This window comes from Erythrolamprus reginae, chromosome 7 (assembly GCF_031021105.1).
Source record: "Erythrolamprus reginae isolate rEryReg1 chromosome 7, rEryReg1.hap1, whole genome shotgun sequence".
Lineage (NCBI taxonomy): Eukaryota > Metazoa > Chordata > Lepidosauria > Squamata > Dipsadidae > Erythrolamprus > Erythrolamprus reginae.
The window spans coordinates 28,301,596-28,423,133 of record NC_091956.1 but is presented as its reverse complement, the minus strand read 5'-3'; the positions used below and the strand labels follow the sequence as shown (position 1 = coordinate 28,423,133).

At 42.2% G+C, this 121,538-nt stretch overlaps 2 protein-coding genes across 2 annotated transcripts; both read left to right on the top strand.

The window, feature by feature from the left end:
* Positions 1-10,902: 10,902 nt before the first annotated feature.
* LOC139170643 (protocadherin-23-like) lies at positions 10,903-78,833 on the top strand. Its single transcript, XM_070758134.1, has 18 exons — positions 10,903-12,727; positions 25,375-25,400; positions 32,089-32,280; positions 34,512-34,743; positions 38,710-38,946; positions 42,790-43,812; positions 44,284-44,459; positions 45,873-45,972; positions 47,019-47,176; positions 48,549-49,386; positions 51,407-51,646; positions 60,420-60,554; positions 60,980-61,189; positions 61,634-62,491; positions 65,317-65,427; positions 70,331-70,542; positions 71,987-72,142; positions 78,717-78,833. Exons 1-18 carry the CDS (start codon positions 10,903-10,905, stop codon positions 78,831-78,833), a joined length of 6,846 nt encoding a protein of 2,281 aa, XP_070614235.1.
* Positions 78,834-87,302: 8,469 nt separating this feature from the next.
* On the top strand, positions 87,303-95,384 carry LOC139170642 (protocadherin-23-like). The gene is made up of 5 exons (XM_070758133.1): positions 87,303-87,361; positions 89,165-89,295; positions 91,898-92,184; positions 92,280-92,418; positions 93,010-95,384. Exons 1-5 carry the CDS (start codon positions 87,303-87,305, stop codon positions 95,382-95,384), a joined length of 2,991 nt encoding a protein of 996 aa, XP_070614234.1.
* Positions 95,385-121,538: the final 26,154 nt, after the last annotated feature.

Below are 121,538 nucleotides of genomic sequence, written 5' to 3'. Positions count from 1 at the left end.
CAACACTCACTTACCGAGGTTCTTCTCAAGGTTCCCATCACCAGGAGCGGAACAGATCAATGCTCTAGCCTGCCCGTGGTGGAGGGGTCTGCTGTATGCATTCCCCCCCGTCTGCCTAATACCGAGTGTAATACACAAACTATTACAAGAGCAAGCAGAAATTCTCCTGGTGGCTCCTCACTGGCCCAGACGCCCTTGGTTTGCGGACCTCATGGACCTTTCAATTTCTCCCCCTTGGCGCATTCCACATCACAAGGTGGTACTGATGCAGGGGTCAATTTGCCACCCAGACCCCCAGTGGTGGAGTCTTGAGGGGGAGAGGTTAAGGAAGGAACGGATCCCGGATAAAGTGATATCCACCATACAGGCAGCACGCCGTCCTTCCACAACACGGATTTACCAAGCTACCTGGAAGGCTTACTGCTCCTTCTGCAGAGGTCGTGATCAGGATCCTCAGTCACCATCAGTGATCCAGATTCTGGAGTTTTTACAAGCCGGTCTGGATAAAGGATTGGCTCCAAATACACTTCGCAGACAAACGGCAGCTATTGCCACAATACTTAAGATGGACTTTGCTACTCCAATCTCCCAGCACCCATGGATTCGGGATTTCATTAGAGGAGCAGCGAACATCAGACCTCCTACTATACACCGTTTCCCCACATGGGATCTGCCACTAGTATTACAGGCCCTCACGGAGCCTCCCTTTGAACCCTTGAGGGAGATACCGCTGCGTCTGTTATCACTAAAGACGGCCTTCCTCACTGCAATCACATCAGCAAGGAGGGTCTCTGAGCTCTCAGCCTTATCAGTACGACCGGACTTATGCATCTTCCACACCAACAGAGTGGTCCTCCGACCAGATCCGGCCTTCCTACCTAAGGTGAACACGGTTTTTCACAGATCTCAGGACATTGTGCTACCGGACTTTTGTGCCCAGGGGTCTCATCCACTGGAACTAAGATGGCACAAGTTGGATGTTCGACGGGCCATCAAACTTTATATTAGACGGACTAATACCTTTAGAAAAACGGAAGCCCTATTTGTCTCCTATTTTCCAGCATCTATGGGGAGTAAAGTCTCGCCCAAGACAATTAGTTGCTGGATTCGTTCCTGCATCATCACGGCATACAAATCACGGTCTACACCGATACCAAGAGGCATCACAGCACACTCAACAAGGAGTGCGGCCACTTCAGCGGCATGGACGACACAGGCCCCGATTGACGATATTTGCCGTGCGGCAACTTGGGCCACACCTAATACATTCGTTAAACATTACAGATTGGACACTTTCGCTTCTGCTGAAGCAGCCTTTGGACACAGAGTACTGCAGAGAGTTTGCACCGATACTGCGCTCCTGGTCCAGCCTTTCCCCCCCTAATAAGTTAAGCTTGGGTATATCCCATGTTGGACTCTCCGAAGCAGTGCAAGTGGAGAAGAACTGTTGCACTTACCTGAACGGTCTTCTCGCTGCACTGCAAGGAGAGTCCAAACCCACCCGGCTGTTTGGGCCCAGGGTCTCAGGGTTGTCATAGTTTGAGTTATTTCAAGTTAGTTGTTTAATAAAGTTCCTTGGTTTACTATCACTATGACTTCGTTTTATTGTAAGACTGACCCGGGAAGGGCAGCATGGGGGTTGGACCAGTAAATTATGCTAATTTTTAACTCAGTCCCTTCCAGCTAGGCTGAAGATTAACCCATGTTGGACTCTCCTTGCAGTGCAGCGAGAAGACCGTTCAGGTAAGTGCAACGGTTCTTCTACCACCACCTCTTTCTAGCATATTCCAGCAAGTGCTGGGTCCTCTTTTCGGATCATTGAACGCCACTTTGCACAGACAATTGTCCAGGGTGCAGGTCTGCGGTTTCCATCTCTATTTTGGGTGCCCATAAAGTCACTGCCATTGACTTCTAGTTGGTAGGCAGTCTTGGCAACGGTGAAAGGTGCTGTCCTCAGGACATGTCCATATCATAGGAGCCAGCCTTCTCTCATCTTATAACTGGTGCCATACCAAAATGTTGAATTGTGTCATTTGTGATGTGGTCAAGAAGGGAGATGCCCGATATCCAACAGAGCATTCGCATTTCCATGGCATGGAGATAGCTTTCAGGCCCACCACAACAGTATATACAAAATAATTCTTGATATACATATCAATTCTTGGTATATAAACTGATAATATAGTAAGAACTACTAATGGCTAATTGAAACAGGAATGGCTTGCCCGACATCTGATTCTGATCTTCTTTACAGTCTTGCCGTCCCATGCACAAATCATTTCTAATTAGCTGTGATGGTGTCTTGATGCTGAAAGCAAAACTGACCGTGAGATGAAATGCATTAGGAGTGCTACCCGCTTTACAAAGAGTAACATTTGTTTCTGAGCTGCAAACATACATTTCTGATCAGCTTTAAATTGTCAGTCTACTAGGCGCTCTGTGGTTCATGAATCTTATATTGAAACAGTTTTATATGGTCTTTATATGGAACAGCATATTTTTCCAATGTTCTTTTACAGGCGAGAAAACAGGCAATTATAATTTGTTTAATAAGTTTGGGTATTTGAAACAACTAGAATACTTTTCGTATTCTGGGAAGATATTTCTTTCATAAGTCAGTTTTTGCTAGTTGTTAAAATATGTCTAGGTCTGTGTTGTCAAACCTTTTCAGCACTGATTGCCAAAGTGCATGTGTGCGCAAAGCACATGTGTATGTCAGAAAATGGAAAAGCAGATATTCCAGTTTCTGATGCACACATGCATGCCAGCCATCTGCTCTTCCAGTTTCTGGCACACATGCACACATGAAGACCAGCTGTCCATTGTGCATGCACTGACTCCACCTAGCCTTTCAGGGATCCTTGTGCCTCTCTGCCTGCCCCCCTGTCCGAGTGGCGGGACCTCGTTCCACAACCCCAGATAGGGAGGAAAGCCAGAGCCCCTTCCCAACTTCGGAGTTAAGGAGCATCAGCGTTTCCGGGGCTTGGGTTGAGAGGTCAGGAGGCGGGAGAGCTTTGCCCCCATTCTGGCCAGGATGAACCCCTTTTTTCCCCCAATGTTTTGCAGGAAGGCTGTTGAGCAGGGTTTCACTGAGTCTCCCATGCGAAAGAAATTTACAGTCAATACTATGACTGCGTAAGTCTGCATTTATATGTTTCTTTGGAAGTATGTCTTCTTGAATTAAACTGAGTTTATATATGAACAGAAATATAAAAGACAAATAATTTATATATGGTGCTATTGAGATGAAAATAAGAATTTAAATTTAGATGTGACCATCTCCACATGGCATTCAATTAAAAAACAAAAAAGTAAAGAGAAAATCTGATACATTTGAATAATTAAATTCTATATAATTTTTAACTTTATTATTTCTATCTTGTTTTTTACTGTTTTGTGCCAGAATTCAATATTAGTATGTTTTATGATTTTATGTTTTAATTTGGTCTAGTGCAGTGATGTCGAACCTTTTTTCCCCTTGTTGTGGTTAGCTCTGGCCCAGCTCCTGCCCCAAGGACTGTGGATGTGGGGGAGACATCCACATGCTGCAGGCCTGTTTTGCTCCTGGTGGAATATGCTGATGAAGGCTCCTCTGACCAAGAAGAAATGAGTGACAGGGAGGAGAGTGTGGCTCAGAAGGAGATCAATTATCTAGCTCCTCTTTGGATTCAGAACAAGAGTTAATGATACAGTCACACATGCGGAGAGCAATGCATAGGCAGCAACAACTGAGAGATTATTATCAAAGAAAATGAGGCCACCTGTGGTTGGGTGGGGCTGTGGTAATTAGTGGGTTTGGCCATTGTGGAGGATTATCTGATCATTGTGTTTCGTGCCTGCTTTACTGACTTTGACCTTTGTATGCTGATTTTCCCCCACTTTGAAACCAAACCAGAGCAATGTGTGTTTCACAGAACTGATAAGGGACTTGTACAAATTACCAGTTTGTTTGGAGACGAGTGCTCTTTGCTATACAAAAAGAGTGCTCCGTTTAGTTGCATTTTTGGTATAAAGAACATTGTTTTGAATTGTCAAATGTGTGTGTGTGTCTAAAATTGTATCTGTGCATTTTCGGGAGGATTCTACCAGAGAGCTCGACAGAACACCCCTCAGGTGCCAAAAGCACATGAGTGCATGCCCACACCCATAATTCAATGTCTGGGGAGGGCGAAAATGGCTTCCCCCACCCCCACGGAGGCACTCTGGAGACCAGAAAGAGGCTGTTTCCTGACAGACCCGGTAGCTCTGTTTTTTGCCCTCCAGAGGTTTTCCTAGATCTGGGAAGAGGGAAAATGTGTCCCCTCGCCCCCCCCGGAGGCCCTCCGGAAGCCAAAAATGCTCTCCCAGAGCTTCCGTGTGAGCCAAAAATAAGTTGGCTGGTGCATACATTGCGCACTGGAGCTAAGCTAGGGCAACAGCTTGTATGCTAGTAGTTATGGCTCCACGTGCCACCTGTGGCACATGTGCCATAGGTTTGCCATCACTGGTCTAGGCATCCGGCTAGAAAGCAGAAGATGGTGAGTTTGAGTCCCACTGTAGCTATGAAAGCCAGTTGGATGATTTGTAAAAATGATAAACCTAGGATGGAAATAAACAAAAATAATTGTATACTTAGAATCCTAAGTCCAGGGAGGCAGGCAAGTTTTTAAAACTTCTGGAACTTCATAAAGTGAAAACTAAAAATCTACTGTTCCAGAGAGTAGCAGCAGAGAAAGCATACTTCTTGTGTTGCAAAATATGGTATTGTTCAATTAAAGAGACCTCGAAAGTACAATGTTGTATGTTTGTATTATTATATTCCTTTTGGTCTTTTGGATCGGTAGGATTTGTTTAATATTTCTGGAAGGCACTATTTCACTTCCCCCATAGTAGTAGGTGCTTACCATATTTACTTGAAAGAAACTAATATTGTCTGTGGGATAAGGAAGCTAAACGTAAGAGGAGGTTTGCAGCTTGGCATTCCCAAGAAATTCCTATTTTTTTCATCATGTTTTAGTGGAACTACGCTGCTCAAAAAAATACAGGCACACTTAAACAACACGATATAACTCCAAGTAAATCAAACTTATTTGAAATCAAACTCCACTTAGGAAGCAAAACTGATTGACAATCAATTTCACATGCTGTTGTACAAATTCAACTTTGTACAGAAAAAAGTATTCAATGAGAATATTTCATTCATTCAGATCTAGGATGTGTTATTTGAGTGTTACCTTTTTTTTTTGAGCAGTATACAGTATATTGTCACTGGATTATTTTTTTAAAAAAAACCTATTTGCTCAATGTAGACAGATCTAAAAAGGGAGCAGGGTGCAGTGTTTAGCAATTCCAAGTTCTTTTATGCTCATTTTTTAAAAATGGAAATCCCAGGAGTTGTTTTTCCCTTCTGGAGAAGGGAAATACTGGTGTATAAAAAGTAAAGTAAAGTAAAAAAGTACAGTAAAGTAAAGTAAAGTAATAAAATAATAAAAAATAAATAAATAAATAAATAAAAATATATAAAATATAGAATAATATAAAAAATATATAAAATATAAAATAATATAAAATATAAAATAAAATAATATAAAATAATATAAAATAGATGTGTTTTTCCTATTGAAATAAATACATAACAACCTTGATTTCCAATTATACCATGGAATAGCAGGCTGTTCTTGCCTGCATATTCTTTTTCTTATACAGCAGATGGTTTTTATGGTGCAATCTTCCTCTAAGGGTGCTGCCCTTCTCAGCCCTTATATTAGTGGATGGCTAAAGAAGTCCCTATGTCAGGTAGTCACAATGGCATTTCAGCATCTTTGCCTTTGTTATACCATTGATATAAAACAGAATGGAGCCTGGATTAAGAAAACAAATACATTAATTTCTTTTCAGGAATTTGGAACTATTTCCTTTTCTTTTTCTAACTGGTATCTCAGCCAGTTCGATTTAGTTGTACAAAATATTGTACACTGAAGTACAAACAAGGAGAAAGCTCAAACAGCATTTCCCAAAATGAAAAGGGCCTTCTGCCATCACTACATAAGCCTAAAATTGAAAACCAGGCTAGTCAGATGCTACATCTTTTCTATCCCTCTCTCCAGAGTGGAAAGTTGGTCTCTGACAGAAAGCTACCTGAAGAGACTAAAGGCATTTGAAATGTGGATTCACAGGCAGCTGATATGTATAAGTTGGGTTGACGAAATCAGAAATGAGGTGATAATCTGCCTGGGAAAGCCAAGGGAAATAATCAGAACCGTAAAAAAGTGAAAGTTTGAATATTTTGGACATGTGATCCAACATCCAGAAAAATACAACATGTTTTATTTAATCCTCCAATAAAATATTGAAGACAAACAAGGTCCAGGCAGAAGAAGAACATCATGGCTTCAAAATCTAACAGACCAGTTTGGACAAAAAACCCACTTTTTCGTGTGGCTATTGATAAAAATAGGATTGCCAACATGATCGCCAATGTCCGACGACAGATATGGCACAAGAAGAAGTACAAAATAATGATTGTCCTGCTCCAAACAATAAAATATTTCCTATCTGTTTTATATATCACAAAAAATAGGAAAAAGTTAGAAGTATAAGTACAAAAGTAAATAATAGCTCAATATAATAATAGTCCCATTTGTAATTTTGAAGAATTATTTGGTCACTCAGGGAAGTGTAGCTCATTTTGTGCATCTGGAATAAGAATTATTTTTGCCTCCAAGTTTAATTAAAGATTACAATGAAATGCAAGTACATTTTCATACAACAGCATCGTTAGCAAGTACACAAAATTCTTTCCATTAGAAAAACAAATAAGCATTTTGATCCTAAACACATTTCTTTGAAAGCCAGAATTCTTCCAAGTAAGAATGATTTAGCCAGCGTCTCCAATCAAAGCAAATTCCATTACCTTCTGCTATGAAGACTCTGCTTGAAGAATACACCTGCAATTAGAAGGGAAAGGCTGTCATTAAAGCTCAATCAACTTCAAAGTAGTTTGAATATTTATTTTAATGCAAATGTTGATAGTAAATATTTGGACATTTGGAAGTTTTATGCTAAACTGGTTATCTACTGATATTTAACTCAACATGGAATGATAATTACACGGGCTTTATTTTTCTTTTTTTCATATCCAGTATATGGTTGTGATAGATTGTGAAAATGCTAAATAACCAAAGTTTTGGCATGACCATACCGTTACCGTTTTATGTAAACCATGAAGGAGATTAAAGCTGAGATTTGTCTTAAATTGGCAACACATTCAGCATTATTTTAAGACTTGGGGAAGGAGCTAAAAGCCATTCTAAAAGCAAGTAATTTCCTGAAAATAAGTTAATATGATGGAGTATTTATTCTCTTAATCTATTAAGCTTTGAAAGAGAAAGGGGGAAAAAACCTTATTTTTAATCAACTACAGATTTACGGGCACTTTTCATATTTTTTTTTTTAAAGAAAACATATACCCTGTTATCATAATGTTCTTTAGTCTTTTCCAAAAACATTCTTTTATAATTTTTTGTCAGAATTGAGATTTCTGTATCCAAGAACAAGCAGCTAAGATAGCATCACGACAATGGTACTTTTCATTTAAAACTTTGTTTCCATCTTTCTTTTGCTGATTTTCCAAGAACTTTTTTAAAAAGCAGAGTACTTGGAACACCTGGGTTATGTCACAAAATGCATGTTTCTCTAAATTAATATAATACAATCCACTCAGTGAAAATGTATTTTCCCACACATTAAAACCAAAACTTTACCCATCTGAAGAGTGCCATACATGGCAAAGTATTATATGACACTATTGTTGGTAAGCACTACTGATTATCTAAAAGGAGTTACTTCTGACAAGCAAATTGCACATTTTTCAAATTGAAATGAAAGAGTAGTGACCAGGGCTCTCCTTTGGTTTTGACTTGTTTTGCAAGCAAATGGGGGAAAGGGGAAATACAAGATTATTTCTTCTTGATCTGATCCTAACCTATAAAAATTTGTCAGATGAAGTGAATGTAATGGAAACTGTGAGAAAATGCAGCCACGTAATTCTAAAATTCTTAATATTATAAGAATTATAATATACGGTATTAGCCCTGTTTATATTAGCTCTGTCCAGTTATATGTGATCATAGCTTGCTGGAAAGTTTATTTAAACAAATTCTATCCTGAAACATGACAGGGGAAACTGGGAGATCTATCTCTGATGAGTACAAAACAGAGGTTGATTGCGCCTAGTTCAGACTGGTTCTATAGAAACGGGAGCAGGAATTTCCCCCTGCTCGCCAAACTGGAGCGATAGCCAGTTGTCCACCCCCCCGAACTGGCTCTAATGGCGTCACCATAGGAGTCGCCATTTTGTTTTTGGCTTCTGCGCATGTGCAGAAGCTTGGTTTTCAGCACTGCGCATGTATGCAGTGGGTAATGTGCATGCACCCACACAGCACAGGAGGAAGCAAACCGGTGGTGTAAATTAGAGCCTACTCCAGTACAAAATATACAAGATTGGTGTTTTCACGCTTTTATTAAAGGTTTATAACAAATTTGGCTTTTAATAATAATGATTTATTTTAATAATAGTTAACAACAAAAATCTATCTATCCATCCATCCATCCATCCATCCATATTGGAAGGGGCCCTGTAGGTCATCTAGTCTAATTCCTTGCTCAAGCAGGGGACCCTACACCATTCCAGACAAATGGCAGTCCAATCTGCTCTTGAAAGTCTCAAGTATTGGAACATTCACAACATCTGCAGGCAAGCCATTCCACTGGTTAATTGCTCTCACCATCAGAAAATTCCTCCTTATTTCTAGGTTGAACCTCTCTTTTGTCAACTTCCATCCATTGTTTCTTGTCTGGCTTTCTGGTGCTTTGGAAAACAGCCTGAACCCCTCTTCTCTATGCCAGCCCTCAAGTATTGGAAGGCTACTTTGTACTTTCTCTAGAGTTTCAATATCTTTTTTGTAGTGTGGTGACCAAAACTGAATGCAGTACTCTAGGTGTGGTCTAACTAGGGCTTTCAAGAATGGTATTAGTACCTCCCTAGTCCTAGAATGTACCCTCTGTTAGTGCAATTTAGGATTGCATTGGCTTTTTTGCCTGCCGCTGCACATTGCTGGCTCAAGTTTAAAGTTTGTAAAAAGTGTACATAGTTGTAAAAACTATACATGTTTGTAAAAAGTATTCTGCTACACTGGTATTTTATTAAATATAATATTACTACACCATTTGGTTCAGAATACTTTTTTCCTTGTTTTCCACTTCTAATTCTTAAAGCCCGGTGCATCTTATACTCTGAAAAATACAGTATTATAAAAGTGATTATAGAGAAAGCTAAATTCCAAACACCTAAATCTCCAAATCTTTAAATAGTCATAATTTTCTCTGATAATCACTTTTTAAAAACATAAGGAATTATGAAACTAAATGTATCCATCACAACTTTTAACTTCAGAAATCTAATCTATGTTCTATAAGAGTAGGTAAAAATGACAGGGACAAAATAATAATAGTATTATAAAGTTTGAGCTATATATTGGAAGGCATAAGTATGACTCTTCTGTTGTGAAATGACCTTATGTAAGATTTCAGTCTAGAGTAGAAGATGTGATCATTCTTATTTTGTTATAAGGGTAAAATCAGATAAAACAAACAAAACACTTTAAAGTCCTGAAAGTATTATAAAAATGTTTATTGTTACTGCAATTATCTATTTAATAAGTACTGGATATATATCAAACATAAACAGGTCATTGTAGTTTTCTATAAAATATATATACATCCACTGCTCGTCATTCATTCTAATTATTATATTCAGACAGTTAGTTGTAGTTCTTCATTTAGCTTACCTATCATCACTCAAAACAATAGTTTTTGGAGACTTCCAAGTTTTGCAAAGATAAAGTGAAAAAAAATAGAGAGAAACATCTGAAAGAAATATAAAGACCTACTAAGATGAGAGGAGAGCATCTTAAAATCAATTCAGCAAAGGATACTGAGGGTTGGCTTAAAATATACTGCTCAAAAAAATAAAGAGAACACTTAAACAACAGAATATAACTCCAAGTAAATCAAACTTCTGTGAAATCAAACTGTCCACTTAGGAAGTAACCCTGATTGACAATCAATTTCAATTTGTTGTCAGCACATTCAACTTTGTACAGAACAAAGTATTCAATGAGAATATTTCATTCATTCAGATCTAGGATGTGTTATTTGAGTGTTCCCTTTATTTATTTATTTTTGAGCAGTGTAGTTTAAAGTGATGAAAAGAAAAAAAATGTAGGTAAGAGATTAAAATCCTGAACAATAGTATCCCAACATATAAATTGAAGAACCTAATTGTTAGGGAAAGTATGCTTTAACAATAATAATAATTAATAATTTATTAGATTTGTATGCCGCCCATCTCCGAAGATTGTACTATACAGCTGCACTATACAGCTTCCCTTGAAAGGTGGGAATGGATGAATTAAAATTAAATCTTAAAATCTTGTTTCAAAGATAGCTGAGTAAGCTAGCGTCCAGCAAGGCTGCAATAGATTGGTTAATTGGGGCTAAGCCCCTCGCTACCCACCCATGGCCTCATCACATGGGGTAGGGGGGGTGTTAGCATCCCAGAGGGATGGGTTGGGAAAGGAAGACTGCTGCAGCAGCATCAGAAAGCAGCAGTCAAGTCAGATGTCTTGCCCAACCACACCAGTTTTTCTTAGGCAGAGTTTTATGGGTGAATGCAGTCTGTGACCCCAAGAATGCACGGAGCCTAGGCTACCGGGAGGGCTGAGTGTGTGGAAGAGGAAAAGGCTAAGGAGAAGCACTGATTTGGAAGAGCTGCAAGTGCTCCTATGGGCAGAGTGTTTAATGCACTCCGGGGAGAAAAGTTTCATCGGTGTGTGTCGCTGAAGCAAAGAGATTGAGGTGAGCATGGAGCTTGCCTTGAAAACCAGGAAGAGATGGAGGAAGACAAGGGGTCGACCCATCGGGAGATGGCCGATCCCACTATGGCTTTGCCTATTATGCATTGCGGGGGAGTGTTCAGCCCAGGTGTACAAGCTCAGCTTGCAAGTGGAGGAAGAACTGCCGGCTGACACTCTGGTGGGGGACATCAGCGCAGGGCTGCCGCCCGGGGAAGCCCACCCCGCCGGGTTTTTCTTCTCGGAAGGTAGCGGGGAGTCCGCCCTGTTCGCGGATTTCCACGTGCACCCGGACACCGGCCTCATCGTCACCGCCAGGCCCCTGGACCGCGAGCGGACGGCACGTTATAGCTTCGCGGCGGCCACGCCGAGCGGGGCGATCGTGCAGGTGGAAATCGCCGTGGTCGACGTGAACGACCACGCTCCCAGCTTCCCTCGGGAGTCAGCGCGACTCAGCGTGTCCGAGCTCAGCCCGCCCGGCAGCGCTTTCCGCTTGCCCGCTGCGCGCGATCTTGACGAGGGGAGCTTTGGCATCTGGGGCTACTCTTTGCTGCCCGACGGCTCCGCGGAGGAGGAGGAGAATCCGTTTTTCCGAGTGCGCTACGGCGCTCCCTCCGACCCTTTGGATCTGCTCTTGCTGAGGCGGCTGGATCGGGAGCAGGCAGCTACCCATCAGTTGTTGATCGAGGCTTGGGACGGGGGCAGCCCTCGCCGGAGCGGACGCCTCCGGGTAGAGATCTACGTGCTGGATGAAAACGACAACGCTCCCACTTTTGGGCAACGGGAGTACCGAGCCCGCCTACGGGAAGACGCGCCCGCGGGGATGTCGGTGTGTCGGGTTTTCGCCACCGACCCGGATCTGGGTGTCAACGGGGAGGTCCGTTACGCCCTCAGCCGCCGCCAGGGAGACTCTTCCGCGCCGGCTTACTTCGAGGTGGGCGAGCGCAGCGGGCTGCTCCGTTTGCGTCGGCCGCTGGACCGCGAGCTGCGTGCTAGCCACCACCTGGCTGTGGAAGCGCGCGACGGCGGCGCCCAGCCCGAAATGGCGACCGCCTGGGTCTCCGTGGAAGTCTTGGACGTGAACGACAACCCGCCTGTCATTCAGCTGCTGTATCTCACTGAGGCCGGCGCCGGAGTCTCCGAAGGGGCGCGGGCGGGGGACTACGTAGCCCGAGTGTCTGTCTCCGACCCCGACCAACAGCCCTTCGACGGCGGCGGCGGCGTGACTTTGAGCCTGGAAGGCGGCGAAGGGGCCTTTTCACTGCGAAGAGGCGACGGCGGCGTCTACTTCCTGTGCGTGGAAGGCCCCTTAGACCGGGAGACCCGCGAGGCGTACGAACTTCGCTTGACGGCCGTCGACGCCGGCGTGCCGCCGCTCTCCTCGCGCCGCTTGCTGGCCCTCCGCGTGGCCGACCTGAACGACGAGGCGCCCGCATTCGCGCAGCCTCGCTACCGAGCCACCGTCTCCGAAGCCGCCTTGCCCGGCGCGGTGGTCTTGCGCCTCAGCGCCTCAGACGCTGACGAGCCCAGCTCGCGCAACAGCCAGGTGCGCTACGCATTGGCCCCCTTTCAGCCCCACGGCGCGCTTTTCCGCCTCGACCCACTCAGCGGCCTCCTGAGTCTCCGAGCCGCGCTGGATCGCGAGCGCGAGGCGCTGGTGCAGCTGTGGGCGCTGGCCCGGGACTTGGGCGCGCCTCCCCTCTCAGCCTCGTGCCTGGTGAGCGTCGCCGTCGCGGATGCCAACGACAACGAGCCAGTCTTCGAGCGCCAGGTCTACAATGTCAGCTTGGGTGAACACTCCGAGGTCGGCCACTGCCTCTTGCAGGTAATTACCGGTAACTGATGGATTAGTAACTAACTCCTCACGTCGGGTGTGGAGAGGAGCAAAGGACCAGCGATCTCTTGTAGTGACCCTAAACGAGCTAGAGGTTTCTTGGAGTTGCAGGACCTGCAAAAATCGGAGAAAATTTGCCAGCTAAAGCAAGCTGATATTTAAAAATATTCTCCTTGATTAGTTAAAAAAAATATTCCCTTTGCCATTATCCTTAAACATTCTTTTTTTTTCTTTTTTCTTTTTATTGGCCAAGTGTGATTGGACACACAAGGAATTTGTCTTTGGTGCATGTGCTCTCAATGTACATAAAATAAAAGATACATTTGTCAGGAACTCTGAGGTATAACAGTTAATGATTGCCATAGGGTTTGTACAACCACTACACTCAGGGCCGCCATCAGGAATTTTGGGGCCCCATACAGCCTAAGTGTCTGCCCCCCCCTCCCTTCTTCCTTCCTTCCTTCCTTCTCTTTTTCTTTCTTTTTTCTCTCTTTTTTATTTTCCTTCCTTCTTTCCTCCCTCCTGCCCCATCCCCTTCCTTCCTCTTTCTTTCTTTCTCTTTCTCTTTCTTTTTTCTTTTTCTTTCTTTTCTTTTTTCTATTCTCTTTCTTTTCCTCCCTCCCTCCCTCCCCAGTGGTAGTGATGCCAGAACGCCCTTCCCTGGGGATGGGAGCCGGGGGGGGGGGGCTCCACTGGTCTCCCTCGACAAGACCTTCAGCAACACACCAGCCCTGCTAGGCAGGCCTCTTAGCCCCACTAAAGAAATGGGGGTTAAGGAAGACCCCCACCCCCCACCTTGCCCCAAACACTGGCACTCTGCATAACCCATGCGGGGGCTTTGGCTTCCCCTCTGCAGAACAGAAGCTGGGGACCCCTCCCTCCACATACACCAGATCCCTATGGCCCATCCGAGGGCTGGCAAAATAGGTGTGCTCCCCCACCTGCTTTTCTCTCTCTCTCTCTCTTTTTCTCTCTTTCTCTCTTTTTCTCTCCCTTTCTCTCTCTTTTTCTCTTTCTCTTTTTATCTCTTTCTCTCCCTCTCTTTCTCTTTTTGTCTCCCTTTCTCTCTCTTTCTCTTTATATCTCTTTCTCTCTTTTGTCTCTCCCCCCTCTCTTTCTTTCTATCTCTCTCCCACCCTCTCTCTTTCACTTTATCTATCTCTTTCTCTCCCTCTCTCCCCTTCTCTCTTTCTTTCTCTTTCTCTCTCTTTCTCTCCCTCTTTTTATCTCCCTTTATCTCTTTTTCTCTCTCTCTTTCTCTCCCTCTCTCTCTTTGTCTCTTTCTATCTCTTTCTCTCTCTCCCTCCCTCTCTCTTTCTCTTTTTATCTCTCTCTCTCTCTTTTCTCTTTCTCTCCCCCTCTCTCTTTGTCTCTTTCTATCTCTTTCTCTCCCTCCCTCTCTCTTCCTCTTTATCTCTCTCTCTCTTCTCTTTTTCTCTTCCTTTCTCTCTTTTTCTCTCTCTCTTTCTCTCCCCCTCTCTCTTTGTCTCTTTCTATCTCTTTCTCTCCCTCCCTCTCTCTTTCTCTTTTTATCTCTCTCTCTCTTTTTCTCTCTATCTTTCTCTCCCCCTCTCTCTTTGTATCTTTCTATCTCTTTCTCTCCCTCCCTCTCTCTTCCTCTTTATCTCTCTCTCTTCTCTTTTTATCTTCCTTTCTCTCTTTTTCTCTCTCTCTTTCTCTCCCCCTCTCTCTTTGTCTCTTTCTATCTCTTTCTCTCCCTCCCTCTCTCTTTCTCTTTTTATCTCTCTCTCTCTCTTTTTCTCTCTTTTTATCTCCCTTTCTCTCTTTTTCTCTTTCTCTCCATCCCTCTCTCTTTCTCTCTCTCTCTCTTTCTTTCTTTCTCCCTTTCTCTCTCTCTTTCTCTCCCCCTCGGTCTCTTTCTATCTCTTTCTCTCCCTCCCTCTCTCTTCCTCTTTTTATCTCTCTTTCTCTCTTTTCCCCCCTCTTTTTATCTCCCTTTCTCCCTTTCTCTCTCTTTCTCTCCCCCTCTCTCTTTATCTTTTTCTATATCTTTCTCTCCCTCCCTCTCTCTTTCTCTTTTTATCTCTCTCTCTCTCTCTCTCCCCCTCCCTTTCTTTCCATCCCTTTCTCTCTCTCTCTCTTTCTCCCCCCTCTCTCTGAAGTGGGGAGGGCCGGGTTGGCACCAACGGAGCTCGAGACGGGGTGCAAAAGCAAACTACTCTGCCGGACCGGGCCCGGATGAGGCGAGCACCCGGCCGCCCAAGCCTCGTTCCCCAACGCCGGCAGGGGCTCCGACCTTCGCCACGCACTTTACTTTATTCCGGGAGGATCGCGCTGCCAAACGCTCCGTCGGAGCTTCGAGTCCTGGGCGTGCCTTTTTCTTGCAAATGAGTCCCGCTCCCGTTGGTTAGGCAGGCGGCCGGCAAGAGAGGGCCGGTACTGCGCCTGTGCTCACTGGGCACAAATTACTGCGGGCGCCAGGGCCCAGGGGGCTGGCAACCCCCCCCATTTTTAAATTTGGCCGGGCCCCTGACGCCTCACGGCTCGGTCGCCGCCACCAGGAATCCAGGAAACTGGGGTCAGGGGTCTCTGGGGCGTCGCACCGGGACGGCGCCTGGAATGTCGGGCGCGCGGGCTGATGCGCGCTCTCCCCATCCCCTGCTGCCAGCCCAACCCGGAAAATTCAAAGTAAGAAAAACCTTCGCTCTTACTTTGAATGCTCCGGGCAGGCTAGCAGGGAGATGGAGAGAGCGCGGTGGCCCCCGCTGTGAGAATGCTTGCAGGGAAGAGAGGCGGAGCAGACGGGCGAGCGAGGGCAGCGGCGAGTAGCCACGGCGGCGTGAGGGGGCTAGAGGTGCGGGGGGGGCCGCGGCTTCGTGCGCGCCCTTGGAAAAGGATGCGCGGGAGGGGCCTTTTGGGGGACGCTGGCGCACGCGTGCGAAGCCTACAACTTGCGCTTGTGTTAAATTTTGTTTCTTTCCTAAGCAGCCTTCTGTGTAAAAAAATCCATTTGGGAACGACTCGTTCCCAAATGGATTTTTTTACACAGAAGGCTGCTTAGGAAAGAAACAAAATTTAACACAAGCGCAAGTTGCAACCGCCACCCCGAAGGGGCTCCTACCTTCGCCGCACGCTTTACTCTGGGACTGGAGGACAGGAGGAGCCGAAAGCCACCGGGAGAGGACTGGGCTCAGCAGGAGAAGCGCCGGGCCCCCGCCATTATTCAATTTTCCCAGGCCCGGTACGCCCCTCCCAGTAATACCCATCTATCGGCGGCCCTGACTACACTTTTTACAAACTTCAAACTTGAAACTTTTAAGACTTGTGGACTTCAACTCCCAGAATTCCCATAAGCAATGAGGAAACAATCAACATTAATAAAAATCTTAAAGAGACAAGCAACAAGTTATAGTCATGCATTCATAAGTGGAAGGAAATGGGTGATAGGACTTCTGGGAGTTGAAGTCCAGATATCTTCAAGTTGCCAAGGTTGGGAAACACTTGTCTAGTTGTCTTGGTGTGCAGAGCTCTGTAGCAGTACTTTATTAAAATACCTTAGGTGCTAATCTCATCCAGGTTTTTAGATTTAGGTTTATTATTAAGAGTTGGAAGGGACCCTGTAGGTCATTTAGTCTAACCCCCTGCTCAAACAGGAGTTTCTACACCATTTGAGACAGAAGGCAGTCCAGTCTCTCAATCGCAAGTGTTGGGGCTCTCACAACTTCCACTGGCAAGCTGTTCCACTGCTTGATTGCTCTCATCAAAAAGTTTCTCCTCACTTCCAGGTTGAATCTCTCCTTGCTCAGCTTCCGTTATTCCTTGTCCTTCCATCCGTTATTCTCTTTCAAACCACTTCCCATAAAAATGCTATGATAGTCTCCCAGATTCAAAGGATCATAGTAAACCCAACATCATATGGAAATTGAGCTGGAGATGGGTGAAGCGTGCAGATGGTAGATGTTAATCTAGAGAACACTTGTCTAGTTCCTGGGGGTCCCACGTAATACCACAAGATAATGCCCTGCCATTGTGAAAAATTATATCCATGCAAATAGCTCTGAATAAATCAAAACAGGCTATGAAGATAAGCAATATTGAATTTATTGCATAAAATGTGATATCGGTTGACGTGAACCGGTGGATATATGTGACATGATGGTTTGTCTGCCACAAGCCTGTTCTCTAAAGGCCAAGTTATTTAATGTGGAGAAGCTGAAAGAAGCTAAATGGGTCAGAGCACTTTTTCTAAAATTCCTCTAGTGGTGAAGAAAATAATCCCGTGGAAGCCATCATTCTGAGAAAAAGAGAAATGAACCAACCATTAGAAGATATCTTTCCTACACAGGTGGAATGTACCAGTAGTGGGATTCAGTGCACTAATGCAGTGTTTCCCAACCTTGGGAACTTGAAGATATCTGGACTTCAACTCCCAGAATTCCCCAGCCAGCATTCGCTGGCTGGGGAATTCTGGGAGTTGAAGTCCAAATATCTTCAAGTTGCCAAGGTTGGGAAAAACTGCACTAATGTATTATCCTGGCTAGCAACTGCTCAGAAATCCTAGGTCCTCAGCTGCCGAAAGGGAGTGTGCATGTGCTATCGTGCATGTGCGAGTGCCCACACCCATAATTCAATGCCTGGGGACAGTGAAAATGGCCTCCCCTGCCCCCGTGCCCTCTGGAGGACAGAAATAGTCCATTTCCCAAACTCTGGTGGGCTCAGTAGGCTGGTTTTTCGCCCTCCCCAGGCTCCAGAAGGAAAAATACCTTTCCCCATCCTCCCAGAGACTCTCTGGAAGCCGAAAAACAGCTGGCCGGTATGCACAAGCACACTAGAGCTGAGCTACGGTAACAGCTTGTGTGATAGCAGGTATGGCTTTGCCTGCTACATGTGGGGCACCCGTGCCATATGTTCGCCATCACTGTCCTAAATGAATGGTTGTGTAACATTGGGATGTTGTGTCATTGTGTACTGATTTATGATTTATGGGCCAGTGAGGGATGGGATATAGATTCAAAATAGTGTCTCTATTGATTTTTTCTATTCTATGAGCTATTATGTACTCAAATCAGCACATACCTTTATTAGCTTTTGTCCCAGGTACATTGGACCAATATAGTAGATCTCAAAAATCTTTTTGTTGTTTGTGCTACAAAAAAATTGAAAAGTCTACTAGGGAAACTTCTTGTAATTTATAAACCTTTTCTGTTCTACACAGGTAGGCCTCATTAGATTTTTTCCCAGTGAGTATAATTAACATACTACATCAAACAGCATCTCTACGATATGACAACCGGATTTCATGATTTGATATGACATTTATCCTTTTATCATAATCAGTTTTCTTTATTTCCGATCTTGCTATTTGGATTGGAGAAGTCATGGTCCCACAGCTCCATATCTTTCTCAGAGTCTGATTTTATATGTCAGTTAGTCCTTACTAGTGTTTCCTTACTATAACTTACAGAAAGGAAAGAGATATGAATAAGATATTTAAAAAAAAAAAAATTCAGTCTTGATTCAGAGATTTACCTAAAAATTCTGATTTACCACATTTTGTATTTAATGAAGAGTTTTCTCACACAATCCCGTAGGAATCAGAGCGGCTTATAGCAATAAAAATACAATAATACAGCGTGGTCACAAAATTTTGGGTACACAATTTATTTAAACGAATGGGAAAAAATTTGGACTGTTAACTATAAACTAACGATGGCAACCTCATATAAGGAAAATCATTATAAAATGTTCTACAGATGGCACTTGCCACCTGCTAGACTTGCAAAAATGTATCCAAACCTATCACCACTATGTTGGAAGTCCAGGGAAAAACCAGGTACATACTACCACATATGGTGGACATGTGAAACCACCCAAAAATATTGGTATAAAATCAAAACTATGCTAGAACAAATTACTTCTCAGATCATCCATGCAAAACCCGAACTATTTTTATTAGGAATCATAAGACAAAACCTTAGTAAAGAAAACAGATATATTATAATTCACATTATTACAGCCGCAAGGATCTTGTATGCACAATTCTGGAAACAAGAAAAAAACCCAACCGTTCTATCACTTTTGATTAAAATAATGGAATGTGCAGAAATGTCCAAGCTAACAATGGAACTGCAAAACAAGGATGAGACAGATTTCTACAAAGCATGGGACAAATGGCACCTCTGGTTAAAAAAAAGGAATTACAGTGAACCCTCGATCATCGCGAGGGTTCCGTTCCAGGACCCCACGCGATGATCGATATTTAGCGAAGTAGCGGTGCGGAAGTAAAAACACCATCTGCGCGTGCGCAGATGGTGTTTTTGCTTCCACTGCCGCCCGCCCTTCGCCCGCCCACCCCGTTGCTCGCGCCTGGGGTGCGCGCGCGTTTGGGGACTCCCTAGATCCGCTCCCCAGCTGGGGAGTGGATCTAGGGAGTCCCCACCGCGCGCGCGTTGCTGGGGAAAGCGCGCGCGTTGCTGGGGAAAGCGCGCGCGTTTGGGGACTCCATAGATCCACTCCCCAGCTGGGGAGCGGATCTAGGGAGTCCCCACCGCGCGCGCGTTGCTGGGGAAAGCGCGCGTGTTTGGGGACTCCCTAGATCCGCTCCCCAGCTGGGGAGCGGATCTAGGGAGTCCACACCGCGCGCGCGTTGCTGGGGAAAGCGCGCGCGTTGCTGGGGAAAGCGCGCGCGTTTGGGGACTCCCTAGATCCGCTCCCCAGCTGGGGAGTGGATCTAGGGAGTCCCCACCGCGCGCGCGTTGCTGGGGAAAGCGCGCGCGTTGCTGGGGAAAGCGCGCGCGTTTGGGGACTCCCTAGATCCACTCCCCAGCTGGGGAGCGGATCTAGGGAGTCCCCACCCGCGCGCGCGTTGCTGGGGAAAGCGCGCGCGTTGCTGGGGAAAGCGCGCGCGTTTGGGGACTCCCTAGATCCGCTCCCCAGCTGGGGAGTGGATCTAGGGAGTCCCCACCGCGCGCGTGTTGCTGGGGAAAGCGCGCGCGTTGCTGGGGAAAGCGCGCGCGTTTGGGGACTCCATAGATCCACTCCCCAGCTGGGGAGCGGATCTAGGGAGTCCCCACCGCGCGCGCGTTGCTGGGGAAAGCGTGCGCGTTTGGGGACTCCCTAGATCCGCTCCCCAGCTGGGGAGCGGATCTAGGGAGTCCCCACCGCGCGCGCGTTGCTGGGGAAAGCGCGCGCATTGCTGGGGAAAGCGCGCACGTTTGGGGACTCCCTAGATCCGCTCCCCAGCTGGGGAGCGGATCTAGGGAGTCCCCAAACGCGCGCGCTTTCCCCAGCTGGCGCCGCCGCTGGGGTCTTACGGGGGCAAGAGGGGGAAGACCCAGGGAAGCCTCTGCCCGGCGGGGAAACTCCACCATCTATGCATGCGTGGAAGGGCACGCATGCGCAGATGGTGGAGTTTACTTCCTGGTTGAAAACTCGCGAAATAGCCCTTTCGCGATACTTGAACACGCGAAACTCGAGGGTTCACTGTACTTAAAAATTATCCATCAAGAAAAATATCCAACAAAAACAACTTGAAAAACTAGCAACCTACATCACAAATCATAACATCAAATTGAAACGACAAACTGTAAACATCGATCGACACGAACTTCAAAATTACAAAGAAAACAAACCCTTAAACCACTGATACGTATTGGCACTAAAAATTACATCCAAAACATATGGATAAAACTTTAGGGAAATTTACACCAACTATGGGCTCAAATCACAGGCCGCAAACCATTAAAGACCCAGCTTTAACTCTGGCCTTCTCTTCTTACCACTCCCCTTTTGCTCCAATTTCCTACCCCCCTTCCCCTTATACAGTGATCTCTCGGTTAGCGCGGGGGTTACGTTCCAAGACCTCCCGCGCTAACCGATTTCCGCGTTATATTGGATGCGGAAGTAAAACCACCATCTGCGCATGTGCGCCATTTTTTTCATGGCCGCACATGCGCAGATGGTGGAGTTTGCGTGTGGGCGGCGGGGAAGACCAAGGGAAGATTCCTTCAGCCGCCCAACAGCTGATCTGCTCCGCAGCGCGGAAGCAGCGAGGAGCCGAAGATGGGGTAAAGGCAAAGGGGAAACCCCATCTTCGGCTCCTCGCTGCTGCCGCGCTGCGGAGCGGATCAGGTGTTGGGTGGCTGAAGGAACCTTCCCTTGGTCTTCCCGCTTGCCGCTTGCCAGTCCACACACGCCCCCCTGGATGAGCCGGCCACAGGGGCGAGGGGTGGGGATGAAGGGGCAGGACTTCCCGGGCGGAAGGCATGCTCGGCTCTGCCGCTCCAGCCCCTTTCGGCCGAGCCTCCCCGGCCAAGCAGCCAGGGAAGTCGAGCCAGGCGTGGCGGCGGCAGCGCTGCTTCTCCGGTCGCCCGGTCCTCTCCTGCCTCCTGCGCCGATGTTCCCCACTGCGACGGAAGGCAGTCGCTTGGCTAGGGAGGCTCGGCCGAAAGGGGCTGGAGCGGCAGAGCCGAGCACGCCTTCCACCCAGGGAGTCCTGCCCTTTCATCCGCGCCGACCACAGGGGCGAGGGAAGGGGATGAAGGGGCAGGACTTCCCGGGCGGAAGGCGTGCTCGGCTCTGCCGCTCCAGCCCCTTTCGGCCGAGCCTCCCCGGCCAAGCGGCAGCCTTCCACCGGGAGGCTCAGCATTCCGTCAGTCGTAGCGCTGGCTGTCAACTTTTCTTTTTAGCACTGGGGAGGCAAGTCAGCTCCTGCCCAGTTTTAAAAAGAAAAGTTGACAGCCAGCGATTGTTCCGCTGCCGCCAGCATGGCCTGGCTGGCAGCGGAAGATGTAACGGAGCCCACGGGGGATTCGCCTTCCTCCCACCCGCAGCCGAGACTGATTGTGGGCTCCTTCGCAACCTCGGAGAGCTTCCGGGGCATGAAAGCTCACGAAAACCAGGAAGCTCTCCGAGGTTGCGAAGGAGCCCACGATCAGTCGGCTGCCGGCGGGAGGAAAGCGAATGCCACGGGGCTGGGCTCGGCTCCCCCCTCGGCTCCCCCCCTTACCAGCCCCGCCGCGGAAGGCTCCATTCTGTTCCCTGCCGGCCCGATTGAGCGGCCGGCGGTCTCCATTCAGGGAACAGAATAAAAAAAAATTTATTTTTTAATATTTTATTTTTTTAAATAATATTTTTTGAAAAACCGCGTTGCAGCGTTTCGCGCTAATCGAGAACGCGCAAGTCGAGGGACCACTGTATATCTTTCCCTTCTTCCCCAACCCCCTACCTTTTCTCTTTTCTTCCTCCCCACCTACGTGTACTTTATAAGTAAATTATAAATGTTAGAATGTATAGTATATATATCCCTTTTGCCTTTCTGTACCCTGTTTTTAATACAGTGAACCCTCGATCATCGCGAGGGTTCCGTTCCAGGACCCCACGCGATGATCGATTTTTAGCGAAGTAGCGGTGCGGAAGTAAAAACACCATCTGCGCTTGCGCAGATGGTGTTTTTGCTTCTACTGCCGCCCGCCCTTCGCCCGCCCACCCCGTTGCTCACGCAACGGCTTCCCTGGGTGCCCGCTCGCTTGGGAACATCCCAGCTTCGCTCCCCAGCTGGGAAGCGGATCTAGGGAGTCCCCACCGCGCGCGCGTTGCTGGGGAAAGCGCGCGCGCTTGGGAACATCCCAGCTTTGCTCCCCAGCTGGGAAGCGGATCTAGGGAGTCCCCAGCAACACGCGCGCGGTGGGGACTCCCTAGATCCGCTTCCCAGCTGGGGAGCGAAGCTGGGATGTTCCCAAGTGCGCGCGCTTTCCCCAGCAACGCGCGCGCGGTGGGGACTCCCTAGATCCGCTTCCCAGCTGGGGAGCGAAGCTGGGATGTTCCCAAGCGCGCGCGCTTTCCCCAGCAATGCGCGCGCGGTGGGGACTCCCTAGATCCGCTTCCCAGCTGGGGAGCGAAGCTGGGATGTTCCCAAGCGCGCGCGCTTTCCCCAGCAACGCGCGCGCGGTGGGGACTCCCTAGATCCGCTTCCCAGCTGGGGAGCGGAGCTAGGCTGCCCCAAGCTCGCGCGTGCCGCCCGCCCGCCCACGCTGTTGCCGGCTCCGCTTCCCAGCTGGGAAGCGGAGCTAGGGTGCCCCAAGCTTGCGCTCCAGCCCACCGCCGCTGGGGTCTTACCGGGGCAAGAGGGGGAAGACCCAGGGAAGCCTCTGCCCAGCGGGGAAACTCCACCATCTACGCATGCGTGGAAGGGCACGCATGCGCAGATGGTGGAGTTTACTTCCGGGTTGCAAACTAGCGAAATAGCCCTTTCGCGATCCTTGAGGACGCGAAACTCGAGGGTTCACTGTATATATATTCAATAAATTTATTTTCAAAAAAAATAAAATACAATAATACAATTATTAAAAAAGAACTTAAACATCAACAGTAAATAAATCAAATTTCATTTGAATAAGTGTCTTCACAACCTCAGCAAGTGTGTTTTATGTATGAGAAATGTTTCATTTTCTGCTTTCGATGCTGAAACAAGTACAGTGATCCCTCGATTATCGCGAGGGTTCCGTTCCAAGACCCCTTGCGATAATTGATTTTTCGCGATATAGTGGTGCGGAAGTAAAAACACCATCTGCGCATGCGCGCCCTTTTTTTCCATGGCCGCGCATGCGCAGATGGTGTTTTTACTTCCGCACCTGGGAAGACCCAGGGAAGGTTCCTTCGGCCGCCCAGCAGCTGATCTGCTCGGCAGCGCCGCAGCAGCGAGGAGCCGAAGATCGGGGTTTCCCCTTTGCGTGGGCGGCGGGGAAGACCCAGGGAAGGTTCCTTCGGCCGCCCAGCAGCTGATCTGCTCGGCAGCGCCGCAGCAGCGAGGAGCCAAAGATCGGGGTTCCCCCGCCGCCCACGCAAAGGGGAAACCCCGATCTTCGGCTCCTCGCTGCTGCGGCGCTGCCGAGCAGATCAGCTGCTGGGCGGCCGAAGGAACCTTCCCTGGGTCTTCCCCACCGCCCACGCAAAGGGGAAACCCCAATCTTCGGCTCCTCGCTGCTGCCCGCCGCTCGCCCGCCGCCCGCCACTCGAGAGCAAGAGGGGGAGAGATAGAGAAAGAGAGAGAAGGAAAGAAAGAGATGAGAGAGGGAGGAAGAGAGTGTGAGAGAGGAAGAAGCAAGATAGAGAAAGAGAGAGAGAAAGAAAGATGAGAAAGGAAGAGAGTGACGTCATCGGGTGGGAAAATATTTTTAATTAATATTTTTTGAAAAATCGCGATATAGCGTTTCGTGAAAATCGAGGGATCACTGTAATGTTAAGTTAAAGCAGCTGCAGGTTTAATAAGCCTGGGGAAAGGAGCTGAGAACAAGCCGCCCAGATTCCTTCGGGAGTTGGACATCATAGAAATAGAAGAAATAAATAAATAAATAAACAAACAAACAAATTAAGCCCAGCTTTTTTCAAAGTAAATAAATTGCAGTATAAAAAGAGAAATTGTGAAATAACCATGACACTAAATAATAAACAGAGATTCTTGATTGCTTGAACAGCTAGTGCTATGTATAGAAACTTTATAAATGTTACTTAAAAAGCAAAAGTTCAAAATCTCAAGCAAGTCAAAAGAGGTAAGAAGCTCCCTTTATCTTAAAAATTGACTGTGGAAAACCAGAACATGACATCAAAGCAAATACTTAACTGTAAACTGAGTTCTTGGTTTCCTAGAATACTTGACCTGGATAGAAGCCAACCACTGCTGGAAAATTCAATTCAATTCAATTTACTAGACTTGTATGCCGCCCCTCTCCGAGGACCCAGAGGGGCTCACAACATGCAATACAAACAATATGTATACAAATCTAATAGTTAAAAACAGTCAACTAAAATCCCATTATATAAAAAACAGTCGGTCTACTCAATCACACCCATACATAACATTTGACTGTCAGAGAAGAAGGGGGCATGATCTAGTTGCCCCATGCCTGGCGACATAGATGGGTCTTAAGTGCCTTAATGTATGGTATCCAATCTGATCCTCTATAAATATATTGGGATTGCCAGTTGTTGTTGTTGTTGTTGTTAACATATGGCATTATTCCAGTCATAAGTGAGAGGACTGGTCGTGATTTACTTTTTCCAGCTCTCTGAGTAGTCACTATGCATGTAGCCATGCCCACGTGATGATATGATCAGCCAACCATGCCCACCCGGACACATGACCACCTAGCCACACCCACCCAGTGACATGACTACCAAGCCACAACCAAATAAGCCAGGCCCAAAGAATCTGTTGTAAAAAAATAATTGAATCCCACCATTGGAGTGATGGGGGCTCACCACAACACGCAGTGCTACGACTCAAATCACTGATGCAGAAACCATATCCATTAAGCCATTCAGCTATCATGCCTCAATATTTACCAGTAAGCATAGCCAAAGGGTCATGCACTGTAAATGAAAAACACCAACAATCTTTTACAGGTGCTCTGTTAATTTTGCCTATATAGTTTGGCTTTCATTAGGGTTAGACCTCTGAAGAATGTGTGTATGTAATAATGGAAAGAGGATGTATGGGCTTAAGCTAGCCTCCCATTACATCCACAGGCTAGACTATGAAGGGGAAAAAACAATTCCAGAAGAAGCTAGTAGCACACCTCTTTCATAGTTTTGCCCAGAAAATTACAAAGAGACACACTCAGCTCAGGGGAATCTTACATTTTTACTGGTTATATAAAAATTGGATGTGTTTTTTCTCTTGTTTGAAAGCTGCAATATGCTACGAAAAAGTAGTGGTATGCTTACTATACAGTGTTCCCTCGCTTTTCGCGGGGGATGCGTTCCGAGACTGCCCGCGAAAGTCGAATTTCCGCGAAGTAGAGATGCGGAAGTAAATACACTATTTTTGGCTATGAACAGTATCACAAGCCTTCCCTTAACACTTTAAACCCCTAAATTGCAATTTCCCATTCCCTTAGCAACCATTCAGATTATTACTCACCATGTTTATTTATTAAAGTTTATTAAAAAAAATATTTATTAAAGGCAGACGAAAGTTTGGCGATGACATATGACGTCATCGGGTAGGAAAAACCGTGGTATAGGGAAAAAATCCGCAAAGTATTTTTTAATTAATATTTTTGAAAAACCATGGTATAGACTTTCCTCGAAGTTCGAACCCGCGAAAATCGAGGGACCACTGTATATGGTCAACACTTTATATGGTTGAAGATGACTAGATATAGTCATTATTGGGATTAGAGAATTGATTTAGTTTTGTTTCATCATATAAAGAAAATAAAAACAAACCTTTGCTTATGGTTAGAACTGGAATACCACAATCATAGAGTACACTACCCTGTTTTCCCCAAAATAAGACATATGATAATAAGACCAATTGGGCTTTTGAATGCATGGCAATAAAGCCAAGCGCTTATTTCCGGGTTCAGAAAAATATAAGACAGGATCTTATTTTCACGAAAACACAGTAGATTTAAAAAATAAATCTTAAGTAAATAGTAATGTCAAGTTTGTTATGCTGGGTAAGTACTTTCGGCATTTAAGCAATGCTATTCTATCATTTTTAATCCCATATAATATTCAGATTTTTAAACAGGGCTAAGGATGTTATATTATCTTTTTTCCATGGATTTCAAAATACATACATCTTGTGGTTAGCTCTGGCCCAGCTCCTGCCCCAAGGAATGTGGAGGTGGAGGTGGGGGAAACATCCACATGCCATAGGCCTATTTTGCAAGCCAAGCTGAGCCGAGATCAATCATCCTTATCATCCCTGGATTCTGAACAAGAATTTATGACAAATCCACGTATGACAAATCCAGTCATGCATAGGAGAGAACAACTGAAGGATTATTACAGGAGATAAGTGAGGCCACCTGTGGTTGGGTGGGGCTGCTGTAATTAGTGTTACAGATAAAAAGAGCAGCGTGCTGGTTTAGCCTCGTGGAAGTTTATCTGATTCATAGTTTCGTCAAGATCGTGGTTTTGCTGTTTCCCCATTCAAGATTGTGTGTGGACTTTCTGGACTTTGGAATTGGACTCAATTTCCCAGTAACTGGGTGAGAAATTGGATTGCATTTAACCTGTGCCTTGTGTGTACCAGAAAATCCCTTTGACATTTAAAAAGGGAGATTTTTCTGCTTTTCTGTTGATAAAGACTTTTGGTTTTCCTTCTATTGTATGGTGTGTGTCATTTTGGACTAATTACCCTGTAACTACGGGCTGTTGGGACACGGCAGAACAATACATGTAGTGTTTATGGACTTTGACAGGTGCGGATTCTGAAACCCTTAATTTTTTTCCTAACTATGGCAGCCTCCAGTTCAACTTTTCAAACAGGGTTCTAGAGACTCCTGTGATCCACAAGAACCTTTCAGGAGGTCCACGAAGTCAAATAAATAAATATTTTAAATAAGTTTTCATTTCTGATACATATATGTAACACACCTAAACCTCAAGCATTTTGAGATTCTCAATCATTTTTATGCATGTAGGTTAGGTTAGGTTAGGTTTATTGGATTTATATGCCGCCCCTCTCCGCAAACTTGGGGCGGCTCACAACAATAATAAAAAAAAAAGTACAGTACATAATACCAAATCCAATGCCCACCCATCTAGTTACAATTTAAAATTAATAATCTCATGTAAATGTATTATGAAGCCAACATACTTTGAGAAGTACTGATTTAGAAGAGTGCTTTCTTGCCAGACTTTCTTCTTTTAAAATGCCTTTGTCTGTTTTGCTTTGATATATATTTCCTCCTTTTGGGACCATATAAAGCTGTTTTTAAAGTAAAGCATACTTTTCTTATACTTAAATTCTATTTTATGTAATCTAGACACTTTACCTAACTATCTACATATTTAGAATTGTCTCTCAATTATAGTAAGCAGGAAACAGTTAATACTGCCTTATGTATGTTTTATTAACAGAATAAGCAAATTGCACCAATTTTTCATTTCTGATTGATGCATCTGTCTCCCACATTGACTCTCAAGCAGTAGTTTTCTTCCACTTTATGCAAGGGCGGTCAGGCTTAAGTCTGCTCCATTTCCACCAATGGCACTACATCTGAGAAAAAGGTGAAAGGAAGGGCAGTTATTTAAACCTCCTAGACATGCTTGAGACAAACAATTTAGGCATGTTTTATTGTTCTTACAACTATCCATGCAATGCATATGGTTTAATGTAATGTTCAAAGGATTGAATGTATATTTCCACATCGAGAAAATATTTAAAGCTGTTACACATTGAATTGTTTCTTATTCTATGTTCCATATTTCTGTTGCTTTGAAAGTGCAAAAATAGCATTTTATACAGTATCTTGTGGCAGATGACTCTAAATAGCTTTGTTCACCATGGTTTTATAGAAATCTAAATGGACAATTATAGATATATTTTTTCCAAGTTTTCATATTTATTTATTTTGTCCAAAACACAATAATACAGAATGAAGGTTATAGAGGATACAGTCGAAGTAAAATATATGAAAGAAAGAAAAGTAGAGAAAATATAGGAATAAAATGTATCAATGAGAGAATAGAAGAAAGGATATAGGAATAGAAGAAAAGATATAGGAAATATAGGAGAGACAATAGATGTTTTTGATAGCAAAAACCTAGATGAATGCTGAAAAACCTGTGTTTGTCAGTATATAATTTAAATCTAAAAGCTCTTTCCTTTTTGAATTTGAACGTTTAGAAGGTATTACAGATACCTGGGATGGTTGACTAGCAACAATCTCTTTCCACTTTGCAGAATTTCTGTAATCAATATGAATTTGTGTGTAGGCTATTGTTAAGCATTGCTCTTAAATGCTAGGAACAAGGTTTTAAGGACAGGAATATTTTTTATTTATTTATTCCCCAACTTTATTGTTTTTACAGATATCTCAAGGCAGCAAACATATCTAATATTTCTTCCAGGATGAATTTCCACATTGTGGAAATTCTAACTTGCTCTAAATAGGTTTCTTTCCAGCCGTAACCAGGTGCTAGCAATGTTCCCAGTTCTTACCAGCTCTCAAGCTCTTTCATTGTTACTCTTTGCGAAGAATGTTTTCTAAGCCCTAAGTCTTTGCAGGGCTTTTTTCCATTGCTCTACTTGCTCCAAATGTTTCTTTCCAGCTGCTAATGATATCCCCAGCTCCTACTGGCTTGCAAGCTCTTTCATTGTTATTCTCTCAGAATAAAATTTTTTAAAGCCCTAAACGGGATAAAATAATGTGCTGAAGCTGACCAGATGAATACCTGGTAAGCAGATTTTTCCCTCCTATTTTCCTCCCCCAAAACTAAGGTGCGTCTTGTACTCTGGTGCGTCTTATACTCCGGTAACTGTAAGTAACTTTGCCTTAGTATATAACTAGTAGGCAGGCTTTAAAGCATGAAAACAAATCTATTTGTAGACTGGAATAAAGATACCAGACTTTCTATGTTGCTTCATTGATACTGAGCATATTGGTGAAGTTCTAATGGACAATGCGTATAAACCAGTCAAATGTAAATATATCTGTTGGATATATCCATTTTTAATGGTGAGAAAGCAAATAACATAGAAAAGTAGAGACAGAAAACTGATGATTATTTTTCAGTTCAAAGTATGATGTACAGTGCATGTGGAAAGAAATGAGCGTGGACAAAATTATACCACTAAAAATTCCATAGAAGAATTAATTTATCCTATAATGAATTCTTTATTCATATTGTTTGATTTTACACAAGTAATTCTTTTCAAAGCTTTGTTTGAAGATTTTTTTCTAATGGTTCAAAACCAAAAATTGTTTATGCAAAACAGTATTTCTTTGGCCAGTATTTTTTATTGTTTCGTTTGAAGATTTTTGAGTTAGGATTCATAGATCTGGGGATAATATTTTTCATTTGTTTTCTTCATAAATACGCCTTTGAAGTTCCAGACCTTTGTACAGCTTTTGCATTATTACAGCTTCATAATGATTTTATGCTGCTACTAGGCTGCTGAAGCATTCTGTTTTCATTTAAAAAGTCAAAAACGAAAGAACAGCATACATTTCCCAAATTAAATATGTAGTGCAAATCTGTATGTCATTAATTTGGTGTTATAAACAATCTTCATTTTACAGTGGAAGAAAAAAAACCCCAAAGCATTAACAGCAAGCCATGATGTCACAAAATCATCACATTTGGTATATGGTGATGGCCTGATGCAAATCCTGCCGTTATATATTTGTTCCAATATGGATACAAATGCATAATTGCTGTATTTGTTCATGTTGCATGTTTTGTCGCATTCCCATTTTCCCCTGTTGGTTTGCATGTATCTGATTAATATTTACAGAGTTTTTACCTGTTAATTTCAGCAATAATTTATTTTGGAGTATTGTTGCTCTTATGTTGTTATATGTTGATGCATATAAACATAGCTCAGCCTATGTAAGGCCTGGGATGGCAAATGTCTCCATGTCTCAAATAGAAGACTTGAATATGTGAGGATAATCTTGATTGATATGTAGCATGCTGTATATTTACAAATTCAGCATCCAGTTCAACAATTTTTATATGGAATATGGTGTGTGGAACTGATAGTATTAAAACAAGCAATTTGAATCTGGATTTACTTCCCAGCTGTCTCATGAACTATTGCTAAATTGGCACATTTAATGGCATCTGGAGCCAGAAACAACAGAGTCTAATTTCCAAAGGGCATACATCAGGATGGTATTCACTTACTTTCCCTACCGGTTCGCAAATGGGACGTGATTACATGCGGGTGGGTGGCTAGGGCGGGCCCACCTGCAGCCAGCACTACCGGTTCTTCCCAGCCTCCCTCCTCCTGCCATCTCCTGCCTCCCTCCCAGCCTTCCCACCGGCCGACAGCACCTTGGCGTTCACCTTCCTCTGCCGCCACTGGCGCCCGGCTCCTTCTCAGAAGATGACAGCCGGGCGGCGGCACGGAGGCTGGGGGGAGTGGGGGGATTCCCCTCTGCTCGCCGCAGCCCCAAAAAACTTTCAATGAGGTTGGAAGCCCCAGCTCCCAGCCATCACCCATTTGATGGAGCCTGACACCTCCCCCCCAGCCTACGTGCCGCCGCCCGACTGTCATTTTCTGAGAAGAGGAGGAGAAGGAGCCTTTACTTCCTTATTTATTTAATCCAACCTTGGCAACTTTTAAGACTTGTGGACTTCAACTCCCAGAATTCCTCAGCCAGCTTCGCTGAGTCAGAGCCCTCCGTGCCTCCCCCTCCCGCCCACCCCAGTGTTTGAGGGAACACCAAACCTGATCATGGACTTTTAAAAAAGTTTGGGTTTGGGTTCGGTATGCCAAAAACTGCAATGTTCAGCACAGACCCGAAATATGCAAGTTCGGTTCGCCCAACACTAATTATGAATGAAAGAGTGCTTGTCAAAATAGGCAAGAACACAATTGAAGCATCATAATTGAAACATTGCCTCTTTGTACGCATTGATGCATGTGCAAAATGGTTGGGGATTCATTTGCCATGCTTCAATCATCTCATACTGCCTTTTTAACCCCACACCGCACTGTGCGCATTGATAGTTGTCAATAAAAGAGGTACATTAAAAGGCACACTTAAAATCTTTTCACCTAGATATTTTCTTGTGGATTTTGTAACTATATCTTTTTATTTTAAAGAGAAATTTTAACAACTTGAGTCAGTAAGGCAAATTCAGTTCAAATTAATATAAATTTTCTTGAATAAACAGAACCAGTACTATCTCTATACAAGAATCTAATCAACTAATAGTTGACTACTAGCTAAATTGACACTTAATAAGGATCAATGAAATTTATGGAGACTGGACCTCTTGTGTCAGTGCAAGGACTCCAAACTGATTACATGTTTAACTATGTCTTCCAACTGAACCTATTTTTCTCTTATGGATGTATGAGAATTTAATTTTATTCATTTGGTTTGGTTAAGAAGACTTACCATGATAGAAAGTCTGTGATGTTTAGTGAGGTCAAATCTAGGTAAAGCTTGTTATGAAAAGACATGCAAGGAAAATAAATCTATATCGTTACAATATGTCTTGGAAGAAATATAGTACCTTGCAAACTGCACTGTTTCTTTTTTAAAATTTACATAAATGACTCAAGCTGTAAGGTTGGCTTTGATTTAAATTTTCCTTATACTCTTAAAACAAAAAGATCAGATGAAACAGACCATGATTCATGACACTCTTGATTTCTTAGAATAATTATCATTGTGATACACAGATTCTGCATGCTTTCAACTCATCTATTTTTATTTTAAGCACTGTTATGTATGTTAATGTTGTTATTAAAATTAATACTGGTAGTGTCATGTTGGAATTATAGAACAAAATATTTTTAATTTATAAACATTATTTCATTTGGTCATAAACTTGTCTGAATCTTCAAAGTTTCATTTCATAAAGAATTTTAAATTGCTCATTAATCATTAAAGTAATTATTGAGATTTTGTTTTCTTTATACTCTTGCAGGTCAAAGCAATGGATCAAGATTCAGGCCATTTTGGATTTATTGAATATTTTCTTTATACTGGATTCCATAGCAATGAAAAATCAGAAGCATTTCAGATTGATATAAATAGTGGCTGTATATATGTGTCTCAGGATATTGACAGGGAAAAAGGTCCATCTACGTATGATTTTTTAGTAAAAGCTGTTGATGGGGTAAGTTTCACTCTTTAAAAAATTGTCATCTTTACGGCTATAGAAAGGCAATATGAAGAATGTGAAAACAATGAACACAAACTCTAGATAATTTTCTGATAATATTATTTTATGCAGCAGATTTTTTCCCCTTGATAATGATGTTTGGTTCTTGCCTCATTAAACTCTGTAGAGCAAAATCAATACAGGAAGAAAAACTGAAAACATAAATCCTTCCCAATTACAATAGCAGCACTGATAATTACTCTTCTCACTGATTCATTAATTACTATAAGTCTTATTGTTGAAAGCTTTCTTGAAAAATATTCTTGTTTTGCTTGGGGTTATATTGTGTTGAAAACTATGAAGAGGAGGAACTTTTGAAAACTATAAGGAGGAGGAACGATCTGTTCCAGAATGAAGAAATGCATTGCTTTCAGACTCCTTTGCTTCTTTAATATTGGGTGGAAAAGAGTTTGTGAAACCCACAGATGGTATACTGGGATTCAGAAGAGTCTTGGATGAGAAACAAAATATCTTCAATGAAAAAAACAGAAAGTCCAGTTGCCTCTTGAAAAAGCATCTTGGCACTGTGATTAAATTCATTGGGACAGCAGATTCTACCTAGAGCAGGGGTCTCCAACCTTGGCAACTGTAAGACTTAGGGACTTCAACTCCCAGAATTCCTCAGCCAGGCTGAGGAATTCTGGGAGTTGAAGTCCACAAGCCTTAAAGTTGCCAAGGTTGGAGACCCCTGACTTAGAGCAAGTGACATCAAAGACATCAAAGACACAGAGAAATATTACCACACAGAGACTGTAGCGGTGCTGAGGCTCATGAGGTGGTTGGTTGGAAGTACCAAATCTCCTCACACTCTAGTTCTGCCTCTCGATTTGAGATGGCAGCTTGATGGTCCCTCTTTTGGCATCTGTTCTCTAACACCAGTGTGGTGAGAGAAATATGGCTGTCATCCATACTTATTTTCTGGCGATTAAATATTAAACTGTAAAAATTCAAATAATGTCTGTGATGCCATTTTCTGGCTGCTTAGCATAGAGGCATGGTGAATAAAGAATGTAGTCCTTCCCTTCCTAAAAAAAAATGTCTTAGAAGATAAATAAAATAAAACTTTATTTAAAAATATAAACTATAGTGCCCTCTTTGTAACATTAAATATTGAAATACTGAAATAAAATAATTACCGAGTTGTCCATATCACACTAATAACAGCAACCTGCAAATTAATTAAGAAAGAAAAATTCATAATAAAATAAAATATTCCAGATAAGAGATAGATACAGGTGATCCTACAGTTATGACAGTAATTGGGATTGGAATTTCTGATCATGGTCATTGCTTGGAGACAAAGTAGCTCAAAGATTTTGGCTTCAAACGCATACACTGAGTCCGAAGATTTTAAATATTAATTATGAACTGAAACCAGAAGTATTCCTTTTGGCACTAATAGATAAGTACTGTAGTTGGAAAAATTAATGGAACTTTATTTTTATATATGATAACTGCAGAAAAAAACTTTATGGAAAAAGGGTGAAAGATTTAGCTATACGTAGAATAGAGATGATAGAATTTGCTAATATAACCCCAAACTTATGAAAACATAAAAATTGGACTACCATTTCCTAGAAATAATAAGAGCTTGGTGAATGGGTGGAGGGAATGCTGCCAATTCATTTCTTTTTTCATTGACTACATTGTTTCAGGTTCCTGGTAGCTCAAACATTGTTGCTTAGACAATGTGTTTTGCAGTCTTTACCTAGCTGAAAGTGAGCTCTGACCAGTACATAGTTCCCTTTCATTTTATTTGCATTTTGAGGTGTGCAGAAGTTTATATAATTGTGCAAATGGGTTCAGAATGGGTAGGAATTGGGGAATAGAAACAGTGCTCTGATGGAATACCCAAAGTTTCTATAGAAAAGGGAACTATTTGCTATTTTTCTATACCATGATTTAAATCATTGGATCAAGTTATTCCTGCCTCTAAACCTGTGCTACCATTTGCTGAAGCTGTGTTGTGGAAGTGCCATAAGTATTGATGTTGAGTGTGATGGGCTTATTGTTTTAAAACATCTTAAAGTAAGCAAGTATATTATTTTCTCATAGCTGTCATACATTGCTATCCAGAGGTGTTTTAAGATAACTTAGATCTCTAACTGACCTCCATCAATTTGAAAGATGTTTGTTTGTTACATTTGAAATTGGCTTACAAATTGTTTTGATTTTGGATTTAACAGGGTGGACTAAGTGCCCAAGCTTTTGTTCACATAGTAATTGAAGATATAAATGACAATCTTCCTATCTTCAATCCCGTAATTTATCTGATAGATATCAGCAGTCATACACAGCCAGGAACAGAAATAACTAAACTTCTTGCTACAGATAAAGATTCTGGGATATATGGAGCTGTGACATATAAATTGATTCCTGGACACTTTTCTTCTCTTTTCAAAGTGGACCCATCTACAGGTATGAATCATATATAATGCAATAGTACCTCTACCTAAGAACGCCTCTACTTAAGAACTTTTCTAGATAAGAACCGGGTGTTAAAGATTTTTTTGCCTCTTCTTAAGAACCATTTTCTACTTAAGAACCCGAGCCTGGAAAAATTTCCCAGGAAATTTGAGAGCGGCATGAAGGCCCAGCCAGTTTCCTGCCATTCCCCCTGGATTTCTCTCTCTAGCACAGTGTATGGGAGGCAGCCTCGCGCCGGGTGTATGGGAGGTGCATGCTCTTCCTCACCGTCTCAGAGTTCCTTTTTTTTTTTTTAAGCCTTAAAGTTTTGGCTTTTTTTGATTCCCCACACCTCACCTTCTTCCTTTGGCAGCGACTTCCTCCTCCTCTTCTTCTTCCTCCTTCTCCTCCCACCCAAATTCCAACCTTTTATTTCTTTCCTAATGGGTTTGCACACATTATTTGCTTTTACATTGATTCCTATGGAAAAAATTGCTTCAACTTACAAACTTTTCTTCTTAAGAATCTGGTCACGGAATGAATTAAGTTCTTAAGTAGGGATACCATTGTATAATTATGGTTGCATTACAGTGATCCCTCGATCATCGCGAGGGTTCCGTTCCAGGACCCCACGCGACGATCGATTTTTAGCGAAGTAGCGGTGCGGAAGTAAAAACACCATCTGCGCATGCGCAGATGGTGTTTTTACTTCCACTGCCACCCGCCCTTCACCCGCCCCACCCCGTTGCTCGCGCCTGGGGTGCGCACGCGCTTGGGGACACCCCAGCTCCGCTTCCCAGCTGGGAGGCGGAGGTGGGGTGTCCCCAAGCGTGCGCGCTTTCCCCAGCAACGCACGCGCGGTGGAGACACCCTAGCTCCGCTTCCCAGCTGGGAGGCGGAGGTGGGGTGTCCCCAAGCTCGCGTGCGCTGCCCGCCCGCCCACGCTGTTGCCGGCTCCGCTTCCCAGCTGGGAAGCGGAGCTGGGGTTTCCCGCGCGCGTGCCGCCCGCCAGCCCACGCCGTTGCTCGCTCCGCCGCTGGGGTCTTACCGGGGCAAGAGGGGGAAGACCCAGGGAAGCCTCTGCCCGGCGGGGAAACTCCACCATCTACGCATGCGTGGAAGGGCACGCATGCGCAGATGGTGGAGTTTACTTCCGGGTTGAAAACTCGCGATATAGCCCTTTCGCGATGCTCGAGGATGCGAAACTCGAGGGATCACTGTATTCCATTTCTTCCCTTTTCAAAGTGAACCCATCTACAGGTATGAATCATATATAATGCAATATAATTACGATTGCATGTTATTGTGGGAACTTCAATTAAAAAAATAAACAAGTACTTGGAACATTTGATTTTGGATTGACCCTTAAAAACGATTTATTTTTTGTTTTTAAATTACTGATACAATTGTTTACATTGCTGGAGCATCTGATGAAGAATTTTACTGAAGCAGTAAGGTAAAGAAATATCCTTCTGAATGAGTAATTTTTAGGATATAACTTCATATCAACTGGACTTCAATCACTTAATACAGTCTAAAGAGCATAAAAAGATTCACTTGTGATTTTAACTCACAGATGTAGGTGCCTTGAAATCTGAAGTTCTGTGACCCGTCTTTTAACATAATTCTTAGATATCCTTTAAGAAAATGAATACCATTTGTAGCAAGCTACATGGACTTCAGCAAAAACAAACTTATCACAATACAGTGATACCTTGTCTTACAAACTTAATTGGTTCTGGGATGAGGTTCTTAAGGTGAAAAGTTTGTAAGATGAAACAATGTTTCCCATAGGAATCAATGGAAAAGTGATTAATGCGTGCAAGCCCAAAATTCACCCCTTTTGCCAGCCGAAGCGCCCGTTTTTGCACTGCTGGGATTCCCCTGAGGCTCCCCTCCATAGGAAACCCCACCTCCAGACTTCCGTGTTTTTGCGATGCTGCAGGGGAATCCAAGCAGGGGAATCCCACTTCGCTGGCAACGGAAGTCCGAAGGTGGGGTTTTCCAGCGAAGGGAGCATCAGTGAAATCGCAGCATTGCAAAAACACCGAAGTCCTTGAAACCCCACCTCTGGACCTCTGTGTTTCTGCGATGCTGCAATTTCACTGAGGTTCCCCTCACTGGGAAACTGCACCTCCGGACTTCCGTTGACAGCGAAGCACTCGTTTTTGCACTGCTGGTATTCCCCTTCTGGTATTCCCCTGCAGCATCACAAAAACACGGAAGTCCAGAGGTGGGGTTTCCCGTGGAGGGGAGCCTCAGAGGAATCCCAGCAGCGCAAAAACGGGTGCTTCGCTGGCAAAGGAAGTCCGGTGGCGGGGCATCCCAGCAGCGGTGGTGGGTTTGTAAGGTGAAAATAGTTTGTAAGAAGAGGCAAAAAAGTCTTAAACCCCGTGTTTGTATCTCGAAAAGTTTGTATGATGAGGCGTTTGTAAGACGAGGTATCACTGTACTAGGAAAATGAAACTTTGCTAGAGACCAATTCAGAGATTAAAGTTTGAAGCTAACCACCGCTCCCCCTCTTAAAGGATGCAAAAGAAGATAAAGGACATCCTATAAATTTCTCTTATCTATTTGATCAGAAGACACAGGCTAAACTGAATCCCAGGTAACATGGCAAGAAAATGCCTTAGTCATTACCCCAAGTCCAGCCCAGGTCCAATGAAGACTCACTAAATGTGAGTGACTTTGCAATTAAATGTTCTACAATAAATACCATATTTTTTGGAATATAAGACGCACCGGAATATAAGATGCACCTTAGTTTTGGGCGAGGAAAAAGGTAAAAAGACATCTGTCTCTCAGCAATTTGCCAAACGGCAAACAGCACAGATGATATACATTGTTTGCTGTGTATTTCTGTGCATGCGTAGCTGATCCATAGAAATAGCAAAGAATTGGAGAAATTTGTTTGTTTGATTGATTGATTGATTGATTGATTGATTGATTGATTGATTGATTTGTATGCCACCCTTCTCAACTGACTCAGGACGGCTTATAACAGAAATAAATACAAAATACAAAGCGTGTAAGAAATCTAATATTAAAAAAATCTAAAATTCTAAAAAACCCATTTTCCTAAAAAAAAAAACAATCATCCACGTTCATCCAATTGGATTAGCCATTCATGACATTGGCCAGAGTTAGTTCTTAACACTCATGGTCCCCCATGCCTGCCAGCAAAGATGGGTCTTCAGGGCCTTGTGAAAAACCAGGAGGGTGGGGGCGGTATGAATTTCCAGAGGGAGTTGATTCCAAAGGGCCAGAGCCACCACAGAGAAGATGACATTTTCTGGCTGATGGGACCTGGAGAAGGCCAATTCTGTGGGACCTAACCAGTCGCTGGGATACACAAGGCAGAAGATGGTCCCGTGGGTAATCTGGTCCTAAGCCATATGCATTATTGCAGTATATTAATATCAGAAAGTTTTCTTAAATGTAATCATGCTAACTCCTCCCAGTTATTCTACTCCAAACATGACTAAGTCAGCTGCCTTAATACTAAAACAGGACACTGTTACATTTCAGATTATACCTTTATAGATCTTTAAAACCGATGACGTATACATTATTCTCTATTATTTCAAAGAATATAAAATAGCACTGTGCCTCTTCAGATCAAGCATTTATTTTAAAAAGCTTCATTTTGTTAAGTTGTCTAGAACAATAATAAAGCAGTCTTTAAAAAATAGATCTAATAATCTGAACATTCTAGACATTTATATTTTTTGATTTACCTCCTTGCATCCAGATTCAGCAACTGATTAGCACAAGAAAATAAAATTGTGCCTCTGTCTCCCTCCCAATTTGCCTCCTTGCAGCTAAAACTGCACTTTAGTTTCATTTTAGCATGGTTGGGGCTACATTCGGCGTATAAGATGCACACAAGTTTTCACTCTCTTTTGAAGGGTGAAAAGGTACGTCTTATACTATGAAAAATACGGTATATCAGTTCATTATTTCATCTTTTTTTTTCAGGAACTGTTTATTTGATATCAGCCCTGACTAACACAGATTGTTCCAGTGTGCGGCTGACTGTTTCTGCTCAGGATGGTGGAGGGCTTTCATCTGATGTTGATGCTGATGTAACTCTGAGGACCTTTCAAACTGCTGTGGCTCCTGCTGTCTTTGAACACTCATTTTACAGCTTTTCCATCACTGAAGATGCCCCAGAAGGAAGTTCTGTTGGAACAGTAAAAGCTAGAAAGCCTTTGAGTAAGTGTCCTTGAGATCCATTCCAGCACATTCCAAAACTCTGCTGATTGTTTACAGGTTATAAGTATAAGAGACCAATATTCTTTTAGTACATTAGATATGCAGAAATGCAAAGATGAATGCTAAACCTGGAATCAGTACCTCCACCTGCTGAGGTAGGTAGTCATACAGTATATATTAAATATATCTCCTATTCTTTTCTTCTATTCCTATATCTCTTCTTCTATTCTTTAATTGATATGTTCTATTACTATATCTTCTTTTCTATTCTTTCATAGATATATTTTACTATGAGTATCTCCTCTATAACCTTCATCATGTATTTTACTATGTGTGTGTATGTATGTTTCTATCTATAGCTATATCTCTATCTATCTATCTATCTATCTATCTATCTATCTATCTATCTATCCAGTGTTCCCTCGATTTCCACGGATGCGTTCCAAGACCGCCCGCGAAAGTTGAGTTTCCGCGAAGTAGAGATGCGAAAGTAAATACACCATTTTTGGCTATGGACAGTATCACAAGCCTTCCCTTAACACTTTAAACCCCTAAGTTACCATTTCCCATTCCCTTAACAACCATTTACTCACCATTATTACTGGTATTCACCATTGAATAAGACACTTAGTGATCCTGATATTTATAAACATAATTATTTATTAACAATAATTTTTTTTTGTTATTTATTTGCAAAAATTATTACTTTGGCGATGATGTATGACATCATCGGGCGGGAAAAACCGTGGTATAGGAAAAAAAACCGCAAAGTATTTTTTAATTAATATTTTTTGAAAAACCGTGGTATAGGCTATTCGCAAAGTTCGAACCTGCGAAAATCGAGGGAACACTGTGTGGGGCCTAGAGGCAAAAAGGAGCTGTGACGTTCCTTAAAATATACCAGGGTGATCCGACATAAAAAACATATAGCCCCTCCCTGGTACAGAGCTGGAAGGGACCTGATCTGATAGCTCAAACTGCTAGTTCTCTGCTTTACAAGGCAGAGTTCACCAGATCGAATCCCAGTAAAAGGAAAGGGTGTGGCTAGCTGATGAGGCCAGAACAAGGCCGAAATGGGACCATCCTAGTCTCCCTTAATTTTAAAATTCCAGCTAAAAACATTTAACACATACAGAATATAGTTGTCGGCTATAAATATATTAACTGCCTTGAAGTGGTCCTGGGTTGGGCCTAGAGGCAAAAAGGAGCTGTGACGTTCCTTAAAATATACCAGGGTGATCCGACATAAAAAAACATATATATATATATACATACACACACACACACACACACTAAAACTCTCATTGTGTATTGGACAAAATAAATAAAATTAAATAAATAAATACATACATACATATTAATAATAGACTTTCATAATGATTTTTTATGGAATGTTTCCTTGAGAAGTGTTATTAAAAATCATCTAAATAATTTTAAAAGCCCTTTAAAACAGTTGTTAGACTGAAATATATAGAACACTATTTATACCATGGAAAAGAAAGTGTTCTACTGTATCCTTCATCCCAAACATATCTGTAACCGCATCCATACTCAATCATCATAATCATTTATCAACCCCATAATCCCTTCTGAGGTAGAGTCTGGGCAATGGAATGGAGCTAGCAGAGTGTTTAATGGCCAGATGCCCTTCCTGTCACCAATGTGGAGTTTTGTTCAGGAGATGTATTCTCATTGTGCTCAGAAAGAAATATCTGTCTCTAAGGATTGAATGCACATCTTCGGAATTGAGAGGCGAGAGCGCCACCTCTAGGAAACCGCACCACTCCCACATCCATACTCAATATAGATTACATTTCCATGAATGTAATGTAAGCTTCCTGCCACATTTTCTACTTTCCCATCATGCTGCTTATACTATGTACAGTATGTCTAGTAGCACAGGAGGTGAAATTTAGATTACTTATTCTGCCTTTATTATATTTTAAGTAACTCAAAGTAGTAAATATACTATATCTAATAGTCTTTATCAGTGTTCCCTCAAAAAAATTTTCGGTGTGGGCGGAAAGGTATAGTGTCTGAGCGGCAGTCCCTTTGGGACTGGGCAGCATAGAAGTCCAAAATAAATTAGTACATCCTAATATTAAACAACAAAATTAAATTAAAAACAAAACATAAACATATATGAATTTCAGACTTCTCCCCCCCCTCTAAATAGTACATTCCCATTTTGTTTTTTACTTTAAAACAAGGTATGTGCAGTGTGCATAGGGATTTGTTCATAGTTTTTTTTAATAGTCCAGCCCTCCAGCAGTCTGAGGGACAGTGAACTGGCCCCTGTGTAAAAAGTTTGGGGATCACTGCCTAAATATATCTTTTACCATCAAGAAACCATGTTAACCATGATAAAACCTGTTTTTATCTTCTTTGTTATTCAAACTAATTTATGAGTGGAAATACAAAGGTATATTTGCTCCCAACTAGTATACTATGTTCACAGAAGGCTTCATTTTAACAGAAGGCTACAATTGTTTGCATGTTTCTTTGGCTATAAATGCCAACCAGCAGTGGAATTTATTAAATGCCTTGCTAAATATCTGTCCAGTCACTAAAGTATCATACATTTGCTGATTCCTCTAGTTCAAAGTTTTGAAATGTACATTAGGATATTACTTAATGTTCAATTTTATAAGAGTTCTATTTTAAGAGAACTGTCTGAGACAGCTTATTTACAATGTAAATAAGAGGCTGCCACAAAGAAGGGGGAGTCAAGTTATTCTCCAGAGCATCTGTAGGACAAGAAGCACTGGGTGGAAACTAATCAAGGAGAGAAGCAACTTAGAAGCAAGGAGTGAATGTGAGAACAATTAATCCATGGAACTACTTGCCTCTAGAAGTTGTGAATGCTCAAACACTGGGAGTTTTAAAGAAGATGTTGGATACCCATTTGTCTTTTCTGCCTAAGCAGGGGGTTGGACTAGAAGACCTCCAAGGTCCCTTCCATCTTGGTAGTTAGAAAATGTTTCACATTTTAAAATATCTGTACAAGCCACAAGAGACATCTCTTTAGAGGAACATCTTCCCACCTTGTAGACAATACTTCCAAAAACTGGGAATAACCATAAATAACTTCTACATCTAGTATCCAATATCCAGTATCTAGTTCAGGAAACACAGATCAGTTTGATATGCCTTGATTGTTAATGAATTATCTACCTTCAGTCTCTCTAGGACTTTCAGCTGACTTGCACCTAAGGAGATTGTTTTGTTGTTGTTTTTTTGCAAAAGCAAAAGCAACATCATTTAGAAGCAATTACAAATGCCTTCAATGAGAATTTAAAAAATACAATGTCCAATTAGAAAAAGCCATACTTTCTTCCCCGCTCCTTCCCCACAGTGGAAATCCAATCCAGTCAGTTTTAAAGTCACGCTGCATTTTGGAGTCGGGACAAATGATCAAGGTCTGGTCACCTTATTCTAATTGCCAATTCCAGCGCAGAGGTCAGACCTCTGCGCTGGAATTGGACAATGTGCTATAGCGCACAACTCACGTTAGAGGGAACACTGGTCTTTATAGTAATTATTTTCCTCACAACAATAGCCTGTGTGATGAATTGGGCTATAATATTTTAAGCCTGCTTTTAGATGCTTCCTATTTGTTTTTGTTTTCACTGAATCTAAAGCATGCAGAAAAATAAACAGAAAACAAGATTCCAAGACACACACACATGACTAGGATTGTCTTTGCTATGTGATCCGGTTGTAAAACATGACACCAAGTTCTTTTAATATTGTAGCATGGATTTTTCAAGCAAACTGGAATACACTTCCATGAAATGAAATCTCTACACTATTAAACTTCTCTGTTTTATTCCTTTTTTACAGGTTTCCTGGATACAGTTTCTTATAGAATTTCCTCTGGCAATTCCCATAGAATTTTTACTATTGATTCTCACAGTGGAAACATACACACTAGAAAACAACTTGACCGTGAAACACATAATCATATACTTCTTACAGTGCAGTCACAACTGGGAAGCTCTTCCATTTTCAGCAGTGCCCAGGTCAACATAACCCTGATTGATATCAATGATAACTATCCAGTATTTATGATAGAATATGATCAAATATATATATCTCAAAGCACGCTGCCTGGAACAGCTCTTTATATTGCTCGTGCAGAAGATAATGACAGTGGGCTCAATGGGCTCATCCGTTATGCCATTGTAAACAGTCAATCAAGTATTTTTACTATTGATCCAGCTCTTGGGATTCTTTACCTTATTAGAGATCTGAGTGGTCATAAGCAGCATGAGAATGTAGTGGTACACATCAGAGCAGAAGATCATGGAAATCCTACCCTGAGCTCTGTGTTGATTTTGGGAGTGCTAATTGACAAACAAAAGAGAAGTCCACTTGTGTTGACTTTTGAAAAGTTGTTATATCAAGTGGAAGTTAGCGAGGGATCCTGTCTTGGTGCTACAATCGTGCAAATAAGGGCCTTGAAGTTAAATCCCCATCACATTCCTGCTACTCTTACATACTCTTTGGAACATAACATAGATTCGGTTTCTTTTAAAATTGATCCAGAAACAGGTGTGGTTTACTTACGCAATCCTTTAGACTATGAACATTTGCAAACTTATAGTTTTAGAGCTTTTGTTAGTAGCTCAATGGATAAGTCAGTACAAAATGCAAGCACATTAATAATAATCAACGTAATGGATGAAAATGATAACTCTCCTGTGTTTCTTCACGGTGACTATTTTATTGAAGTTGAGGAAAGAGTATTACCCCAAGGTGTGATTGGCACAATTAAAGCAATTGACAAGGACTCAGGAAGAAACGGGCAGCTCTCTTACTTCATCTTATCAAATGAGAATGATTTCAGAATCAATTCCAATACAGGTAATACATTTCTCAATCTTCCCTATATTCAGGGGGAATGTGTTACTTTTTAAATAATATATGAATTCATTGAATTAGTTTAATTATTTAATTTATTTGTCAATTAACAAACTGCATCTGAACATTTAGTAAAATTGGGCATTATATGGAAAATAACACTAAAATAGAATGCAGTCTTCTTTATGTTTGCTATGGGTGTATTACTTGGAACCCTGGTAATCTGATTGCTTCTATAGAATCTGGCTATAGATTGATTCTAATAGCATCTGGCTTTGACACTAACCTTTTGTGTGAAGTCCAAGTCATTTACTGCACAATGAAAGTAGATGCACACGTAATGCTGAATGACTGCTTTTGCTAGCCTCTGGCTAATGGATCAAGTGACAGAAGCAGCAAATGATTCCTTGTGCTACTTAAGATTATCAAAATGTATCCCACAATACTCTTTCTTTCATTGTCCCTTTTTACCAGGAGAAATTATAAACTGGGAGGCATTAGACTATGAGCAGCAAGTTCAGCACCATTTGATTGCTCTGGTAACAGATCATGGGGTCCCTCAACTTAATGCTACCACATCTGTCTATATCTCAGTTATGGACCTCAATGATAATCGTCCATGCTTCTCCCAGGATCTGCTACATTTCAAGGTTTGCCAAAATATGTGAAGTCTGCTACTGTGCAGCTTTGGGGACATTTTATACATTTTATTACAGTGAGACGGAATATGGAGGATATTAATTTAAATTTGAATGTGAATTCTACCCAATGTATGTTCAATTTGCATTACAGGCAAGTTAGAAAGATGTATGAAGAAAAATTGGCTTTTGTCACCATCTTGTGGTCAAATGTTTGAATTGGGACATCCTCTTATAAAATGTGAAAGAATTTGATCTGAAATCCCGATGATTAACATGAACTTCTTGTGGCAACCATGTGGAGCTGGTTTATCATTACTTTTGTCAGATAATGTTCCCAATTTCAAATATTAATAAAATCTAATTAATGTAGCTTTATGGAATCATAATTGGTTAAATACTGCTACCTGCTTTGACTTATATTTTTTTAAAGAAAAACCTGTATAGGTAGTACAGAAAAAAATCAATGAAGTAGATGCTATGACAATGTTATGGCATGTATTCTAAATGTATAAACATACTATGTATTTATATATGTGTGTGTGCTCAGCTAGACAGTGAGATGAAATATTTTTAATACATCAGCTTAGTTATGCTCTGACTGGAAAACAGACCCAACCAACCTCAACAAATTACAGTTTAGAGCTAGAGCTAGAAGTAAGCATGATGCAATCGGTCATTAAATTTGACTATAAATAATATTTTGATAAGTAGGCTGAAAAGCATGCTGATCCAGCCACTCAGAAAAGGGGAAAACATGACAGAAAAATATCTGACTATATGGCATCAACCCATCCATTTGTGAAAATTTTCTCCAAACCAAATCAAAGTCATGATTTTGTTTTGCAATAGAAACTACAGTGATACTTTGTCTTACAAACTTAATTGGTTCCGGGACAAGGTTCTTAAGGTGAAAAGTTTGTAAGATGAAACAATGTTTCCCATAGGAATCAACGGAAAAGCAATTAATGCGTGCAAGCCCAAAATTCACCCCTTTTGCCAGCCAAAGCGCCCATTTTTGCGCTGCTGGGATTCCCCCGAGGTTCCCCTCCATAGGAAACCCCATCTTTGGACTTCTGTGTTTTTGCAATGCTGCAGGGGAATCCCAGCATCGCAAAAACAAGTGCTTCGCTGTCAACGGAAGTCCGGAGGTGGGGTTTCCCATGGAGAGGAGCCTCAGGGGAATCCCAGCAGCGCAAAAACAGGTGCTTCACTGGCAACGGAAGTCCTGAGGCGGGTTATCCCAGCGGTGGCGGGGGGGTTGTAAGGTGAAAATAGTTTGTAAGAAGAGGCAAAAAAATCTTAAACCCCGGGTTTGTATCTCGAAAAGTTTGTATGACGAGGCGTTTGTAAGATGAGGTATCACTGTATTTGAATTCCTTGTAATTTGAAACATTTACTTTTAACTGAATTGTTTGATTTTAGGTTTTAGAAAGGCAACCAGCAGGAACACGGGTGGCCAGTATATTTGCCAAAGACCTTGATTCTGGAAACAATGGACTAGTGCTGTATTCGTTATCCTCAGGTATTATTATTTATGAAATAAAAATAGTTTGGCTGTGTCTGGTCACTGTCATCCATTTAGCACCAACCATGTGTAACTTAAGGAATGCTATGGACTCAGGTGACTATTGCCTTTTTTTAACTTTTTATTGAGATACTGGGATTCTATGGATTGGAGGGTAGATGAGCCTGCTGGGAACATCCCATTGAGGCAATACCTAGCCCATAGGGACAGGAACAAGAACATCATCAGAGTTGGAGGTCATCTAGTCCAACCCCCTGCTCTAGCAGGACACCATATACCATTTCAGACAAATGACTGTTCAATCTCTTCTTAAAAGCCTCCAGTGATGAAGCCCTCACAAATTCTGAAGGCTTGCTGTTCCCCCTATTAGTTTGTTCTCACTGTTAGGAGAATTTCTCCTTAGTTCTACCTTACTTCTCTCCTTGGTCTGCTTTTCTCCGAGTTCCATATTTCTTGGAATTATTTAGGAAATAGGAGAATCTAGACTTCATGAATTGTCATGGCTTATTTTGGGAGAACACAGATAGCACATATTCAGTTCATTATAAGAATATATTAATATATTTATCTTAATTATGATAAACTAGTTGGGTGGCATCTTTGTTTTGGATATTATTTCAAAACCTATTTGCCATGACAATCTATGTTTATCTTTAAACTCTGGTAAGTTTCTGATTAGTTAAAAATTGCACAGCTACTGTGTTCCAAACCACAGTTGATACAAAATGTGCTCTGCTGCTCAAGGGTATCAACTATTTATTCTTTCCTGCTATATATTTACCAAGAAACTACTCTAGTCTTTAACCAGCAAAGCACTTCTATTTAAGTGAATCTTTTTAAAAACTGCAAGACAGAGAGAAAATATATGCATATTTAGGGAAACATGGTTATATTCTGCTTGCCATGTGAGAGAATTTTGCATTACATAGAAAGGGTAGAGAATGGCAACAGGAGTTGAATTCTCAGCTGTCCACTCAGTACTTTAAATCGCTTAAGGTTCTTCTAAAAAACATTTTCCTAACATGCTCATGTATCTCTTTCAGAAGAAAGTTTAGGTCACTTTCAGATTGACAGCAGTAGCGGTGAGTTAACAACTACCAAAGCTCTTTTATACAATTGGTATTCAAATTACCGAATGGTAATCACGGCAATTGACAAAGGAAATCCTTCTCTTCAAGGGGAAACAGTCATCAATATTGAGGTATTGACTTAAGCATACAGTGTTTTTTGAGAAGTAGTACTTTTGAATAAGGATTGACACAGTAGGCTCGTATTTTACCCTCCCCAGACTCCAACAGCTTCCCTGGAGCTGGGGGACGGTAAAAACACCCCCATCCATACACACACCCAAAGGCTCTCTGGAAGCCAAAAATGCCCTCCCAGAGCCTCTCTGTCAGTCAAAAATCAGCTGGCCAACACACACATGCAAGTTGGAATTGAACTAGGGCAATGGCTCATGTGCCAGCAGATATGGCTCTGCATGCTACCTGTGGCATCCATGCCATAGGTTTGCCATCACTGGTATAGGATGAAGAAGATTCTTTCATTTAGCTTTAAGAGACACCCGATTTTCTCTTGGTTATGCAATTAGTAGAATATTGTTACTGGAATTATTTTTGAGTTCCTTCAGAAGTAATAGCAGAGTAACCTCTGCCACAGCGCAAAGGATCATTTGCAAAATTAGTCAATAGATAAAATCATTGAATATACATTATGGATTCTACAGTAACAAACACAAAAGTGCTTGAAAATATTAGAAAATGAAGCCATGTTAGCCATCATGGCATTATATATTATCTCCTATATCAGAATATTATTTATGAGAATAATGAACTGGGGGTGTTCTGTTATAATGTTCTGATTGTGAGTTCCGAAGAGGAATATTTCCAGCTGTGCAGCCTAATCTAGGGACAACTCAACAAGAGAGGTCTTATGAAACAAATGGAAAGTTCAAGTTGACCTTGTTCAAATTTTCAAGACCTAAAAGATATTGACAAAATTGAACGGGTCCAAAGATGGGCTACAAGAATGGTGGAAGGTCTTAAGCATAAAACGTATCAGGAAAGACTGAATGAACTCAATCTGTATAGTCTGGAGGACAAAAGGGAAAGGGGGGACATGATCGAAACATTTAAATATGTTAAAGGGTTAAATAAGGTTCAAGAGGGAAGTGTTTTTAATAGGAAAGTGAACACAAGAACAAGGGGGCACAATCTGAAGTTAGTTGGGGGGAAAATCAAAAGCAACATGAGAAAATATTATTTTACTGAAAGAGTAGTAGATCCTTGGAACAAACTTCCAGCAGACGTGGTTGGTAAATCCACAGTACAGTAACTGAATTTAAACATGCCTGGGATAAACATATATCCATCCTAAGATAAAACACAGGAAATAGTATAAGGGCAGACTAGATGGACCATGAGGTCTTTTTCTGCCGTCAGTCTTCTATGTTTCTATGTTTCTTAACTGAAATGAATATTAGTCAGTGAATGATTAATCATTCCCATTTCGGGGGGGTGTGGGGGATGTTACAAAATGCCATTAATAAACAAATACATTCTTTCCCCACCTAGGTAATATCTCTTGGCAAAGGCATTTCTTATTCTTCTCAATACATCAGACATTTTGCCATACCAGAAGATTTCAGACCTGCTCAAGTCATGCGCTCTTTAAAACTCCCTGATCAGCATTTATATGCCAACAGAAAACAGCATTTTATTATCCCTGAAGAAGATTCTGATATTCCATTTGAAATTGATAATGCCACAGGCGATCTCTTTCTTTCTAAAGCACTTGATTATGAAGCAATATCTCACTATTCCTTCAGAGTTGTTGTAACTGACTCTCTAAACATTTCTCCACACAATGAGACTGTTTTCCTCAGTATTGATGTTGAAGATCAAAATGACCACTCACCTTCTTTCCAAAATAATTTTATTGTAATTGGGATACAGGAAAATATGTCCATTGGTACTTTAGTGTATACATTTAGTGCAAGAGATGAAGATGGTACTTTTTCGAACAGAAATTTTCAGTATTCAATGCATAGTAATTACTTGACAGAAAATTCATTTTTCATCCATCCTATTTATGGTACCTTAATTACAGCAGTATCCTTTGATCGAGAAATAACTCCATTTTTTGTCCTGACAATATTGGCTTCAGATCAAGCTGTAAACCCGACTGAGCATAACCAGTGTTCACTGACAGCAAAAATTGTCATTTTAGATGCCAATGATAACAGCCCGAGCTTTGTTTCATCTCCTATTTCCTACATTAGAGAGGATGCAGAGGTAGGCACAATAGCACATCACATAATAGCACATGATCCAGACCAAGGAATGAATGGACAAGTCACATACCTTCTCTCAAGCAATGAAGACCAGGCCTTTTTGATAGATAAAACTACTGGTAAGTTAAAAGGGATAAGTTGAATCCATTGATGTTACCCTGGAGATAATACTAATTGCATCCTTATTGATTTCCTGGAAATTGAACGTTGTAATTTATCATAGAGTCTGAGGTCTATGGGAAAAAGTTCAATACTCTTAAGTTGTTTTAATATCTTAACAGAGTTTGAAGGGACCTTAAAGGTCATCTAGTCCAACGCCCTGCCAAGCAGGACGCTCTGCATCTGCCTTTACCTAGGACCAATCTCACAACCTCCTGATTGTGAGGCAAGAGCTCTACCTCTAGACCACAGCTGCTGCGGAGCTGTTTTCTTAAAATGCATGTCAATTTATTGACACAGTGTTAAGAAAGAACTGCTTACCAAAATCAATATACTGAAGGCACATTTTAAAATCATACCTCTGAATGACCTTTGTATAACCAAACAAATAGTTTAAAAGAACCTTAAGAGAGATACCAAAGGTTTGCAGAAATAGGGAATGGCACTTACATTTATCTGCTCCCAATGCTTTTATTTATTTCAGTGATACACTATGTCTCTGAAGGCCAAAGCAGTCATAAAAGCTGATAAGGGCCAAAGTCATAAAAACCCTGAACATCTCTTAAAATCAATAGAAAAGATTTAAATATATATTAGACCAAAATCATTCAGTTGAAGACTTTACTATAGTGCAGTGGTTCTTAACCTTTCTAAGACCGCGACCTCTTAATACAGTTCCTCATGTTGTGGTGACCCCCAACCATAAGTCTAGCACTAATTCTCCCAACAGAGCTTTGAGCTGATTGGCAGGAAGGTCAGAGACACGCCCCCACTGTAAACGCCTGATTGGTCGGATTGTAAAAATATGTGCCATGATGCCAGAATAGAAGCTTTAGTTCCTAATACCAGGTAAAATTTGTCTTTTCCCAGGGTCTCAGGCGACCCCCATGAAATGGTCATTCGACCCCCAAAGGGGTCCCGAACCCCGGGTTGAGAACCACTGTTATAGTGCCTTTTTTATAGTTGAGCATCTGAAAGAAAACATTGGACAATTGATGCTGAAGCTTTGCTCCTATTAACCATTTAGCTTGCAATTAGGGTTTAAAAAAAGACTTCAGATACTGATTGTATCTTGCAGGGAGAATCATATAGGAGAAGAGTGTCTTAAGGTATACAGATGTGAAATAGTGTAAGATTTATATCAAGATCAACATCTCTGGAATTGTATCAGCATAAAGCAGTGATGGCGAACTTATGGCATGCCTGCCACAAGTGGCACGCGGAGCCATATCTGAGGGCACACAAAGCGTTGTCCTATGTCAGCTGCAGCCTTGTTTTCGGCCATTTTTGCTCTCCCCAGGCTTCCAGAAAGCCTCTTGAACCCTGGGAATGGCGAAAAATGACCCAACAGGCCAACTGGAAGTTTGGAGGCTTCAGTGAGACCTGTGGGCATGCACAAGGAGCAGGGTTGTGTGCATGCTCAGAGGTACAGCATGGGGTTGTACACATGGGCGGGGGGAGGGCATTGCATTATGGGTGTGAGCATGTGCGTGTGCGCTTAAGTGCATGCACGTACCTTTTTGGCACGCAAGCCAAAAAAATTTCACCATCACTAGTATAAAGTATATCTCTATAAAAGGAATATTTGATACTAGAGATAATTATTTGAATCAAACTTGTAAATGGCATTCTAAGAGGCTTTCAAAATCACCATTAACCAAAGAACAGAACATTCATAAGCATAATGCTGAAGTTCCAAACATGTTTTAGAAAACTATTTTGCAGATATATGTGTTCCTAATAAGTTCCTTTTCTTTGAGGTCCTAGTACTCATAGCCTATGTTATGATAAGATGTACAATAATTTTCTGATTCTTTGCACAACAAGCAACATAGGTTTCTGAATATTGGTTAGAACAAACTGTAGATTGGCATATGGTATCTGAACTGTCAATGCTGTACCTCCTCGTAGTAGTGCATTATGGGAACTGCAACTGAATGTGATAGCATTACTGTAATATCTTTTCTCATCTTACTTTAGGAGTGCTAACAACAGTCTTTGCTTTGGACCGTGAAAACCAAGAATATTATAACCTGAAAGTTGTTGCTCTTGATAATGGCAATCCAGCCCTATCTGCCATTCAGAACCTGACAGTAATTGTTCTTGATGTAAATGATGAAGCACCCATATTCACCAAAGCTATATATGAAGCTTCAGTCTGGGAAAATAGAGCCCCGGGAATGCTTGGCATTAAAGTTGAAGCAGTAGATAAAGATTCAGGTAATTTTCCTTTAAAAAGCAAAACATTTTTTAAAATGGTCAACAGTCTTACATTTTTTCATTTTTATTTATTTATTATTCCAACAGGAATGAATTCCATTTGTTATATATGTAAGAGTAGGCAAATATTTTATCTCCACTAAAGGATCCAGATTTGTATATAGAAAAGTAACTTTTTGATTTCAACGCTATTACAGTATATGTGGTTCATCCACAAAACCTTAATATATGTAAATATGTTTCTTGAAGAAGAACATAAAGATAATGAATAAAAATGTCTAATTCTTCTTCTCTTAGATTCCTCACTTCCAGATGCCTTAGAATACCGAAACCAGTGTAGCTCAATTAGTATGCGATAGTGAATGTGCTGACAGACTAAAGGGATATTTAGCTCAGATTAGGAATGTCTCTTTAAGGGATTGCATTAGAGGAATGTTTGATATAAAGCCACTGAATGAGTCCTATAAATATGGGCTGCTGCTTTTGCACTACTTAAACCTTTGGGATAATCTTTCCAGACAGTTTTCTGAAAAGTACTGAAAAATGAATTAACAGTAAATCCATTTGGAACACCTTTGTTGCTTCCTGCTATAGATAAGTCTAGAAATGGCACTCTTGCCAGAGCTAGGTACTATACATCTTGTACACTGTGCATACAAAAAATTTATTTATAGATACCATTTAAGAAAAATTCTGGGTCTACTTGTTACTTACTTGGTAGGGATTAAATATTTTTAAAAACTCAGAAGTTGTAAATTCGATCAGCATTGGTTAATGGTAATTGAATACAAAGTATAATGGAATGCAAAGTGAGATTTCTTGCATTAACATAGAACATAGTTATACTTGTTAAATTGGACTGTACACGTGGTCCTCGAGTTAGGACCACAATTGAGCCCAATGTGTATGTTGCTAAGTGAGAACTTTGTTACATGAGTTTTTCCCCATTTTACGACTTTTCTTGCCACATTTGTTAAGTGAGTCACTGCAGTTCTTAAATTAATAATACGGAAAAAACATGACTCTGGGACACTGCAACTGTCATAAATGTGAGTCAGTTGTCACACATTTGTAAATCATTTGTAAATCACGCTACCATGAGTATACCCCAATAGTCATAAGTGTGAAAAATGGTCATAAGTTACTTTTTTCAGTGCCATTGTAATTTTGAATGGTCACTAAATGAACTAAAAGACTACCTGTAATTAAAATTTCTCAATATTTGTTCCTAAGGATACAGGATATTGCCTTATGTCCAATCAAAATATTTGCCTAATACTTTAAATAGACTAGCAAAGTCCTTGTTCCCTTTTCAGATGGCTTTCCAATGCTTGGCACTTGAGCTTCTGCATTTCCTTAATATTTGTCTGAAAATACTTGTTAAATCCAAAATATTTGCAGGGACAATTTTTTTTTGTTTGGATACAAAAGTGCAGTGGTAGGTTGCTGCCAGTTCGGACTGCTTCCTCTGTACTGGTGGCGGGAAATTGAACCACAGCGATAGTCAGCTGGCCAATTCCAGAACTGGTTTTCTGTCGCTGCTCTGTGAAATAGGCTTGCACATGCACAGAGGGGTACTTGCATAGTGTGATAGGGTGCGCATGAGTGAAGCGACTGCGCATGCAAAATGTGCACTTCCGACGTGATGCAGACCAGCAGGGAAAGTAAGTAGAACCCACCCCGGATTGTAAGTATATGTCATTGAAGTATATAACATTGAGTTCTAGCCTTTCTCTCCTAAGTTACTTTAAAAAAAATGGGCCAAGACCTTGTTGAAGATGTCTTTGAAAGATGGAGCAGAACTTTATGATGCAATTATATCTTAAGGCAGTTTATCCTATTTGTCCCCAGCAGCCAAGTTTGAAAAGTCTCTGCTATAGATTTTCATTAAATAATACTGATTAATGATAGGTGTCCCAGATTGAAAATTGTCCCACTGGACTGCGGATCTAGGCTCTTTTAAAAGTTAAAAAGGAAACCCAATAACATCCTCTCCCCAACAGTTTGTAATGGTCCATTAAAGGTCCAATGGTCCAATAAAGGTTGAGAAGCAAAAAAAAAGTTATTACACAGATGCACTCATTCCATCTGTCCAGGATGGGGCAGTATAATACCATTTTAAATTATATTTTTATTAAAGAGGAAAATAAATTATGGACAATTTCAATTCAAATACTTATTTCATAAAGCTTTTTAATTTATTTTTTAAATCAAATGCTATATTAAATGCAAAAGGAAGAGGGTATCAATGTCACTTTTTTAAATTTAAAATAATTCAACACTCAAGTTACAGCTCCTGAAGTTCCATATACCCTCATCATTTCAAATTCCCAGATATAGATGGAAGGAGGGAGGGAGAAACGGAGGGGGGGGGAGACTTAGCTACCAAACAGACAGACAGACAGACAAAACAAAAATACACAAATATTAGAACAGTAGAACATGAAATGTGTGTAGAGTTCCCAGACTTTAAATTAGTGTATCAAATTTTATATTCATGCTTCCCTAACTATAGTATATATTTCTATCTCTAGTATACATTACACTTGCCAATTTATTTTACTGAATTTCAGACAACTGTGTTGATATATTAAAGGTTAGTTTGTCATTACAATGAGATTCCACTGTCTCTATTTTATAACCCTGCTTTCTATTCTATCCGATAAGTGGTATTCAAAACTGAAGAGAAACTATGCTCTTCTTATAAAATGGTCTAGGCTTCTAGCATGAGGAATTTTGTTGTGAGCTGCTCCAAGTCTTCGGAGAGGGGCGGCATAAAAATCTAATAAATTATTATTATTATTATTATTATTATTATTATTAATAATAATAATAGTAAAGTGGGCCTAAAGTATATATAAATAAAAGCCAGATTTGAACTTTAGAAAGGATTTTTTAAATTCGGTGTAAAAAAAGACGGTTTTCACAGGACACTGTACAGATATTAAAGAATCTGATTTTTCATAAACAGAGAACACAATAGCATCGACTTGAGTTTAGTTTCCAAGTCAACAATTGTTGTTCAAGGAAACATTGCTTTTCTTCCTTTGATTGCTATCTCAGTCCTTCCTTTGTTCCAAAATTCACAATAGAATTTTTACATAAAGCATTGTCCACACGCATATTTTGCAGAGAAGTACATTAAAAAGAGAAACTGATTGATCACAGTGTGGATAAATTTTTATTTTATCCAACAAACGATTCAAGGGCCAGAAAATTGAGGCAACAAACATGTTGTAGATGGCCAACTTTCTACTCATGAAATCTCCCCCACATTGCAAACAGTCCACAACCACAGTTGGAGAGAAAAGAGTCTCCATAACATAACTAAGAGGAAACACTGAATTAGAAGTAAGCAAGGCATCCCAGGCTTCTTTTCCCAAGAATCTAATGGGATTCCCACCTCCCTATCCCTGTTTCTTTTTGAGTATAATATAGATGTCAGTCTGCATGCAGTGTGCATTTCTCTCTTTTCTTGAATGCAATCTATAACTTCAGGCATAATTTAAGAACCTCATAAACTGACTCCATATTACTTTGGCAATAATTAGAGGTATGAGCATACCACTGATTTTTTTTTAATGGTAGATTCTTATCTTAGCCAATATTCTGATAAAACACTAATGTATCTTAATTAGGACATTAGACTGTTCTCTATGAGCAGAAGTTTATTCATTGTTTGAATCTCTTAATATGCAAAGTATTGAACCACAGAAGTAATTTGACCTCCAAGAGTTACACAATTACTTCTTCCTCCATGGACATTTTGATTGTCACTTGCAGAACATCTTGGAATTTGCTCCAAAAAAAAAGTCTGTTTCTTATCGTATTCATTCCAGATATTAATTTTACTTAGATTTTGGTCTATAGCAGGTTTGACAATAAAATCACCATTATTATTATAGTTGGTTGCAGCCAGATGTTTAGACTGAAATTGACATTTTTGTCCACCTATCGAATCATTTCAAGGACCTGGGATAGCCAGATGTTATTCAATAATATTGAAGTCATAACAAAATGTAAGCTATTCCAAGTAAGGTTGCCTTTTGTAATTGACTGATGTTGATTTTGTAAATGTCAATTGTTGCTCCAGATGTTTTGGAATTGCACACAAAGTGCCCAATGTTATTGCTGCTATCTTTGTTTCCTTTGTCATCATTGTTCTTCTATTTTCAGGTTTTTGTATTTTGTACTTTTCTGTTCTATTCTGCTGCTTTCAGATGTCTAATGTCCAGATTTATTTTGTCTTTCTTATAAAAATTGTTAAGTCTGGGGTGTTGTGTGGCAAATGCTTGTCAGTTTAAAACCTAAAGTCCCACAGCATTTTAGCTTTCTCGTTTTTATTACTTTGTCTATTTTATTCCATGAGTTCCTGCTTGCATGCAAATTCTTGCATGGTGCAAGAGAGAAAGCTTTCTGATAGTTAGGTGTTTCTAGTTGTGTGATGCAGCTGGCCATAGTAACGGTGTGAAACATATGTAGTGGTGACAGGAAAATCGAAGCTTTCCCTAGATGTGCTTTCCTTTTTCTTTTAACCCTTGTTTCAGGGATTTTTCCCCCCGATTCATATTCCATCTGAAGAAATGTGGAGGGTGGGTAGCCTAAATTTGAAAGACAATTCCACAGCCTTGATCCATGTGGATTGGAAGTTATCCTGAGGATTAGTGGTGCTAAGCCTTGAGGAAAGAAGTTGAACTTTAACCAAATGTTTATAGATGCTAGAGGCATTGTGGACTCAATTTTAATCATGCCTGTCTCCAGTTGTAGGTGTACATTTAATAAATAGTGTGGTATCTGGAGAGCTTCTCTGTTGAATTTAGATTGTACATTTTCCAGAGAGGTGAAAAAATACAAACCTGGTGACCCAACCAAAGTCCCATAAAGGAACTGGGCTAGAGGCTTAGTTCAGTGGAATATAATACCTTTCCTTGATTTAGAAATAGGATAGCATTGGAAGATGTTTGTCCAGTAGTAACCATATATTCACAGTGGGCTTGAGCCAGTGGCATGCATGATTACTCATAAATATTAAAAGCTAGTCACTTATTCTATTTTGTGGCCATTAGTGCTCCATAAATGGACTTTCGGACTTTGGGCAAAAGCTATAATCTTGGTTTTCTGACAATAGCTGGGATGGATACTTACTTGAAGATGACTCTTCTATGTAGACTATATGGATCTTGATGTTGCCTTATTTCTTGGGATACTATAAAATACTTATTCTTGTTAGAGTTGTTCTTTCAGCTTTTATGATAGTTCCCTTGTTAATTGGACCAGGTTTCCCCAGTTCAGACAAAGAAACAATAGAAAATGCCCAGGTTCGCCTGGTGCACCAGTTGCGGCCCCATCTGGACCAGGACTCATTGCTCACAGTCACTCATGCCCTCATCACCTCGAGGTTCGACTACTGTAATGCTGTCTACATAGGGCTACCTTTGAAAAGTCTTCGGAAACTCCAGATCGTGCAGAATGCAGCTGCGAGAGCAGTCATGGGCTTACCTAGGTATGCCCATGTTTCACCAACACTCCGCAGTCTGCATTGGCTGCCGATCAATTTCCGGTCACAATTCAAAGTGTTGGTTATGACCTTTAAAGCCCTTCATGGCACTGGACCAGAATATCTCCGAGACCGCCTTCTACCGCACGACTCCCAGCGACCGATTAGGTCCCACAGAGTGGGCCTTCTCTGGGTCCCGTCAACTAAACAATGTCGGTTGGCCGGCCCCAGGGGAAGAACCTTCTCTGTGGCGGCCCCGACTCTCTGGAACCAACTCCCCCCAGAGATTAGAACTGCCCCTATTCTCCCTGCCTTTCGTAAACTCCTTAAAACCCACCTTTGTCATCAGGCATGGGGGAACTGAATCACCTCCCCCTGGCATGTACAATTTATGCATGGTATGTTTGTGTGTATGTTTGCTTAGTAAATGGGGTTTTTAAAATATTTTAAATTATATTTAGATTTGTCATGAATTGTTGTATCCTGCTGTGAGCCGCCCCGAGTCTGCGGAGAGGGGCGGCATACAAATCTAAATAATAAATAAATAAATAAATAAATAAATAAATAAATAAATAAATAAATAAATAAATAAATAAATAAGGTTGTAAAAACGAGAAGGCAAGTCAGAAAACATTTAATAGTGAGCAGCATTTTGTACTGATAACAGAATAGGGCGTTCTGATTAGCTGTTTTTATTTAACATTTTTCCAAGGCGAGAGACCAAATAAATTGAATAACTGAAGGTAAAATAATGTATAATAACGTGACATATACACTTGTTTATAATAAATAACTATAGTTATTGTTACAGTATTATTTTGCAATAAACATTATGAAAAAGATGCTATGCTTTCCTCAGCACTGAAACCACAAGAAATATGGAAGTAATTTTATATAAAATTATAAAAGACAAAAATGGGAAGTAAGTTTCCCATTATAGACTAAAGGCATACAGCTGTTCTAAAAAATAAAGAGCTGTTAAATTTCATAAGTAACATTTTATTTTGTTACCCTCAGATATGGCAGAATTCTGTCATGACAACCGACTAATCGGCTAATATGGAACATTATATGTTTAATATCACAGCCGATGGAAAATTATATATTTAATATCACAGCTCCATTTTTAAGGGACATGCATAAAAATCAGGGATATTGTATTCTCAAAGAATAAAGCTCACAATTGGTAAATGATGGATCAGATAGAAACATAGAAACATAGAAGACTGACGGCAGAAAAAGACCCCATGGTCCATCTAGTCTGCCCTTTTACTATTTCCTGTATTTTATCTTACAATGGATATATGTTTATCCCAGGCATGTTTAAATTCGGTTACTGTGGATTTACCAACCACGTCTGCTGGAAGTTTGTTCCAAGGATCTACTACTCTTTCAGTAAAATAATACTTTCTCATGTTGCCTTTGATCTTTCTCCCAACTAACTTCAGATTGTGTCCCCTTGTTCTTGTGTTCACTTTCCTGTTAAAAACACTTCCCTCCTGAACCCTATTTAACCCTTTAACATATTTAAATGTTTCGATCATGTCCCCCCCTTTTCCTTCTGTCTTCCAGACTATACAGATTGAGTTCATTAAGTCTTTCCTGATACGTTTTATACTTCAGACCTTCCACCATTCTTGTAGCCCGTCTTTGGACCCGTTCAATTTTGTCAATATCTTTTTGTAGGTGAGGTCTCCAGAACTGAACACAGTACTCCCAAATGTGGTGTCACCAGCGCTCTATATAAGGGGATCACAATCTCCCTCTTCCTGCTTGTTATACCTCTAGCTATGCAGCCAAGCATCCTACTTGCCTTTCCTACTGCCCGACCACACTGCTCACCCCATTTTGAGACTGTCAGAAATCACTACCCCTAAATCCTTCTCTTCTGAAGTTTTTGCTAACACAGAACTGCCAATGCAATACTCAGATTTAGGATTCCTTTTCCCCAAGTGCATTATTTTACATTTGGAAACATTAAACTGCAGTTTCCATTGCTTTGACCATTTATCTAGTAACGCTAAATCATTTACCATATTACAGACCCCCTCCAGGAATATCAACCCTATTGCACACTTTAGAGTCATCGGCAAATAGGCAAACCTTCCCTACCAAACCTTCCCCTATGTCACTCACAAACATATTAAAAAGAATAGGACCATTCTTGATAGTAGATTCATATGTTGTAATTAAATTGACTGAAGGATTACACTTGCAAATGCATTACAAGAGAATAAGTTTCACTTATTATTTGAAAATCTTTAGGATTATCAAAATATACTTACGGAATCAATTTCCAACATAACACAAAAAAGTTAAACTTTTACTTTATAGTGTGATTATGAATAATTTATTCACCTATCTAACCATGATATAATGCTTATATGTTTAAATGGTTGCTATTCTTTATATGGACAGTGCAAAATATTATTTATTAAATATTTCTAAAACTAATAATATAGAATAAGGAAGAAAAAATAAATAAATCAAAAATAGATAAAATGCAAGAAAGAAAAAATATAATTGAAGAAAAAGAAATATTAATGTAGTTTTCAATATTCTATACAAGTTATAATTGCAACTATAAATTTACCTTTTTCTATAAATTTCACTGTGATTCTCTTTCTATACTCTAGTCTAACTTATCTAATCAACAAATCCATAAATCATACGTTCATCTTTTTCTGTTTTATGGAAAACATCTATAAGCAATAAATGTAAATCAAATAATCAAACTAATTTCGCTGTTTAAACAAGTCAATTTGGCCATGTGATAAACTGAGAATTTCCAATATTAATGTAAAATCCTTAACTAGTAAAGATATACTAATTACCAAAATAACACTAAAAACCCTATGACTAGCATTTATTTCTTAGATTTTGATCTTTATAACATTTTATTTGGGGGAGAGAGGTCTCATTGAACTACAAGGGTTAACTTTATCTGACCCATCGGAATATTTTATCTTTTATTTAATAATAGAGAACTTTAATATTTGCAAATGCCACACTAACGTTTGAATTAAAAAGTCATGCTACATTCTTTTTAACCCTTCAAAGGTCTAAAAGAAATCTCTAAAATGTTCATATTTGACTTACCACTGACTTTTAAATAAAATAGTGCAGAACAAATATGTAGATAAAAATAATTCTATATCACCTTTGCAATAAACAAATATGCCAGGAAACTGCTTGAAAGCTATTATTAATACTATAATGGCGCATTTAAAACCAACTGATTTTTACGTGTGTGTATGTTTGTGTGCCCATTTCAAGGAATCAATTCCCTACTTAAATATGAAATATTGCCAGGACCTGCATATGAGAATTTTCAAATAAACTCAAATACTGGAGAAATTAGAACAGCGGCCTCGCTTGACAGGGAAAGCCAAGATATTTTTCATATTAAAGGTAAGGCGTTTGAGATACTATCAGGGGTGGGCTGCTGCCCGGACCGGGGCAGTGGGGCAGCGAAAATGGAGCTGCATCCCAGAGCACCCAATTTGCACTGAAAGATGTTGAAAGAAAATGCAGGGCATCCTGCATAAGCCATGCCCACAGTGTGGTAGTAAAATTTTTGGTAACCCTTCACTGGATACTATATACTGTATACAATGTACGTAACACATAGTTTTAAACTGATTATTTCCCTTTAAATTTAATTTGTCTAAAATGTAGAAGGAATGCATTACCTTTGATTTGTATCATTTGTGTGAACATATTTGAATGAAACAAAGCAGTGTTGAATTGACCATTTAGGGAGAATGGTTCCCAATCTGATCTCATCAATCTGTTACTATAAGTCAGTTTTCAAATATGCTTATTTTCAAATATAGTGCTTGTTCAAGATGGGGGCACTCCTTGTTTATCCAGTACAGCATCAATTATCTTTAGAGTACTAGATGAAAATGATCATACTCCTAAGATCATCTTTCCATTTTCTGATATCCAAATATTGGAGAACCAACTGCCTTCAACAATAACAACGCTCCTGGCTATGGATGATGATATAGCTAATAATGGAATTATGCAATATCAAATAATTGGTAAGGTGAAAAATTTAATGATATATATTTATTTTTAAAAAGCAAGATTTTAAATTTAGCATCTGTTAACCCTTTTAAGCTTCTCATAAAACATGATCATTGTAATATTTGTATTTTGTATTTTTAACTTGTGTTAATATGGTTTATTGTTATTAAAAGACTGTTTAAATTCTACAATATGGGAAATATATAATCCTTTGAAAAAGTATAGCTGTCTCATTAAAAATCTTTTTTTTCCTTAGGAAATATATGTTATTCTTAAATTCACAATCAGATTTAAGTCCTGCATCTGTTAATCTTTAAAAGTATGGATAAAATACTTTTTAGTATTTGGAACTTTTGTCAGCGTCCCAGTTCTTACATAGAATTTATACGTAAATATATAATGTTATAGAAAGATTTCCTTGTTATTGTTTTGCTTTTAATTGATGTATCATTTTGAAGGTGGTAATACCGGAGGATACTTTGCTTTGCACAAAAGTACAGGAGACCTTTTCACTACTTGCAGTTTGGACAGAGAGAGAGTGAACAATTTTACCTTGGTCATAGAGTGTTTTGATCTAGGCAATCCACCAAGAAGTTCTGTTATGGAATTACAAATCATAGTCCTGGATGAAAATGACAACAGTCCTTTATTTACAAGAAATCCTTATAAAGCAATTATAAGTGAAGATATTGAAGAAAAGTCATCAATTCTTGAACTGTTTGCTGTAGATGCAGATGAAGGTCCAAATGGAAAGATTGTGTACACTCTAATGGATGAAACTCTTGGAATGTTTACTATTAACAGAACTAGCGGCGTTGTCAGTACTAATAAACCAATGGACCGAGAGAGACAATCTCAATATATATTTAAAGCTGTAGCGACAGATTCTGATGTCTGGCAACCAAGAAGTGCCAGTGTTACTATAGTAGTACAGATTGAAGATGTAAATGACAATAATCCTTTTTTCTTAGAGCATCCTCTTAATGTTCAAGTATCCTCTCAAACACCTATAAATCAGGCAATAGCTACTGTGCAATCCAGGGACTTAGATTTAGGTCTCAATGGAACTCTGAAGTTTCGGTTTGTGACACCAGCCACAATGTTTGAGATGGATTCAAGCACAGGTGAAATATTTCTTAAGGAATCTGTATCTAATGATGGCTTATTCACCCACCTCGTGATAGTGGCATGCGATCAAGGGATCCCAGCTAGAACTGCTACAGGCGTTGTGACCATCTCTTCTAAAGCATACAGAGAAATGATTTATTTCAGTCATACTCGGTATGAAGCAGTGATTCCTGAAAACAGTGAAGTGGGTGAGTGCCCAATCATATTGTGTCTTCTGTAATGTTATGTGTGTGTGTGTGTTTGTGTCTTAATATTCATCCTGCAACAGAAAGAACTTACAGAAAAATATAATATTAAATATTAAATGTGATGTACGGTTGTGACTGGGTTGATTGACTGTTTTTAACATAGTGGGATCTTAGCTTATAGTTTTAATTAATTAGATTTGTATACACATTGTTTTTGTATTGTACCCTGTGAGCCGCCCCAAGTCTTTGGAGAAGGGTGGCATACAAGTCTAATAATAATTATAAATATAAATACTTTATTGTCATTGTCAGTACAACAAATTGTCATTGACAATGAAAATTGCGTGAGGCCCAGAGACCAGTCCCACCACACATAACAATCAGACAAATAAAAATAAAGCAAAAATAAGGTTTGAACCCATATTAAAACATGTACTCTACCTGCTGATTTATGTCAGAGTGCCATTTTGTTTTTCATTTTCAAAGTCATTAGCTCTCTTTTAGATTATCATGATTTATGTCTCTAATATACATTGCTGAGTTGCCTTCACAACTAACTCTAAGCTGCAACAGACCGTAAGACCTTTTTACTTCATATTTTAAAGACAATTATTTGGTTTGAATGTTTTCAAAACAGCAATGTACAATTTTAGTGGTCTCTGGGCACGATGAGATTATATCTGCTGAATATAATTCCGCATTGGTGACAGGATTGGCATCCAGCCAGTAAACACTCAACTCCATTCAGTTGCCCAGACTCTGTCCCATAAGGGATTACGGGATCGTTAAATTAAAATGAATGTACAATTTTAGCTGCATAATATTCATTTATCTGTATTGACTTTGTTGTTTCTTCTTTTGGAGATACAGCTCAGTAGACTCTAGTTCTTAATGCTTCATATTTTGCAGGAGTCAAAGGAGTGTATGGGCTGCTTGATTCGAGTCTACATAGGAAGTGCTCATTTAGTCATTACAATTTGAAGCAACAATATAGTCATTAGAGTGGTCCCTAAATGAAACCATTATCAAGTGATTTTACTTCAGCTTTTCTTTGCTTTACAAATCTGTGAAGGTTGTAAATGCAGGGATTGGTCACAATATTACTTTTTCATCACCATCATAACTATAATGTGTTTCTGTACTAGGCAGTTGCTAAACGAAGACTATAATATGAGTAAAGCTGTAAGCTGCTTTTCCAGGCTTAATATTAGCAACATATTCAAATGGAAGGTGTTTTTCCCCCCCCTTGTTTAAAGTAGATATGCATATTAAAATTCAATGAATTAATCTGATATTGAAATGGTCTGTTACAAATAAGGCATTGTAAGAGATGTATTTTATGGAAATTCCCTAAGGGAATACAATATGAGAATAAAAACAGTATGCTGCTAACTAGTAATAAACATAAATAAAAATATATTTGGACAATTTTGATTAAACCAAGCTTAGAGAATCAAGAGTACAATCAGCACTATTGGCCCGAAAACTCTGAGAATTCCTCTCATATGGAATAGCTTGTCTGCCTCTTCTGAGATGATATTGACTTCCAGTCTTATGATCTTTGAATATTTATTTATTTATTAGTAGCATTTATATGCCGCCTAATTCCAAATGGACTCTGGGCAGCTTACAATGATAAAAATAATATACAATATAGCTACAAAAGAACTATTAAAATACATTAATATTCCTACAAACCATACATACTCTCAATCATTCATGGCTGCATCAAGGTGACAACTTAACGGCCCCAGACCTGCCGGAAAAGCCAGGTTTTAACAGCTTTCTGGAAGGCCGGTAGGGTGGGGATAGTAGTTGGTTCCAAAGTTCCAAAGCTGCCACAGAGAAGGCCCTTCCCCGTGGTCCCGCCAACTGGCATTGTTTGGTAGATGTCACAGGGAAGTATGAGGTAGCAGATGGTCCCATAAGTAGTCTGGTCCTAAGCCATGTAGGGCTTTAAAGGTAACAACCAACACCTTGACTTGAGTCTGGACACTCACTGGTAGCCAATGCAGCTCGTGGAGATTTGGAGTAATATGTGTGCACCTTGGTATGCCCATAATGGCTCGCACGGCTGTATTTTGAACTAGCTGAAGTCTCTGAACGCTTTTCAAGGGTAGCCCCATGTAGAGAACATTGTAATTGTCAAGGTGTGAGTAGATGAGGGTGTGACTGTGCGAAGAACCTCCTGATCTGGGTAATACAAACTTGCCTGTTCTAGAAAGCTCTTGAGGTATTAATTCGTGAGAATCATTCTGCTAGATGTGTTGATGCATTATTGTTAATAAGTAAATAAATAAAATTAAATATTTTAATTGTATTTCAACATTTTTATTAGTATGTTGGATTATTGATGTTGCTCTGTGCATTTCAGCGGTTCTTTAACCATCTTAAGATGGTTTTAAATTTTTACAAATAATTAAAACTAAATTTTAAAAAGTGAGCAGAGTACTGATTGACACGAACTAATAAAGAGTTTAGAAAAAGAACTTCAGGGTCCAACCATTCTTACTGTGTATCTAACTGAACATCACTGGCATTGTGTGCCTATGTAAGTTTAATATGTTCAGTTCCTGGAATAAAAGCTTCCAAATATTTTATCATTCTTATTTTTCTTCCCTTTCTTCTCCTATCATCATAATAGGCTACATGCATCATTGATATTTAAAAATGAGTTTAGTAAATATATTAGGTATATTAATATGATAAAATAATAATTTTCCTGTTATATAACTGTAAGTAGTAAATATATTATACCTGTTATAAGTTTAACTTGTTTCATACTTTAACATCTTTTAGAATAAATTTAATATTTGCCTTCATAGGCACTTCTGTTTTTACTGTTGCTGCTCATGACAAAAGTATGATGGAAAACAATATAAAATATACAATCATCAGTGAACATGAGGATATTTTCGATATTCATCCTATCAGTGGTAAATTCACCTATTTATCTTCATTTATTCTAAAATCATTTGAAGCTTTAGTAAAATATTTTCCAGTGGTGTTATGATTTGTATGATTTGTATAAATATCATTCAAGGGGTTAGTGGTTATTTATTTAAATTCTAGTAAAAACTGAGTTTGATTCTTTAACCTTTAAAAAGATGTGTGCTTAGAGTAAAATTTTAAATATTTTCCCCCCTTAAAATTCATCTGAATTCATCTTCTATAGTGATGTCAATAGCAAAGGTCAGCAATATACATATATTATCTTAGATACTTAAAATAATCAAATATTTCATTCAAAATTCCCTAAACCAATTTCTGAATTCATGCACTATTAAGACCCAAATTACCCAATGTTTTCAAAGTAACTGTTACTTAAAGCAAACAGAAGGAATCTCTTAAAAAAGACTAGAAGATGGTGATTTCATGCCAGTTTATAACCATACATACATATAATTCTCTGAATGTAGAATAGAATAGAATTCTTTATTGGTCGAGTGTGATTGGACACACAAGGAATTTGTCTTGGTACATATGCTCTCAGTGTACATAAAAGAAAAGATACATTTGTCAAGAATCATGAGGTACAACACTTAATAATTATAGGGGTCAAATAAGCAACGAGGAAACAATATTAATAAAAATCTTAAGGGGAGGAAATGGGTGATAGGAATGATGAGAAAAAAAATTATAGTAACAGTAGTGCAGACTTAGTAAATAGTTTGACAGTGTTGAGGGAATTATTTGTTTAGCAGAATGATGGCGTTCGGGGGAAAAACTGTGTCTAGTTGTCTTGGTGTACAGTGCTCTGTAGCGACGTTTTGAGGGTACGAGTTGAAACAATTTATGTCCAGGATGCAAGGGGTCAGTAAATATTTTCACAGCCCTCTTTTTGACTCGCACAGTATACAGGTCCTCAATGGAAGGCAGGTTGGCAGCAGATGTTTTTTCTACAGTTCTGATTATCCTCTGAAGTTGTTGGGTTGAAGAACCAAGTATATTTTATCCCTGAGTGATTTTGGAATACAGATGGAAGGGAGTTCCAAAATTGTAGATAAGATTCATCATTTTCCTAGTGGTGTTATGGAATCTGCACGGAAAGCCTGTCTGTCTATAATTTTATCCTATATGTGTATAGAGTGCAGATTATGTACATCACTTCTTCATTCAAAATTAGGTTTGTTTATTACTGTATTTTTCTGAGTATAAGACACTCTTTAGTATAAGACACCTCTAGCTTTTGCGGAGGAAAACAAGAAAATAACTCTGCCTCTGCCTCCCAGCAATTTACCTCCTTACAGCAAACAGCTGTAATTTCAATTTCAACAGCTGTCATTTCAATTTCAATTTCAGCACAGCTTTATTGTTTTCCAGTTAGCCCGATAATCGTACTGAGGAGAAATATTTTTTTCCAATAATGTGTTTTTGAAAAATTTCAGATTTCATTTATTCTGATATGGGTACAGAAATAGTGAAACTTCATTTCAATTTTATTTGCTAAATTAAAGTAAAGATGAATTTTCCCATCTGATTTAGCATTTAACTTCAATGTTTTACTCAGAAAACATTGATTAGAAAAAGGAATGTAAACTTTTTCTATATTTGTGAGAATTGAATTGTATTTTATATTAAAAGTATATTTTGTATTTTAACTTATCCCCGAATGCTGAAGTAAAAAAAGAAAATGACCTGAAACATAAAACTATGTTTTAAAGATTTTAAGATGAAACAGGCTAGATTTTATGAGAAAAGTTGCTATATACTAAATGAATACCAGCTGACTGCTGAAAACATAATTTCCTCCTGGCTGTGGAAAAAGAGATCTACTGCTTAGTTAAACCTCAAGTATGTTTTTAATAATCAATTATTTTATTAACATGACTGCCTTATTTAATCTAAATCAAGTTCACATTTGGGAACATTTATAAGAGATGTTTTCAACAACTCCTCAGCTAATAAGAATAGAGTAAAAATAAAACAAAACAAAGAAAATAGTTTATATACTGCCTGACTTTTTGTTGGCAGAATAATCAGGATATATTTCATATCCACCCAAGGTTTCATTTCTGTGGGGATGATTTGCTTAAATTATTTTGAGGCATGATTTACTTGAATCATCATGCTGGGCAATACAGCTTTGAATAGAGTACAATACTAAGAAACTGGCATATATGCCTAATAGGAACATAACTGAATAATTGTTAACTAGGATACTTGCTGATTAGGAAATAGTGCATGTTGTTATTGCTGCTACTACATCCAGCCTTTCATGAAGAAATGCCACCATGTAAGGGAATTCTGGGGGCAAGTAGCTAAGATGACCAGAGAATCCCATAGTCTATCTCAAGTATCTGTCAGTGACATTGGTTTGTTTGTTTGTTTATTGGATTTGTATGCCTCCCCTCTCCGAGGACTTGAGGCTGCTCACAACATATCATAAAACAGTGTACAATATAAATAAGATCCAATTAATATAACTAGCTATTCTAAAAACCCTGGAGCATTAAAAATAAAAAAGCACTATAGATGGGTTGTCAGGCTCTTACAGAAGGTGAGGAGGGGGGGGCAGTACAAATCTTGGGGGGGGGGCTGATTCCAGAGTGCCGGAGCCCCCACAGAAAAGTTCTTCCCATAGGCCCCGTCAAGCGACATTGTCTAGTTGACGGGGCCTGGAGAAGGCCGATTCTATGGGAGCTAACCGGTCGCTGGGACTCATGCGGCAGGAGGCGGTCCCACAAGTAATCTAGTTCGATACCATGTAGGGATTTATATATCATAACCAATATTTTGAATCACATCCGGAAACCAACCAAAACCAAGGAGCCGGGGTGGCGCAGCAGGTAGAGTGCTGTACTGCAGGCCACTGAAGCTGATTGTAGATCTGAAGGTCAGCGGTTCAAATCTCATCACCGGCTCAAGGTTGACTCAGCCTTCCATCCTTCCGAGGTGGGTAAAATGAGGACCCGTTTGTGGGGGCAATAGGCTGGCTCTGTTAAAAAGTGCTATTGCTAACATGTTGTAAGCCACCCTGAGTCTAAGCTGAAGGGCGGCATAAAAATCGAATGAATGAATGAATGAATGAATGAATAAATAAATCGGCAGCCAATGCAGTCCGCGGAGTGCTAGAGAAACATGGGCATGCCTTAGGAGGCCTATGACAGCTCACGTGGCTGCATTCTGCATGATTTGCAGTTTCTGAACGCTCTTCAAAGGTAGCCCCATATAGAGAGCATTGCAGTAGTCGAATCTCGAGATGATAAGAGCATGAGTGACTGTGAGTAGAAACTCCCTATCCAAATAGGGCCGCAACTGGTACACCTGACGAACCTGGCCACACACACACCTTGCCACAGCCGAAACATATGAATTTTCTTGAAATTGCTTAATGAGCTTGTATCGACCATTAGTGCTCTCTAAAGACAAAGTCTTTCTAGTTCTGATTCTTTCAGTTTAAATCAAATGGCCCACATGGTAGATTTTCTTTGTAATATAGGTTCAGATCACCTATCTCATTTCTCCCCCCCCCATCCCCACATTCACTTTTGATTTTGCAAAGTTTATATTCACAAGAAATACACACTGATTTTAAAGCATAGTTTTAGTTGACTTAAAGGAATAAATGCTCTTTAAAAGTCTTTTTGGTCCAAAGAATTTGTGCCATTTTTGATCTTGGAGCTTACTGGTTTCTACATCTATTTTCTCGAAATCTGTTATTCTCTCTGCCTTTAGTTATAGGGAAAGCTAACCTTTTTTGTATAGGCGACTTACATCTTTTCTATGATCCATACACAGAGGGCCTCTTTTCTGGCACTGTTTCTTGTAACTCAGTATTTTCAAGGTTAATAGCCACATTAATCTTACCAAGTTGGCATCCTAACACACGGGGAGAGTGAAGCCCAACATTTTCAAAGATAATTTGCCTCTGTGCCTCTGGAATTGAGATTTGGTATTTATTCCAGTTATATGTGGTTTAAAAGACACACATGCTTCAATTCAACTGCAAGGATGCATACATTTTAATTTATATAAATCCAATATATGCATTTAAATTTTGCTATGAAGACTCTGGTTTTTTGAAAAGTAAATTTTGGCCTGCTTTATATTTTTTCAGGCTGTTTACCAAACTGTTTTGGTAAACAAACAAACAAGACAAAAAATGGTCTACATTGTTTGTAGAATGCTCTATTTTTTAACTTAAGTTAAGAACAGATGGTATTATCCATTAATTTTTGTAAGAACTATTTTATTAAGATTTCAAGAGTGTAACTTGTTACCAAATTGCCAGAATAATTTTTCATTTTCACACTCTAGAAATTTCATTTTCATTTATTTATTTATTTATTTATTTATTTATTTATTTATTTATTTATTTATTTATTTATTTATTTATTTATTTTTGTAAGAACCATTTTATTAAGATTTCAAGAGTGTAACTTGTTACCAAATTGCCAGAATAATTTTTCATTTTCACACTCTAGAAATTTCATTTTTTTATTTATTTACTTACTTACTTACTTACTTACTTACTTACTTACTTACTTACTTACTTTACTTACTTTACTTACTTTACTTACTTACTTACTCATTCGATTTTTATGCCGCCCTTCTCCTTAGACTCAGGGCGGCTTACAACATGTTAGCAATAGCACTTTTTAACAGAGCCAGCATATTGCCCCCACAATCCGGGTCCTCATTTTACCCACCTCAGAAGGATGGAAGGCTAAGTCAACCTTGAGCCGGTGATGAGATTTGAACCGCTGACCTACAGATCTACAGTCAGCTTCAGTGGCCTGCAGTACAGCACTCTACCTGTTGCGCCACTCCGGCTCTTTTAACAAGAGAATAATTTTCATTGCATATGTAACAGTCTGAAACTTATTTTGTCTTTAGGTGAAATTACAGTAAAACGTACTGAATTTCTTGACTATGAAATCAGAAAGGAAGTGCATTTTTCAGTTGTAGCTGAAAATGGCATGGCTTCAGCAGTGTGTGGTGTGACAGTATTCTTACAGGACATTAATGACAATGCACCTCAGTTTGAACAAAGCTATATCAGAGCATCAGTTTGGGAAGGCCAAGTCTATGTTGCATATATTACACAGGTAAGAACATAAGAATGCAAACATCCCCCTGTAGGATTAGATCCCTGGCCCATTTTGTGTCACAACATCCAACCAACTACTCAAGATAGCCCACTAGTTTTCCACCAGATTGCATTTAGAAGCAAACAGGAAGTGTTAACACTCTCCCTATAAGTTATCAAGCATTGTAAGAAGAAATACTACTTCAAAATCAAGAAAAATAACTCCATGTGTATATGTGATTTTCGTTTGAATGGAAACCTAGAACCTGGGTTTAGGAAGCTAGCCAAGAACTCCCATGCACATTGTTACCCCTTCTTGTTCAGATGTGAATGACAGAAAAGTTCAAAAGATACATATTATTTCAGCGATTTCAAATATGACAAAAATTGTCTATAAACTCTGTTTTGTTGAGATGTACACTGCTTAAAAAAATAAAGAGAACACTCAAATAACGCATCCTAGATCTGAATGAATGAAATATTCTTATTGAATACTTTATTCTATACAAAGTTGAATGTGCTGACAACAAAATGAAATTGATTGTCAATCATTGTTGCTTCCTAAGTAGACAGTTTGATTTCACAAAAGTTTGATCTACTTGGAATTATATTCTGTTGTTTAAGTGTTCCCTTTATTTTTTTGAGCGCTCATCATCTTCAGGATGGTGTTTCTGACTTTGTGCTAGTGTGAACAAAACGAAGCTAAAAACACCAGCCTGAAGATGACGAGTGGAACCTCATTGAAGCGTCACCAAGATTCTATCAATCTTACATGGGAAAAGTCCCGAATACGTATACATATATAACATATACAGTATATGTTATATTATATATATTATACACACACACACACACACACATGTGTTTTTCTGTTGAGTCACCCGGCATACCCAAATATGGGAGTGAGCTCACTGTTCCCTATTGCCTTTCAGCCCCACTACAGGAGCCATCCAGACACAAACCATATTTTCCAAACTTGCAAAGAACTGATAAAGAAATAAAGGGAGACTGGTATTGAAAAAAGCTTGAAATAGATCTATACCAGTCTCCCTTTATTTCTTTATCAGTTCTTTGCAAGTTTGGAAAATATACATATATAATTTATATATATATATATAAATGTTGTACAACTGGCATTTCTTATAGATAGCATATCCACCTATGAAATTGCATTAAGTGGACAGTTTGATTTCACAGAAGTTTGATTTACTTGTGTTGTTTAAGTGTTCTCTTCACTTTTTGTGCAGTATATTTCATAAGTTGTTGATCAATTATATATTGAATTATATATGCACATATTGTCACACATGGCCAAAATATGACCAAAAGCATATTCTTAAAAAATAGAAATAAAGCTAACCTCTCTTATTAATATCATAGGCAGTTTTCTGTTCTGGAATGGCAGACATATGTCCTAGAATCTTTACCGCCTCAGAATTAGCATGGATTTTGTATCCATACAGATCTATGCAACAGACTCTGACAGTGGACGAAATGGAGAAATTGAATATTCTATTTTATTTGGGAATATAAACGAAGTATTTCTCATTGATTCAACACGAGGAATTATATCTACAAATATGGCCCTGGATCGTGAAAACATTTCATTATATAGGTTTGTAATTATTATAAAATCTATATTATATAATGTTTGACATAATCTTTGAAAATGTGTTACTTATATTATAAGGAAATACAATACTGATATGCATATGGTTATACACATTAATTTTTTTTCTGAATCTGAACCAGTGCTACCCCAAAAGTGTTGGGTGTAGTTGTATGTTATGTGAATAATGAATGCTGTGTTGTTAGTTTTGTTCCCTGTGTCCTTCAGTGTTTATTGTCATATTCTATGTCAGAAATATAGTATATCGGTGTTATTTCTTCTCTCCATCACTTAATCTTTAGTCTTCTTTTCAAGTGACATCCAATTTTTGAATTAACGATCCTGTTGTTTGCAGCCAGGACAAGTGTTTTCCAGTACCACTGGTCGAGGGCTCTTTGTCGGCTTCCTGGGGGGTTTGTCACCCCTCCCAGAAAACCTGACAATGTCCACCTTCTTCACCACCCCTCCAGGGTGGTTCTGACCTGGTTCTGACCAAATTTCCGGGAAAATCCGTGTCGCCACAGTAATTGGCCACTCCTCCCTCTCTGAATCTCATTTTCTGACACAGAATCATAAGAAGTTGTCAAATCAGATGGTGGTCTATCTAATATAGGGGTATCAAATTCTATACTGTTGTGGACTGCGTTGGGATTTTGTTTGCCTTTGAGGAGCCAAGGTGGGTATGGCGTGGTTATTGCGGTAGACAGTGGGAGTTACTGGATTTGGGTTGGCAGCAACCAGTCCCTTGCCATCCCCAGGATGGCCTGTGGGCCAACTCTGCATCCTATCATGGCAGGATTTGGCCCAAGGGCTGCGTATTTTATACCTTTGATCTAGCATATTATTGCTTACATGATGACAGAGCTCTCCATAATTCCACCTTGGAATCTTTGTCCACACTGACCCTAAAAGTGTCTTCTTGCAAATGATAGGATAGAACCCTTTCTTGGGAAATATTACTAATCATTATATATGGAATAGTAGTAGTATCTTTGAAGAATGTATTTTGCAGAGAAAGCGCAGAGAAATAAATATTCTTGATCAAATGAAACTCATTTTTCCCCATTTCTGATCAGTTATTTTCTTCAACTAAGGATAACACAACTAATGTCACAATATCAGACTTATACTACACAAAAGCTATTCAAGCTGTATATTTTCTCCCATAGATTTGCATATTAAAAAGTGGAGTTGACATAATTAATTGAAATTAATGAATTCAGAATGCAACCATGGTAAGATCACAAGAAATGCTCATAATTAAGCCTTTTAAAATAAATTGCCCAATGAGATATTTAAGATATTTAAGATGCTGCCTTCTGGAGAAAGGAGAGGATGGAGGAACGCCGAGCCACCGCTGTGGAGATGCCGAGGGAGAGCCAAGGGAGAGCATGGCACCGGAGAAACATCTTGCTGGTGCAGAGAAATGCGGAGAAAGGGCGGTGGGACCGGACTGGATGGAGGACGGAGGGTCGTAGCGCCGGCAGGGAGGCGATGAGAGGAGCCGAGGGGAGCGAGAGGAGTCGAGTCCCCGCCGGGATAGACCTCCAGCCCGACTCCGGAGGTGAGAGGTCCGGTGTCGAGATGGCAGTGTCGGTGAACGACGGAGACAACGTGGGGGAGAGAGACAGCTTTTTTTGGGGGGGGGACGGAATGGAGTCCAGTGGCGGTGGCCAGCTTCAACGCCAATGGATGAATGAAGACATCTAGGGGCAATAATTTAGCCCCCTCCCCCGTATGGCACCAGTGGGTGAGAGCTGCTGGGGGCCAGGGGGAGATTTAAAAACTAAGAACTGAGGATTATTTCTCCAACTTCCCCCCCTTCCCCTCTTAACCTTGATTCTTGATTTGTGTGTATCATCGCTGAGGAACTATGCCCCCTTGTGGATTGTGGATGGATTGAAGAACTATGCCGCCATGTGGTCTGATTTTAAAAGACAACTAGAAAGAGAGGAGGTTTAACATCAAGACTCTTTGAACTAGATTAAGACCTTAGACCATGGAGACCAAGGAACACCGCACCTGGACTGACTGATTGATTACTGATGATTATAAAATGTTTTAAGATCTGATTTTATACCATCAAAAAAAATATCAATTTTTACTAATTTATAATTTTTATCCTATATTTATATAAGTATAATTTTAATGTTTTAGTGTTTTAAATTTTTATCAATTGCTATTTTATACTGTTACTAATTTAATTGTTTTTTAATATAATTGGGGTGCTAAGTAATGGATGACTGGGATAAGTATACTTGTGGGTATGAATGGAATGATTGGTATAATTGGGTTGGTGGGGGGGGGGTTATGGTATGGATGAGTTGATTGATAGTAGTGTGAATGATAGATTTGGCCCACCTGACGCTCGGGAGACGGGAGAGGAAGGGGCACCGATCTCTGGGGTGGCAGAGGGTCGGAATATCCCTGTGTTGCTGGGGAGAGGCAGATATGGCGGGGGCCACAGAGCTAGCCATTCCAGGGGAACGAGGGACCGTTGCTTAATAACGGTCCCTTGTTCTGGCTCTGTGAGCCCAATCTTGGGTACTGGTGATGAGTGTAACTCTGGCCCTGGACTCAGGTTGCTGCTGCTTAACGCCAGGTCGGTGGTAAATAAAGCTCTCCTCATCCGGGATCTGATCCTGGATGAGGAGGCCGACCTGGCTTGTATTACAGTGATCCCTCGATTTTCGCGATCTTGATCTTCGCGAAACGCTATATCGCGATTTTTCCCACCCGATGACGTCACTCTCTTCCTTCCTTTCTCATCTTTCTTTCTCTCTCTCTTTCTCTATCTTGCTTCTTCCTCTCTCACACTCTCTTCCTCCCTCTCTCATCTCTTTCTTTCCTTCTCTCTCTTTCTCTATCTCTCCCCCTCTTGCTGGCGGGCGGCAGGTGGGCGGGCGAGCGGGGGCATCAGCGAAGAGCCGGGCTTTCCCCTTTGCGTGGGCGGCGGGGAAAGCCCGATCTTCGTCTCCTCGCTGCCGCCGCCGAGCAGATCAGCTGCTGGGCGGCCAAAGCAGCAGCGAGCAGATGAAGATCCGGATTTCCCCGCCGCCCACGCAAACTCCACCATCTGTGCATGCGCGGCCATGGAAAAAGGGCACGCATGCACAGATGGTGTTTTTACTTCCGCAACCCTACATCGCGAAAAATCGATTATCGTGAGGGGTCTTGGAACGGAACCCTCGCGATAATCGAGGGATCACTGTACTGAAACCTGGCTGGGCCCGGAGGGAGGTGTTCCTCTCTCTGAAATTTGCCCAGCCGGGTTTCAGATATGGCATCAACCTCGACCCCAGGGAAGGAGGGGAGGAGTGGCTATTATAGCCAGGGAGAGCCTTTGCCTGCATAGACTCATTGCTCCAGAAATTGCGGGTTGCGAGTCTCTCTTGTTGAAGTTGGACTTAGGGGTCCAGGTGGGCTTATTTCTCACGTACATGCCTCCCAGCTGCATGTCAAAAGCCCTGCCTGTGCTCCCCGAGGAGGTAGCCGGGTTGGCGGTGGAGTTCCCCGGACTCATTGTCCTGGGGGACTTCAACCTGCCGTCACTCGGCGAAACCTCTGGGTTGGCACAGGAGTTCATGGCCACCATGACAGCCATGGACCTGACTCAAGTAGTACAGGGTCCGACTCACGAGGGAGGGCACGCACCTGACATGGTATTCCTTTCCGAGCAATTGAGAAATGGTCTGAGACAAAGGGGCTTAGAAGCATTGCCTTTGTCATGGTCAGACCATTTTCTACTACGGCTTGACTTCCTGGCTCCAATCCTTCCCCGCAGGGAGGCGGAACCAATGAAGATGTTCTGCCCCAGACGCCTGATGGACCCAGTGGGCTTTCAGACGGCGCTTGGGGTTATTCCAGAGGCACTCATCCACAGTTCGGCGGAGTCTCTTGCGGAGGCCTGGAATATGGCTGCTGCGGAGGCTCTCGACCGGATTGCGCCTTTGCGACCTCTCCGTGGCGCTAGACCCCGTAGAGCCCCATGGTTCAACGAGGAGCTCTGGGAGTTGAAACGCCAAAAGAGACGTCTAGAGAAGCGATGGAGGAAGAGTAGGTCTGAATCTGATCGAACACTTGTAAGAGCTTTTATTAAGACTTACAAAGTGGCGCTCAAGGCGGCAAGATGCGCGTACCATGCCGCCTTGATTGCATCAGCGGAATCCCGCCCGGCCGCTCTGTTTAGGGTGACCCACTCCCTTCTTAACCAGGGGGGAGTTGGGGAGCCCTTGCAGAGTAGCGCCGAGGAGTTTAACACGTTTTTCGCTGATAAAGTCGCTCAGATCCGGGCCGACCTCGACTCCAATTGTAAAACAGAGTCAACTGACAATGAGTCAGTCGAGGTGACTGGGGCACATACTTGTCCACCTGTCTGGGAAGAGTTTGATCTGGTGACACCTGATGAAGTGGACAAGGCCATTGGAGCTGTGAGTTCCGCCACCTGTCTACTGGATCCGTGTCCCTCCTGGTTGGTCTTGGCTAGCAGGGAGGTGACACGGAGCTGGGCCCAGGAGATTACCAACGCTTCCTTGGGGAGGGGAGTTTTTCCAACACTCTATAAAGAAGCGCTCGTGCGCCCCCTCCTCCAGAAGCCTTCCCTGGACCCAGCCGTACATAACAACTATCGTCCAGTCTCCAACCTTCCCTTTATGGGGAAGGTTGTTGAGAAGGTGGTGGCACTCCAGCTCCAGCGGTCCTTGGAAGAAGCCGATTATCTAGGTCCCCGGCAGTCGGGTTTCAGGCCCGGTTACAGCACGGAAACTGCTTTGGTCGCGTTGATGGATGATCTCTGGCGGGCCCGGGACAGGGGTTTATCCTCTGTCCTGGTGCTCCTCGATCATGGTATCCTCTCAGCGGCTTTCGATACCATCGACCATGGTATCCTTCTGCACCGGTTGGAGGGGTTGGGGGTGGGAGGCACTGTACTTCAGTGGTTCTCCTCCTACCTCTCTGGCCGGTCGCAGTCTGTGTTAGTGGGGGGTCAGAGGTCGGCTCCGAGGTCTCTCTCCCCCTTGCTATTTAACATCTACATGAAACCGCTGGGTGAGATCATCCAAGGACATGGGGTGAGGTATCATCAATATGCCGATGATACCCAGCTTTACATCTCCACCCCATGCCCAGTCAACGAAGCGGTGGAAGTGATGTGCCGGTGCCTGGAGGCTGTTGAGGCCTGGATGGGTGTCAACAGACTCAAGCTCAACCCGGATAAGACGGAGTGGCTGTGGGTTTTGCCTCCCAAGGACAATTCCATCTGTCCGTCCATTACCCTGGGGGGGGGGAATTACTGACCCCCTCAGAGAGGGTCTGCAACTTGGGCATCCTCCTCGATCCACAGCTCACATTAGAAAACCATCTCTCAGCTGTGGCGAAGGGGGCGTTTGCCCAGGTTCGCCTGGTGCACCAGTTGCGGCCCTATCTGGACCGGGACTCATTGCTCACAGTCACTCATGCCCTCATCACCTCGAGGTTTGGCTACTGTAATGCTCTCTACATGGGGCTACCTTTGAAAAGTGTTCGGAAACTTCAGATCATGCAGAATGCAGCTGCGAGAGCAGTCATGGGCTTACCCAGGTATGCCCATGTTTCACCATCACTCCGCAGTCTGCATTAGCTGCCGATCAGTTTCCGGTCACAATTCAAAGTGTTGGTTATGACCTTTAAAGCCCTTCATGGCATCGGACCAGAATATCTCCGAGACCGCCTTCTGCCGCACGAATCTCAGCGACCGATTAGGTCCCACAGAGTGGGCCTCCTCCAGGTCCCATCAACTAAACAATGTCGGTTGGCGGGCCCCAGGGGAAGAGCCTTCTCTGTGGCGGCACCGGCTCTCTGGAACCAACTCCCCCCGGAGATCAGAACTGCCCCTACTCTTCCTGCCTTCCGTAAACTTCTTAAAACCCACCTTTGCCGTCAGGCATGGGGAAATTAAACATCTCCCCCTGGGCATGTTTAATTTATACATGGTATGCTTGTGTGTGTGTCTGTTAGTATATGGGGTTTTTAAAAATCTTTAAATATTTTAATTAATTGGAGTATTTATGATTTGTTTTCACTTGTTGTGAGCCGCCCCGAGTCTTCGGAGAGGGGCGGCATACAAATCCAAATAATAAATAAATAAATAAATAAATAAATAATAAAATAAATACTTCTTCTGTAGCGTGTTTTAGCTAAATGAAGTGAAGAAGAAGGTCCTTTTAAAGTAGGTAGTTATAAAATTTGTCTCTAAAAACATAACATTCCAGGAAATTCAGGATGCTTTATTCTGTCTCCAGTTTTCACAAAACGGGAAAATTGTTTATTATAGCCCAATTCTGTTCATTTTCATGTTGATTTAAATGTTCATTTAACTTTGTCTTGTCTCAGTGCCTTGTTTATCAGTGTAAACTTTTCCCTCCATTATATTTGTCCATTGAAATAAAATGCTTTAGTGTGAGAGGTAACCCAAAATATTGAAGTAGGTCTTTGGGAATTGTACTTTAACAAACATAACCTAATTTATTTATTTGTTGTATTTATATGCCGCTCATTCAAAACGGACTCTGTCACTCTAATGCGTGTGACATTTGCCGCTTCTAAAGGAACTGGTGAAAATTCTTCATGCTAGACAGGGCAAATTGAAAAGCCTGGACTCAGGCTTCAGTGACAACAGCTCTTTATTCAGCAACTATGTACAAATCCAGCAACTGCTTGCCTGACAGCTTGCCCTTTTATAGGGAGCTATCAGGCAGCTCCTCCAATCAGGTTGGCTTATATTCCTGCTGGAACAGTGGACCTGATTGAAATCTCCTTAACTGACCCAATCTAATGCTTCATGTTATGGTTTGCATCTTCTTTAATCAGCACGCTTGAAGTTTCATCTAAAATAGGTTGGCAGCATTTGAGGGATGTGGGTTCCTGATCTTCTGGAAAAATACAGTAGGCCATTATATAGTCAGCAACATCATGATGCAATGACATCATAGAAACAAATGAAGGTGAATTTACCAGCTTCCTTTGGGAAGATGTGATGTGATGTTCATCCATTGTTTTCGAAGATGTCCTTGACATCTTGGGGGTGGGGGATGTCAAGACTTGCACATGAATTAAATTAAAGTGAGTGAGAGGTGCACATAGTGAGCCCCTCTCTTTCCAGATTCCATCTTGCTCCAATAGCAGGACAATAGTCAAGACCAGTGATGGCAAATCTTTTTTTCCTTGGGTGCTGAAAGAACATGGACAAACTCTATCGTGCATGCATGAGTGCCCACACCCATAATTCAATGCCTGGGAAGGACGAAAACAGCTCCCCCCCCCCCAGAGGCACTCTGGAGGCCGGAAACGGCAGGCTTTCCAATTTCTGGTGGGTTCAGTAGGCTCGTGTTTCGCCCTCACCAGGCTCCAAAGGCTTCCCTGAAGCTGGGAAATCCCTCCCTATCCCCCCCGGAGGCTCTCTGTAAGCCTAAAACACCCTCCCAGAGCCTTTGTGTGAGCCACAAATCAGCTGGCTGGCACACACACGCATGTTGGAGCTGAGCTAGGGCAACAGCTCGTGTGCCAACAGATATGGCTCTGCGTGCCACCTGTGGCACCCATGTCATAGGTTCACCATCACTGGTCAAGACAGTTGGAGATGGTCTGGGCACAGTGGTTGACCAGGGTGTCTTTCATGTCTTGCCTTTCTCTGTATTGCTTACAGAGGCTGCCTTCTTGACTGTTGTCCTAATCTATCCGCTTAGTCCGCCGGAATCTATCTAGATAGACAAGGCCCAATCTCACTGAAGGCCGATGACCCAATGACTATTCTCAACCTAGTTTGGCCAGCCTGTTTGGCCAGCCAGGGTGTGGCTGCTGCACATGCTACAGCTATTGGGAGCCAAAGGTGATAGCTGAGTGACAAGTGGGGACCAAAGGTGAATGAGCTGCCCTAAAAACCTCCCCAAAATGAGCTGCCATAAATGGACATGATATGCTCCTATATCAGAGGTGCTACCCCTCCTGGACACCCCATACACCCCTTTGGGAAGATAGGTGTGTGCTGAATGTACAAAGTGGAAATCTGAGACTAAAAAAGTTCAGTCCCAACAATTCCAGCTCATATTTTAGAGGACACTTTGGCCTGTTTTCAGGGAGTTGGAGGATTTAAAAATGAAAAATGCGCCCCCCATTCCACTTTGTATCATGGTTGGTTACAGTCATATAGTTAGACTAGAATTCACATTTGTGTCCTTCTCGAGGACCTGTACAGACTGTTTTTGTTTAACCACTCACCTCCAGCCACATCCATTATCCATTTCTTATCAATGAGAGTAGTGGGTTCTAAAACCCTTTGCTACAGGTTTGCGCATGAGAGATGCTTCTGTGCATGCGCAGAAGGGGCCTGGATGGTCGGAGCCTCCCTCCGCCAGTGCTATAGATTCGCAGAAATATTGTCACTATCAGATTTGGGCAGCACAGTATCAAGATGGTGGATATACAAAGGACGCTATTTCTGGTTGCCTAATGTTAGTCTAAAACATATTGCTGGAGAGACGGAGTAACGACACGGACACCAGAGCTGGATTTAAAATTGGGTCATTTTTATTAACATAAATTTGCATAATTTATTCAAATACTTTGCATAAATTAGCATAAACAACTATGACCCGGAACTGGACCTGCAGGGTCAAACAAATACTTCCGGGGCGGAAATGACGTTATGCCAGTAAACATTCCTGGGCAACTCATGGGCGTATCTCGATGCAAGGTCCAGGTGAGGGCCAGGCCGTCACCTGTGACCTTTTCTGCCATGCTGTGCATGAGGGGGGTCCCACCGGCTAACCCGAATCGGGGAATTAAAGGTGCAGGACCCAAAGACAGGTTCCCCCCAGCTGCTCAGGCAGAAACTCCCTCCATGAGCTTGCAGAGAACCTGTCAATCATCCCCAAAGATGCCCAAGGGAGAACGCGCGGTTGCTAAACCACCCAATTTTCCGCCCCTAACCTGCCTACCCAAATGACCAAAGGTAAGCCAATTAACCTAATTAATGCAAGCACCCCCTAACCGCACAGCCATCACCCCAGTGTGGAATGGGCGAAAAAACAGCTCAGCTAAGAGGCAGAACTGCAAAAAATTCCCATTCGGCCCCCTAAGGGCGACCCCTAAGCACACTGCAAAATAGTGGAGGGCGGGCGGGTGTCTGCTCAGGAGCTTGGTCCGGGCGAAAAGGAAGAGCCCCGGGCCTGCTCGCCCTTATATAGGGCAAGCAGGCCCCGCCCGGACCAATCAGGGCCTGGCCAATCAGGCCCCGATCTCCCGAGCGAAGTCTCGCATCGCGAGACTTCGCCCGGGATTCAAAATGGCGGCCGCCATGAGGGACCGTGTCTCCCGGTCCCTCCAGCAAAGCCTGCCTGCCGGGTAAGTCCGGCGCTGCCCTTGCTGGAGAGACGGAGTAACGACACGGACACCAGAGCTGGATTTAAAATTGGGTCATTTTTATTAACATAAATTTGCATAATTTATTCAAATACTTTGCATAAATTAGCATAAACAACTATGACCCGGAACTGGACCTGCAGGGTCAAACAAATACTTCCGGGGCGGAAATGACGTTATGCCAGTAAACATTCCTGGGCAACTCATGGGCGTATCTCGATGCAAGGTCCAGGTGAGGGCCAGGCCGTCACCTGTGACCTTTTCTGCCATGCTGTGCATGAGGGGGGTCCCACCGGCTAACCCGAATCGGGGAATTAAAGGTGCAGGACCCAAAGACAGGTTCCCCCCAGCTGCTCAGGCAGAAACTCCCTCCATGAGCTTGCAGAGAACCTGTCAATCATCCCCAAAGATGCCCAAGGGAGAACGCGCGGTTGCTAAACCACCCAATTTTCCGCCCCTAACCTGCCACAGGAGCGGGGGTCAGATCTCTATCTTGGCCCCCCGACTCCCCCCTCTATCTGCGCCAGCTCACGCAGAGACCGCTGCAGGTCCTGTAAGAAGATGGCGTTCCCCTGGTCAGACAGGTGAACGCCATCATCACGGTAGAGCCATGGCTGGTCTATTGATATAAGGGGATGAGGTATTACTACTCCACCCAACTCTCTAACTGTTTTACCCATAGCCCTATTCACCCGTCGCCTAGCCCGGTGAATGGCCCTAAGGGAAGAGGCATCCCTCCAAACAAGCCTAGGTAATAGTTCTGACCACACCACTTGTGTGGTGGGCCAGACCTCACGAAGCCTTCGCAGGTCTTCGCGTGCCTAAATGAACAGCGCCAGGCCTCCCAGTATGCACTGGTCATTGCCACCTAAGTGCAATACCAGCCACCTGGGTGCGGCCACAGGACACTGCCCACCCAAACCCACTTGGGAACGACTCCAGGAGCCGCCCCCCATATTGCCGGGCGCAGCCACAAAATGCTGACCGCCCAGCCACACCGGTAGGAGACCCTCCCACCGCATACCTCTCCGGCCCATCCAGGCAACCCTGACCCACCGCCCCAGGAACGGCTGGGTCCCGACAGCGCTCCTGGCCGCCAGGCGGCCGGCCCAGCAAATCATGCTGTGCCACACAGCAGCGCCGTCGGTGTCACGTCAGCCTGGGGACCTGCAAGAGGAAACACACGCAGAGAGGTCACCTAGCCTAAGCCCTGCCTAGGATCCTCAGCGGGCCCAACATAACCCAAATATGCCGCTGACCGCCAGCGGCCGATCACCCGAATCCAGTGGGCCGGGAAACCAGAAAGTGCCGTGCTAGTGGCGGCGCCGATACGGAACGAACGCGTTCCATAACCGGCGGGATCCGTGCCCACCTGGGCCATTGCCCTGGGTACTAACGCACAAAAGTATAAACGGGTCAGAAGGGATACCGTCCCAATGCCTAGACGGGTACCCCAGACCTGATCCCCGCAGAAAACACCAAAGCTGTAGGGCGGCCACCGTACACACCGATTGGTCGGCGGCCGCACTAAGGTAGATGGTAACCCCTCTGCGTAGCTGATCTGACTCAGACCGCCTTACCACAAGGGACCCCCCCCCTTGTCTAACGGCCAGATCAGCGTGCTGGAAGGCACGGAGCAAATTGCCAGCCTGAGATGAGGCCAGGCCTCGCTGGCCCCAAGGGCCCCAAGCATGACACCAGTCACTGCCCCAAAAAGACGGGCCTCTTACAATGAGGAACACAGACTGCCAAAAACCACGTTGATTAAAGCCAGCTGCTCCACCGTCGAGCCTGACGAGTGTCACCAGGGGCCCCCGCTCGCTCCCTCGTACGGCCTTCCAGCACCTACCGGATGCAAAGTCACCCGAAAAACTGCAAACCTCCCCGCCTTGTACAGAAAGGCGAGGCCGGCTAACCAGGACCGGATCATCCTAACTGACAGGCCACGCTGCCCAAGCTGGACGCAGAACCCGGCCAGGCGCTATACAGGGCCGGGCCAGCTAAGCTGGTAACCCCAGCCCTGCCTGAAATCCCCAAACTCCTTGCCCGCACGCTGGTATGCCCCAAGGTGCCGGGCGCCACAGACAAGGGGATTGCCCGGGATGCCTAGTCTCTCCACCACTCTGGATCCCTCCCAGACTCCAGAGGTGGCCGGGAAACTCCTCTGGCAACTCTCGGGCCCACGGGGCCAGGGTCCGAAACTTGGACAACTGACCACGGGACAAGGCATCAGCGACCCCGTTATCCAACCCGGGGACATGCTTAGCCAAAAACAATGCGTTTAGAGACAAGGACCTGTGCACAAAATGGCGGACAAGCCGCATAACCCTGTCGCTCTTTGAGGACAGGGCATTCACCACATGGACAACCGCTAGGTTGTCACACCAGAAGTGCACGGTCTTGTCCCTAAACTGCTCCCCCCAAAGCTCTAAGGCCACTATTAAGGGGAAGAGCTCCAAGAACGTAAGGTCCTTAACCAACGAAGAGGCGCTCCATTCCGGAGGCCATGCCGACCAGCACCACTGGTCACCTAACACTACCCCGAAACCACAAGTCCCCGCGGCGTCAGAGCAGAGCTGCAACTCAGCTTCCAACAGAAGCTCGTGCCTCCAGAAAGACAACCCGTTAAATCTATCCAAAAAATCCCGCCACACGCCGAGGTCAGCCCTGACCCCAGCGCAAAGGCGGGTACGATGATGGGGCAAACGGAGCCCCTTCATCGCATCATACAACCTCCTGGAAAAAGCCCTTCCAGGAACAACTACCCGACAGGCAAAATTAAGAATGCCTGCCAGTTCCTGCAGCTGCCGTAGGGTCACCTTCCGGCAGCCCAGGACCTCATCAAGCTTCCGCTTAATCTTAACCAACTTCTCTAGGGGCAATCTAGAAGATTGCTCCTCTGAGTCCAATTCAATACCCAGAAAGGTAATCCTGGTGGCGGGGCCTTCGGTCTTCTCAGAGGCTAAAGGCACCCCTAATTGAGCACAAAGGGCTTCGAAGTCCCGCATCAAAGCAAAACATTGCTCCGACTGCGCAGGCCCTGCTAACAGGAAATCATCAAGGTAGTGAACGACCATACCCAGACCACTTTGCCTCCTGAGCGCCCAAAAAGGTGCCTCCAAAAAGGTACTAAAACTCTCAAAAAGAGAGCACGAGACAGAGCACCCCATGGGCAAAGCTCTGTCCACGTAATAGCCCCCCTCGAAATGGAAGCCCAACAGCTCAAAGTCGTCTGGGTGTATGGGGAGGAGCCGGAATGCCGACTTAATGTCGCATTTACCCATAAGGGCTCCCACCCCACACTTCCTAACCATGGTCACGGCTGCATCAAAGGACGCATACCGGACCGAACACAGCTCGTCAGGAATGAAATCATTCACTGACTCCCCTTTTGGAAAGGACAAATGGTGAATCAACCTAAATTCACCACTCGCCTTTTTGGGGACCACACCTAAGGGAGACACCCGAAGATTCGGGAAGGGCGGCTCCGAGAAGGGCCCAAGGACCCTGCCCTCGGCAACCTCCTTCCCAATCTTCTCCCTAACAATGTCTTCATGACCAACAACCGACCTAAGGTTGTCAGACATGAAGGCCTTCCTAACACCCTGATAAGGGATCCGAAATCCCTCTGAAAAACCTAGCAAGAGAGCGGCCGCTCTCGAGCGAGGGTGGTAGTCGCCCAACCAACCCTCAAGCACCACTAAATTAATTGGGCTGGGCCCCTTTTCCCCCAGCAGGTGGGGGAGGCTTCGGGGGACCCGAGCCTTTCTTTTCAATCCCCTTCTTGGGGCGGGGGCACACGGCTGCGGAATGGTTTCCCCCACAACTTCCGCAGGCGTGACGAAACCGGCAAATGGGGCGAAAACACGCCCCCTTCGCCGCAAATTCGTGACACACGAGAGTGGCCCCTTTGCCGACTACCCCCGCCACGGCCTTGGCCGGCGCGGGTGTAGCCGGCTCTTCCTCCATAAAGTGACCGCTATCGGTCCTATCACAGCCCTCCCTCCCCGACATATGGGTGGCCTGGAACCACAGGTCCGGAACCACCATATCCCAGGGCAAGTAGGGGTCATGGGCAATACGCATACGGAAGCCCTTGTCGTAATGCCTCCATATGGTGCCCCCATATTCGAAATGGGCCCTCGCTATGAGGTCGATGTACTTCAGCAAGGCAGCGGCCCTCCCCGGCTGCCTCTGAATGACCACCGACGCGAAGGTCAGAAAGGCATACAGCCACGAGCTAAAGCATTTCGTGACCTTTGTCTTTTTCACCTTCTCCCCAGGGACCACCTCCTTGTCCTGTTTAGGGACCTCCCTGTTCAAGATGGAGAACAAATCAACGTACTCCCCCCGCCAGATTGCCTCCTTAACTGACGGGTGCAGATGGTACCCTAAAGGTGTAGCGGGCAACCCGCAAGGGATGGCCCCAGGCTTGATGCTGGCGAACGGGTCCCACACCGTGGTGGCCCCCGAGCCCAGCACCCCAAGCCCCGGTGGATACATGAATGGGACCGGTGGCATAATGGCCGGTGGGGGAGGAATCCAACCCCCCACCCCCGCCCCAGGTGGGACAGGTACCCCCAGCGCCCCCACTGGCGGAGCTGGCGGAGCCCAGACCTGACTACAGGTGCCTGCTGCCGTCCCCGTAAAGCTGTTGCCACCCCCCAAAGCTGGCGGGATGAACCCGGGACCCTGTATGGGCAGGAGCGGAGATGTGCCTGTATGTGGTGCCACCTCACCTGCCCCGTAAGGGGTAGAAGACATCCACGGTGGGCCCATCCTGGTTGGGCCCTGGAACGATGGCCATTGCCCAGGCTGGGCCATCTGTCCAGCGTGGCCCGTCTGACCGATGCTGCCCGCCTGTCCGGTGCCCGCCATCTGTCCTTCGTGGGCCACTTGCCCTGCTGGGGCCGACTCCTCTTCGGGGTCTGCGCCCCATGCTGCGGTGGCAGCTGAGGAAAGCCCCTCCGGGCCTGCCCCCGACCGCCACCTCTCCAACTCATCGAGCCGCTCTAGTACCCTGGCCCAGGAGAGAGAAGGGGACACCGCGGGTTGAGGGACTGTGGGTGTAAACCCAACCACCCCCCCCCACCGGGATCCCCCCCGGGGGCCCCTCTGCCGCCGCCCGAGCCCGGGCAGACGGCCTGGCAGCCCTCCTAGGCCGCACCACGGGTTGGGCCGGGAGGGCCTTAGCTGGCCGCTTCTTAGGGGCCATTACAGAAGAATAATCTATTTTTTACAAAAGGGATAGAGCAGAGACAAAGCCACCAACGAACCCTGCCCTGCGTTGGCAAAGGCCTGCCTGAAGCCGCAGGCCTTCGCAGAAAAACCCCCTCAGGAGGCTAATCCCTCCTCCCCTCGGGCCACAAGGCCCGACACCAGGCCTTTATCCCAGGCCACAAGCCACCCCAGGGAACACCGCAAGCCCGCGGGGCCTCCCAAAGGCAGCACCCCCCACCACCCCCAAAGGGCAATGAGGCTCCAAACCGGAGCGGAGTCCAGCCGATGCTGGCTCCGCTAGACAGATAAGGCTCTTCGCAAGACCGCAGGCCACAAAATGGCGCCTCGCACGAGGTCGCCACCCAAGATGGCCGCCGGAGCAGACGAACGAACGTCTGCTCAGGAGCTTGGTCCGGGCGAAAAGGAAGAGCCCCGGGCCTGCTCGCCCTTATATAGGGCAAGCAGGCCCCGCCCGGACCAATCAGGGCCTGGCCAATCAGGCCCCGATCTCCCGAGCGAAGTCTCGCATCGCGAGACTTCGCCCGGGATTCAAAATGGCGGCCGCCATGAGGGACCGTGTCTCCCGGTCCCTCCAGCAAAGCCTGCCTGCCGGGTAAGTCCGGCGCTGCTCTTTGTGCAGGGTTTTTTATTGTTTCTGATGTATCTAATTCAGTATGTCTGGGAATAATTTCCCAAGCTTTTTTTTCTAAACATATTGCAGAATGCACAATTAGAAATGATTACATGTGCTCTAAAATAAAATGTTGCTTTTAAAATGCATTTCCCTTGAACAAACTATAGCCAACCTAAAGACTGATTTTTTTAAAAAAAAAATACAAGTCATAGTTCTCACTTTTCTGAAACTACAATGATCTGTTGTTGCAACTAAATGCTGGAAATGTTAAAACTTTAAAGTAAGAATTTCAGAGGAAACTGTTCACAGAGACACTATCTAGATGCCCTTGATTATATATTTTTTCGTGTTTTTTAAACACTGAAATTTAAGAAACTGGTCAGTTTAATATGTATTTCTATGTGTAACTTACTTATAAATATTCTAGGCATAATATGAAATTATGGTGTTTAGAAACTTAAATACAAGTTTGTAATTTAAGTAATACATTCTGACCATTTTTAAACCCCAAAAACCCAGTACAGAACCAGTGTGGTAGATGAATAACAATAGAATCGTAAGATCAAATTGTAATTTCATGTTTGTTTCCAAAATATGAATAAAGGAAAACAAATGTTTGTCACTTTAAAGGAAAACACAATGTTTGCATACAATATTATTGTATCAGAGATGAAAGGGAATATAAATTTTCCATATTTATTTGACAGTGTATACTCTGCTATACTCCATTTACAACATATTAATACATTTGTAGGGATATAACTGCCTTATATCAATTTAAGACTATTTACAGTATATAAAGCGTATTCAGTGCATTAAGATTTTCTGTCTATGTTTAGTCCTGTTCTTTTGTTCTAGCTTTTATTGACCTCTGTGATTCTTTATGTATCAACATAAAAACCTCTGGGCAAATGTTACCAATTAAAGTTATTTAGTCTTTTGAAGAATATTTTGCTTTAACTTAGAAGTAATTGGTGTAGAGTAGTGTGGTTAAGAGACTTTTATCACTTTTGTGCAATGCCTTATTGCTTTAGGAAGTCAATGAGGTGAATCAAAACTAAACTGACTATTGTAGCATCAAAGAAATCAATGAGGTAATGAAACTATGTTTTCATTAAAATCCCATTGATTTCAGTGAGAATGAATTTACACTTGATCATCTAAATGTTTGCATATTTAATCTGTACGTGGATTATAAAGCAGTTGAAGACCCAGGAACTCAATCAATGTTATTTTTTTAGTAAGACACTATTTTCTCAGGTTCATTTGTGTATGGCAGGGGTGTCAAACTGATGGCCCCCATGCCGAATGTATCACGAGTAGGCCATGCCCACCACGGCTCAGCAAAGTCATGATACTGTATGTCACGTGACAAAATCAAATTTGATGCCCATGATGTATGGAATGACCTCCCACTGAAACCAGTAGGATTTTTCAATGTAATTTATACTAACAGAGGTAATTATTTTTTTTTCTTACCATTGCAAATACCTCTTGGTCTATGCTCATATAGCTTCATATCACATTACTATTGCAGGAAAAATACAGGAGGGAGCACTGTTTGCTGTCTTAAATTACTGTATAGCAGGCAGTATATAAATCAATAAGAATGTCATGTACATTTTTAGTTTTGTAACACTTTCGCTCTCATATATCTGTGTGTGTGTCTGTGTGTTGAAAGAGAGATAATATCTGTATTGAGGTTCTTTAAAAAGAATTATATAACCATTATTAATAATACTACTATAGCCAATAATCCCAAGTTAACTGATTCCCTAATAGGTTGGTTGTACAAGCTGCTGACAAAGGAATTCCTGGGCGATTTGCTATTTGCACAGTAGAAATAGAAGTTGTGGATATCAATGATAATGCCCCAACTCTGCAGCCATTTGATGTTATCCATCTCTCTGAAAGTAAGAATGATTCTCATTTTATGCTTGGGTTAAACTTGAAATATGGGAATAGTTTTTTTATTTATATTCTTGTTCAAATAGAAAGTATCATTTGAGCAAATATTTCTAATACCTTTGAATATTTTTGAACTATTTAAAATAAACACCAAAAAATAATACAATCTATTCCTTTAGAATAGAGGGCCTTTTGTCTTAAAACACACTAATCTGGAAATTAAAAAATAATTACTATTTATTATTCCTGACATTTATTTTTATTTTATGTTTTACCCTATTGTGAAGCTGAGACTACCAACTTTAAGAGAATTTTGAAATACTCTTAATGTTGACAGAAGTAACAAAGTATGGTGCCTTGAGCTAATGGAGGAAAGTTGAAATCTAACTCAAATAATGGTATTTTTAAAAGTAGATTAGCTAGGAAACAGATGACAATATCAATAGCTATTAAAATAAATGGCTCTTCTCTTGAATCATGGGCACTGATTGTTGGAAATCAACAGTAAAAAGAGATTTTTACTTTCTTCTCCAGTTCTGTGGCTTCCCAAATGCATCCAGTTGACTTCAGTGTGACACAAAATATTGAATTAGAAGAGCCTTTGTCAAGATCCAGTGGAGATTGTCTTATAGTTATGTAACAGCGATGATTAACCTTTTTGGTGCTGAGTGTGCAAAGTGCACACGTGCGTGCACGAATACATATGTGGGTGCCTGAACCCCCAAAATGCAATGCAATTGGCCCTCCTGCATGTGCATGCGTGTTCCCTGTGCACGTGCCCCTGGATTCTCACGCGTGCCACCCCAATGTCCCATTTTGGAACTGGAAAGCCACCTGCGCCAATCTAGAAGCCAAAATATAGCAGGAGGCTACTTCTGGCCTTTGTTGGTGTAGCTGGGCACAACTCCACCCTGAGTTATTGGCCTCTTTGCCAGCACAAACAGCCTACAGCCTCTGTCGATGCGATCAGCCTGCAGCTACGGTCTCTTTGCCAGTGTGAATGGCCTGCCGCCACTGGCTATTGGCTTGCATGAACAGCCTGCACTTGCAGCCTCTTTGTCGGCATGAATGGCCTGTCAACAAAGGCGAACCCCCAAAATACAATGCAAGCACCTCACGCACATGCATCCCCTGCATGCACCCTCTCTTCTATGTATGAGTGGCAGAGATCCAAAGACCAGTTGGCCGCCAGGTGGCACACGCACATGGAGCTGGGCTGGAGCGACAGCTGGCATGCCTGCAGAGAGGGTTGGGTTCTCTGTGACACGCATGCCATAGGTTCGCCATCACAGTTATATAACAATAATTTTAAAATAACTTATCTAATATTCTATTATCAGTATTGTAAATATTAAAAATGGTTAGACGTAAAAGTTAAGATTCCTATCTTGAAATTTATTTATTTATTTATTTATTCAATTTTTATGCTGCACTTCTCCTTAGACTCAGGGCGGCTTACAACAGGTTAGCAATAGCACTTCTTAACAGAGCCAGCATATTTCCCCCACAATCCGGGTCCTCATTTTACCCACCTTGGAAGGATGGAAGGCTGAGTCAACCTTGAGCCGGTGATGAGATTTGAACCGCTGACCTACAGATCTACATTCAGCTTCAGTGACCTGCAGTACTGCACTCTACCTGCTGCGCCACACCCGCATAATTGTGCATGTCAATAACAAAGGTTTATGAAGGAAGCAGTGACACATATTGATCTTAGTGATCTTCAGAAATGAAGTAGAAACCATCCCAGAAGAAAGTTGCTTGGGTAAAGAATATTGCTGTGACCATGAAGTATCTAGAAGTCAACCTACCAAGTATAGGGTGTTGTAATATTATTTTCAATCTTATGCTCAGATAATTGAAGATGGCCATACATTTGTATTATGGTTGTTGCAAAATGTACAGAATGAAATGCAATATTGTTAATGTATTATTATTATTGCAATATTATTAATGAACTCAATCTGTATAGCTGGAGGACAGAAGGGAAAGCGGGGACATGATCAAAATATTTAAATATGTTAAAGGGTTAAATAAGGGTCAGGAGGGAAGTGTTTAACATTGAAACATAGAAGACTGATGGCAGAAAAAGACCTCATGACCTCATATACTTTTTTAAAAAGACCTCATGATCCATCTAGTCAGCCCTTATTACTATTCTAATAGGAAAGTGAACGCAAGAACAAGAGGGCACAATCTGAGGTTAGTTGAGAGAAAGATCAGAAGCAAGGTGAGAAAATATTTGACTGAAAGAATAGTAGATGCTTGGAACAAACTTCCAGCAGATGTGGTTGGTAAATTCACAGTAAATGAATTTAAACATGCCTAAGATAAAATACATCCTAAGATAAAATACAGGAAATAGTATAAGGGCAGACGAGATGGACCATGAGGTCTTTTTCTGCCATCAATCTCTATGTTTCTATGTTCTATATTACTCATTTTAGAATTAAGTTTAAAATTTGCCTAACATCTATATAACTATGATCATTTGTAATATAACACTTCAGTTTTTACTAAATAATAGAATCAATGGCTGGTTTACATTATTCAAACCGTGCAAGAACTACTGTGCTATAGTCTCATTTTTAAGCATGATTGTTGCAGGTATGCCAGTTGGATTCCTACTGATACAAGTAATTGCAAATGATACAGACTTGGGCCCACCTCTTCACTACAGTTTTGCTGAAGGTTATAATCCTGGAAAGACATTTGCAATTGACCAGTTGAAGGGAACAATTATACTGGTAAAGGCATTAGATTTTGAAATAAATACTCATCTGGAACTTTTTATCAATGTGTCTGATTCTATGCACCAAACTATAGAAAGACTTCAAATTCTTATAGCTGATGTCAATGATAATCCTCCAGTATTTATGCAGGATGCCTATCAGGTAAGAAAAAGAAATTTCAGGATTAGTAATCTATTTTTTAAAACCAATTAATGGTCAATATTTGAAATGCTGTATTTTATTTCCCTTTCTTTCAGGTAATGATACCTGAATGTAGGTATATAGATGACTCTGTCTTGACTGTGCATGCCACAGACGAGGATTCGGAGCCCAATGGAAAGATATTCTACAGCATGGTTTCTGTCTCTGATGCATTTTTTATTGATCCACAGAATGGTGAGCCTGCATAAATGCACAACACAAATTTGGGGAAATCCTATTTGAGATTCTGTTTGCTGAGAATGCTTAATAGACAGTCTTTTCATGCATACCTGAAATAGCTAAATATATTGTTCATGACTTTAAGTAAGGATCTAGGTGTTTCTTCTAAGTACTAGAAGAAAGGATCCAAGGGATTGATAAAATCCTATAGTATATATTCTATATTTTGGGTTGTATATCTACTCTTTGGCCTATCTGAATATATTTATTTAATTTGAATGATATTATTTTTCTGTGACTAAAAAAAAATCACTAAATTAATATGTTTTAAGAATATAGAATTTCTTTAAATATAAGAAATAATATGTTATAATGATTTTCTCAATAACATAATATGTTTTTCATACTCCTGAATTTATGTGAACTCAATTTAGTCCATGTAATTTTTGACTGTCTGGAATTGTCCTTTTATATTGTATTTCTTTTTTGTAACACATTTTTTTTAAATGATGAGTTTTTCATCTTTGTGCAATACAGAAAGTGGAAACTATAGTGTTAGTACTAAAAGTTTTTGCACAACATAATGCATATTTTATTTTATTTTAGGTTCACTATTTCTTGTTAAGCCACTGACCTATCAATTCAGTAATCCAGTGATCCATCTCCTTGTAGAAGCTAGCGACCATGGAAAGCCTCCTTTGACTGCTATGACTTCTGTTACAGTGCAGATACAAGCTATGAATACTTATATTCCTTTGTTTACAATATCAGTCTATAATTTTACTATAAGTGAAAATGCTTCAGTTGGAGACATCTTGTTCACATTTTCAGTTAATGACCAAGGTAGAAATCATCAAGGCACCAATGTTGTGTATTCCATCATTGGTGGCAATAATGATAATAAATTCTATGTGAAAAAGCTTGTATTTAGGCCAGAATATTCAGATCAAACGACTGGAAACCTTGTTTTGAGAAGCACCCTAGATCGAGAGAGATGTTCATCTTATAAATTGTTAATTCTTGCATCTGATCATAGAGCTGCTCATCTAAATGCCACTGCTACTGTATCAATATCTATTTCAGATGTTAATGACAATCCACCTGTATTTACACGTTTGGAATATCATGTTCATGTCAGGGACGACTTTCCAGTTGGTAATTACATTACTTCAGTGTCAGCATATGATTATGATGCTGGAATTAATGCAGATATCACTTACAATATAGCCTCTGGAAATGATAACGGGCACTTCCTATTAGAAGGTAAATCTGGCTCAATACATCTGATCAGAGCTCTAGATTACGAGGATGCTATGGAATTCAGCTTGACTGTTCAAGCTACTGACGGAGGAACACATTTGAAAAATGTGGCTTTTGCTGTTGTTTTTATCAGTGTGCTTGAGCCTAATGATTATGTTCCCGTATTTGTTTTTCCAAACCTCAAGTGTGACATACATGAAAATATGCCTGCTTTTTCCTCTGTCCGCACTATTTCTGCACTAGATTTTGATACTGGTCCTCGTGGTTATCTTTCCTACTCTATCCAGTCATCTTGTTTGTCTGCTCATGGGAATCTTAGAGATTACAACCTGTTTATAATAGATTCTTTGTCTGGTAATATCCGCACCAAGCAGGTGCTTGACTTTGAACATTCGAGTAAGTACTGTTTCCTTGCACAGGCAAAAGATAAAAGCAATTCCACAGCTACTGTTACTATTCAGATTAATGTTGAAGGATTAGATGAATTTGACCCTGTGTTCAACCAAGATGAATATTTCTTTTATTTTCCCAAGAAGAATGAAGCAGGGCAGTTGATTGGTGATGTAAAAGCATCAGGCTGTGATGGTGGATTTGATGGTGTCATTTATTATATTTTGTTAGAACAATCTTCTTCCTTTTCGGTGAACTGTAGCAGTGGCTCCGTTTATTTGGCTAGATCTTTTCACAAAAAAAGAAGTAGTATGGAGGAGAAAGATGGCACTTTTGAACTTCTAGTAAAAGCTCATAGTTCAAAGCAGGAGTTAAAGTCCAGCATCTGCACAGTTCTGATAAAGATTTCTAGTAGCCTTGCGAGCTATCCCACACCGCCAGCAGCTGACCTGTCTGTTAGCATTGCCATCTCTATCATAGTGCTTTCATTTTTAGCCATCTGTCTTGCTGTGCTTATTGGTAGATACATATTAAAAGATACCCGCTGCTATAGCCTGAAGAAAGAGATGCCATGTTCCTCAGTTATAGATCTAAACATGCATAGACAAAAAAATCCACCCCAAATCCATGGAACAACTATTCTCCCTTTTGGGAGCGTAGCTAATTGGCTAAGTTTGATTGACACCAGTGATAAGAGAACTATTGATAGTGTTTGTGTACAATCGAACTCACATAGCCATGGATCAATAGAAAGGGAAATTGGAAAAGATGTGGAACTAAAAAAGGTCAGTGAACATCCTTATAGGAAGGGTAGTAAATCTGCTTTAAGTGACATATGCTCATTTATACCAAATTCGGGAATTCCAAGGAATTCTGATCAGTTTTCATGTCAGGCTGGAGAAAATAAGATGAAATCTGTTTCGCAAAGCACGGAGGCTCTCCAATACTTTAGAGAATTACTCTGCAACAAAATGATGTCCCATACACTTGCAAAAATGACAGTTAAAGAAATTGAAATAATGACAGATTTCACAATGGAATATACAGAAGGACCTGATAGTAAGGATCTTGTTACCACAGTAGACTCAGTTAAAGATATTGGAGAGAATTATAACTGGAATTGTTTGCTGAACTGGGAACCCAGCTTTAAGCCTCTTGCTCCCGTGTTCAGTGACATAGCAGAACTGCAGGATGAAAGTATTGAGACACATAATTTTCCTAAAGGGGACAAATCTTTCATTTTTCCTTCTCCTTTGCTTACTTCGGCAGCTCAACCTGATTTAAAGTCATTTTTGTCACATTTGCCAACTTCATTGCCAGATGCATTTTAAAAATATTCCATTCATCTGATATCCATCATTTGATACCTCCTTCAGCACTTATAACCCCATTTTTTCACCTTTTCACCAAAGAGCCATGGTGGCACAGTGGTTAGAATGCAGTACTGCATGCTACTTCTAATAACTGCCGGCTGCCTGCAATTTGGCAGTTTGAATCTCACAAGGCTCAAGATTGACTTAGCCTTCCATCCTTCTGAGGTTGGTAAAATGAGTGGCCGAGGGGACGAGTTGGCTCTTCTGGTAGTTAATAGAAAATCCATGGGCCGACAAAATGTCAGCCATAGTCTTCTTTTTTGCTTTTTGCTTTTGTATCTTTGGGGATTAATGTTATTAGTGATTCTATCCATGAATTTGGTATTTTATCTATTTCTAAAACTTCATTATAGGTTTCTGACATCTGTTCTTTCAATATACAATGATACCTCTACTTAAGAACTTTTCTAGATAAGAACCAGGTGCTCAAGATTTTTCTGCCTCTACTTTAGAACCATTTTCTACTTAAGGAACCCGAGCCCGGAAAAAATTCCCAGGAAATTTGAGAGCGGCACAAAGGCCTGGCCAGTTTCCTGCCATTCCCCCTTTAATCCCAGCCATCTTGGGCTTTTCTGGGCTGCCAGAAGAGCCTTTCGGTGGGGCTTAAGGAGGCTTTGGCAGCCCAGAGTGAAGAGAGCATTTTCGTTTCTCTAGGCACTTGGAGAGGGAATAAACCACTTCACTGTGGTGACTCCCTCACGCTGCCTCCCATACACCCAACGCAAGGTTGCCTCCCAGAGCGTCTGGATGCGGAAAGGCAAAAGGGGGCGCTCATCTCACCTTCTTCCTTAGGCAGCGACTGTCCTCTTCTTCCTCCTCCTCCCCTCACCCAAATTCCGAGCTTTTATTTCTTTCCTAATGGGTTTGCATGCATTATTTGCTTTTGCATTAATTCCTATGGGAAAAATTGATCATGTTTTAATTTATCTTTTTCCTGACCTAAGGCTTCATTCTGTAGGTCATTTTGAATTTTGATTTCCAGTTTTTTAATTTGATCTTGTATTTTTATTTCTTTTTTCCTGCTAGATATGCTATAGATAGGCCCCTAATATACGCTTTGGTGGTATTGTGGTCTCCTTATTCCAATTTTCTTTTAAGAAAAAAATTAGCTATTTCCCATATGCTCAATGTAACCCTTTTCTTTTATTATTTTTGTTCTTTCTTTCAGTTCCTATTGAGGTTAATATTATTGGATGGTGATCCGCCCAAATATTTGTCCCAATCTGGATTTCTTTTATTTTGTTTTCTATTTCATTATTAGCCCATACCATGTCTATTCTAGACCATGATTTATTGGGGTGTGTGTGTGAAAAATATGTATATTGCTTTTTAAATTTCTTTCTTTCTCTCCATACATCTTTAAGTATAAATTCCTCTATCATATCAAAGAAAATTGAGGGTAATCGGTTTCTATTTTTATTTCTTTTGTTTCTTGTTTTGTAATCTCTAGTTGAATCAACAATTGCATTAAAGTCGCCAATCAAATATATATTTTGATCTTGTATTTTATTTTGTTCAAAACGTTTTTGATAAAATTCTCTTTGATTTATATTGCAGAAGAGACGGAGTAACGACACGGACACAAGAGCTGGATTTAAACGGGGTCATTTTTATTAATAATAAATTAGCATAATTTATTCAACTGAATTAGCATAAATTAACATGCCTAACTATGACCCAAACAATGGACCTGCAGGGTCAAACAATTGCTTCCGGGGCGGAAAATGACGTCACATAAACTTCCTGGGCAACTTATGGGCGTAGCTCCATGCTAGTCCAGGTGAGGGACCCCTCCCTCACCTGAGACCCTGCCATGCACTTGCATGAGGGGGGTCCCTCCGGCTAACCCCTAACAGGGGTCTTAAAGGTGCGGGACCCAAAGACAGGTTCCCCCCAACTCCTCAGGTCGCCACCACCACAAGCTTGGAGAGAACCTGTCAATCATCCCCAAAGATGCCCAACGGAGAACACGCAGTTGCTAAACCACCACCCAGTTTTCCGCCCCTAACCTGCCTACCCAAATGACCAAAGGTAAGCCAATTAGCCTAACAGGTGCAAACACCCCCTAACCGCACATCCATCTCCCCAGTGTGGAATGGGCGAAAAAACGGCCCGGCTAAGAGGCCAAGCCGCAAAAAATTCCCATTCGGCCCCCTAGGGCGACCCTCAATAGCACACTGCAAAATAGGGAGGGCGGGTGGGTGTCTGCTTTTGCCAAAGTCCGGGTGAAAAGGCCAAGCCCGGGCCCGTGCGCCCTTAAATAGGGCCGGCAAGCCCCGCCCAGATGCATCAGCAATCAGGCCACCTTGGCCTGACTCTCGGCCAAAGTCTCGCCTTGCGAGACTTCGGCCGAGATCCAAAATGGCGGCCGCCAGGAGTCCGGTGTCGGCCCGACCCTCCTGCAAATGGCGCCGGCAGGTAAGTCCGCCGGCGCTATTGCAGAAGAGACGGAGTAACGACACGGACACAAGAGCTGGATTTAAACTGGGTCATTTTTATTAATAATAAATTAGCATAATTTATTCAACTGAATTAGCATAAATTAACATGCCTAACTATGACCCAAACAATGGACCTGCAGGGTCAAACAATTGCTTCCGGGGCGGAAAATGACGTCACATAAACTTCCTGGGCAACCTATGGGCGTAGCTCCATGCTAGTCCAGGTGAGGGACCCCTCCCTCACCTGAGACCCTGCCATGCACTTGCATGAGGGGGGTCCCGCCGGCTAACCCCTAACAGGGGACTTAAAGGTGCGGGACCCAAAGACAGGTTCCCCCCAACTGCTCAGTTCGCCACCACCACAAGCTTGGAGAGAACCTGTCAATCATCCCCAAAGATGCCCAACGGAGAACATGCAGTTGCTAAACCACCACCCAGTTTTCCGCCCCTAACCTGCCACAGAGCGGGGGTCAGATCTCTATCCTGGCCCCCCGACTCCCCCCTCTAACTGCGCCAGCTCACGCAGAGACCGCTGCAGGTCCTGTAAGAAAATGGCGTTCCCCTGTTCTGACAGGTGAATGCCGTCGGCCCAGTAAAGCCACGGCCGATCTACAGTGATGAGGGGATGGGCCACTACAACCCCACCTAATTCCCTGACTATAAGGCCCAGAGCCTTATTTACTCTACGCCTGACCCGGTGAATGGCCCTAAGGGAAATGGCGTCCTTCCACGTGATCCTCGGGAGGATCCCTGACCACACCACTTGCGTGTTGGGCCACACCGTGCGAAGCCACCGCAGGTCTTCGCGTGCCTGGATGATCAATGGCAGACCCCCAAGCAGGCACAGGTCATTGCCACCGAGGTGCAAGACCAGCCATCTGGGCGCAGCAATGGGATGCTGCCCTCCCAGTCCAACCTGGGCGCAGCCATGGGAAGCCGCCCTCCCAGCACCTCTGGGCGCAGCATTGGGATGCCGCCCTCCCAGCAACTGCGGCAGAAGACCCTCCCACCACATACCTCTTCGGCCCATCCAAACGATCTTGACCCACTGTCCCAATGACAGCTGGGTCCCGATGGCGCTTCTGGCTGCTGAGCGGCCGGCCCAAAAAATCATGCTGTGGCCACAGAGCAGCGCCGTCGGTTTCGTATTGGCATGGCTACCTGGAAGAGGACACAGAGAGGTTATCTAGCCTAAGCCCTGCCCTGAATCCTCAGCGGGCCTAACATAACCCAAATATGCCGCTGACCGCCAGTGGCCGATCTCCCGAATCCTCTGGGTCGGGAAACCAGAAAGTGCCGCGCTAGTGGCGGCGCCGATACGGAACGAATGCGTTCCATAGCCGGCGGGATCCATGCCTACTTGAGCCATTGCTCTGGACACTAACACCCAGAATTGATAATGGGTCAGAGGGGTACCGTCCTGATGCTTAAAAAGGTACCCTTGCCCCGACCCCCTCAAGCTACAAAAGTGCTGTAAGACAGCCACCGGACACACAGACTGGTCGGTGGCAGCACTAAGCTCAATTCGAACCCCTCTGTGCAGCTGATCTGTCTTAGAATGCCTTACTAAAAGGGAGACCCCCCCTGCCTAAAGGCTAGATCAGTGTACTGGAAGGCACGGAGCGACGTGTCAGCTTGAGAGGAGGTCATGGCCTCGCTGACCCTTAGGGCCCCAAAAAACATGACACAAGTCGCTGACCTAAAAAGACGGGCCTCGTACAGAGAGGCACACAGACTGTCCAAAGCCTGATTAATCAGGGACAGCTGCTGAACCGTCAGGGCCTGACGAGTGTAACAAGGGGTCCCCTGTCGCTCCCTCACCCAGCCTTCCAGCATCTTCCGAATGCGGAAGTCACCAGAAAAATCTGCAAACCCCCCCCCCCCCCCCGCCTTGGACAGAAAGACGAGGCCGGCTAACCTGGACCTAATTGTCCTAACTGAAAGGCCATGCTGCCTAAGCTGGACACAAAATTCTGCCAGGTGTTCCACTGGGGCAGGCCAACTATGGGGGTAACCCCTCTCCTGCCTGAAATCCCCAAACTCCTGACCTGCATGCTGGTAAGCCCTCAGGGTGCCTGGTGCTACCGAGAGGGCGATAGCCCTGGAGGCCTCTTCTCTCCACTGCTCGGGAGCACGCCCAGGCTCCAAAGGTGGTCGGGGAATGCCTCTGGCGACTCTTGGGCCCATGGGGCCAGGGTCCGAAACCTGGACAACTGACCATGGGACAAGGCATCAGCAACCCCATTATCTAACCCGGGGACATGTCTGGCCAAAAACAATGCGTTTAGGGACAAGGACCTGTGCACAAAATGGCGGACAAGCCGCATGACCCTGTCGCTCTTAGAGGACAGGGCGTTCACAACATGGACAACCGCTAGGTTGTCGCACCAAAAATGCACAGTCTTGTCCCTAAACTGCTCCCCCCAGAGCTCTAAGGCCACTATCAGGGGAAAGAGCTCTAAAAAGGTCAAATCCTTAACCAGGGAAGAGGCGCTCCATTCCGGAGGCCAAGCCGACCAGCACCACTGGTCACCTAACACTACCCCAAAACCACAAGTCCCCACGGCATCAGAGCAGAGCTGCAACTCAGCTTCCAAAAGAAGCTCGTGCCTCCAAAAAGACAGCCCATTAAATTGGTCTAAAAACTCCCGCCACACGCAGAGGTCAGCCCTGACCCCTGCGCATAAGCGGGTACGATGATGGGGCAAACAGAGCCCCTTCATCGCAGTGTATAACCTCCTAGAAAAGGCCCTGCCCGGTACGATGACCCAGCAGGCAAAATTAAGGATCCCCACTAATTCCTGGAGCTGCCGAAGAGTGACCTTCCTGCAGCCCAAGACGAGATCAAGCTTACCCCTGATTTTATTCAACTTGTCCAGGGGCAGTCTAGAAGATTGCTCCTCTGAGTCCAATTCAATACCAAGGAAGGTAATCTTGGTGGTGGGGCCTTCAGTCTTCTCAGAGGCCAAGGGCACCCCCAACTGAGCACAAAGGGCTTCGAAGTCCCGCATTAGAGCAAAGCATTGCTCTGAACGCGCAGGCCCCGCCATCAAGAAATCATCAAGGTGGTGAACGACCGAGCCCAGACCACTGCGCCTCCTGAGCGCCCACTCCAAGAAGGTGCTAAAACTCTCAAAAAGAGAGCATGAGACAGAGCAACCCATGGGTAAAGCCCTGTCCACATAAAAACCACCTTCGAAGTGGAAGCCCAACAGCTCGAAGTCGTCTGGGTGTATGGGGAGGAGCCGGAATGCCGACTTAATGTCGCATTTACCCATAAGGGCTCCAACCCCACACTTCCTAACCATGTCCACGGCCGCATCAAAGGATGCGTACTGGACTGAACAAAGTTCGTCAGGAATGAAATCATTCACTGACTCCCCTTTAGGAAAAGACAAGTGGTGAATCAACCTAAATTCACCACTCGCCTTTTTGGGGACCACCCCTAATGGGGATACTCTAAGATTCAGGAAGGGCGGCTCCGGGAAAGGTCCAAGGACCCTTCCCTCGGCCACCTCCTTCGCTATCTTGGACCGAACAATGTCTTCATGTCCTACAACCGACCTGAGGTTGTCGGACATGAAGGCTTGCCTAACCCCCATGTAAGGGATCCTGAACCCCTTTGAGAAACCTAGCAAGAGAGCAGCCGCTCTCAAGCGAGGGTGGTAGTCCTCCAACCAACCCTCAAGTGCTTTTAAATTAATTGGGCTGGGCCCCTTTACCCCCAGTAGGTGGGGGTGGTTTTGCTGGACCCCATCCCTTCTTATCCGCCCCCTTTTTGGGGCAGGGGCACACAGAAGCGGCATGGGTCCCCCCACAATTCCCGCATGCATGTTTGTACTTGCAAAAGGGACGAAAACACGCCCCTTTTGCCGCAAACTCATGACATGCAGGGGAGGCGCCCTTCCCTGCTCCCCCCGTGGCCGCCTTGGCCGGTGTGGAAGCTGTGGGCTCTTCCTCCATATAATGACCGCTATAGGTCCTGTCACACCCTTCCTTGCCCAACATATATGTGGCCTGGAACCATAGGTCCGGCACAACTATGTCCCATGGTAGCGAGGGGTCAAAAGCCACCCGCATCCTAAAACCTTTGTCGTAGTGGCGCCAGATGGTACCCTTATACTCAAAATGGGCCCTAGCAATTAGGTCGACATATTTGAGCATGGCAGCGGCCCTGACCGGCTGCCTCTGAATCACGACCGTGGCATAAGTCAGGAAAGCGTATAGCTTTCTTTGCTAACTTTGGTCTTTTTGGGTTTCTCCCCGGGCACTATTTCCTTATCCTGCTTAGGGACCTCTCTGTTCAATAGGGAGAAGAGGTCCACATATTCCCCCCTCCAAATCGCCTCCTTTACAGACGAGTGGAGGTGGAACCCCAAGGGAGTGGCTGGCAACCCGCATGGAATGGCGCCCGCCTTGATGCTGGGCAACGGGTCCCACACGGTGGTGGCCCCCATCCCCAACACCCCCATCCCCGGTGGGTACACCAAAGGGGGCGGGGGCATAATAGCTGGTGCTGGAGGGGTCCAACCCCCCGCCCCAGTCACCCCAGGCCCCAGTGGAAAAGCTACCCCCGGGGCCGGCGCCACCGACGACTAAGCCGGCGGGGACCAAACCTGGCCGCATGTGCCTGCTGGGGACCCCATAAAACTAGCTCCACTCCCCAAACCCGGCGGGTTAAACCCTGGACCGGGTAAGGGGAGGAGCGAAGTGGAGGACACGTGTGGTGCAGCCTCACCTGTCCCATACGGGGTTGAAGACATCCACGGGGGGGCCATCCTCGCAGGGCCCTGCAACGCTGCCATCTGCCCCGACTGGGCCATCAGCCCGGACTGGGCCATCTGCCCGGCTTGGGCTGCCTCCTCATCCGGATCGCGTCCCAAGGCCGCCGGCGCAGGCAGGAGGGGTCCACCCAGGCCCGAGCCGGACCGCCAACGCTCCAGCTCGTCCAACCTCTCCAGGACCCTGGCCCAAGAAAGAGAGGGAGAAAAATCGTGGTGAGGGGCTGGGGGCATAAACCCCACCCCCCCTTCCGGTGGGACCACCCCAGGGGTCCCTTCCAGGTTAGCCCGAGCCCGGGCTGAAGGCCTCAAAGCCCTCCTAGGCCGCACTGCTGGTTGGGCCGGGGGGGCCTGAGCTTGCCTCTTCTTTGGGGCCATACCTTTATTATTATTGTTATTATGTTAGATGGAATATCACCGGGAAACCAGGCCAACCACCAAGCTCACAGGCCTTATCAGGGCAAGCCCAGCGGCAGAAGCACCTTGGGGCTCAGAGTTGAAGTTGCCCACCCGGGTGAATACCCCTGGGTAGAGTCACACCGCCGACCCGAATACCCCCCTCCCCTTGAGGAAGGAAAGCGCCGAGCCACTCCGCCTAAACGGGTGCCCCCCCAACCCCCCGATCCTGGGGGAAACCGGAGCGCGCAAACCGTGGGCGGCCACCAGCCGATGCCGGCTCCGCTGAGAAGAAGCGGCTCCCGACACACTGGAGAGGCCTTTCCGCCGACTCAGCAGGCCACAAAATGGCGGGCGGGTGACACGAGGCCGCCTAAAATGGCCGCCGAAAGCAGGCACCCAGCCGAGTGTCTGCTTTTGCCGAAGTCCGGGCGAAAAGGCCAAGCCCGGGCCCGCGCGCCCTTAAATAGGGCCGGCAAGCCCCGCCCGGACGCGTCAGCAATCAGGCCACCTTGGCCTGACTCTCGGCCAAAGTCTCGCCTCACGAGACTTCGGCCGAGATCCAAAATGGCGGACGCCAGGAGTCCGGTGTCGGCCCGACCCTCCTGCAAACGGCGCTGGTGGGTAAGTCTGCCGGCGCTATTTGGCGCATATATTGCAACTAAGGTTGTTTTCTTATAATCTATTGAAAATTCTATACTTAAAATCCTACCATCTTTATCAGAATATATTTGTCTGTGATTTAGCCATTCCTTTATATATACTGCAATTCTTCTCTTTTTTGTTTCCACTGACACTATAAAAAGTTTACCAAGTTTTTTAATATTTTATGGTCAGTTGTTTTAATGTGGGTTTCTTGTAAACAAACTATATCTGCATTTTCTTTTTGTAATTTTTTAATTGTTTGTTTTCTTTTAATTATAGAGTTTAAACCATTAATGTTAACCGATTTTACTGCCTCTACTTAAGAACCATTTTCTACTTAAGAACCCAAGCCCGGAAAAAATTCCCAGGAAATTTGAGAGTGGCACGAAGGCCCGGCCAGTTTCCTGCCATTCCCCCTTTAATCCCAGCCATCTTGGGCTTTTCTGGGCTGCCAGAGCTTTCAGTGGGACTTAAGGAGGCTTTGGCAGCCCAGAGTGAATGGAGCATTTTCGTTTCTCTAGGCACTTGGAGAGAGAATAAACCACTTCGCTTTGGTGACTCCCTCACGCTGCCTCCCATACACCCGGCGCAAGGTTGCCTCCCGGAGCGTCTGGGTGTGGAAAGGCAATAGCTCATCTCACCTTCTTCCTTCAGCAGCGACTGTCCTCTTCTTCCTCCTCCTCCTCCCACCCAAATTCTGAGCTTTTGTTTCTTTCCTAATGGGTTTGCATGCATTATTTGCCTTTGCATTAATTCCTATGGGAAAAATTATTTTACTTAAGAATGTTTCTACTTAAGAACTTGGTCATGGAATGAATTAAGTTCTTAGGTAGAGGTACCACTGTATTATGTAATTCTTTATAATACTCAGCAGGTATCCCATCCGGTCCTGGTGTTTTATTGTTTTCCTGATTTTTAACAGTTATTTCACGCTCATCTTTAGTTATTTATTTATCTAATATTTCTCTATATAGTTCAGATATCCCTTCTAAGTGGCACTCATTTAGGTCTTGTTCTATATCTTTTTTTCCAATTTCTTCTTTTTAATAAAGTGTTTGGTAGAATTCCATTGCTATCCCCCCCCCCCCTGGTTAATGTGAGTTGCAATCTCCCTTTATTATTCTCTAATTGCTGAATATATCTTTTTCTTTTAAAAATTTGTACGCTAACCATTTACCAATTTTGTTTGCATGTTCAAAATGGTTCTGCTTCGCTGCTCTAATTTGAGACGCTGTGTCTTCTTGGACTATCAGATTGATCATTTTTTAATTTATCTTTTTCCTGTCCTAAGGCTTCATTCTGTAGGTCATTTTGAATTTTGATTTCCAATTTTTTAATTTGATCTTGTATTTTTATTTCTTTTCCCCCCTGCTAGATATGCTATAGATAGGCCTCTAATATACACTTTGGTGGTATTGTGGTCTCCTTATTCCAATTTTCTTTTAAGAAAAAAATTAACTATTTCCCATATGCTCAATGTAACCCTTTTCTTTTATTATTTTTGTTCTTTCTTTCAGTTCCTTTTGGGGTTAATATTATTGGATGGTGATCCGCCCAAATATTTGTCCCAATCTGGATTTCTTCTATTTTGTTTTCTATTTCATTATTAGCCCATGCCATGTCTATTCTAGACCATGATTTATTGGGGTGGGGGTGTGAAAAATATGTATATTGCTTTTTAAATTTCTTTCTTTCTCTCCATACATCTTTAAGTCTAAATTCCTCTACCATATCAAAGAAAATTGAGGGTAATCGGTTTCTATTTTTATTTCTTGTTTTGTAATCTATAGTTGAATCAACAATTGCATTAAAGTCGCCAATCAAATACAGTGGTACCTCGGTTCTCGACCACAATTCGTTCCAGAAGTGTGGTCGAGAACCGAATTGGTCGAGAACCGAAACAACAAGAAATAAACTACAGCTGTTTAGGCAATGCGCGAGCGATCCGCCCTCCCCCTTTATTCCTGACTCCCGAAAAGGCAGACAGGCATCTGCAAATACAATTTACATACCTTTGTGACTGCATTGTGATGGCATACGGGAATGGATGTGGAGGTAGGAGGGGATTGTTATTCTTTTGAAGGGGATTCACCTTCCATAGAAACAGGGGGTAACTTCCCTTCGGGTGTTTTTTCTGTTTTTTGTCTTTTTTACTCAGGAGAATCTGGCTCTGCAGTTGCCTGTCTCTTTTCATTATGGAAGAACTTGTCAATTGTTATTTGTTTTTGTCTTGTTAGTAAAAGTTTTCTGAAAGTGGACATAACACTATCATTAAAAATGTTCACTGCTCTATTTGCTACGACTTTATCAGGGTGATGTTTTTCAGCAAAATTTGCTATTTCTGCCCATTTAGCACACATTTCATGAATTAAGCCACTTGAAATATTTTCCCTTCTTTCTTCGTCCTCAGAAGATATTTCTTCGACCATATCCTTCTGCTGCTGTTGTTGTAGGTGCCTCAATTCCTCTGTGGTTAACTCGGCAGCATGACCTTCCACAAGTTCATTGACGTCCTCTTGTTGAATCTCAAGTCCCATGCTCTTTCCCATAGTCACAATATAATCAATCAGAGCACCATCGTCATCAATGACAGGAGTTGGGTCAGGTTCCAAATCCTCAGTGTTCCTTTCTGGTACACATTCTGGCCAAAGTTTTCACCATGCCGAATTCAATGTGCGATGAGTGACATTACTCCAAGCAGTGTCAATTAAATTCACACCATTCAGGATGTTGAAGTGTTCTTTCCAAAATTCCCTCAGAGTTAGCTGTATGTCATTTGTCACTCCAAAGCACTTCCGGAAGAGTGCCTTTGTGTACAGTTTTTTAAAATTACATATGACCTGTTGGTCCATGGGTTGAAGAATAGGCGTTGTATTCGAGGGTAAAAATTTCACCTTGATGAAGCTATAGTCATCAACTAGGTCTTCCTCTAAAGCAGGGGGGTGAGCAGGGGCATTGTCCGTCACCAAAAGGCATTTCAAAGGCATTTTTTTTTCTGTTAGTTATTCTTTCACTCGAGGGGCAAAAACTTCACGCACCCACTCTGTGAAGAATTGTCGGGTAACCCAAGCTTTTGTGTTTGACCGCCACATCACACCCAATTTACTTTTCATTACATTGTGCCTTTTAAAGGGCCGGGGGTTATCAGAATGATAAACAAGCAAGGGTTTAACCTTGCAATCACCATTTGCATTTGCACACAACAAAAGAGTGAGCCTGTCTTTCATAGGCTTGTGCCCTGGCAGTGATTTTTCCTCTTTTGTTATGTGTGTATTGGCTGGCAGTTTTTTCCAAAATAATCCACTTTCATCACAGTTGAACACTTGCTCAGGAGCAAACCCTTCTGCACTTACATAATGTCTAAATTCTTTGACAAACTCATCAGCTGCCTTCCAGTTTTAACTAGCCGCCTCACTTCGCTTTTGAAATTTCTCAAACCAACCCCTGCTGGCTTTAAAGGTAAAAGCACCTTCACTACTTGTACCAGGCCTTTCTTTCTCAAGATCACCGTGTATTTGTAGCGCTTTCTCACAAATATAAGCTTCATTGATACTGTCACCTGCTAACTCATTTTCTTTAATGTATATAAGGAGCAGCTTCTCCATTTCCTCAATTACCTGAGGCCCTTGCTGGCTTATCAATGTAACACCTTTTGCAACATCAGCCTTTAAAGCTTCTTTGTTCTTCAGGAATGTTGAGATAGTTGATTTGGGCATGCCATACTTGACAGTGAGATCTGAGACACGTGTGCCCTTTTCAAATTGGGCAATAATTTTTTTTTTTAGTTCAATCGTTGTGCTCAGAGTTTTTCTCTTTCCTTGACGTGCACTATAAGTACTGCTTTTCTTTGGACCCATGTCTAAGTGTCCAATAAGTATAATAGGTAAAATACAGTAAGTGAAAAATAGACAAAAATAGGCAAAACGCTTCTTCCGACACTCCCTCCAATCACACACCCTTTGATCACACTCCCTCTGATCACAGATGTCAAAGAGTCCAATAACTATACAGTAGTAGTCCAACACAGTAAGTATAATAGGCAAAATACAGTACTGTGAGTGGAAAATAGGCAAAACGCTTCCTCCGACACTCCCTCTGATCACACACCCTCCGATCACTCCGATCACTCCGAGCACAGATTGACTCCTAATGATGATGCAGGCAAGACACACTGTTCCATGCTGAACGAAAGCCATTCGGCTCAGCTTGTCTCGGGTGTTCGAATTCCGAATGTTTGTTCGAATTTCAGGGCAAACGTTTTTCGAATTTCCTGGTCGAAAACCAATTTGTTCGAACTGAGAAGCATTTGAAAACCGAAGTACCACTGTATATATTTTGATCTTGTATTTTATTTTGTTCAAAACGTTTTATAAAATTCTCTTTGATTTATATTTGGCGCATATATTGCAACTAAGGTTGTTTTCTTATAATCTATTGAAAATTCTATACTTAAAATCCTACCATCTTTATCAGAATATATTTGTCTGTGATTTAGCCATTCCTTTATATATACTGCAATTCTTCTCTTTTTTGTTTCCACTGACACTCTAAAAATTTACCAAGTTTTCTAATATTTTATGGTCAGTTTTTTTAATGTGGGTTTCTTGTAAACAAACTATATCTGCATTTTCTTTTTGTAATTTTTTAATTGTTTGTTTTCTTTTAATTATAGAGTTTAAACCGTTAATGTTAATCGAAAATATTTTGACTTGTCTCACCATGTTCTTGTCTTCTTGTCGCTGCTCAAGCAACTATTTTTTCTCTTTCTTCTCTTTCATTTTCTCGGGTTCTTTTTTCTTCTGTTTCTTTTTCTTCCAGGCTCTGGGATTCTAATTCTGAGCTGCTTTCCCTGTTTCTTTCTATATTTTCTGCAATAAAATTATTTTTCATAGGAGTCAATTTTTATCTTTCTGTCCTTCCAGGTAATTAATAGTCCTCTGGGATTAACCACCTAAATGGTATCCCATGTCTAATTAATTTTGTTGTTAGATATTGGAAGTCTCTTCTTCTCTTTCTTATCCTTTTAGCAATCTGTTTAAGACTATTATCTCCTTCCCTCTGTAGACCAATGGTTCACCTCTGGTGCTTTTATATATCTCGTCTCTTACTGCTTTTTTCATAAATCGTATATGGACTTCCCTTGGTCATTTAAAACATCTGGCGTATTTGGTTTGCACCCTGTATACTTCATCAATATGGTTTTTGAGTCATCTATTTCTAATAGTCCTGTTAGTATTTTTACCATTTTTTAAAACAGATCTTCTTTGTTTGACTCTGGAATATTCTGGAAGCGCAAATAAAAGGCTGATTTTTCCATTTCCAGCATTGCTACTGCTCCTTCTAATTCTTTGTTGGCCTCTCTCAATGGCAGAGGCACCAGCGCCATTTTCAATGGCAGAGGCACCACGGACCAATCCATTTCTGTTTTCAGGGTGGCCTGGTGGGCCACATCCAAGCACCCTGTGGGCTGGATCTGGCCCCGGGGCCTTGAGTTTGACACCCCTGCTTTAACAGGAAGTCTTTTGCAGTATGATGGTTCTAATACTGGCTGCAGAGGCCTTCAGGTATGGGAGACCTGGCTACAACTATCCAAAGCTAAAGAAGTTCCTGAAGATCTCTGCCAGTGAAAAGTAAGCTGAGGATGACACAACAAGTGAACTTCCGGTTGGGCTGTTTTTGCCATCCCCGGGTTTCAGGAGGCTTTCCTGAAGCCTGGGAAGAGTGAAAACAGACGAATGAAAATCAGCTGGCCAGTGTATGCATGCCATAGGTTCACCATCACTCATGTAAGCTAAATTATGGAGAGCACCAGGTTGTCTGTCAACTTTAGAGAATATGGATAATACCTGACACAGCTGAGTTAAAAATTTAACATCAGTTTTGATTTGTTTTTTATGCAAGATTGAAAAATGTTATAAATTACAGTTGCCTAGAGTACCGGTATGTCTAGACTCATATAGACTGGTGAAATAAAAAAATATTTATTTAGCTTTCTACTAACATACAAAAATAGCTGTCTTTACTATTACCAATAAGCCTTGTACCTTTTCCAATAATAGCTGTAAGTTGATTCCCTTTTGTAGCTATACTTCTGCCATGCCATGCTTAAAATAATCATGATTAAGAAATGTTCAATTAAATATTTTGTTATACAGTATTTTTCTTTTTAATGTATATATTTACTAAGCATTTGTCCAAAACTGTGAAGTATATTAAGCAGATGTACTTCTGTCTCATTTTTTTCTGTAGAAATGTGAATATATACAGCAAGAGACTGCTATAAATCACAAAACAGCTCTTTTCACCTGGTTTTTTAATTTGTTGTGTATACAATGTGATTCATTTATTTCATTGTAAATTTTACTTTTCACTTGCTTCAAATAGTCTCTTCTGTTATTTCAGTAAAGAAAGAAGGAGATCAGCATATACTAAAGTTAGAAGAATAAAACTTGTGAAAGGAAAAGTAAATTAAGCCCCAAGTGTAAAATGTATAGAAAAAGACTTTTATTTATATGGAACTTGAACTGACACAAGAATACCATTATTTTGATCTAACGAGGGCAGAAAGCAATGTATAAAACAAAGTTGAAGTATAATGAATTATGTTGGTATAAATTTAATAAATATTTTATTTTATTTTGGTTACTACTCCCTACCCCTTGTCTACGCTATGTATTTTCAATTAAATTTCATAATAAAAATACAACTGAAAATAAAGATATACACCACTGTATAAAATTTATCATCAATAGCATGATTGGTATTTATGTGTATATAGAACTGAATTAGTCAAGGGAACTTTGTACCAGTCGTAATTTTTCCAACACAAATTTCTCCTACCTATGTTTTGAAGAACATTATGTCAAAGTCATACTTTGACAATAGGTTTTAGTGAACATGTAGACTTTTGTTATATATTATACACAAAATAGCAATAGATATGGAAGGAATGGAAAGTTTTAACCTCTTCTGCACAGATATACTACATAATAATAAAAACTGGACATAGCTGTCTGCACTGATCTTATTCAGATTATTGAAAGAAATTCATACCACACCAGACCAGACAGCATTGATGACTTACCCATTAGCTTAACTGAGTCATTCTGAGGCAAATTCTTCCTTGACTTTCAGATAACCAAATGAAGGTTTGTGGTAATCAAATCAAGTTCTAATACAGATTTTTTTTAATGCTGACACACCAGTAGTGATAAGATCTTTCATAAAGCAGAAAAATCTATTAAATGCTCATATTTGGCTAGAACCTTCCCCAAAGAAACTCAATTCTCAATATTCCTGTGGCTTGCAGCACTTCTGCCAGAATAAATAAGTTTATTGTAACAGCAGTTTCTTAAACCCACATACTGCACCTGGGAGAATCATAGTATCAGTTAATATAATTGGCAAAACTAAACTGATTCCCTTTAATGCACTGAATATGAAACAGCAAGGAACATATTGCACAAGGAAAGAATTCAAAGGATATAGAATCTATACGGTATGTATACAGTAGTATACATCTGGGAGGGACATTTTCTAATATAATACTTAACCAAGATAATCAAGCTTTATTTGTTGGAAGATATGGAAGATTGTAGACCACTAAAATCCTCAACAAAGCATGGTGAGAAAAATATTTTTTTAAAAAACACTACAAATAGTTATATGTAATAGAGATAGTATTGTGTACTTGCCTTAGGCTACTTAATAATCAGAATATTAAAAACAAATCTGATTTTTCATGATAATTGAGAGAATGAATGAAAACTATTGCAGTGATGGTGAACCTATGGCATGGGTGCCACAGGTGGCACATGGAGCTATATCTGCTGGTACGCAAGCCCTAGCTCAGCTCCAACATGCATATGTGTGCCGGTCTGCTGATTTTTGGCTTCCAAAGCCTCTGGGTGGGGAATGGGGTGGGCATTTTACCCTCCCCGACTCCAGAAAAGCATTTGGAGCCTGGGGAGGGCAAAATACAAGCCTACTGGGCTCACCAGAAGTTGGGAAACAGGCCATTTCTAGCCTCCGAGGACATCCGGGGGCGGGGGAAGCTGTTTTTGACCTCCCCAGGCATTGAATTATGGCTGTGGGCACTTGCACATGAATGATAGCACACACACATATGCTCTTTAGGCACCTGAGGGAAAAAAAGGTTCACCATCACTGCACCATTGGTTTCTTGGCCTGTGAATGAAGTTTCAAGAGATGGTCTCTATTGTGTTAGGGGCAAGTAATTGCCATACAGAGATTGGATTGGATTGGATTAGATTAGATTATTACTAGAGTTGGAAGGGATCTTATAGGTCATCTAGTCCAACACCCCACTGAAGCAGCAGTCCCTACACCATTTTAGACAAGTGATAGTCCAATCTCCTCTTGAAAGTCTCAAGTGTTGGAGTTCCCACCTCTGCAGGCAAGCTGTTCCATTGATTGATCACTCTCACTGTCAGAAGGTTTCTCCTTATTTTCAGGTTGAATCTCTCCTTCACATCTTCACTCTTTATCAATTTATAATCTTTAAATAAATCACACATACCCAGAGAAAAACCTATTTTTTAAAAAGCTTATCAGTTCTCAATAATATGGGTATTTCTTTTCTAAATTCTATCCATGAACATCTTTTCATTTGTATAATTTATTACTAATGTAAAGGCATGTATAGAAACAATGTACCTTAAATAAAAGTTTGAGTATATAACTCTACTATTAAAGTTATATTACATTTGTTTTTAAAATTATTTTTCTTTTACTTCTAAAATTTCTTTGCTTTCACATTGACAGTTTTCTAAAGCATGGAATAAATTATAAAAAACAACATATACCATGAAACACTACATTAAATCTTTAGAAATAAATTTCAAGTAAATAGATCAATTTAAAACAATATATATATATATATGTATGTATGTATGTATGTATGTGTGTGTGTGTGTGTATATATATATATATATATATATATATATATATATATATATATATATATATATATATATATATAACCAACCCATAAGTACAAGCTTAAATAAGTTATTGCAGGAAAGCACAATATTTTGTGTTCCATTCACAAATGGTTCTGACAATGTCTCCTCAAATGGTGATGAAACGTTTGCAACCAAATTGCCAAGCTCAGAGCTCAAACCAACAGTCTAACTACCAATCCGAGCTATTAATATTCAAACACTTTTCAAACACTTATTAACTTACGTGGTACAATCAACTAAATTCCATTTACTCACTGAAAGATCAGATATGGACCCAAACATCAGTGTGAAAGCCTCTAACCTTGAACTAATCAAGCTCCACCATCTCCCAAGAATGCAGACAACAATAGACAGCCAAAAATTAGCAGAGCAAAAGGTCTGGTTGCCAGTAAGAGAAGGCTGTGGTTCAGTTGAAGCTTTGCAATAATTGATCTTAGCAACTCCAGACTGATAAATTTCAGCAGCATCTAGCTGGATGTTATGGAATCTAAAGAATTTAAGGCTCCTTCGAAGGATGCATTTTTTGTTTGGAACAATTTCTAAAAAGTACGTAAATTTGTTGATCCCTGGACCCTATCCCTTCAACATTAATGTTGACTGTGGATTTTTCATTGGAACGTTAACAATTGGCCTGATCTGCAAGATGCTACTTACTGATCTGTTTATTTTAATGAAATCCTGAAGACCAATTTATGGCCTTACAACCTAATATGATATTAAGTGGACTTGATTTATCTGTTTATTTCTTCTGGGGCTTTTTTGAGTTGTGAAAGTGATAAAGAAGCATTATTACATTTAATTCGGCGTGCTGGAAGTAAAAAGCTGCTCATGATTCAGCTGTTTTTATCTCCCAATTCTTCTCTCTTGACAATTATATCTGCAACTTTCCTTAACCGCATCCAAACTGCTGCTGGTTTCGATCCAGAGATGTATTGGGGGAGATATATTCCAGGAATTGTGAACAACAGCTAGCAGAGGATATTGTGTAATATATGTTGCAAAAAAAATAAAATAATGAGCAATGCTTTTTACATTGTAAAGTAGTTGTATAATACTTTGTGCAAATGGAAAAAAATCTTTCGGTCTTTAAAAAATTTCTCAAAATTGTCACAATAAAATTATATATAAAGATTGGACATGAATGTTCAGAAATACCAATACTATGCTCTTCAAAAGAGGAAGTCGGTAAACATTTCACTCATAATTTTAAGTAGTTTGCTTCAATGTATATTCCCATGCTAGACCAAAAATATGAGTGCAATATTGTTTTAATTTACAGGGCTTTTTTTTAAAAAAAATTGATTTCTATATGGATTTGTGACATGATCTTCTTTCCAAGATTACATTCTATTTGTTTTTGCTATTTCCTTGAAAAACCTAGCTAAAATATTTTCCAGAGCAGCTTAGAAATCAGAGGTAAGGCACAAGGTATGAAAGTCATCACGCAAAAAGAAAATGAGGTAGTTTACTTAACAGAGAACCTTTGATTCAAAGTTTGACAAATTATTATCATGAGATAGGTATGATCCAGGTCACAATATAATTAAAAATATACCAGCTGATAGTAAGGGGCAATTGAAACTGCCTCTTTTTCCAGTTTAACCCTGTTGTGGCAACATCTAACATTTTGGATAATAGTGGCATAAGCAATTCATCATTGTGGTTAATGTGTCATTGTAATACATTTTATTTAACTGGAATTAGCAAGAGAGATGAACCTTTTATCCTACAGATCTTTTGAAACAATTCTGAGCAACCACTGACAGCTGGTACCATTAGCTTCTCATCAGCCCCAACAAACACAAAAGCAAATGCTTATTTTTCAGTTGCAGTTGATTATTCTTATTCTACATTATTCTTGCACTACTGTTGTGACATTTTAAACAGATTTCATTATTTCGTTTCTTTAAATGGCTACCCAACTTGCATGTGATTCTGGCTCACAAATACAGTTAAAAACATCAACATGATAATACAAAATTAAAATTAAAAGCATACCCAACAAGAATAAAGACATAAGTCTAAGACTTTAAAACAGGTTTGTCAGATGCTACATTTTTTTTATCCTGCCCTACAGAGTGGAGAGCTGGTCCTTGACAGAAAACTATTTGAATAGACTAGAAGCATTTGAAATGTGGATTTACAGGTGACTGTTCTTTATAACTTGGGTTGACAAAATCAGAAATGAGGTGATAAGGCATCTGGGAACATCAAGGTGAATTGTCAAAACCATAAATAGGTAAAATTTAGAATATTTTAGACGTGATATGACACAGGTGAAACTCGAAAAATTAGAATATCATGCGAAAGTTCATTTATTTTAGTAATGCAATGTAAAAGGTGAAACTAATATATGAGAGAGACTCATTACATGCAAAGCCATGATTTGTCATAATTATAATGATAAGGGAGTACAGTTCATGAAAATCCCAAATCCACACTTCCGGTCTGGAGGAGACCGCAGCGGGATCTCTTTGGCAGCGATCTGCCCGGAGATCCCTTCTACCCCCTCCGAAGGTCGCGATCGGATCGGGCTCGGATGGCCCGATCCCAGAACAGGGGGCTCCCCTCTGCCTGAGGAGCCATCGCCGAGACTCCGGAGGCAGCGGTTCGCCCCGCAGCTTCGGAGACGGGAGAACCGATCCTCTTTGCATAGGAGGATCGGCCAGCGCTTTCTCCCCTCACCCAGTGGGAAGTAAGAAAAAGCTCAAGAAGTGAAAGTATTAAAATCAATTTGACCGAAAAAGAATACATCAGAGAAAGGACCTAAGGTAAAAAAACCTCTTTGTTTCGTGTTTAAAAGCAGAAGATTTGATCGTGAAAGTTCTAAGTGAAAGTTTTTTCCTTTTTAATAAGGCGAAGGTGAAAGTTTTTTCCTTTTTTGGATTCATCCGCAAATAACAGCCGGATCTAATTTTTTCACTTTCATTTTTTCCATCTTGAACTTGAACTTTGGAACTTAAAAAATATCTTTTTCTACTTTATGGATTAACAAAATAATTCAAATTTGATATGACTATTTAGAAAATTTAAATTGCTAAAGGAAATTTGTTCTGATGATTAGAATTTGTTTTTGATAGATCGCTAAAAATATAGTGTTCCGGGCTTAAATTCTGATAGCGGAGGAACACAATCTTGCTGCCTTTTTTCTCATCTTGTTGTCTTTTTTCACAACAATCAAATAACTCAATAATTACAAAATAAATGGAAAATAGAAGGAATTGAAACCTTTCCTTTGGATTATTTACTCCTGGATTAACCTATTTGGATTACTTGCTGAGCGTCTTTGGATTATTTGCTGACTGCTTTTGGATTATTTGCTGAGAACTTTTTAACATCTGCCTTGCTGTACGAATTTTAACCTGACTCCATCTTGAGATTTGTTTCTCTGCTTCTATCTTGAACTTGGAAAACAAACTGACTTCATTTTAAACACAAGAAAACTACTAATTTGACTTTTCCTTTGAACTTGAAATTGGAATTAGACATAACTTTATCCTTTGAGACTTGGATTTACATCCTTACTCTCCAGCACAACTACTGGACCTATAAGAAGAACATAAGTATACAATATTGATATTGTGTTTCTTGAATAATTATTCCTTTTTTTCCTGATCTCTCCTTGATTCTTTTCTTTCTCTTTTCTTCTGTGCACTGCTAGTTCTAAAAGAAACCTGATTTGAAACATATGCATTGTTAACAAACCTTGGTTCCCTGCTCTATTTTAATTAGCTGAATTAAAATATCACCTCCTTTTTGTTTTTTCTTTCCTCTAAAACAATTCTCTCCACTCCTTTTATTAATTTTCTCTTCTTTCTTCTCTCCCTCTCCTTTTCTTTTTCCATAATTTTTCTTTTCCATGCTCTCTTTTACTTTTTTATGAATAGCTAATATTTTTCCTTTCTTTTATCTACTTTGTCCTCCTACCAGATTACTTATTTTTAACTCTTACTTTTCATTTATTTTTTTAAAAAAAAGTTTTACACCTGCTCTTTTTGGCATTGCATATTTAAAGTTTTAAAAATAACAATAATTTTGTTGGTAATTGTTGGTAATTGAATTGGTATATATAGTCATATTTTAAGGAAAATTGTTAACAAAATAGATTGACAGATTTGGAATTTATAGGAATTCTTTTCCTTTTACTACATATAAATTGAAATTAATATAAATTTTAAAGAGCGGATTCAAATTTGACAATGTCAAATACTTCAACCTTTGTTAAAACGGTTAAAAAACAAACTACAGCAACAATTCCCTCCCCACAAGGGTCACCGCATCCTTCCCCGTCGCACCAGGTGTTAACCATGTCTACCAAGGACAAAGACAAAGATAAAACAACGCAGTCTAATTTTGCAACACTACAAGAAACTTTAAACACTTTGAAGGACTTTATGTTTAAATCCCAAGAAGAAGCCACCCAACAAAGAGAGGCCATAAAAGAGGATGCAACACAACAAAGAGAAGCTATAAAAGCAGACTTGGCAGAATTTAAAATGGAGATGGCTCAATTGAAAGTTGATATGGGTGAGATGAAAGACCAGATAAAGGAGATTCAACAAACACTACAAGAAAGTGATGATCGTGTTAAAAAAGTTGAAGAGAAATCTGACAAAAATGAAAAAAGAATGGACTACCTTGAAGGAAGAGCTGATGCAAGATACAGAAGGTATGATGAATCAATCACTCAGTTGGAGATGCAAAGAGCTTCGTATGGACTTCGATTTCAGAATATAAAAGAGGAAAAAGATGAAGATTTAAAAATGACTATGGCCAAAACTATTGGAGGAATACTCCAACAGGATCCCACAGCACTACTGAAAGAAATCGATGAAGTTTACAGAACTTCGAATAGTTACATTCGTCACCACAACCTCCCAAGAGAGATACACATCAAATTCACAAGAAAAGCTCTGCGAGATGACATACTCCATTGGTCAAGAAATGCCAAACTCCAACATCAAGGAGTTGAAATAAAAATATTAAAACAAGTTCCAAGAAGTGTCAGAGAAAGCAGAAGAGATTACCACTTCTTAACCAGAATTTTGATCAAAGAAAATATAACCTACCGTTGGCTTATTCCACAAGGTCTTTCCCTGACATGGCGCTCTACAAGATACAAATTGGAAAATGTAGAACAAGCTATGTACTTTTTTGGAAATAGTGGCATCAGCCGCCTGGACTATACAAATAAGCAACAAGTGGTTGAACAACAACCAGTTCAACAACAACCAGGGGAAAAATTAACAACTCAGCAAGAAGAAGATCTGGGGGCTACTGCTCAGGTAATAGAGCAGGACCAAGGTGCCAGAAGAGTTCAACCTCAGCGAGAAACCAAAAAACCTATCAAATGACAACAAGTAAAGATTTTTTAAAAAAATTCTGTTAACGTTAATGGACTTAATGAACCAAGGAAAAGGAAACAATTTTTTTCTAAAATTAGAAATCAAAACGCTCAAATCACAATATTACAAGAAGTGCATATTAAAAAAAATAACCAAAAATTACTGTTGAATCCCAAAATTGGAAAAATGTATGCTGCATTAGCAGATCAAAAAAAAAGAGGTGTAGTGATGTATGTTGAGAATTCTATAAATTCCAAACAAATATTTAAGGATAATGAGGGTAGAATATTGATTGTACAAGTCGATATTGAACCTAGACCTTTAGCTGTTGTTTCTATCTGTTCTGTCTGGGTTTTCCCAGACCTCCACACCCACTGAAAAACAGCCAGACACTCTGGTAAAATCCAAAAGTAATTTATAGCAGGAAAAAATAAGCACAAAGGAAAACCTGTCTTCACAGCAGACAGGTTACAATACTTTACAACAGGGTCCTGATGTCCAGTCAATTCCAAAAGCTTCTTGCTGGCACCCCCCCCAAGGTTTCAAGAGTCCAAGGCACAAACCAGGATTGTAGCCACCAAAGTTCACAAACAGGTCTCACGAATCTCCAAGATAAAACTCCACAAGCCAGGAAGGGTGGGGCCGCCTTTTATCCTTTCCCAAGCACCACACCCAAACCCAGCTGCGACCCCTAATGCTGGAAATATCTGGCCAATTGCGTTCTTCTCTCGTTAGCTCTCCTCTGTCGCATATCTATGAAGTCACTAGCATCTTCCCCCAGGGAATCCAGGCTGCTTGCTGGGGAGAGCTCCCCCTAGTGGAACTCTGGCTGTCCTTCATCTTCAGCCTGGGATTCAGCTTCTTCATCAGTCTGCCCCTCCTGGTCCTCAGCCTCTGAGCCGGACACCGACAGCAAATCAGCCATTCCCGGAGGGGTCCCAGGCTGAACCACAACACCATCCCCCCGCGGAAGGCCCCTCCCCACCTGCCAGCGGAGAGGACGCGGTTTCTGAGGGAACTGGGCGTGAAAAGCCCGAAGAAGATCGGGAGCGTCCAACAACGCCGCTTCCACCCAGGAGCAATCATCCGGATCCCCCTCTACCCATTGCACCTTGTACTGGAAACACCCATCCACCCAAAGGGAATCCACAATGTCATGTACCATAGCTTCAGGGAGGTGATCACGAACACACGGGGCAGGAAACACGGGAACATTGGGACGGAGCGGACAATCGGGAGGGACAGGGACTAGCAGCGAACGGTGAAACACAGGGTGAACCCGCAAATTGTCCGGCAGGGTGAGCCGGTAAGCTACCGGATTAATCACCCGCTCAACGGGAAAAGGACCCAGAAACCGGGGATCTAGTTTGTGCCGGGGTAGTTCAGAGGCTACATATTTTGTGGACAACCACACCTGATCCCCCACCACCAAGGGGGGCACATCCCGCCTGGAGCGATCAGCCACCCTCTTGTAGTCCTCCTTGGCTTTATTCAGGTATCTCTTCACCATCTCGTGAACCGCCTGCAGCTCTGAGAGAAAGTCCTCAGCAGCAGGCACCGGGGAATCTAGGAGGGTCAAGGGAAAGAAGCGAGGGTGAAATCCATAGTTTGCGAAAAAGGGCGTGAGCCGGGTCGATGAGTGACGGGAATTGTTGAACGCGAACTCCGCGACAGGGATAAACCGGGACCAATCCGTCTGGCGATCCGCCACGACACACCGCAGGTATTGTTCCAAGATCCCGATCACTTTTTCTGTACCGCCATCGGTCTGGGGGTGCTGCGTCGAGGCGAGGCACACGGACACATTCAGGGCCGACATCAATTCCCGCCAAAACCGGGCTGTGAACTGTGTGCCCCTATCAGAGACCACTCGATCCGGAAGCCCATGTAACCGAAACACGTGACTAATAAACATTTGAGCCGTGAGTTGGGCAGTGGGCACCCTAGTGCAAGGGACAAAATGCACCATCTTGGTGAGCATGTCCATCACCACCATGACTACCGTGAAGCGAGCAGAGGCAGGCAAATGAGTGACAAAGTCAATGGACACGGCACCCCAGGGTCTCTCAGGCGTGGGTAAAGGTCGCAGTAATCCCGGTGGGGCTCCAGTCACCCCCTTGGCCGTACGACACTGGACACAGGTGGCCACATAGGAACGCACATCATCTTGAAGGCGTGGCCACCAAAATGTCCGAGAGACTAGCTCCAATGTTTTAAACAGCCCAAAATGCCCCGCCACTGGACAGTCATGACACTGGGTCATAATCAACCCTCTCACTGGGCCGGCGGGAACATACAGCTGCCCCCGGTACCGAAGCAGCCCGTCTTGAAACGTCCATGGGGAATTGGGTGTTAACTCCTGCACTCTCTGCGCTACAAACCCATCCCCACGCTGCGCCTCCCGTAAACGGTGACGCAAGTCCACTGGGTCCTGAGTGGCAGCCAACGCTGCAGGGGGTAACACTGTCTGCAGAGGAGCCAGCTCTTTCGGGTGCGTGTATTCTGGCTTGCGCGACAAGGCATCCGCTCGGGGGTTCTGGGCACTGGGAGTGTACCTGATGCGGAAATTGAACCGCGCGAAAAAGAAAGACCAGCGAATCTGTCTCTGGTTTAATTTCCGGGCCGTCTGCAAATACTCAAGGTTCCGGTGATCCGTCCGTACCTCGATTTGATGACGGGCCCCCTCCAGGTAATGCCGCCAATGCTCAAAGGCGGCCTTCACCGCTAAAAGTTCCTTCTCCCAAATAGTATAGTTCCTTTCCGAGGGAGACAGCTTCCGGGAGAAGTAGGCACACGGAAACAACATGTCACCGGGCCGCTGGGCTTGGAGAAGCACTGCGCCAACCGCTACATCTGAAGCGTCGGTTTCTAACACAAACGGCTGAGCGGGATCAGGATGGCGCAGAAGCGGTTCCGCCATGAACGCCGCTTTCAGGGCATCAAAAGCCCGCTGTTCCGCCTCCCCCCAACCAAATGGGACTTGTTTCTGTAACAACCGAGTCAAGGGCGTGGTTAACGTGGCATACCCCGGAACAAAAGCCCGATAGTAGTTTGCAAACCCCAAAAGACGTTGTACGTCTTTCACCCGTCGTGGAGGTTGCCAAGACTGAAGTGCGGCCACTTTGTTCGGGTCCATGGAAATGCCACCTGGAGATAAAATGTGCCCCAGGAATTCGACGGTAGTCTGGAAGAATTGGCACTTCTCCAGCTTGGCATACAACTGCTGCTCCCGCAACCGGAGCAGGACCCGGCGCAAATGGGTCAAATGCAAGGCATGGTTCGGGGAATACACTAAAATGTCATCAAGGTAAATCACCACAAAATGGTCCAACATGTCCCGGAACACGTCGTTCATCAGATGTTGAAACACGGCCGGGGCGTTGGTGAGGCCAAATGGCATCACTGTATATTCAAAGTGGCCGTAACGCGTGCCAAACGCTGTCTTCCACTCATCCCCGGCCCGCATCCGGACCAAATTATACGCACTGCGCAAATCGATTTTGGTGAATACCGTTGCCGT

Coding starts and splice junctions, on each gene's coding strand:
- LOC139170643 (XM_070758134.1), top strand. CDS start 10,903: ATGGAGCTTGCCTTGAAAACCAGGAAGAGATGGAGGAAGACAAGGGGT. Junction 32,281..34,511: donor TAGTAAAAGCTGTTGATGGG/GTAAGTTTCACT, acceptor TGGATTTAACAG/GGTGGACTAAGTGCCCAAGC. Junction 43,813..44,283: donor CAGAATCAATTCCAATACAG/GTAATACATTTC, acceptor CCTTTTTACCAG/GAGAAATTATAAACTGGGAG.
- LOC139170642 (XM_070758133.1), top strand. CDS start 87,303: ATGGCGGCCGCCATGAGGGACCGTGTCTCCCGGTCCCTCCAGCAAAGC. Junction 92,185..92,279: donor TTATGCAGGATGCCTATCAG/GTAAGAAAAAGA, acceptor CCTTTCTTTCAG/GTAATGATACCTGAATGTAG. Junction 92,419..93,009: donor TTTTATTGATCCACAGAATG/GTGAGCCTGCAT, acceptor ATTTTATTTTAG/GTTCACTATTTCTTGTTAAG.